Genomic DNA, 144,179 nt, shown 5'->3' with positions numbered 1-144,179 from the left:
GCATTATGTTCAAGAAATAATCAGAGGTTATGGATGGACAGACATTCTGGCCACAAATGTGCACATGTTTTCTTTGGTTACCTTCACAAAATTTAGCGGAGACTATACCGAGCAATTTTTTTGAATAAGATACCACCCTATTGGTTTTTATTGCTGTATCATCAAATCATCATTACAATTAGTTATGTACAATTTCCTTCACAACCTACTACAGTATTTTCAAGCGCATGTTTAGAGAAGTGTTTGAGCAGCACAATAGCGCCCTCTTCTGATACCTTTAGCCTTTAAGAAGTGCATTATCTGATTGTGACTGACTCGCTGAGTTATCTGCTTGATGGCAGGTAATGATTGACTTAATTGGACATGCCAAAGATGTTTGAGATATATAAACATTAGGCTAAATATTCACTGATTAAATCAACAAAAATGAACCCTACTTTCCTCAATTATTTTCATTTGCAATAAGCAAAATTTCTTTAAAGAACAGAAATTAAATGTATAGTACATAATTACCAAAACATTTATTACTTATTTATTTATAAATATTTAATACTTTTTTTTTATACCATAATCTGACTTGTGATGCAGCCTGGAATCATAACCACAGCATCGTCTAGCCAGAGGAGAACTGGCTCTCCGACTGAGCCTGGTTTCTCCCAAGGTTTTTTTTGTTTTTGTTTTTTTCCCTTGTCGCCTCTGGCTTGCTTAGTTGGATGGATACATTTAATTTTCTACAATATTATTGACTTGAATGCACTGAAACTATTGGATGAGAATTAAACTGAGATGGATGATGACATCATGGTTTTCTCCAGAGCTGCTTTATAGATGAATTGAATAAACTTCAACACAATTACAGTTTTTCTCAGTCGCTTTGGTGCATTTCTCACATCACTATTTACATTTGCACAACAGTTAGTTCAACCTCCACAACTTTTTGTCATTTGTGCACATCATAGTAGCAGTTTCTCATTCCTTCCAACAAATTGCAAATGCTTTTGGACATGCATCAATTGCTTTCATACAACTCTCTGCTGTTTTATAACATTATCATTTGCTTATGTCATATCAGTCCAAATTAACTATACTTGTGAATGTTGAATAGTCATTCCATATAAAACTAATAGTCTTCATTTCATTGCTTGAGTTATCACATACAAAAATGTTAAACTAGTTGTCAAAATTGTCAAGCTATTTTTTTTTTTATCTTTAAAAAACCCTTTTTTATCCTAAATTGAACAATTTCTCACAGGTGAACCTCAGCTTTCACTGGTGAGAAGAGATGTGCATGAATGATTTACAGTACATATATGTTGTATGTTCAGTTTCAATATGTACTGTGATATTGTTTACAGTTGTGCACCGATCTACCCAAAGGGAGTTTACAGTATGTTTGTTGTAAATAAGGGTGTATTTTTTTCTTTTGCACAATGCTCTGAACAAATTAGAATTGCAAAGACTATGCAGTAAAAATGTGAAACATTCAGTGTCTTGTACTCAGTTACTGTACCTCACTACAGTAAATACAGTAATGTGAAACTTCACTGTAGTTTTCAAATGGCTGTGCAAATAGTTTATAGGACTGTCTTGAGCATTTTCAGGTATAGTGTCACCAAGATCTGACTTTTTTTGCATTGGCAAACACTTACAGAGTAAACTGTCATAATGAAAACATGACAAAGCCATTTGACTATCTTGTTCATAAACACTGGTGTTAGGACTTTTCATCTTGACGACACTGACACTTTCAATGACATGAATACTTGCTTTTGATGAATGAGTTATCCATTTTGAGCAAGTGACACACGTTTGCAGGTTATCAACTAAGTTTTGCAGTTTGTACTAATTGTTTTGAGAACTGCATTAACTGTTGTGCAAATGTAAATAGTGATGTGAGAAATGCACCAAAGTGACGGAGAAAAACTGTAACACTGAACTGATTTCAACTGAATAATAACTGTTTAATATGGTCTTTTTAGAGCTGCTTTACAGCAGAATCGAATTCTTTTTGCATAATTGGAATCATTATTTTCCTGTTTATCAACATAAAGCTGCTTTGAAATAGCGCTAAATAACTAAAGGTGGCTTGACTTTCTTATTGCATACCAAAAGTATATTATGCAAATAGATACTAACATTATTGTAGAATGAGCAATGGTACAATCATTTTTTATTTATTTATAAAGTCATTTTTATGTATGCATGCACCAAATCAGTAGGTTAGAATAATTTCTGATCTGTCAACACTGAAGACTGGATCAATGGTGGCTGAAAGTTATTTTAAAGTTTAAACGATAGAACGATAGATAGAACGATAGATAGATAGAACGATAGATAGAATGATAGATAGAACGATAGAACAATAGAACGATAGATAGATAGATAGATAGATAGATAGATAGATAGATAGATAGATAGATAGATAGATAGATAGATAGATAGATAGATAGATAGATAGATAGATAGATAGATAGATAGATAGATAGATAGATAGATAGATAGATAGATAGATAGATAGATAGATAGATAGACACACATGGTGTTTAACTGCAATCTCTGAATGAACTGAAGAGGGCATAAGGACACAACCAAACAGCAAAAATTCACTAGCAGTTGTTTTGTAGTGTCTGTCTTTTAACAGATTTTAAATCTGGGACATGCTTCCTAAGGGAGGAACTTCACAAAGAGCTCTGAGCAAATGAGTTTAATGAGGAACCAGTAATTTTAACAGCCCCACCCCTTCACTGAACAGTAGTAAACTATTATGCTAATTACACAAGTTCAAATGATTCACATCAACATACACACCCTTGTCTCCTCTGTCTCTGAATACCACCATGAGGCAGAAAGCTATCAGTTAAGAAGGAACAAGCTATGGGAAACAGGTTGTTGTCCACCTGAAGGGATACAGGACTGCACTGTATTTGAGTGAAAGGAAGTTTGAGTTCAGCCGTAGGGTGCTATCCTGCTCCTGTAGAGACAGGCAGAGCTGACGTGGGAGAGAGGGTGTGCCAGCACAATGCCTACACACCCTGCACAGGACCGGCACGCGTCAGCCTCGACCGCAGCCGCTGCACCCACACTTGCCATTATATACAAAACCACAGCCCTTGGGGCTCAGGCTTGATCTGATCAGTTTACACTGTGCTATACCTTAAACATGACTAACACATACTGGCAAAAAGGACAAATTGGCTGTTTTTGATTGAGTGGCCCCACATTTTCTGAGGCTTAATAAGAAGCACATGGCACCACTGTGGTAAATCTAGAAAGAAGCTGAAAGTTTAGTGCTTATTTTACTGTGGTTTGACTATCTATCTATAGTATAGCAGCCATTGGCACTGAACACTATAAAACCTTCACGAAACACTTTAAAGGGATAAAGTTCACCCAAAATATGTAATTCATTTACTCACCCTCATGTCATTCCAAATGTTCATGTCTTTCTTTCTTCTGCACAAGACAAAAAAAGAGGGTCAATAGGGTCAATAGGGTCTAAAACTTTCAAACTCCAATAGGAACATAAAGGTTTTGGGTCCCATTGATTTTCATAATATGGGCAAAAACAGCTGAAAAATTATTCAAAATATCTTCACTTTTGTGCTCGACAGAAGGTTTTGAACGACATGAGGGTGAGCAAATGATTTTTCATTTTAGGGTGAAATATCCCTTTAAAGGCAATGTTTTAAGCTTATGCAAACAGTAAGAGTTTTATAACTACTTGAAGAGAGCTCTTGATGGATGAGTGAATTGAATGTCTTAAGTAATGTCTCATCATTAGTAATGTCTTAAGCTTAGGTGCAGAGGCCTTATCTGCTTTAAAAATCGAATGATAAGAGCAGGTCTGGTAAAAGAATCAGCGAATGCTGATGTTACTCTCTTTCGTAATCATTGCTCATATGCAGGCATAAGAGTCTTTACAGGCCAGGCATGCCATTGCATGATTTCACCATCAGCATTTCTACAATACTCCACCCCGAGAGGAATTATATTGCCTCTGAGGGATAAAAATCAAACTTCAGTTGTTGCATAAGCTCAGTGTTTTTCAACAACTTCAAAATTCATGGCATCCAACGGGTCTCGATACAGCAGAATCTGGGGCATAAATGATTTAGTTTCTCTCTGGTCCTATATGGTGTCCAAAGTAGAGGTGACCCTGTAACTAGAGAGTTTCTGAGATCCCGATCCTGTTGCGAATGTGCCCTTAAGCAAAGAGCTCTTGAGGGACTGTTCCTGCAATCTGTAAGTTGCTTTGGATGAAAAAGCATCTGTTAAATGGTTGTGGAAACTTGCAATGAGAGGAATAAATTATTTAGTAGTTTCATGCCCCAGTAGTCTGTTCCTCACCAGCACAGTTATATTGTATGTCCTGTATGGTAAGTCCTGAAGTTCTGAAGAAGGAAATGTAGAGAAAAGGTGGTTGAAGAGAAAGAGCAGGTAATGTGCTTGTGCTATAAAGATTTTGAAAATACTGGTGTATAAAATTTCACATATTGATTAATGATGATGCTAATTTTGCATTTGTAGTTTATCATTATTTTAGATGATATAAAAATATCTATCATTGCATACATATTTTGCCACTTTTTTGTCACATTTTTTACATTTTTGAATAATTAAATCATTTGCACATACTTTAAACTAGATTCTCTACGATTGTATCGTCCTTATAAAATGACGTGAGTACACATGAAAAAACATGCCTAGACTGTTCATCTTTGTAAATCAGCCATCCCACTTAAGTCCCTTAAAATTATTAACATAGAAAACAGGCAATCATACTTTTGTTTGATTTAGAAGATATTGCCAAATAAATGATGTGCTTATGAACAGTGATTCAGTCAAATCCTTCAGACCTTCACCCTGGAAGTGTTACTGAGTGCCAAGGTGTTGCCCTATAGACACTCAAGGAGTCAAGGAATCTGTACCTTGTTTCGTGGTGTTTGGATGCCGGCACTCCAGTCTAGTTTGGCCTTAGTTCTGTCGGGATTCAGACATTCATGCTAAGCGTGATTTGTCGTGTGAGCGTGCGGTTTCGAGTTCGCTCTCCACACGGTCTTCTGTCTGTGAGTTTTGTTGTGTTCTGTGTAACACACTGGCAAATTCTGGTCATTTACACTGGCTATGGGCTTTCATGTTGTCTTGTTTTGTGTGAGCACAAGGCTTGTAATTTGTTTTACATGTTTGGAGTGGCTTGTCATGTATGTTTCATTGTGCCATGTGCTCTCCTGTCATTGTCTTGCCCCACCCATCTTGTTACCTGATTATTGATTAATTTGCCCCACCTTCCATCACGTTTAAATCATCACAGTGAAAGGTAAAACTTCCAAAATCTGTGTAAACAATGAGTGATGTACACACGCAAGAGATCACTTACGGCGCATGCGCAGACCGAAGCGCCCGTGCCTTCCGATCAGTTGGACATGGCTGTGGCTACACGAGGTAAAAACGATATAAATACTGTTCGTTTTCTCACACAAACCGCTCGTTTCGTGTCTTAGGCCATCGATGTGTACTTACATTTACGAGTCATTAAATCATGTTTAATTTCGACTTCCCTGTGCATGCTTTTTGAGGTGAACCCAGGTTGGGCCCCATAAATCTCCGTTATATTACTGACAGACAGGAACGGTTTGACCTAAAAATATCAAAATTGAAAATACTGTGGAAACAAAGACACCTATATCTTGGATACCCTTGAGGTAAGATAAAACATATCAAATTACTTTCAAAGTGAACTATCCCTTTAAGTAAGTAAAGTCTGTCTTGTTTTCCCCCTCGGGGTAGTTTTTGTTGTCTGTTTTGTTTTATTTTATTAACAAAGAAGCCCCTTGTTTCCTCATCTCCTCGTAGGGATGGGCAAATGAAGCCTCATGAAGCACTGAGGGATACCCCTAAATGTTTCGGGAAAAGATTTGAAGCATCAAGATTGTCAAAAACAGCGCCATCTTGTGGCAGGTCAAATTTATAGCATTTAAAGCTTCAGTGTCAAATGTAACATCACTATCTCCTCAACCCCAAACCTTGACAGATCGAGTCTAAGGGCCCTATTTTAACGATCTAAGCGTGTGGTCTAAAGCGCAGAGTGTGTCCGAATTCACTTGTGCTAGTTTAACGACTTTAAAAAATGGTCGCGTTGTGCACCTGCCTATATAGTATAGGTGTATTACTAACACGCTATTTAAATTACACAACAAATATTGCGGCATTGGCTTTAGACCAGGTTTCAGTTGACGATAGCACAAGCTATTTCAGTTGCCTTCAAAAATAGCACCATGCCAACAATGCACCCGAACACACCTCATTTTCGCAAATGCATATGCTATTAAAACAACGTGGCGCAGGACATGAAAATAACTGCGTCGGACCGAAACTAGCAAAAAACAATTGTGTCGTATTTGGCGCTGCATTGTGCTTTGTGTATGATAGGGCCCTAAAAGTAAAAGCTAAGTTCCTATGATTTATTTCATACATGTGGGAGTTTAACAAGCATTTAAATAAGAGCCTTGTAGTTACATTGTAGCCCTGCCCCTTTTCAGCGCTGCACTCATTGTGTTCTTATTTTCTGGTTTGTATTTCCACTGCATGAAGGTAAGATCTTAAGGATTTATGATTTTTTTTTATCTTCTCGGTCTACTGACATTTGTAATGACATCCGCTTCAAACATTACAACGCTCATAATAACTTTAAGGAGTACTCTAACGTTAAAGGAGCCATATGCAAGATTGTGGACAAAACTGGTACTGCAATCACTTTCAAATTACTATAGAGCGGTGTATCCCCCCGCAAAGTATTTCAAATTCATATTGATTTTTTTTTTTTTTTTTGGGTTTCACAAATGTTAGTCATCTTTTTATCTGATTTTTATTTTATTTTATTTTATATAGCGCTTTTTTACAATACAGATTGTATCAAAGCAGCTTCACAGTGATAACATGATTCTGACACGTTTGTATCTGCAGCTGTGGTAACTAGTGAAAAGCTGGCAACCCGAATGCAGCAACACTACTGACTCCGTGATTGGTAGATCGGTGGAGGGTGATGCATCAGAACAAAACACATGACAACATCAACATCAGTTGAGGGCTGCAACTTCACTTTTTAAATGACAATATCCGGGCCGGACTACTGTTGTCAGTGATACAAGTATTTGAAATGAACATGATTTCTTAATGTCTAGTGATATATAAGGGAAAATGTATGATTTATTGAAATAAATGTCTTGCATACAGCTCCTTTAACTCTACAATAAGGAAATCCACTTCACCAGCTAATTACTCTTTGACAGCGATGCCATAGAACTTTACAGAACTACTGCAAAAATTGAAGTTCAAAAACAAAATTCTAAAGATGGCAGCGTGCTTCTCTGGCTCATAAGGTCTATATTTGTCCCTTTACCAAGCCAAACGAACCTCGACTAATATATACTGATATAATAATGGTACATGACACTCAACCCTCAAAGGATGTTCATTTAACTTTCACTTTGATTTCTTTGAAAGTGCTCTTAAAAAGAGTAGTCATGGAAATCGACAAATATTATGCCAGTGCTTGGCTGACATTTGAGGTGAAGATCATTTCCTTGCAATCTTGTCTACATGGGATCGGCAGTTGAAAGTTTACAATCCCTTCAGTATCAAAAGCAATTATAAAACTATGCATACAATTTTTTTATAGTCTCCTTTGCCAATTCAAAACCTCAGTGTTTTTCAGGATGCCTGGTTAAATCTCCTGAGGCTCTCTAAATGTGAGTATGCATAATCAAGTATCCCACACACATTTCCAACATAATCTAAGCAAGACCATCTTCACGGGAATACTGTTTCCTGGAACTTAAAGGGGAGAGTTCACCCAAAACTACTTACTTACTTCTGTAAAACACAAAAGAAGATCATTTGAAGAATTTCAAATGCCTTTGTCCATTAAATGTAAGTCAGTGAGTTCCGAAAATACACAGAGTTTCACTGCATGGACAAAAACTTCATGTTTAGTTGAACTATCCCTTTAAAAGAAGGAAACAAGAGTGTCTCCATCCATACTACGCACTTCAAAGTCTTAACCTCAACACACGCTGACGCCACTGTTGAGAGCTTTGGCTTCACACGCAAGTTGTCATAAAACTCAATGACATCAGCTGAGGGTTCCCACATCATAGTAGGAGAGTGATCTCATATGGTCTCATGGTCTATATGAGTCCATTGTGTCTAACGCCTCAGAAACATTTTCTTTTTGCCTATATAATGCAGTAAAAATAGAATTATTTAGATAATAAGAAACACCACTCTGAATCAATGGAGCTTTAACATTTTTATTTATTCTAATGCAAGCAAGAAGCTCTCAGTAAGCCGATGGCATAAATGTGCAAAATGATACGTATTACACTTCAGATTCTGTCACACACACAGTATGCTGCTGTCTAAACAACATCACCAGTGCTACACACCAATTTAATCTGTTCCAGCTATATAGAACAATCATTGCGGTTTGTGTCCTTATTTCATTGACACTTGGCATGCTGCTCTGAAGTGTTATTGAATCAAAATAAGACTTGTCCACAAATCAAGACAAATATAATCTTATAAGCAACAAAAATACAAGGTTTGTATCCCTTATGACGGATTGAATGGCAAATGGCCGGTGTTGGGCTTGTCAGTAGGAGGCATGTAAAATTAGTTTAGAGTCCTGCACTAGCTCTGTATTTCACAGCAGTAACACTGTTAGATCTCTGTGCTGGCAAGTCTGCGAGTGTGCAGGCATAGCCATTTATCAAGAAGGTGCGAACATCTTCCTGTCCATCACAGCCCACACTGGGTGGAACACACCCGTCAAAGAGTGGAGAGCTTGAATTTGATATATATGAATTATAAATGCCAATTATATATTAAGCCAAGCACATAGGCAATATCAAATCTGGTTGGACGACTCCAACAGCACAGGAAATTTTCACTGTTTGTAGTACTCCACTTTTCCAGGTTTGTGTTTTCCAGACAGACTGTGCATTATTGGTGGGCATTTTCCAGTGACCATATCTACAGGTTACATTGTCAACTGTAGATTGACTGTCTTTATGAGTGAGTGTTTGTGATTTATTTAAAAAAAAACTGATTAATTCAAAATGAAACAAGTAGTTACGTCTAAAATCACTTAGCGTGCAAGTACTTCTTTTGAATAAGTAATTGCTTAGCAGCTGTTAAAAAAGTGTGTAATCAATATAATTGAGATGTACTACATCATGTTAGAATTATCATGTGACCTAGTTCATTAGCATTCACAAATCCTCACCCTTCACCACATAGTAAGGTATTTGAGTTCTTTTTTACCAGTGATTGAACGCGCAAACTCCACAATCGACTACTGTGGACAATAGTTCACAATAGCAGGGAAAATGTTCTTTATATTATTAAAATGTTCTTCACACCAAGAAAAAAAAAAAGATGTCACTACGAACTTTATGTAACGCTACGATGTCACTCTTTCAGAACTAAATTTCTATAAGTGTACTGTGTGTTTCTTGAAGATGAGTACTGTTTAATATAATAAACTGCTAAATAAAAAAACTGATGTGAACATTCTCAATTGTTGACATGGGCGTTGAAAAATATTCACTGCTCAAGTCGCATTTGATTTTGACATAAAACAGGCATTATATCTCAAAGTTACTTGATTGGTTAGTTTTTTTTTCTTAATTAAAAGCAATTTGTAAAACTGAGCTGAGTAGGGGTCACTGATAAAGAGCCACCATCAGTGATTCCACGACCACTTAAAAGTACTGTAGATATAAATTTTACTAGCTGTTGCAGGTTAAGTACTGTGGCAAAGGTGACCCCCAGTCACCACTACAACGGCTTTTCAGGAAAGCAGCACTAACCATGAGCCCAGCAGAGGTCAAAGGGCAGGACATCTGTGAAAGCAGCCTCTGACCTCCATACAGAGCTCAATGGAGACAATAAGATCAGGTTTCTGACTGAGGACACCATCAGAAGGCTGCTCTGCATCTGTCTTCTCTATTCTTCACTCCATTTGTGCTATTTTTGTGCTATACCTTTTTTTTGTTAAAATTTTACATCTCATTATCAATCTAATATCTTATGTCTTTGGAAGACATAGTTTGTCAAGACATAGTAGTTAGTTGTCAATAGGCTAAAGATATCCATATATTCATTAAATGAGTAGTTTACCTAAAAACAGACTTTATTTTGTATGCTCCACAAGTTTGGCATCAGTAAGATAACATGATCTAGGAGTTGTAAGAACCACTTTTATGACTATTTTTTAAAACACTTTTAAAGACATTGTTTTACAGACACTTATCAATGTGTAAAACTAAAGCCAAACAAAAGTGCATTTAAATACCATTAATTCACTGAAATCACAGAAGAGCACTAGAGGATTCCAAGAATCCGACATCAACAGGAAAAGCATTCGGGGGCACTAAAGCATGTGTACATGGTGTTAAACACACATAAAGGATTTAAATAGACCAAGATGGACAAATACATCTCCATTTTGAAAACATTCCAACCATCCCAGACGTAACGTGGGGATCAGCATTTCGTCTCCGCTATCCCAGCTGCCCATCTAAATTTCACAGGGAAGTCAGCAGCGTATGGATGTACCCTTTCAACTTGGTGTCATCCTGCTTGCCGTTCTCAGCTCCCATCTTCAGTAAGAATTATAGGTCACAACTGCTTCCTCTCATAGGTTCAATCAATAGCATGACCCTCTGTTCTCTGGGGTTTTAAGGATGAACAGAATCACCCCTTCCCCCAGTTAAGAAACCTGTCCCTTGAGTCGTGGGCTTGGGCTTATTCAAGACTTCCACCCGCCTGTCAGATCTTAAGGGACGTGTCTTGCTGTGTTGAACAAACAGATGTGTTCTATGTCTATCATCAGGAGTAAAAAGAACATATGCCGTCCTGGCCTAAAACCTGACATGTTAAAACGGCTTCTTGATGTACATCGGTTCTGTTCCCGTTCCCGTCCCCATCCGCTGTTTGATTGATAGCCACAGTCCCTGTGAGTTGTGTGAGCTGAATCGTCTACGACAGAGCAAAGGCTCCTGGGGAGCCAGGGGTCAAAGTTCAAGCTGGGCTCTCTGCACCGTTACACTTCAACGGTGCGTCTCAGAAGATCTGTGCAGCGGGAGAGGTCACTTGTCACCCCATGAGGTCACTGTGAGACAGCGTAGGGCATACACACAAATTCCCTCCCTTTTACAAAGTTGGGACTAGTATTAGTGTGTCTTAGACAACATGGCTCAAGGTCAATATGGACTTCTTGTCCACCTGTCCTGGTCAAAGAACATGCAGAATTCAATCAACGTGATGTTTAGATGTTCACAATGCAGTTGTTTGCGTTCCTTATCACTAAGGATGCATTGATGGACTGATAAGATGATAAGTATTTTCATGATATAGCTATATATGAAATATAACACAAGTATATTCTATTATTATTTATATAGCTTAAAAATATTCCTGTTCAAACTCTATGAGTATTGAAAATGCAGCAAATCAAGATATAGAAAATCAGCATAATAGAATGATTTCTGAAGGATCATGTGACACTGAATACTTGAGTAATGAATTCAACTTTGCCATCACAGGAATAAATTACATTTTAACATATATTAAGATAGAAGACAATTATTTTGTATTTTAATAGGCTACTATTTCACAATGTAACAGTTATGGGTTGTACTTTTATTCAAATAAATGGAACCTTAGCATAAATAAGGGAATTCTTTCAAAAATATTACAACCTCAATTTTTTTAATTGTAGCGTATATTTATTAGATTGTATAAATGTTTATAATAAATGATTCACTCATATTTTAGATTAGGCTCCATTGCTCACTATTAACTAACTATTAACTACAACTTCTCAATAGACTCCTAATTAGGTATTAAAGGTATTGGGTAGGATTAAGGAATGTAGATTATGGTTATGCAGAAAAAGGCATTAATATGTGCTTTAGAAGCACTAAACAGCCAATATCCTAGTGCATGCTAATAAGCAACTAGTTAATAGTGAGAATTGGACCCTAAACTATAGTGTTACTAAAGATTCATATTTGAAATTACTGTTTGCCCATATTTGACCCAAAGTTGGGTTAAAACAACCCAACAATTTTTAGAGTGTAGCACAGTAATTTCAAATATGAGTCTTTGGTAACACTTTAGTTTAGGGTCCAATTCTCACCAATTAATTTTTTCTCAACATGCACAAGCATTAATCCATCTGAATTTGACAGGTGTCATTGTGATGGGGCAACTGAGCGTCATCCCTACATCCATTCCTCACGAAGGCATTATGTGTATGCCTGTCTATAAGGGTAAGTTTGAGCTGATCGGAGAACAAGCCCTGGATCTCCAATGTTTTGTTTTCCCAGCGAGAGGCCCGGATGGAGGAAAGGGTCTGTGGTGTAGGCCATAAACCCACAGGAAACAAATATCAGGAAAAAGATCAGCAATCCCAACATGATGCAGCGAGTTAGCGGAGAACTCCGCACCAGAGCAAATCCCACCGACAATGAGCGCGCTCTGAAAACAAGCCTTCAAAACATGACAGCAGTGACCATCAGCATACTAAGCATACTTTTATGAAGAATTCACATATTTTCCTCACTTCAACATCTTAAAGTATCTGCATGTCCAAAAGCTTCAATGGTCAAAATTTGTGCCATACAATCAGTTAAGACCCATGCCACAGTTGCCCCACCCCCAGCTCTTGTTGACTAATGCGATAGGTAGTTGAGGCAATTTTAAGGAATAGCGGTTAGGACAATGTGGATTTGAGGGCAATATTGATGGAATAAAGGAGGGATGTCAGATGAATGTCAGGTATTGTGAAGGCCGATAAAGGAGTAAGCCGTGGACCATGAGGAGGTCAGTCATTAGCCATGTGGAACACTGATCCATAGGAGGTGGAGAGGGGCCATTAGGCACACATCAATGCCCATCCCTGCTCCCCAATCCCATGTGTGTTGGTACAGACACCCAGAGAGAAAAAAAAAAGACCCATGGAAAGGAGAGGTGTTCAGAGGGTGGAGAGGACTGACGGGGAATAAACAAGGGTTCGTAGCTTCTGCCAAATGACTACTACTAGACTTCATGAAACTATTATGAAACTTCATGAAATTAACTATTACCCACATTAGAGAGTGCCATTCCTGGGTAAGACTCAATAAAAATAATCTTGCAAGTGCTAAAAAGCACAGCTGAAGATACTTCAACAACAATCATCTAAAGAACTAAAAAAATTAAGTTGCAAGAAAAACAAAATGATTTTAAACAATGATTTTGATTACTGTCAGTGGTGTGACTGAATAAAGAAGGTATTTAGGTGTATTTCCAACTAAAGCTACTTTTGGCCAAGCTGACATGTCAAATAAAATATTAATTACTTAATTTGTCCTCTGATGGAAATTATACATTTAAAATATAATTTTGTTAGGCTAATGTCTAATAATGGCTTCTTGATTAATAAATACATCAACTTTAAAAAAAAAAAAAAAAAACAGTGTCCATTGTGGTGGAAATGACACTAGGGCTGTGGGACAGTCATAATTCTTTGACAAATTAACTTGAATTAAATTTCACACATGAAATTTAGAAATGGTTCCATGTTTATTTTACCATTTGTTTAGATTATCATTGTTTTCAACATTGATTTATCATGGATTTTCGTTCATTCCATGATCTCAAAAGTCTGAAACAAGAAGAAAACACGATATAAAAATATAGTCAAATAAATTAAGGCATTAAACGGCACAAATAAGTTGGCATTATAAAAACAGTCTAAGACTGATTTTATGTGATATTAAAATAACTTAAAACAACAAAAAATACTGTTCATTTTAATAAATTCAAACCCTAAGAAGTTGAATAGACACTTTTATATAGTAGAAATGTGCATTCCTAATATATTAAACTTTTTTTGGTGAGCTTACATCCAAAGAAGTCCAATTTGAATTCAATTTCTTTTAAAGGTCTTCTACAGTTTGCTGAATGGACAGGAATTGTGAATCAACTTTTGATTAGCATTACTGCATAGCTTTGGCTTTGATGGGGGACCTGTGCTTGTCCCACAGGACACACATAGGGCCAGGGACCACCTCCCTGTGCTGTCCACCGAGGGAGAGTCACACAGCCACATTGTCCTGCATTGTCACTGGATGACATCACCGACTGATTTATAACACTGCTCAGAAAAGGATTCTTTGTGTCCATACAATACACCTCTAAATGTATGACACCCCATTAATTGGCGTGCTCACTGACTATTTGCATAGAGGGATTGGTAATGATTAAACATACGGCCCACCTCCTGCTATACTGATCGGTCAGGACAGACATGGATGCGCTCCTGATGCAGTTGGTTCAGTAACAGCGGCATTTATGTGCTCATCAGTGTCATCAGCTGCCTTAAATATTGCCTTGCATACTGGCAACTTTTCAAGTATTTCTGAGTAACTTTGAATGCTAGCCTCAAGCTATGCATGTCCAAGCATTATTTGAAGAAACCAAATTCAACATTCAGACTTTTTCGAGTACTTTCCCAATGCCTCACATATTTTTCCATAACCACAACATGACTGTCTAGTCCTAGTAGTCATTTAGTTACAACAATAAGATTCCCTTAAGCAATAGGAATGCAAACAAGATGTATCCATGTCCGTTTCTCTGAACATCTGACAGAGGCCCGGTAGGGGGCAGTGTAGTCTCAGCCTCAGACGTCACGCCCACGGAACGTTGGCTAAACGTCTGATGCATATGGTACACTTAACTGGAAACACTTCAGGAATGTCGAAGTCGTCATCTGATTGGTTGAATTTTATCGGATTTCCGGGGGGCGTCAGTGTCGCGTTTATTTTCGGTCCGCCGGGAAACAAGCGCAGATGTGTGATTGCGGAAGAAAAACTGTTGTGTTTATATGAGTGGCCTATGTGAGTGACAATGAGCATTTCTCAAGATCAGCTAAACGTAGTTGTATGTCCCCTACAATCTATTATGGAAGATCAAGTGAAGTACTTAATTGCGAAGGATATCAGCTGCGTTTGTGGACAAACATGAAACAGACGCTGACATCGCAGCTGGCCGATTCAGTATTCATATATAGGTCGCGCACACTGGATTATAAGGCACATAAGATACTGCAGAGTCAAACGTTTGACTGGGTTTGCGTTATGCATCCACTAGATGTGCTAAAGGCTAAAGGGAATGTAGCGAGTGCGCGGCGCCGGAGGTGAGGCGTTTATTTAGTAGGCGTGAGCGCACTGGGGCGGGGACGTAACTTACATTCGTGTGACAAAGCGGACATAAGATGGACATGAGCGAGTTCGTGGGTGAATTTAATAACACGGAGCGTTGTTAGCGCCTCCGGTGACTGCTGACTGACTTGTTGCACACCGGTCTGTTGTTGTGGGGACATTTCCACGCCCCGAAACATGACGCTGAACGAAACGAACTGTAATTGGTTGTTTGACATGTCGGTCTAACGCCCTTATGGGCGGGCCTTGACCAAAGAAAGCTGCTATGAATTCCAGACCTTCAGCCGTCAGTCTGAAGGTCTGGCTACGCGAGACTATAGGAATGCAAACAAGATGTATCCATGTCCGTTTCTCTGAACATCTGACAGAGGCCCGGTAGGGGGCAGTGTGGATTTGACAGTATTCAACCAGTAGCAAACAACTGACACTCATGAAACCCAATACCACTGTGCACGCTCTCAAACATACAACACACACAAACCCACACACACACACACACACAAGCTCAAACGACTGGCTCTGTTCCATACTGCCGGCACACTCAAACGTGGTTTCACATAATGATGCAGCTTCAGGGCAGTAAAACCTTCTGCTTTATCCACATCTACACCCTCATCTGCTGGTGTTGCCTGGACTGGCACGGCTATAACAATTACAGACAGCCTGGCTTCTCTGTTTCTTTGAAAGAATTCCAGAATGGTTATGAAGCATTAAAAATCAGCAGTAATAGCCACTTTTCAATGTTCAACAAAGGTTAGAAATTACTCAGAGTTAAGGGCAAAAATGCGCTTTATTTTATAATATACTATTAGGCTTGCTGTGTTTTGAGTGACACTGCAATGACCTAGCGGACAAATATCTGTATTTGCCCTGTCAAGTCACTGTTGAATGTGATGAAAAAAAATCAAATAAATACTAAATAAAAAAGGAGTTAATACTGGATGATGAGTATAGGGACCCCCCTACCCTAACCACCAAAAATATAGTAGGCTAAATCATAGTAAAAGTTTTTGGAGAGTAGTTGCTGATGTGGTAATCATTAATGAATGGTTAAGCTCTTTTTGAGTGAAACATTAGCTCATGATTATCTGTGCTGTGCATTAGTTAAGTCTGAACAAATACATAATAGCGCACTCGTGTTGTGAAGTGTTCATGACAATAGAGCTTGTTTTGTTATACTTTGACAATTACATTTTTTGTTATTTGTAATTATGGTTTTTTCATGTTTATATATATATATATATATATATATAATATATTATAATATTATATATATATATATTTTTCATGTTTATATATATAGCATGTATCATATGCATAGTATGGATGTATGTATGTATATCATATATATATATACCATATATGATATATATACGATATATATATATATATATATATATATATCATATGATATATATCATGTATCATATGTATGTCTGTATATATATATATATATATATATACATACTGTATATCATTTTCGATTTCATTTATATATATAACATTCTGATAAATGAAATCGAAAAAATGGCAGGGGACAAACATTGACACTTAAAGGGACACTCCAGCCATTTGCATTAACATTTCCATTGTAAGAAATCCAGTCATGCTATTGAATGGTCATGCAACACTCTTTCATTTTCCCTGAGATGAGAGTAATCCACTATTTACCTTTTTCCACATCTTTTTAAAATTCTTCCTACAATGACGTCATTTTATGTCATTGGAGGAAGTGTAAGAGTACTTCTTATTAGTAAGGGTATTTCTTTAAAGACTATAAGCACTAGTTCCCGCCCTTTCAAACCCGCCCATAGGGGGTTGGACTATTGCGCTAACAGACCTATCACAGATCAGTGCCAGTGCCGTTTGATTTCACAGGAAGAAACTTTTTGAAAACTTGGACGAAGGTACTGAATACGCAGACGGATATATTATGGATAGGGTTGGGTACCGAAACGCGGTGCCAATAGGGAACCGGTTCCAATGTAAACAGTAATAACCTGACCGAATAAGAACGAAAATTTCGGTGCCTGAGTCTGTGTCATGAGGTGCACACGCGCAAAGTCTCTCGCTCTCTCCCTCTCGTTTTGGAGCACAGTCTGTTCTGTGTCGCATGCGCGCTCTTGCTCACTCGCTCTAGATTCCGGGAGATTTTAACTCATTTGCAGGCACCAGGGAGCCATTATCAATATGCAGGAGACTCCCGAACATCTGATAGCGAGGGGATTAATGAAGATGCTGAAAACAAAACGCTCCAAGGTTTGGCTGCATTTCATGTGTAAAATTAGAAGTCAGAGTAAGTGTGGCGATTGTCTGAATAGAATCACGAATCACGGCAATCCGTTCGCTGATGGCACGGGCACCTCCTTGACACTTATATTAGCGCATTATCTGATTTCATTGTGCGAAATGATTTCCAGGCGGTAGCGTAGAGTGGTTCTCAACTCTAGTCTACATTGATGGGCAGAGTAGTGGGAGTGGCCTGTGGAGCAGAGGATTGCAATGTACGATAGAGATTGTTGTCTACAATCCACAAGCACTAAAAAGTCATTTTCTGCCTTTTATCAGCCAAGAAGGACCCAAATTAGAAATATATGATACGATTCTACTACATTCATGACCCACTTTCAATACACAGTTCATTGCCCCCGATGGAATTATCCTTTAAATAAAACAGTGCAACTGGAATCTCTATATCATTATTGCTAATAATTTGTAGAATATCCTAAAATCAATCAGGAGTTACGAAAGCTAGATGGAGTTTGAATCAAATGGGAAAGCATAATGTTTCCTCTCCAACTATACTTCCAGTCAATCTAATGTCTTTTAAATCTAGCGCACACAGAGGCAGCTGCAGGCTCCAACGTTGGCACATTCTCCACCATTTGGCTGTTGCGTCTTCCTCCATGCTCTAGAATGGTGCTATAAAAGAGGTCTAAATCCTATTCTCATCTTGCTCGGAAATCTAGTCACCCCACAACCTAGTCGCTTGTTTTGGAGAAGGCCTCCCAATGACTGTTCAGCATTAAATCCCACCCACTCTTATCTTCCAGGCAATTCTGGTGCTGTGGTGCCAAATCCCTTCTTGCTCAGCCCAGCCCTGGGACCACAAGAGTTTTTCCCACCTTTTATGGGATCAACCCCTTATTTACCCTGTTATTTATTTAGAGATGCTTCCGGCCTCGGTCTTGGCAGCATCAACTTATTAATTCTTCTGAGCAACTGAGGCGGGATGATACATGATATCCTCTTTCTTTAGCGAAGCCAGATCCCTGTCAGACAAAGTTAACCGTGCCTTGAGAGCCCAAACACTCAAATCCCACTTGGCTTATGTTTGGGGGGCTGCCCGCTGAAAAGTGCTAATGATATTAATCTGCTAAATTATGCAATTTTATAAAGGAAAACGGTGTCCCTTCTTTAGTGTATGACAGATTAGGAAGTTAATCTAAGCAAATGTAAATATCCATTTCATTTGAATATACAAAGCCAGAATGTGCCTTCAATAATATCAAATATCAAATGTTTGGAAAAACCACAAAACTAAGGTTTTGATTCAACTATTTGCCGACAGTCCATTGTGGGTTTGCTTATCATGTACAGTAAGTAAATCTTAAACACTGCAAGATGTGCACTAAGAGGATGGACCCAATGGCTGTGCATTTTGGCTACTCGACCAAGAATATATTTTATTTATAGATGACATTTTACTGTCAAAACAGAGATTCGAACAGGTTCATTAGCTCTGACAGCCAGTGTCTCATGGTGTTGAAATATCCCCTTCTGCCACTCAGGCCCTTCACCTTAAAGCTGTCGATGCGCTCCCACATCCCTGACAACCACTGCATACCCCTTTATCAAGTGTGAGTCGACAAGCTGCCATCTGACACAAAAGGAGATGCAGAGGGCTAATCATTCATTCTTTCCACACAGGCAGTTATAGGGCTCTCAATTCCACACACATCATCTTCCCTGAAGCCCTCTACATCCCCTCTGGGTCTTTCTCATACCCACTGGTTTCAGACTGGCTGCTACCGGCTGTGACGAGACTGGTGGTAAGGTGGGCTGGGAGGTTGGGGGTGGAGGAACAGCTGCAGTCACAGGACAAACAGAAGCTAGAGGACGCTGGTCCACCCTGACACCACCAAAAGCAGTGCCAGAAAAGACAACTGGCATCACATCGCAAGAGCCTAGCTACTTTTATCAGATGCAGTGGGAACAAAACCTGGTTAACAGGCAAAAATATCACAATGTTGCTATTGCTAACTGCTAACATCAGTTTTATTCAAGCTAAGACTGGGACATACTTTTAAAAAGAGTGCTTATTATATGCTATAATATACATGTGCTTTAGAATGTTAGGCAACCCATCAAATTCTTTAGGATATAATAAAATGATACAGGGAAAAGAAACTGTCGGCAGTCTTAGTGAGTTTGATCCATATAGTTTGTGTGTTGTTATATTAATTAACTTTAGCACTGCTGCAGTTCATATAACAGTGCCCCCAACATTATGTTGATTAGATACAAGAAAACTTATTATTTGTCAAATTCGAACGACGTTTTAGTAATTTTTGACAGTATGAGTGAGTTTAATTTGTTGATAGATCGATCGTTAATCGATCGTTTAATGCACTGAGCACTGCGGTGGTTAATACAACACTCTCCAACAGCAGAAGGCTACACTCTAAAAAATGCTGGGTTGTTTTAACCCAACTTTGGGTCAAATATGGACTAACCCAGCCGTTGGGTTAAATTTTTACATTACATTTTTAACCCAACATTTCGGGTTTGTCCATATTTGACCCAAAATTGGGTTAAAACAACCCAGCATTTTTTAGAGTGTACTTTTAAGTCTTTTAAAGGATTAGTTCACCTCAAAATTAAAATTTTCTGATAATTTAATCACCCCAACACCTACAAGCGACCACTAGGTGTCACCGTGGAGACAGGTGTCAGATTGTTTCGAAGCCTCGACACAATATGGCACATTTGGTTCAACTGTTTCATGGCTTCATAAAGCCGATCTGCCCACCACTAGTGCCAGGCGCATGTAACGGCGCTGTACATTCTACCGAACTACACGCACGTGCTGAATTACTCACACAGCTCAGTTTATTAGTCGAATTAAACTTGAGGTAACATTAACGCAGTGCTGTTTCCTTTTCTCTATCAGTTACACTATCACACAAATCCATTTGAGTGTGCTGAATGTTGTTTCGAGTGTGTTGAATGTTGTTGGTTAGGTTGTTTGTTGGCTGTATGAGACTAGCAATAAGCTATATCAACATTAGAATAACTAGATCATATTTTTTAACATTTTATCATGTTGAACTGAATAACATTGATTAGTTTTATGTACATTTGCTCACCTGTCTAAAGTACATCCAACACTCGCATTCGCATCTGTTAAGTTGAAGTTAGTTGCAGACGCGGAGCTCTCGGCATCTCGAAAGATGTTGATCTTCGTTTTAGTCCTCTTTTTGTCTCAAAAGTCTGCTTGCCATGGTCCATATTGTTTAAACAAAACAACAACAGCGTGAGCGTGAGCGTCCTGCTAAGCATAACCTGGATATGACGCGATTGACTGGCGACTCCTCACCCCAGCTCACACGTCCCGTTTCCTTGATTAAAATCACAATTTTCTCATGATTTACAAATAGTTGGAAACATTTGGGATATTGTGAGTAATCCACTAAACAAAATATATAACATTGGACTAGTGTTGTTTCGGATATTTTACTGCAAAAATTCTACATATTGTAACTTTATTAATTCATTCAATAATTCTTTTTTTTCTATAATTGACAGAAGGCTAGCCTAATAAATGAAACACAAAGCCCTTTTAACAAGTAAGTTAGGCCTATCAATATTTATTTATTTATTTGTTATATTATCTGCAATTATAACCAAAACCTGTGCTGCAGGGCTATCAATGTATGTATTCATATTCAATTTAATTTTCTATTATTATAGATATAGTTTTAAAAACAGATACGTTCACAGATACGTTCCTGAGTTCAACTCACTGATGATTTAGTGGTTAGCAGCTCACTGGAAGGAATTATCAGTGAATTTTGGTCTGTTCTTAACATAAAGATATCGTATGACTTCAGAAGACTAATATGTAGCTCATTTGGAGCACTTTTATGATACTTTAATGGATTTTTTTAAACTTGAAAGCTTTAGATCGCATTTGTTATAATTGAAGAAGAGTAGAAATTCTTCTACACTCTTAGAAGAAAAGGTTCTATCAGCGCTATGTATTTGGAACCCCTAAAAGGTTCTATACAGAACCCTTTTTAAGGGTTCTTTGTAACCAGGAAAAATGCTCTATTATGGAACCCTATGCTTCATATATGGACCCCCAATGTAGTTTCACTGAAAAACGTAAGTCGACATGAGGTTGCATAAATTCACATTTGACCATTGCAAGATTACTCGACTCAACCTCAGTTACAAAGCAATGCCATGTTATCCGTGACCTTTAATGGCCTAATATACTCTAATTCATCTCAGTCACAGAGGGAGTCCATGCAACCGACTAATCCCACAATGCCTTTCATGTCTGAAACACCAATTACAGGGTGCTGATTTGAAGCCACACATGCATTTACAGTGTCCTGACTTGCAGTAGGTGGTCACGGCCGGGACAAGCGTGGGAAAACTGACATGAAAGAAAGTCTAGAGGTTGGTCATGATTACGGACTTAGATGCAAAGTGAATCAGGAGCTAAGGAGCTGAAAAAAGCTTGTTCGCTGTATACCAGACGCGTTGTCTCATGCACAGAATTACTAAACATCACTGGCAATTAGCCACTGATATCCAGCCAGGAAGAACATCAGACTGTGAGCCAGACAGGCAGGAACGCAGGATGGAGGTGGGGGTGCCGAGGTCTATTGTCAATGGATCTCTCTTACTACTGAGCTGGACACTGAACACTGAGTAGGCTACTGCTATAAGAGGCTTCAGCTAACAGGCCTGTTTGGGATGCCCAGATTAACACACATAAATGTCCGATAAATGTATTTCAGCAGGTTGAATAAACATAATTTGTTCAATTAAGTCATTTTTGTAATTGCATTAGCTAGCTAACAAAGTATTAACAAACTCTAACACATACTGTATTAGCATGCTAAGAGCTACTGTAAACAGTAATCACTGCTTGAGTGAAACAGTAACAATTGTGTTCTGTCAGTCCACAGCCAAAGCAAATGCTCCACTCTTCTCCACAAGTAATCTAAAATGGTGCTAATAATTCCGACATAACTGAACATTAAACACTATTAAGTCTCACCTTTTACACTTAACACTTAACATTTTTACTGTCCTCATTATGTCCCAAGCAAAGCATGCTTGCAAACACAGTTGCAGTAAAATTCATTTGAGTACATGATTTGTTTACATTCACCCTAAATAATTGGATCTAGCAGATTACATTTTTTACAGAATTATATTGATAGAAAGCAAAGAAATCAAGTTTAGAAGAGAAACCCATTTTGTTGTTATTTTTTTTCAGTAGTCTATATAATCACTTGGACAACTTTGCTTCTTAATAGAAATAATCAAGTCACAGCCTTTCTCTAAATGTCAATACTTTAAATTTAAATAAATAAATAAATAATCAATTTTGGACTTTTTTTTCTCTTTGACAAAATCAATACACTACAGTGAGTTAAAATATCCAACCCGATCTCACGGCAATTTGTGCGAATTTTACAAGGTGGCTAATTCGTAACAATTCGTACAACATCACTAGTACGAAATAGTACGATTTTTGCTAAATCGTACGTATTTTACGAGTTGGCCAATTATGAATTTGTACGAACGACCTACCCCTGACCCCGCCCCTAATCCTACCCATCACGTGGGTTTAGTCAAATCGTACAAAGTCGTACGAGTGAGGTCGTACGAATTAGCCACTTTTTAATCACTCGTACGAATTTGTACAAATTGGTCGTGAGATAGCGTTGAAATATCTCCAAACTTTGAAATACTGTTTTTCTCCACCAACCCAAGAACAGATATAGGCCCATCATAAATATAGTTTTATATGAGATGAGATGCACAACAGCAATTTATCTGGTAAATAAATTAGTGAAATACAAGAAAATATTTGTTTCATGTTTAGAAAGTCATGACTGCTAAGTCATTAAGGTTGAAAAGGTCTTAAGTACACAGCATGTTTTACATTTTCAAGACTAAAGATGTTTCAATCATCAAATCCGTTGCAGATGAATTTAGAATAAAAAGCATTGGGAGGCTGATAAGATGAATATTTAGAGTTGATGATTCAAAAATATGGTGTAATTGAGGAAAAATTTATGTAAAAAAAAAAGAAGGGAAGGTAAAACGAGGGTTAGGTATGTAGAGCAGTGAGAGGTAAACAGAAGAATGATGTTATGAAAGGAGGCCCGTCTGGAGGAGAGCTCCATAGCTCCAATGACATGCTTATATTTTACAGTTGTCTCATGACTTTAACACTCACACACCAGTGATTCTCCCACTAAGTCAAAAGTTCAACCACAATATTAAATGATTATGAATACAGTAACTGATGACATATTCAAACTAAACAAATGACATCAACAAAATCATGACATGACAAATAAACCCAGTACTGGAAAAATACCGTTTTCGAACATAAAAACATGAAAACCTATTCTAGAAGCCCCCCAAAACAAAATCAAGACTTTGTAAAAGGGCATAATGTGGCCTCTTTAAAATGGTTTGATGGTTGTTTTAGCCATGACTATAAGCAGAAGGTATGATTGCACAATATTGACAGCTGAAATCAAGACTAAGCGTGCATCAAAATGAAAGGGAAAGCTCCTCCTGCTCCTGGGGCTTGGGGGCCACATCCTGCATTGGGTGTCCATTAACTCATTAGAGCATCCAATTAAAATATCAGACTGCAAGAGCAGCGAGTCTTCAGTCCATCGGCAGCCAAAGCGAGAAACCTGAGGCCTCCGCATCAGCTCATCAGTCACTGAGAGATGCTGCCATGTGTACGATGTACACGCACTCTTCAACGCTTCGGACTAGAGTGTATTTCAACTGGCAGGACTAATCATGCTCTAGTGCTGAGACAGCACACTCGTCTATTCTTCATCTTCTGTGCTTTTTAGTGGTTAAAACACATTAAGGCTTCATTTAATCTTAACACCTTTTTAAACATCGGGTAAAACACTTTACACTTTAAAGCCCCGAGACTGCAACCGGCCCATGCGAAAACAAGGATATATATCGGAAGGACATAACATGTAGTCACGCAATGCTTGCTTACATTGATAACTTTAACAATCTGAGAACAAATTTGCATGGTTTTGCATATGATAACTTATAAGCGATTGTTAGATTTAATCAGTGCAATTTACTGCATTGAACAAAGGTGGATGTTTCTTATTAGTTCAGATGACATTTTCCCATGAAAATTCTTTTGTTGGTCATACTTCCAAAAATAATAACCTGTGATTCTGAATGCCAGTATCGACACTGGCGCAGTGACTGACAGCACACTCTCAAACATCGTGTTCATCCGTGCTGTGCCGTGTCGAGGGTGTTGAACTACAACTCGCGTATTTGATAATTCCCGGATTGACTGCAACTGCAAATTTCGAACAGAGATGGCGACAAAGAGGAAAGCTTTAAACATTTTCAGTATTTGAAACAAATAACCTATATATCAGGTGCAAATCCTTAACTTAAAAAACGCAAACAAAAGTGTGACATGTTGCCTTGGCATCTAAATGAAATAAAACAAGTTTAAGTACTACGTAAATTTAATTAAAAAAAATACAGAAATAAAAATGAGATTAAGCTAAATAGAAATAAAAGCTCATTTAAAATATTAGGAAATACTACCCTACATAATGTGCCACAGACATTGCCACAACATAAATGTGTTTGCTGGCGTAAAAAGATGGATATCACCTTCACTCTCTTCCATTGAAGAGAAGGAAACCCACCAATATCCCAATAATAGAATTAATATATATTTTTAAAATACTTTCAAAATTATTATTATAAATTATATTAAAACAAATTTAAGACCGCCATCCAGTGGCTTTAAAAATATACAAATGTGTGTAATGTCCTTAACTGCCTGTAGGCTGCCTATCTTCGCATATGGATATAAAGGTGTTTTCCTATTGTTGTTTTAGACATGATTTCTCTATCTTAATCATTTTTTTAATGATATATTTAGATATTCTAAAAGACTACTTTTTTTTAGATAAGTATCAGGTTTTGCATTATGATTACAATCAAACAATAACATTTGGTTACACAATGGGAAACACAATGCAAACAGTCTCTCTCTCTCTCTCTCTCTCTCTCTCTCTCTCTCTCTGTGTGTGTGTGTGTGTGTGTGTGTGTGTGTGTGTGTGTGCATTTGATTTTTTCTTCATTTATTGATTTTATTTTGCATATCCTAAAAATTTGCTGCCAGTTTATGTGTGTGTGTGTGTGTGTGTGTTGGGGGGGGGGGGGTCTTATTTGCACTCTTGATGTTTTAGACTTCATTGCTGTACACTTTTTTTTTATGCAGAGTGGCTGATCTGTAGTTTGTGCCACCAAACGTTTCTCAGAGTTTTCCTATTTTTTCGTATTTCCAATTAATTTGGTCAGTCATTTTTGACCAAGAGGAAGCTAAGTGTGACTTTTCTTTTTTACGACCCTAACATATCAGAATCATCTCCTTGATTTTTTATTTATTTTTTATTTTTGTGTGTGTGTGTGTGTGTGTGTGTGTGTGTGTTTACAGGTAATAGAACAAAAGTCACCAAGTTTCATCCCCCTCTAGTGAAGCAAAAAAAAAAAAAATTAAACATTTCATGGTTTCGGTCATTTTTTGTGCTCCAAAAATGAACAAAGGTCTTACGGAGTTAGAAATGTTATATAGCTTTTAAGTTGCTAAACTATTTTACTGATAAAATCCTTAGATAGAATGATTGTCAACCAATCAGAATCTAGCATTCAATAGCTCCTTACTATAATACTTTTATTTTATTGATAATGTGTGTTAAATGACTAAAACTATTTGATAGTTAAGAGATATTTTTGGTAGTCCAATAATTGATGTAGATAATTATTGACCAGGCAAGTATGTATGTTAACCAATGGGTTTACAAATGCACAGTGTGAAGTCTTGAAACCTGAATAACCAGGATTAATTGCTTACTCAGAGACAAATATGAACAGCATGAAACTGAAACATGAAACAAGATAAAGCCAGGATTACGTTTACTCAGGTCAAATTGCTTCGGGTAAACAATTTTAAACATGAAAACCCCAATAACAGATAAGCTCTCGATAACAAGCAAGTTGCAGACGCGTTCAGTGAAGTCAAAAGCACGCTCACCCACCCTCCTTGGTGAGCTTCTCGTTTTAAAACCAAAAAACACTGTGAAGAAAAAAAAACAACAACAACAACAACAACTCTGTGAGTAGGCCTACACAAACTCTCGTCTCTGAAACTACCCTGCTCTTCTTTTAGACAACCCGACTGGAGCAGGTCTGTAGCAGAAACCCCACTGTCTTCTTCAGAACTCCGTCTCACGGGTTATTTGATAAAGTGACGAGGGGGTGCAGTGAGCGACTAGACGGTAACAGGGTCTATTTTTAGAGTGTCAACATTCTAAAACATGCTCCTCAGGGAACGCTGGCCTTCAAGTTCCTGAAGGACATTAAGCTACAGTCACCTGGTGGCCAAGACATCGTTACTATTATGTAAATATGAAGAGTTAAGACAACCATATTAAAATGTCCAACAAAACTTTCATTACCTGACCTATTAGGGTGCATTTATTGCTGGATCAAGCAGCATAACCTTTTTCTTTCAGTATCTCCTTTCCCTTTATGATGTGTTTATTAAATGCACGTATAGCATAAAACAGGCAGAAACAGAATAACGAATAAGTGTTTTTCCATGGCGCCAACAGTTAAATCACTGCATCAAGTTCAAAAAGCTGCCCGTAAACGACTCACTTCTTCTCGTCTTCTAGCACAAGACAGCTGTTGCGGCACAGCAATACTGCGGCACATGATAGCAGTGACATATCAAATGCCGATTGAGTTTCACTATGCCCCATGGTTTATGTTTTAAATGCTATCTGGAGTAAAAAAAAAAAAAAAAAAAATCAGGGTGAGGTCACAAATATCATATCACGTTTAATTAGATTTTAATGAAATACTTTGCAAATTGAATCTACAAGTTTCATTTACACCTATTTGTTGTCAAATAAACAAAAGATAAAAGAATCAAAAACAAAACAAAACTAACACAAAATAAATCCAACAAACAAAACCAAACAAAAAAAATATTCACATTCATTTTGTTTTGTTTCCTTTATCTTTCATTTAACAAAACAACAAACACAATATCTTAGTCAACATTTTGTGTTGTTTTCATTTTTGTTTTGTTTCACTTGTTCTTGTTCTGTTTTCATTCGTTCATCTTTTTCAAGATTAACAACCTTTGGGCCTGGTTTCACAGACAGGGCTAAGATTAACCCTCCTATTATCCTTGGAGTCAATTTGACCCCAATTCAATGTTTAAAGTCTGTAAAAACATCATTTTATGTATTTATTTGCTTCAGATTTAATGACTTTTCCTAATTTAAGGGGGACAACTCTGTAAACATAAAATTAACCTGCTAACATTTTTCAAAAGTCCTGTACACATTTTGTAGCACCAATTTGACACCAGGCTCTTTTAGATGTATAATAAAACAGAAGAAATTTTAAATTTCACACACATTTGTTTTGGTTGTTTTATTGAGGTCACTATAACATGTTATAATTTGAATTTATAATGTTCATTGTAATTTTACATATTCAATATCACATTCAATAAACTTTAAATTTGGTTTGAATTTGGCTCTAACCAAACATAACCATATCTGTAGTATTGCGATAACCACTAGTAGTTCACATGACATGTGACATAATTCTCATGAGAACTAGTAATTCTTTCTTGTGCCATGGGGAGGGGAATACAACATTTTTGCGAGATTGACCACAAAAATTACTCGTGTTATGATCCTTGAAAAAAAAAAAAGTTTTTCTTTACAAATGTTATAGATTACAAAAATCTATACTTAGAAATATAAAACAAATAAAGCACCAAATATATTTATACTTTTCCAATTTTAGGTCAATCAGTAAGATTTTATGTTGATTTGTAAATTTGTCCATTGTCATGCAATGGGTATGCTGGATGTATAAGGAGTTAGGTGGGGAGGGGGTGGTGGGTGGATGTCAACTTAAAAGGTTACTTAAGTAGTCAACAAAGACATAAATTAACTGAGACAAATGTAATAAAAAATTGTGGAGGTTTAAATTACTGGGGTCAAATAGCTTTTTTTCATATGACGTCACGCCACTGCGTTGCCATGGCGCGAAATGCAGATGGAGGGCAGAAAGTGATTTTCTATATTTAGGAAGCACTAACACACTCAAAATGCCTATGTTTTGCATCGTTTATGGTTGTTCAAATCGATCAAACCACGAGGAGTTTTTATCGTGTGCCAAAAGTTGTTGTTCATTAGGGGGGGGATACAAGAAATTGACAGAAAAACACCAAAATGCCTTGCAAACCTACGTCTGCGGTCGGGAGGAGCCGAATTGGAAAATGCCTGTGTGTGTGTGTGTGTGTGCAGTGATCACTTCGTCAAATGTGAGTTAATACATTATTTATGTGGCTTATAATTACATTATTCAGGTGTTTAAATACACTTATGTGGCTGTTTGTGTAACGTACCAGTTTCCGAACTTTGTAAAGTCAAAGTATGTCTGTAAGACGAGTTAGTTGCTGATATCTACAGCCTCGATGGCAGGCAAATCTCTCAATTGAGTTGAAAATCGGTCCTCTTCATAACGTAAGGATCACGTCCAACATATGTTTCGATTTTCTGTTTATAGATTTCTCTTGAAATAGAGCCTAAAGTAGTACAGTACGGATTTTCCTCCATCTCGTCCATTGCGCTCTTCACTCCTTGCCCTCCATCTGCATTCCACGCGTCAACACAATCACGTGACTGCAAACCACCTATTGACCCCAGTGGGTACAAAAATTTCATCAGATTTGAGGGTAACAGGAGGGTTAAGCCAGGATTAGGCCTTAGTTTAATTAGGACATTTGAGAAGCTTTTATAAATGTGTTATAGAAAAAAAAAAAAAAAAAAATAACTTTGCTGGTGTGCATTTTGAGACAAAAGAATGGCACTGACATATTTAAAGATGCCAATGCAAGTTGCTTTCAGTTAAAACAGCGACTATGTTTAAGCATTGTCTCTCTGGGAAAGATGGGTTTATCTATCAATAGGAATGAACCTTGATTTATTGAGTGCCTCAGACAATGCTCACCGAAGGCAATTCAGCAAATTTGCATATACAGTATAACCACAGCATGTTACAGCTGTGCCATAGTTCACACTATGGGAAACTTTGGAAGAGGAGCCTTATTCATGCTCCCAAAACAGATTCCAATTGAGTTAGAAATACATACATGTGTGGGATTGAATTGTTTGTGTTGAGTTTTCACAAAACATTGTTTATTGGAAGGATTTTTTTTGGCCTTTGATGTTTAACCACACATTGCTATTTTTACACCAACACTTGTTCTCCTCGAACGAAGAGATATTGTGTTCACCCGGTGCATAAACACACATAAACACTGGCTTGGAATAGCGAGCTGCTTATCAACAGGAAGTCACAGTTCCTACTTTGGAAAAGTCATTGTTTGACTCCTACAATACACATTAAGGGGCTTTCTGTAATCAACTCTTGGGACTGAGGGGCTGGGAGCCGTTTCTGCGCTCAGAAAGAAAAGGAGTGTACTTCACAAACCAAAGAAATATTCCTGAACAATGGATTTGACAGGATATTACTTATAGCAAGAAACTCTGAATGGTTGCCCACTGTAATGTAATCCTCAATCCATCATACTGACCAGTTATATTGTGCCACCAAATAGACCCTGACAACATTTAAGGGCCTTTTATGAAATTAATTACAGTCTTTAGTTCAAAGCTCCTCGTCAGCCCGTCTACTATTTATGTTTAGCTTGACAAAGGAAGTCTTAAGTTGACCTTGTATTCGAGGCCGAGATGCAAAACAAGAACGTTCTTAGTGACAGGCACATAGCATCCTCTCTCCTTTAATCATTAGCCTCATGGCGACAATCAGACAGCCCCGTCAGAACATTAATCTGGTTACTGAGGCCTTTTATGACAGCTTAAGCTCTGCTAAGTCTCATAACTCATGTATCACATTTCCCTATCAGGAGCAATGTTACATCAACTGTGTAATTATTTCCACTCGCATGCAAACTTCACATTCCTCCCCTCAAGTCTTTTCTCCATGCATTTCCTTTGCTGTCTTGGTGTAATTAGGTGTGTCAGAACAACAAGTGGATTTAACAGGATTGTCAGAATTCTGGGGGGTTTGACGGTATTGTTTTTTCCCTAGGCGGACTGGATTATACAGATACATCTCAGAACGGGTAAGTGAATTATTAAAGCAATGAGCAATTAGAAGAGAATATCTCATTAAAGTCATAGTACACTAAAACAATTTTTTTATTTAACTTAATTCACTTGTGCACAATGGGGTTCCACATGTTGAAAATGGGGTTTCTTAACATTAAATTACTCAAATGCCTTAATTGAACACACAATTAGACAATAGCCAATAAAATGAGTGTCAAAGTAACCCCATTTGGTTTGAACAGAGATTTTGAGTGAGAAAAAATGGCACAGTGGGCTGTGTCTTAAAGGTGTACTGCACTGCTGGGAAAATGGGCTTTTAAATAAAAAGTGGCTATATGCGGTATGGGAAGACAAAACATTTGGTTTGAAATTGTTTTAAACCTGACTTGAGAAAACAGGGAGGAAGGGCTATTTCCTTCCCTTTGCCAATGAAAATCTGTGAAGTTACAGTTAAAATAAATAGTACCTGGAATCGTATATACGAAGAATAGTGCAAGTCGGCCTGCAAAATGGACCCGCTGTACCATGGTGTTGGCAAAAAATAACATACTCTTCCCACACCCCTCATCAACCTAACCACAAACTACAGTCTTCACCACAATAGGAACCTCGAAAATTCTTCTAAATCCCTAAAGAGCCTAAAACACCAACGAGTACTGAAGGCCTACCCCTTCTTTTCTCATCAAGCTCAAAAACTACCCTGGGACAAACCAACCTGTCTTTCACAGAGGTCACTTTGACACTGTAGGGAGATGCTGCAGCTCTTCTTCTCTGCACAGATCTGCAGTCAGAGTGAAGATGCAGTCTGGCTTGACTTGGATCTCTGTCTGATATTCAATACATCAGAAACAACATCAGACTGTTGAGGTGCAGAGACCAGGATGGCTATTTTCCTATGACTGGATGTTTTGAGAGGAGTTCTGAATGAAGACATGGAGAGAAGTTAACTCTTTATAGTTTGAACCCCCCTAAAGTAACTGTCAACATTGGCACTTCAAATTGCTCAGATTGTGAGTAAAGGCTAGCCATGGGAGGCAGTGCAGCACTGCAGTTGGAAATGAGCAGAGGGAGAAAGAGAGACGCAGAGAGAGCTGTTGATGCGGAGAGCCCCACACAATGCCCCTGAAATAGATTTATCTTTAGCACAGATCAATAGACTCCAAATACAGAACAAGAGTTCAGCCAGTTCAACATACAGAAACCCTCCTCGTCATAAAGTATACTTGAAATAAAAAGAGTACTTATAGTTATATATGTTGAAAGAATACACTCGTGAGAATTGAATTTCGCCAAAAATAATATTTCGCATTAATTTTGTCATCATTTACTCACCCTCATGCCGTTTTAAAATCGCAAGACCTTCGTTCATCTTTGGAACACAAATTAAAATATTTTTTATCAAATCGGAGAGCTTTCTAACCCCCTATAGACTGCAATGCATTACTTTTTGCACGCAAAAAAATAAAAATAAAATAAATGACGACTTTATTCAACAGTTTCTTCTCTTCCGTGTCAGTCTCTGATGCTGTTCAGGTGAGCACCACGACGCCTTCTGACATAGAACCCGTAAGCGTTGCACTGTGTTTACGAACAGTGTCAGAGACTGACACAGAAGAGAAGAAATTGTTGAATAAAGTCATAAGTTTTGCTAGTTTTTCTGCACAGAAAGCATTCTTTTTTATTTGTCTATTTGAGTCCATTTGAAACACTACTGCTAGCGAGTGCCGCTGCTTACTAATGGCTTCTGTACGCAAGTAAGCACAAGTAGACGAGAACGCGCATGACGCGCCAATTCGGACCCGACTCCTCCACACACAATTGAGCCTACAGGCTGATAGAGGCAACCGTGGTGGACAGTCAAGGTGTCATTCTTTCTATTATTTCTATTATCTAGAGAAAACTCTTTCTTACATTTTTTTTAAGTGAAAAAACCTACACATAGCCCCTTTAATTTGTGTCCTGAAGGTCTTACATAAGGGTGAGTAATTAATGACAGAAATGTAATTTTTAGGTGGCGTAACCTTTTACTGTACTGACCCTGTCTTCATAACATACTTTAATGTAATTTCTATTGAAACTTGTGTCATGCATTTAAATTATTTGTATATATTTTAATCATTTTTTTAATTACTTTAAATATAATATTGAATAACACACTATAGTCAAAATCACTTAAAATCTGCTTTTAGGGTATGTTAGTCAACACGTATGTGCAGCCTACTTTAAAGGATTAGGCTACTTTTAAAATTGTGCTTAAGTTAAGAAACAGCCATGAAAGTGTACCTCTTTAATTACATTTTAGTACTTTTCTAAAATGCAGCCTACTTTAAAGGATTAGGCTACTTTTAAAATTGTGCTTAAGTGTGTTAAGAAACAGCCATGAAAGTGTACCTCTTAATTTAATTACATTTTAGTACTTTTCTTTAATATGATATTATTTGCAAATAGAGTTAATATATATATACTACAAGTGTACATTTAATATAATTAATTACTTTTTTTTTTTACAAGTAAATACTTTTTTTATTCAAAAGATTTTTTTAAATGTGTTTACAATTGCAAACTAGATATGGTAACATATAGACAACAAAGGTGCAAATATTAACACTCACCAAGCAACAAATGCATGTAAAAACTGGTTCAGCGGTGGCTAGTAATGTTTAAAGGAACTGCAACATAATGCATAGCTTATGTCAAACATGTATAAAACGATGAATGTGAAAGATATTTTAGTAAAAGAGATCCAAGGGCAGAGTATATGTCACTACAACAGTCAATACTACAATTAATTTTAATTGTCGGTTGTTGAAATGGGGTCTATGACTGTGCCTTCCTGTGACACATGATGTCTGGACAGCAGACAGCAGCAGTGCTTGCCTGGGTCATATCACAGTGTGTGTGTGTGTGTGTGTGTGTGATAAGTTAAGGGCTCGAGGTATCAAATCAGGCACCTTGTCAAGAGAGCGCTATCAGCCTCTGTTTGAATGTGGCACTGACTGGACAGACACAGGAAGGAAGGCAGCCGAATTCATATTGGATGGCTCTTTCAGCCGTACAGGATAACAGCATTTCATCAATCAACGGAGGATCCTACACTAGTTTGATTTAAAAATACAAAGTCACAGCTTAATGACTTTACAGCTCTCTGTAGTAAGTCACCCTCCCTTCCCCGCCACCTATATTTGCATTCTCTTTTGGCAGTGCCAGTCAGATCCTCGTGCTGGCCCCTTTGAGGTAGTAATGTGGCCCTTCCGAAACTACTCACATCTCATTGACCCAGTTGGACACAGTAACTGAGAGTTTCTTTTCTATGACATGGTATGTATACATCAATAAGAAAAAGATAACCTAAAGTAAGGGGCAGTCACACAATTTTTCCCACATTTAATTCCATTAATACTTCTCTGAAAGTTTGGGAACCGGAAATGCAAGTTCGTGTGCAGAAACTTCACCCTTTTGATGCATTACAAAGTTCAACTTTGATGAGCTCTGACCACTGAAGAAAAAATTTTTGGGGAAGACAGACACAGGTACAGGACTGTGTACTTAACAGCTTTAACGAGAGAAAGAGCTACAATCCCAAGAAGCACTCTCAATGGCATAAGATGGATAAATCTGAAATTATTGATTTGAAAATCTTGATTACATAGCCTATATAGAAATAATGTATCAAATCCCCTGTCACTAAAGTTTTCTTTTGGCATGATTGCTTGCTTCTCTGATTGGTAGAGATTTCTGGAGATGGGTAATGTTGTTTTCCCACCAGGAATCTTTCTGTTGAACATGATTATTTAAAAAATAGTTTGAAATAATGCAGGCTGATGGCTTCAACAAAAGCACCAATTCACAACTTTTGCAACGGTTTATAAGTTTATAACAAACTTGGCTTGCAACTCAATTAAACCAGTTGTCACTTAAGAGTTCAGGGCACACACAAGGCAATGAATGAATAAGGGGAAAACTGTATCAATGCTTGAAATCAGACAAAGAATGGCATAAACAGATTACCCAACAAAGTATATTGATAACAGAAGTCAAATCAAGAAAAATAACACTTATCCCAGAGTCCTTGATCAAATAGTCCATGTGTGAGGGGTATTGTCCTGATATGAATCCTTAGTCCTTGCGCCCCAGAAATGAACCATAAATGTCCAAAAAAAAAACTATAATAATCCTCCAAATGTGATGCACTGGCAAAAATACCAAAAAAAAAAAAAAAACCAAGTCTTCTCTTTAACCTCGATGGGCAATTAACCCATAAATGACTCCCAAGGAGAAGGCTAAAAAGCATCCATATGTTTGGTTCAAAACATGCATTTTTTTTTCTATTTCCCCTTTAGCTTGGCCTTTTCCTACCAAAGCAAGGTGCCCTCCTATCAAAGTTAAAGTCCCTTTTTCCAACTAAAGGATATTTCTGCACCAAACATAAAAGTCCCACATACAAAAGACGGAACTTCAACTAGGACCTGAAACCACTTAAATCATACCTTTACTTATTTTACAATGTTTTATCCACCTTCACATTTGTAAAATAAAGTATTACTATAATAGTGTATTTTTCTTAGCCCTAATATAGAAGTGTCACAGAGTTATCGTTCAAAATCCTTTACCCTACAGAGAAAAATAATGGAATTCCATGGGAAATGCATGTGCACCCTTTTTCAACGGGGTTAGTTTCGGAAGTACTTTTTCCATTCACTTTTCCCACAGGGATAGCATTATAAGCATTATAAGCCACGAATGCACCAAACCTGTCACATATGAGGTGAATCATAACATTACAATCTTTGATTTGAAACAAAAAGTATTTGAAAAATTCTCAAAAATACAGAGGTGCAAGACTGTGTACTTAACAGCTTCAGTGTTGGAAAGAACTAAATTCACAGCATGCTCTAATTAAAATGATGAAGAAATATAAAACTACTCATTTTAAAATGTTGATATATATATTATTTGCAATATATATTTAAATATTTTGAGAGAGTAGGGAGATGGTGCGTTTTACTTGTTTCGACTCTCTAATTGGTGACATTCTGAACAGCATCATGGATAATGTAGTTTTTCACTACAAATTCCACTGTTAAACACGATTATTTTAAAACTAAGTCGAAATGATGTGAGCCACCTCTTAGCTCACAATAAGGATGTCTTTTACTTCCGGAACCCAACTGTTGCACTCTATTAGGAAATATCCCACCACTGCAGGTCACAATTGACCAATCATAATCAAGTATTCCAGAGACCCGTGCAAAAATCATAACTAATAAATAGTCCTCAGACATCATGGTACAGACAAAGATGAGGTGCAGCGTCCTGGTATCAGATGCTAGTCCATATTTCCACCAGCACACAACATTCCCAGGGGAATTCTGGGTACCATCAACCCCACATGTTGTGCGAAAGATCAAAGAGCAGCATCCGAGCCAGCAGAGCAGCGTGCCAGCATACATGGTGACCTGCCAACCCCAGCTGTTCCTGCCATGCCCACGTCTATCATGTTCAAACCTGACCTTTTACATAACAAACTACAGCTTCGTGGGGAGGTCCCTCCTCTCCCTTATGCCAAAGATCTAAATTACATTATAACCCCAGCATGCTCTTTTAACCAATGCATATGATGAATTAGTGCCCGTTCTGTTCGGGCTTGTGAAAAATATTGGTTAAAGTAATGCTTGGTGGATCTGTATTCCTTTTCAAACACAATTCCAATGAAGGCCACCACTCCCCAAGCTTTTGTCGAGGCAGCTGCTGGAAAGCACAACATCTGCAGTCCAGAGCAGCAGCAGGACCCATCCCTACAGTGGCATGTGACCAACTCCTTGGGCTTATTTCACCCCATGCAGATATGCCTGACTTCTGCCCGCTCTAATGGACACGAGACACTGAGGTCTGAGAAAGAGCAGGGTCATGATTATGACAGTTATGACACTGAGACACGATATCTCTGTACTCAGTGGTCAACATTTTATTTTATTCCTCTGATTGTTTTCATACCTTTCAATATCCAGCTCTGTCAAGTATGTGGAATCATTCTTTTGAAAGTAACCTTACACATAAGTTGAGGGTGTTTAAGACAAGCCTGAACTGACATTGGAATGTGATATTACAAAATATTTTTTATCAGATTTATTCATTGAACTACATCTGGCAGGAAAATATACATATAAAAAAAAACAAGATCCAGGGGAGATAGGAAAAATATATAAGCCTATACGGGTTTCTTCAGCTATATGAGCGCTTTTGGTCCAGTGTGGGGAAAACTTTCAGTAGATCATTTTATCATGATTTCTTAATAATTCTCAGCACTGAAACGATACAGTGTGATTCTGTGGAAATTTTTGTTTTGGGGGGAAAAAAAGTAATAAAATGGACAACTCCCTATGGTTAATCACATTGCTATCACAATGCATGGTATTTTTGCAGTATAGGAGTAGTTCACTTTTCAAAAAACTTTTGCTGATAATTTACTCACCCCCATGTCATCCAAGATGTCCATGTCTTTCTTTCTTAAGTCGAAAATAAATTAAAGTTCTTGATGAAAACATTCCAGCATTTTTCTCCGTATAATGCACTCCAGTGGGAACCAAATGGTTCAAGGTCCAAAAGACGCTTTCAGTACAAACTGCAAACTGTTCAAAGGTCTTTAAATGATTCCAGACGATGAATAAAGGTCTTATCAAGCGAAACGATCGCTCATTTAATAAATTCATAACAAAGTTTAAGTTTTATAAGCTCAAATGGTCGCCTTGCTCTGTTCTGTGACGCACGTTTGTGACTTTCCTGTTCGAACTCGTTCATCAAAATGAACGAATCTTTTTCCGAGTCAATTCGTTCGTTTCGTTCGTTCGTTGAATGAACCAAATGAGTAAATTAGTGGGCAAAAGTTTTTTCAAAAGAAAACTACTCATTTAACATTAGCAGTGCTAATTGATCTACTCTAAATAGACATGCATTACTTGAAAATGACATATTGATTGAAAATAGCCGTAACATAGCCTACTTAATTCACAATTCATTTACTAATGCATGATTAAAATCAAAAGTTGTATCTGTTATACCCGAGGAATTAATTATTAGCAGAAATACTTTAAACAATTTATTGCTCATTGGTAGTTAATGAAAAAGTAATCTGAAAAAGTGATATACGTACAAGCAATTGTAATATATATATATATATATATATACATACATACATACATACATATATAATGTTTGTCCTGAAGAGGTAACCGTAACAACAGACATAAAGAGATGCTCATTACCATAACTTTTGTTAATGAGCATCAATTTAGCACCTGATGAAAGTATATGCAATATTAGCATAAGTTGTGTCAAAACATTTTTGTGGGTACTTAAATGTTTGTATTTATTCCTTTAATTACTATATACCATCACAAGGTGATGTTATTGAAGTCTTCTCAATGAAGAACCTGAGAATACAGGCAAAGAGAAAACAGAATCAGGAATGGGAACTTGACCAATGAATAAGTCACACCAGGGTCAGGAAGTCTCTTTCAAGTCTGTTTGATGTCCATGGGCAGCAAGGGCCTGTGGATATTTGAGAGGGTGAATCTGTATGAATGTGTATATTTTGGAAGGCCCTCTCTTTGATGTCAGTGGGAATTTTTTGGTTTCTAGGTCACTAAGACAGTGGTCAACAGTTATTCCATCCAAGCTGAGAAAAGCATTATTTGAATGTCAGCTGACTATGAAAATAGGAAGATCTGGCTTTGAGTTCGAGGAAGCAAAGCCGCCCCAAAGTCAACAGATCAACTCAGCATGTTTTCAGGAATAGGGGATTCGGCCTGCACTCTTCTTCCTTTTTAAATTCACCTTCTTCTGCAACAATAACATTTCAGCTGGTGCTTGGCGACATGATGAATTTCCCAGTAGCCTCTAATAGTGTGGGACACAAGCAAACTGGGCCGGCGATATGTCTTATCATGAGAACCTACACAATTTCACTGGACTGGAGCAGAAAAAGAGGATACACAGCATAGCCATCTTGAGCTGCACTAGATGAATCTGAACATATACACATGATGACAGTTCCTGCCATGGGAGTAATTCTTGATCTTGAATGGAGGTTGTGATGCTTGCATGGGGGCTCGTGACCTTTATCGTGCTGCCAAAGCCTTACCCATGAGACCTTGCCGCATAATCCATGCCTCATTGCTGTAATAAAGGCCCCTGGGTGGAGTTCATCTGCTCCATCCTATATCTAGATGGAAGTTATGCGGAATATGCACACCAATGGATGATATTTGATTTATTTGCTGAAATACTACCTCATAATGTCAGTGATTAGTTTTATTCAAGAACATCTGATCTCAAGAACTAAAACTTATTATGCAACAGTATTTAAAAACATTGCACAACTGTTTAAAGGGTTAGTTTGCCCAAAAATGTAGTTCACACTCAAGCCATCCTACAGTAGGTGTATATGACTTCCTTCTTTCAGACGAACACTTTATATAAAAAAATATACCATTGCTCTTTCAAGATTTATAATGGGAGTGAATGGTATACATTTTAAGCCCAAAAAGCACATCCATCCATCATAAAAGTTATCCATATGGCTCAAGGGGGTTAGTTAAGGCCTTCTGAAGTGAAGCGATGCATTTTTGTAAGAAAAATATTTATCCATATTTATAAACTTGAATCACTGGCTTCCATATGCGAGTCAAGTTCCGAAGCATGACGTATTGAAGAAAGTGCAAAATCTTAAAAAAGTTAATATTCACTCCCATTATAAAGCTTGGAAGAGCCATATTTCATTCTGATTGTGTTTGGCTGAAAGAATAGGATTGCTTGAGGAGGAGTAAATTATGGGCTAATTTTCATTTTTGGGTGAATAAACCTTTAAATCCAAACACAAACCCCCATTAAGGTGTGGTCAAATTAGCAATATTTAAATCTTAAAATGTCTCTTGTCAATAGCAGTGCCAAAAATGAAGAACTGCTCACACAAAAGTCACTTTCAAACAAAGCAGCTTTCTGTTGGTTATTGTGGTGAATTCAAGTAAACAACTTGAAAATAAAAGAATTCTGGAAAATTATTTTCACCCTCATGTGAAACTCCAGATTTTACCTGCAAAATTTCACTGAGCAATGGCCAATGCGACTGCTCGTTTGGTGAATTAGCGCCACTGGTTTCAGACCAGAACACACATACTTGTTTGTTGAGCCCTGACAGCTCCAGACTGCCTCAAGTCAAAAATGCGGTAAGGAAAGGCCTAAAGATATACACCTTTTTATGCAGCTTTGGAAAAAGTTGTCCCACCAACAAATATAGGGATATAGGGAGATGTTTTATTGCTGGGAATGATGATGTGCCTCACTGACGCTACTGTGCTGGCTGCATATGTTATCTGGAGCCGTACACCTAAGTGATGAGCATTTCTTGCTCTCCAGGGGTTTGTTGGATATACCATTGCTTTGACAGCATTGACATCCCAATCTCACTCGTCTAAAGGTCAAAGCAGTAGCTAAAGGATGAGTGACAACCTAAGATTGAATCCTAAGGACCAGACCCACCAGAAAGAAGTCAAGCAAATGATTCTGTCCATCAGTGTTGTATATAAAGCAACAGTGATCGCCCACTTTTTTCCCCAGTTTTGGAAGTATTTTGCAGATTTGTTGTTTTCCATATTGGGATTATAGTCAGCACCAGATGAAATTTCTACATATCGTATTGTCAATCTGTTGAATACGCTTGCATGCATATCCAAGCATGCATTCGTTTTTTTTTTGTAATTCAAACAGATTTGATGTATGCCGGACAAAATTCCTCCTCTTTCTTACAACTCATCAACTGCAAGCTTGCATTCAGACAATCTGCCTCCATCCAGTCAATAACTGATGAATAGAATCAAGCCCACGCCCGATAATCTATTTCATGTCACAACTTACTTCAGTTACATCATAACTTAAACAAATATTTATCAAAAAGACATGAACCTAACATTAGTTAAACAAAACTGTACCTAACATTTTTACTAAGGGAATTAACTACAATCCCATGAAGCACTGGGAATGATATAATATAATTAAAAACAATAATTGATGTGGGTCAGGTGTGGTGTGGGTCTGACGTGCTTGACTGCTGAGAAACACTCCAGGAATCTGGTATCAACTTTCAGCCACACGCAACTGTCTCGCACAGGGAGACGTGCAGTGACTTATTAGGCTCCATCACACATGCCTGTGAAAAGCATCAGTTTAAAAGTGCTTTACATGAACTGTAATATACTAATATATATACTACTATGGATGATGTTCCAATTATTAATGTATGTTTCAACTGATCAAGCAAGATTTATTTTTATTCTTATGTATGTTTTACTTTGTGGTTTTAATTATTGTTTTGTTGTTGTATATCTATGTTAATTGTTTGAGACAAAGAATAAATTAAAAAAAAAAAAAACTGATCAAGCAAGATTCTACATTTTATAAAACAAAGCCAACCTTTTATTTTTACTGTCCTCTGCAAGAGATTTTTACATTCTATTGATCCAAGAATTCTGAAAAATGTTTTTTTTAATCAGGGTTTCCACAAAAATATTAAGAAGCACTACAGTTTCTTGAGCACCAAATGTACCTTACATTTACATTCTGCAAGTTATTGTCAGACTTTCATTAACAACAAAATCAAGATTTTTATTGATAAAGTATATTAAAGTGTAGTGCATCCATCTCCAGACTTTGTCAAAAAAAAAAAAAAAAAAAGTGTGACTGTATTTTGAGGTCATATTTGGGTCATTGCTTGTTATGGAATACCCTTCGAAATGTAACTTGCAACAAGACTATGCTTCAGTTTAATATTTCTATAAAATAGTACATCAGACTTTCAGAAATATACTCTGATCAAGGTTGGGAACTTGCATATTATTTATTTGTTGTGTTAACAGGATTCCTAAGATGATATAAATAAAAAGCTAAGGTTAACTAGCCTGACTTCGTCATACTCATATTGTGGTCAGAATATGAGTCTGATACCGCTCCGTAAGGCTTTGATTATGAGGCGTGTCTTAACCGAACCAAGAAAAAAAAAACAACTCTGCACTCAATTGGATAGTCGGACAGACCTACAACCAATCAGAGCAACGCAGCAAGTCAAATACTTTGCATAGCATAGTTGTCAACAACAGAACTTACTTATTTTAGAAGTAAAATATCGAGTGTTGCTTCTTTCACTTGGTCCTTCTTGAGTGCGACCAAAGGAGAAACCACAACGACCACATGCTTTTCATTACGTCCCATCTTCTTAACTTAGCGACCGTCAGATGTCAAATGCCTTGATTGCAGTTTTCTGTTTATCTATTAAAATGAATGCGCTGTCGATTAATTTTAAAAACAGACGCGACAGCGGAATCTATACATCTCAATTCTCAAACCAGTTAGCGCTCTTTGATAACGTGATGATTACGTCCCTGCAGATCATGTCCATCATCGTATAAAGCCCGCCCTGGCAATCTGATTGGCCCGAACATTTTTTGCCTGATCATAAGCGAGTCAGGACCCTATTTTTTACAGTCTATGGTCAGGACCGAACTTCCCGACCAAAAAATGTTGTGGGCGGAGTTTGGGCTGGCATCCAGGCTAACCATCACCCAGTGAAGGATTGAAAATGAAAGTTTCGATATAAAAAAGGGTCATTCAGATTTCTGATATAATTGTGACATGATTTCATGTTTAAAAGTTAGACAAACCCACTGATAACTCAAAGCATCAGACATACTGTATGCCGTTGTTTTCCCTCTATAATGATGTAACTTCCAGGAAGATGATGTCATTTGGTAACTTTTGTAATTAAAGGAATATTAGTCTGAAAACTCACACATTCTCATCCCAAGACGTTATCTAACTGACGCTGACCATACGTCAACATCCAACGTTTTAGGGTACCCTTTAACGCCAGTTAGATGACGATCCTAGGGCGTACATTCAACTGACGATTTACCTTTAGCGTCAGTTGGATGATGCGGGTAGGTTTAGGTCTGGGGTAGGGTTAGGATTAGAAAGCGTTAAAGGGTGCCCTAACACGTCGGATTTTGACGTATTGTCAAAAGCGTCAGTTATATGAAAACTACTGCATGTCTAACAAAAGAGTCCAACATTTTAAGGAACTGCCTCATATCTAATCAAACTAGCTCCCTCATTTTCTTTGGGGGAATTTAAGTCATCTATAAAAGTTCTTTAAATTTGACTTTAAAAAAAAATCTTGGCAATAACTATGCTGTTGAACTTAATTTTCCTTGTTTTTAAAAGTCCTTTTCATTCGATGTGTTTGCTGTTCTTTCTATGCAATACAATTAAATTAAGGAATATCAGTTAAAAAAGACTAACAGGATTAATTACCTAGTTAATTTTTATTTTCTTGGTGTGACAACATTCACACAAAAATATTTGATGGTATATGAAAGCATTGAATGACATAATTATTTTAACAGAATGTATAAAAGGGGATGGAGCAAGGATGCTAGTTTACTTTCTTGAGGCCTAAAAGATGTACCCAGCAGCACTGGTTTCATTTTCTTCTTTGGGTTTTCCTTATCTCACAAAGTACTATTTCCCCACTTTACTTCCATGACCAAGTTCAATTACACTATCATAGACACCTAATCCCCCAACACTATGGTATTCTGAGTGATGTGAAACATGACTCCAGCCCTCCGTCCCATTAGAGCCAGTTACTTATGGGACAAAACCATAACAAAACTCACTGCATCATCATAAGCATCCTCATAAAACATTCACAACATATGAAGCCACGAGAAACCCATCGTCCATTGGCCAGCCAGCAGTCAGCCGAGAACAGGAGAGGCGTTACCATTGGCTGCTTCCTGACAGTAGCATCTCGACTGGAAGCAAGAGTTCCTGTATCGATCCGGAGTCGTCCTTACCTCTGGCAAGGGAAGGGGGATTTTTTTTTTTTGTATTGGTAATACGATATGATGAAAAGACCTACCACAAACTCAGACGTGTGCCTTCAGTCTACTAAGACTACTAAACACCAGCAAACAGTGGCTCTCTTGAGCACATTGTTATAAAATGCTTTAATAAATAGTTTGATTTATTTCTAAGAACAAACATAAATTCCACTAAATGAACCAAATAACTTTTTTCAGAGCAATTCTTCTGTACAAAAAAAAAATTACATCTTAAAAAACAAAATAAAACAGAAAAAAAAAAATCTCCTCCAGCTCCACCCCGTTTCCCTTCCATAACGGACATTGAGCGTAACTTGCTTAAATATAATTGTTTACTTGCATTTGAACCAATTCAGAGCAGTAAAAGTTGTAAATGTTTGTCATCTTCCCATAACCAAAAAACAAAGTCTTATATTTAACATCACAATGAAAGAAATCAAATAACCAGCCGTTTTCTCAAGTACAAAGGCTTTACAACATAATTGTTCCCTTCATGAAGCTTCGATCAAAACAAACAAACGAAAAGAAAAAGCAGGAGAAAACATTTGGACATTATTTTGACATATCAGCATCTTTACAAGCAACAAGCAGCGTGGACCAACAGGCCTTGCCAAAAGCCATGATTTTATGATCAGCAAGAGAGGAAAGGTGTGGAAAGGGAATAGGGGTCTTCAAGGAGGCGAACACACGCCACAATACAGCACACGATCGTATAGGTGTCTACTGAAAATAAAAAACCAACAACATAATAGGATGATCTCTGATTATATTTCTGTTCTGACTGTGGGACGCTGTATACATCTTACAAAACCTGCCATATCAACTGGCATAAATAAAAGGAATGGTGTAAAAAAAAAACGAAAACAAAAATAATCATAATATTTAAATCATAATTATAATAATAAAATAATAATAAAAAAAAGTGACTTAAGTTACTAAATTCAAATATACACAGCGACTCCTTTATTATATACATGTATGTACAGATCTCTTGTCTTTGTTTAAACAAATACCTTGATGGTGATGTGGGAGCTGCTCTTAAGACCAGCCTCTCCGCTTTGTCGTGATCTAAACCGAGGGGCTTGTCTGAAGGCACTTGCGACCGACTCAAAATACTGCAATCCGTTTTGTAAAGAGCGTTCAGCCAAGACGACAGAAAGGACAGAAAAACAAGGCCACTTTGTAGGCACTGCAGCCCTCCTCATGGACGACGAGCTCGGTAAGGCAGGCGTGGAAGGAGAACAGATGAACGTTTGAGGGGGGTTCCCCCGCAGCCAGCGTCCCCGCCCCGCACGTGGTCTGCACCGAAATTGGGCCACTCGAAACAAAACCAAAAGCACAGCCATTTGTAAACAACAACATAAAAGTCTTTAAATGCTTTCTCTCTCAAGTTCCTTATGAGTTCCTCAGTCCTGCACCTATTCCAGCAGTTTTGTTTTTCCGAAAACAAAGCGAGGCTTCTCGCCGCCTCCTCGTAAAGTAATATAATATGCTTCCTCTGTACATAAAAAAAGGGAAAGAAAGAAATTTGCCACTTTATCAGCCTCAAAAACATCTCGAAGAAGTCGAAAATGAAAATAACACATGGGGAAAAACTCAAGTCTTTGTTTCTGAGATGGCCTTGGTCTCCTCGTCCTGCTCATCAGAGCTCATACGCAATGTTCTTTGTGCTCTTGGCCGAAGGTGGCATTATTGACATTTTTACAGTTGTTATCCTTTGGGCTGAAGCCTGTCCAGTAGGGTGCTTTGAGGGAAGGGCCGCCACTGCCACTGCTCTGCATGGTGCAGATCAGCCTGTTCTTGGTCCGCGCTTCAGGTTTAGAGTACTTTTGGATGGAACGCTTGCCCCCCTCCATCCCACACCACTCTTCCACCAGCTCCAGCTCTTCCTCTTCCTCGATCTCCTCCTCGTCTTCCCCGCTGTTGCAGGTCCGATCCGGGGAGCCCATGAGCTTGGTGCGCTCATACTGGACGTCCCGGTTGTCTTTGTGCTGCGGCCGCGTCACCGGCCTCAGTGGCTCCCACTGGTTGTTGACGCTCTCCTCCACGGGGACACGCTCCCGCCTCTCACGCTCTTTTCGCCGCTTGCGGGTCCACCACACGCAGACAATGACACAAAAGACCCAGAGAACGCACAAGACAACGCACAGCACGGGCACCAGGTAGTCTGTGTGAAAAGAGAGTCAAGTCAGACATGGAGAATCTGGGATTCATGCTAAGGAGGAACAAATTAAAAATTAACAAAAAGAAAAGAAAAAGAAAAAAGGTTTGTCAACTTATCGTTAATGGTCAATAGTGGAGATTTTGATTGGCCAGCATTGGGTATTTCATTGCAGACACTCAACTATTCAACTTTTTTTTTTAAATTAATATAATATAATAATAGGTCTAATAAAATAGCAATAAACACACACAAAAAAATTATATATAAGATTTTATACTTGTATATTTTTTTGGTAACACTTTACAATAAGGTCTCATTTCTTAACAGTATTAACTAACATGAACTAACAATTAGCGATATGTTTGTTACAGTATTTATTAATCTATCAATGCTAGTTAATAAAAACAGTTGTTTATTGTTTGTTCACAGTGGATTAACTAATTTTGATTTTAATGATGCATTACTAAATGCGGAAATTAACATCAACTACGATTAATAAATTCTGTAGACGTATTGTTCATTCTTATTTTTGTAAAAGTAGTTAACTAATGTTAACAAATTCAACTTATTGTAAAATGTTACCCTTATTTTTAAGATCAAAATATACTTAAACATTTATGATCTATTAAAAAAAAATTATATATATATATATATATATATGTGTGTGTGTGTGCATGTGTGTGTTTTTTGTTGTTGTTTTCTTATTAGACAAAATAGTACGTTTTTTTTTTTTTCATGTTTCAGCCAAAAGGTTAAACAGAAATAACTGTTAAGGGCCAGAACTTAAAAAAAAGAGACCAAATAAGAGAAAAAGTGTTTTTTTTCAATACCCATAATTTACAAGTACACATTGATATTATTTTTTCAACCCATTTATAATCGCCTCAACCTAAATAAAAATTCAGACATTCATTTTGTCCCATCATTCTCTTTAATGTATTGCTGAGTGTGAATGATGTCACACAGGTTGGTTTATGGCTTCCTGCCCACAACTGTTGGATCCTCTGAGCATCTCAGTACCCTTTCCTCCTGTGACTCACAAAGACTGCACTAATTGATGGAGATGGGGAATTGACACTCGGTTGGGAGTTGAAGGCTGGCTTTAGCCTTGAGGCCAGTTGGCCCCTGTTCCACTCACCCACTGGCTGGGACATGACCGGCATCTCCACTTTGACCTCGATGACGGCAAGCATGACGGTGCTGTTGTGCCGCTTGGACAGCATGCTGACTATGGTACTAGCTGCCTCCTGGATCTGACTGTGATTAGGCTGCTCATCCTTGTGGAACGACTGCAGAAGAAATAATGGGGTTATATACATGTGTGTGTGTGTGTGTCCCAGACATGTATATGAATGTGGAAACACAGATTGCAAGACAGAAAAAAGCACCAACAAAGAATAATATGGAATGATTCACTAAAGTGTGTGGTTTTGGGGCTCTCCTGCATTGCAACTGAGAATCCTATTTTGTTGATCTTCTACATCCAATTTGTATTTTTTTTTCAAGCTAGCAAACAGATGAAGTTATCAGATTTGAAGAAATTCTATCAAAAGCATTAGTAAGAATGTAAAACTATAATCCAACCAGTAATATTTTGCAATATTTTGAAAATGGAATTTGACCATATGCACTGCAGCATATTTTACAAAAAAAGGGCAAAACAAAACAAAACAAACCTCAGTTAATTTGGTAAAAAATGTCTCTAAATGGATCAGACTCTACTACTGTACATGCATCAACAGAATTTAAGAAAATTGAAAATAAAGAATCACGTTTGTATGATACAAGTATTGCACTAGAGAACCAAAAAAAAAAAAAAACTACGCTCATACGCAAAAATACGCTCAGCGAAATAACTAAAAGTAAGAAGAGTCTTTATTAAAAAAAGCAGTTGTCGACTCAATCATTTCAATTCCATTCTGTTGTCAACGTGCAAAAACCTGCAGCTGTTCAAAGCTCCTGCCTACAGGTTCCATATTAATGAGTCAGGACACTTAAAAACGGGCCTTCGGTTAGTGACTTGTTACAACACTGCAGGGATTTAGTGTAATCTGATGAGTATAAAGGATGCATTTGTAGGTAACCACTATTTGTAAGCAACTTCCGTGAGGCAGAATGTTTCATTGAACGCAGGAAATGCAGCTTCAAATTACGCAAAAATTGTATGGCAGAACAAAGATATAAAGTATAGAGTATTTGTTATCTCAAGAGATTATTTTAAGCTTATTTGGTTTTGCAAGCTTTTTTTGTCAAAAGACAATAGTGTTCATCCTAAAGCTAAGCGTAAGATGTGCTGGAGCCCGGTTCCAGTGCTCTCTGTGTGGGTGGAGGGAATACTGCAATGCAGTACGGCCCGCTGCTGGTCAGTCAACTGAATCTCATTACAATATAATGGGCTGGTTTGAAGAGGGGGCCGGTTGGTATTGCTCTGGGCATCCGGGCATTTCGAGGAACCGCACTCGACTGGGTGAGGAAATCAAATTTGCATCCATTAACAGAACTGTGCAACAAAATATCCAGGACCCCTATGGTTTTGACTTTCTATTCCACTGATAATAGATCCTAGGAGCCCACACAACACCGCTGTGTGAAGGGTATAGACGTGGAGAGGACTCATGAATATAAAATGTGCGAGTATAGAAAGTGCTCCCTATGTGCACAAAGTGCAAGTCTTCAAAATGTACTTACGATGGCCACCTCTACTGCGTCCTGGTTTTTGTAGGAGAGGTCACAAAGAACCAACAGCGTGTGATCTTTTGCCAGGCTCCGCGTGGCAGGCATATACCTCAGCTCTGAGCAGACGTTCTCCACTGTCGTTCCCTAGAAGGTACAGGGTGTATTTAGACCAATATTTAGGAAACAGCACTATTCTGGATCATAGTGTAATTAGGTTCAATTCATCTTTGACTTTGAAAAAGGTATGACGTAACATTACCATGTTATGGACAGAGTGCCCTGGTAATACAACGTTTTGTTGGACATATACATTTTGTATACATTACTGGGAATACCAATGTACTATATTACCACCATTGCTTTGTGGACATGGTACCCAAGTAATACCATCTTTTCGGGATTTTTTTTGACTTTTTTGGAAGTAGACTGGCAATATTAAAGTACAATGTACTGCTATGGTTGATAGGTACCATGGTTTTCTTGACAAACACTACTGTTCAAAAGTTTAAGGGTTGGTAAGAATTTGTTTTTGAAAGAAGTCTCTTATGTTCACCAAGGCTGCATTTATTTGATCAAAAATAAAGTAAAAATTTGATATTTGGAAATTATATTAATTTTAAATGACGTTTCTGTTCTATTTTCAAATGTTGTGGTAAAGCTAAATTTTCAGAGGCAAACAATGACACAAACCAAGTATGATTACCAAGTTTTCAGACATTTTCATAAAATCTCACTGACAATGAAAATGCCATGGAACTACCACCTGAAACCATCCCTGCCATGGTACCATCAGAGGGCTTTTCTGTAATGAAACAAAACAACCTTGCTACGTGAATACTTACTGTGGGTAGTTTGTCCTTGTTGAATATAAGGGTGATGCGAGCACAGCTCTTGTCCAGATAGACTGAGTTGGGCTCACATTTGGTTTGGAGGGTTGGGGTGGCTTCAGGGCTTGAACAAAACCCCCACTGGTGGCAAGGGGGAGAGAGGCACGTCAGGAAGTTGTGCTCCAGGCATTCACGACCTCCTGGACAGGAGTGAAGCTCTCGCCCTGGCGTCCCTGGCAACAGGCAAGGCTGCCGGCCACACACCACCTGAGAAAGAGGGTCACAAACACATTCATTCATTTATTTATTTATTGATTCATACAAATAAAGAAAGAAAGAAAAAAGAATAACACTTGTTCTTCAGACACTTACCTTGGTGCACTCCACATTGCCGTTGACACATTGACAAGTGTTGCATTCTTCCTCCCAGCGGCTGCCATGCGGAAACTGAAGTCCAGCATAGTGACATGTCTTCCCAATGCCAATAACTGCACCACAACACAAACACAAACACTGTAAGACTGGGGCCAGTTCTAATTTAGGAGCAGATCCCTTTCCTCCAAGTCACAAGATGCCAGGTCAATGCTCCAACGCAGACACCACCCGCCTTTCATGTTGTTCACTCCTTAGGAACCATACTTTTTGTTAGCTTTTAGCTCATCTACACTCTAGTGTTCTAGTGCAGAAAATCAGCATCTTAGAATGATTTCTGAAGGATGGTGTGACTGAAGACTGGAGTAATAGCTGCTGATAATTAAGCGGTGAATCACTGTGATAAATTACATTTTAAAAGAGAAAACCGTTATTTTAAATGGTAATTGTATTCCACAATTTTACTGTATTTTAAATCAAATAAATGCAGCCTTGGCGAGCAAAAGACATTTAAATTCATGCTGACTTCAAACTTTTGAACAGTTGTGTGTGTGTATATATATATATTTTCCAAGAAAATTTACAAAAAATATTTACATCTCACTAGAGAGATTTTTGTCCAATTAAACACTCTCTAGAGTGATTTTGTAGAGATTACTGGGAATACCAATGTACTATATTACCACCATTGCTTTGTGGATATGGTACCCTAGTAATACCATCTTTTCGGGATTTTAACCCTCTCTAGCCATTGATCTCAATTAAACACTCTCTAGAGTGATAACGTCCCTCCCAAAAATTCCACCTGCCTCCAATTAGCAAATATAAATCATGTTCATGGAGCCTTTTTGAGCCTTTCAACATCAATGCGAAAGTCAATTGATTTCTTGGGGTCTTTAAGGTGTATTTCTCAATATGGACAAGCTGAGAGATAAGAGAAAAGAGATTGATTGTTTCAATGATTATACAATAACTCTTACACTCTTGGCATTGAGGTCCGGTGCGACCGAGTGGGCAGACACATCGGTAACCATTGATCTCATCCACACAGGTGGCACCGTAGGCGCAGGGTGACGACTGGCATTCATCAATGTCTGGTGAAGCAAAAAAAAAAAAAAATATATATATATATATATATATATATATATATATACATTCATCAATACAGCTACTGAACTGGGAAAACTTCCATTTGAAGTCAAGACACATTTATAAAGCACCAGGACCATGGCTGCACCTCAGAAAATGAGGCTGGGAAATGCATGGAATCTTTAAGGAGTATTTTCTATGTCAGAGCCATCAATAGACACAAGGAGAGGTATTTTTTCCACTGGTTGAATAATTTATCTCCTCTGTCTGTCTGAGAGCCAGGGCTAACCTTTAACCCCAAAAGAGGTCAAAGGGCACTGGATGCTCGGTAATCCTCCGACACCCTCTTTCTATACATCCCCATTCTTTCCTCCTCGAGATACTCACTGATACGGCAGTCGGGTCCAGCGAATCCAGGGGCGCATTCACAGCGGAACCAGTTCACCCCGTCCACACAGATTCCTCCATTGTAGCTGCAAAGAGATGCGAGAACAATGAGGTTATTGGCTGAAAGAGACACCTTCACCCCAGTGATTGACATAATACTTCCAACATACATGCACGGAAGGGGAAAGGCAGGAAAAACGGGGGAAGAGAAGACATGGACGAAGAGGGATGCGAGAGTGCCTCACTGCGTTTTTCAATACCAGCACCTTTCAGATGCAAATCCCCCCAGTGGCTTCTTGCTGGGATCCCCACCCCCTACTCCCGCCCCAACTCCCAAATCCCTTGCTCCTAGGTCAGCGATGAAGAAAGGCAAGAGGACAGAGTGGACTTGGAAAAAAAGAGCCTGTCCATCCCCTCCTCCCCTCACCGCTGGGGGTGCTCTTTTAGGGCCATCGGCTCTATTGTGGTCCCCATTAAAACCAGCCCAGGGTCTCCTGAGCTGTCAGATTTAGGGGTGATTTAAGGACATCTTCTCCCGTCTTTACAACCAGCGTCCCCCCTTGAACCCCCCCCCCCCTCTGTGCATCCGCTCAGAGAATGGGGGTTAGCGGGGCAGGAACAACATGGTGGAATAGGGCAGAAAGCCATGTAAGAAGGGTTATTCCAAGCCGTCTATGTTGTACAGGGAAGGGGAGGGTCGGCACAAACAGGCGGCCCCAGACAGCATAGAGTAAACAAGAGGGGGAACAACTGCAGGGTCTTCTTACCAGGGGTGAGGGTTGCAGTCGTTGATGTCTGCGAGGAACCAAAAGAAAGGAAGAAGGAGTCAACGCGAGACATTTGCGCATCGATCGAATGTAATTTAACACTTTTGTGGATTGTGATGTTTGCTTTCACTGGTATGCAGACATGCACTGGCAGCTGAATTGTGAATGGGGGAATTCACTCACTCTGAGTGCAGGTGGGCCCCTCCCAGCCATCTTTACAGATGCAGGTGAACGCGTCACCACCACCCACGCATGTTCCTCCGTTCAAGCACGGGCTGGATGCGCAAGTGCTGTTCTTTGCTGAAGTAGAAATGAAAAAGAAAAAAGTTACAGGAACTGAACCTTTCTTCAAGACATTTAGATCTCAAACTAGGGGTCCCCCAGGTGTCTATCGCCAATTGCTAGGGGTCTGCAGAAAATAGCAGAATACGTTTCTAAGTAAATAAATTATTTTATACCAATTTTCCATACATTTTTAAACATTCAACATTTAAATAGAGTATTGTAGGATTGCAAAGTTGATTGAGAGTATTAAGAGAGACTGATTTGATTATATAATTTGTGAGGGGAGTCTAAGGCTATGAAAGACATTTTTGTTTCAGAAAGTTGAGAAACCCTGCTGTGCATGAGGTCAGTATAAAAAGGTGTACTCACCTGTGTTGCATGTACTCCCTCCCCATCCAGAAAGGCAAGCGCAGCGGAAAGTGTCGCCGTGGTCATAGCAGGTCCCTCCATTACTGCATGTGGTGGAATCACATTGACTTTCACCTAAAAAGAGAAAATAACTCAAAATATTACCAGTCAGTTCACCAGACGCATCGAATAGCCTAACATATACGCAGTTAAGCTATACAATAGGAAAAGAGGAAGTACTTTGACACAAAAACTTACGTGAATGGCAGGTCTTTCCTTTCCAGCCATTGGCACATTCACAGTAGAAGTCGTTGACCAGGTCCACACAGTGACCGCCATTCTTACAAGGGCTCCGACTGCACTCGTTCACATCTGAGTGCAGAAACGCAAGTAACAAAAGGTAAGACTCTGAGTGTAAAGAAGGTCAAGATGAGGAGGAAGATGAAGAAAGACACTCACTGAGGTTACAGAGGTCACCCTCCCAGCCATCCGGACAGAAACACTGGAAAGAGCTGATCCCGTCGATACAGGTGCCTCCGTTTCGACACGGGTTGCTCACGCAGTCATTTATATCTGGGTAGTCGATATATAACATTTTCATGAACATCAACATTTTAGGATAAAATACAATGGTGCTCAAAAGACTACATTTTGAACTCCTGATGTTTATGATAAAGCATTTTAGGGCTAAAACGAAAACAAATAAACCTTATGATGAAATATAAATAAGAAACATGGATGATCTGATGATCATCATCATCAGGTTAGACAAACTTAATGAGTTCATGCAGCTGCTGTCATTATAGCATATGGGTGACAAACCAAATACTAATACATTTTCAAATTAATGTAATTTTTTTTTCAGTTACAATTTCATTTAGATATATAATTTGGAACAAACTAAAGTTTTAAAGTAAGTTATTTTTTGTAAGTGATTTTTTTTTCTCATTTAATTTTTAATAATATTATTTAGGACATTATATTAATACTTAACTGGCCCAGAAGTACCTATGACAAATTGCTACTACTATGTAAGGATAAACTAAATTAATGAAGAAATGAACAAACGAGGAGGAATGAATTATTGTTCAAAAGTGAAACCAGTGAAACTGCAAGGATGACTCACTCTCGTGGCAGTAGGCTCCTGTAAAGCCAAGCTCACAGGTGCAGGTGAAGTTGCCGCCTGGCAGGCTGATACAGCGGCCACGAGGACCACACACATTAGAGTTGATGTGTCTCACACCCCCATCTGAGCTGTTACTCGCCACAGCAATCGTACAGCTGTCAATCACTGAGAATGGAAAAAAAAAAAACGAGCAGGAATAAGATCACATGTCTGTTACGGTGAACTATTGCACACTGTGTTTCCATCTTGGTTAGCAGGAGAACAGGACGGGCAGTACCTTGGCAAGGAGTTGTCTTGCAGTGGTCCTTGCGGTTTTCACAGGTCTTGCCCTCAAAGTCTTCAGGACAGGCGCAGTAGAAGTCACCCGGCAGGCTGTAGCACGAAGCCTTATTCTCACAGGGGTTCGACTCACAGGGGTTTGAGTGAGACAGACTCTCCACCTTCAAACGAGACAGGGAGATTGAGTTAGTGAATGAGTTAGGCCTAAGCTTTGTAAATCCAGTCCTCTTAAACTAGAGATAAACAGTCAGGTAAGCTATAGAAGGCTCCCATAAGCCTACAACTAGCAAGACAGCACCATTACAATCACACAAGAGACCAATCAAAACAAACTGTGCAGCTAAATTTAGACATCCTTCCGCTCTTACCGAGCATATTCAACTGGGACGAGGAACACTTTTGCACATCTAGTTCTCCTACCTCGACTTGGCCTTGTTCTGGTAAATAGTCTTACAAATGAATCTTTCCCACAGACACTCATAATGCTTACTAGATTCTATTGATATGTTAATATGGTTCATATAAACTGCAAATTATGTAATAATATATATTTTTAAAAGTTTATATGGTCATGTAGAATGGCAAATGGATTTCCAAATACACCATGTAATTAAACAATATTAACCTAATTATACAATCATTACTTAATTCTTACTATAAATGATAAAAGTATTACAACTTCAGTCATATAAATTGTTTTATTATTTGAAGTAATAATTATTGATTTCATACGAAGCTAATACGATGGATTAATAAGTGGTTTTAGAAATAGCTTTTTATGACCATAAATCTACCACTGGCCTTGCCAGGCTAACGTCAGACCATGTCTGAGACGTGGTCTGGGAAGCACATGTTTATTTGCTTGTATTTGAGGCGTGGTTTCCGAATGCCGAGCCGTTTATTGGGCGCTACGAATGCTATTTTCGATCAAATGCGCCTCTATGTAGCTCATAGCCAATCGTTTCAACTATACCAGATGATGCATGTAGAGCGACATAAATTAGACAAGGAAGAAGATGATGGGTCAGATATTCGTATGCATCTAAGGCTGCATCGAAAGGTAACTTCACGTCTGCAGCCATGTTTGATCTATAGGTATAAACAAACTGCTGTTTTTTGCATAGACACCATCATAGTCTTGCTGCTCCCTCCCCGTTCTGTGATTGGTCCCCTCGCTGAGGCAAAAATCTGGTCCATGGTATCCAGACTGCCTTGCACGTGAATAAAACCGCACTTCTCAAAGGCAGCATGGGGAAACCCAGGCTACCACTGGCCTACAGTCCACAACAATCCATCATTTTGCAACTGAGTTTGTCAATCAGTCTGAGGTAGACTTAGGACACGTTCACATGTGCTATTTGTTAACTACAGTCTAGGATGACATGCAGACGGACGTCTTTGCCCATTGCATCACATCTCTCACCATGAGTGCCACATTTTTAGAATACTGTGTCAAATTCTCTATGGGCCAAGGGGCAAGATTAAATGCATTGATTGTTTGTTTTAATGTTCTGAATTAATGTATTACAGTGTATAATATAATATAATAAACTCAACAACAAACTGTTCCCATAATGTTCACTAATTAATGGAGGGTTCTGCAGCTTTCCAAGAGCTTCTCAATGTCCCCACCATTTTTCTCAAAAAAAAAAGCCTTTTCTAAAGATAAAACCTCTCTTAAGGCACATCATGCCAGCTGCCATGTAAGGTGCTAGTTCAGAGTATAACACTGTTCTCCAAGTTCGCTGAATTTATTTTAGTAGGGATATATATTGTATATACTGGAAGCCAAAGGCCTGCACAGAGCACTTTTTCACAGGCAGTGATGTAAAAGGAATGTCTGCAAACGAGACTATCAAACAGAGCTACATAAAACTGCTAGAGCAGGCAGATGTAAGAGATAATCATCCATCTGTGCTGGATCTGAAGAACAACCCAATTGGACATGTTTCAAACAGTTGTATGTTGGCGGGCAAAAATCGGTTGACGCATGATTAAAATATATATATATATATATATATATATATATATATACACACACACACACACACACACATGTAGGCGAATATCTCAGGTCTCAGAACATTTTGGATAGTAAATCGCAGCTTTATTGTAATGACTTTTTTAGTTCAGTTAAACGGATTTGATCCCACATCAAAACATGTCTGATTCTGTGTCAATACTGGACCAAGGCTTTATTTGTAGCCTCATGTGCACCTGCATGGAAAACAGTCCCACCAGATCAAAACCTTTCCTAGTAAAGGCTCGCTTCTCCAACAGACTGCAGACGGCATGGTCTAAAGTAAGCGCATGGCACGCCAGGCATGAATATAACGTAAAAAAAAAAAAAAAAAAAATCAAGGCCTTTTCTTTCCCGGGCTGATTGTGGGCAGGCGGCCAGGTGGACAAGAGAAGAGTTGCCTCATTCACTACAGCTTATTTTTAGTGTACATGGTAAGATGAGACTGGCTCAGGACCAGCTTCCAGCAACTCTATGGAAGTCCATCTTTAGCCTGACACTAGACTAACACTGGCTCCAAAACAGCAATGATGGCCACATGAAAAAATACTCCCGTCCTCCACCCAAACCCTCCTCTAGTTACCCTGGCGCACCTGTGGCCAAATAGCAGGCTTGATCTGCCTTACACCAAGGCTTTAATAACACACACGCAATGGTGGGCAAAGTATGAATGGAGAAGTGACACCATCTGCATTACTACATGTCATCAATTAATCAAGACCAAGCCCCACAATTTCCATTTACTGATCATTGAAAGAGATCTGATGAAGATCTTATAAACCTACCCAGGACCTGACTAAAATTGCTCTGATTTCCTATCTTGCTAATCTACTCTATTTAAAATAAAAAGCTTACTATACAGTAGCAACGTCTTTAACACTAACACTATAAACAGTAAAGACTTTCACCTCACAGAGTGTCCCTGCGTAGTTTGAAGGGCATTCACAAACAAAGCTGTCCAGAATGACGTGGCAGCGGCCGCCGTTTTGACACGGGCCGCTGGCACATTTGTTCCTTGAGACTTCGCAGTGCAAGCCCACAAAGCCTGGAGAACACTGACAGTGGTAACCTCCATGAACCAGCTCCTGCAGAGACACAAATAAAAGGACACTTAATAACAAACACAATTAACTGAGATGCTAAAGTAAACCAAGTCTTAAAAGGTTTTACCTTGCAAGTTGCTCCATTCTGGCACTGTCCGTGGCAGCCATTGAGATCTACAGTCATGGGCAAAGTAAATGAAGCAATTAATCAATGGCTAAGTGGAGGAAATCAGTACAGCTGTTAGGAAAGGCTGAAGACATGCAATTAACTCGAATTAGATGAGCTCTTTAAGTGCCCTGAAGATGGAAATGTTAGTTCAATCAACACAAACGTGAGGTAAAGCCAATGACCCAGCATGCAACAGTATGTGAAGCTGCAGAACCCCAAAGGGCATCAAGTGTGGCCGCCACCACAGAGAACGTGTTCAAAAATGAGGGAAAGGACAGGAGAGGAGCATTAGGAGATACTGACTGATGTCACAGTTCTGTCCGGCCCATCCTTGAAAGCAGTCACAGTGATATCCACCAATCATGTTTTTGCAAGTGTGAGCATTTACACAAGGCTTCCCCATACACTCATTTGCATCTGCGAAATTGAGGGACACAAAGAGTTGGGAGATTTTTGTAGACAATTGGTAGATTGAGAGATTGAAGGCGAGTTGGGAAGTGTAGAGTAGCAAGAGAGAGGCAGGGAAATCTGAGATCTTGTTGTGTAACCCCACCACCATTAAGCCCATTGAAAAGTCTGTTGGCTTGAAACTCTAACAGTCACAATGATGCCAGTCTACTTGACTTCCTGATCAATGACCATTACACAGCAAAAAACCCAAAACAAAACAACAACTTCAATCAGTATATTTAGATTGTGTTCTAATAAAAATATCACAACACTCTTAAACAAATTTTTACTAGAACAGCACAAATAGACAATTATACAATATTTAAGAATTACATGCTTATTTAAAAGTTCTCACACCACCATTTATTTAATCAAAAGTACAGTAAAAGCATGAAAATCTATAGCATTACAATTTAAAAAAAACTTTTCTATATATTGCTTTTTAATATTAAAATGTAATTCATTCCTGTGAAGGCGAAGCTGAATTTTCAGCATCATTACTCTAATATTCAGCTTCACATGATCCGTCTTATATGCTGATATGCATTTCTTATCATTAGCAATATTGAAAACTTTTGTTCAGCTCAATGTTTTTGTGGAAACCATGGTACCATTTATTTTTCATTGATATATAGAACGCTTTTATCTGAAATAAAAAAATATTTAACACTATAAATGTCTTTACTGTCACTTTTGATCAATTTCATGTGCCCTTGCTGAATAGTATATTTTCTTTCTGTTAATATGAGTAATATAATTGCTAGAATTGTTTTCAAAGAACTTTTTGTTTTGTAAAAATACTTTATATATAATATAAAAATATTTAAACTTAAATTAAATCTTCTTTTATTATATTACAAGACAAAAAGTACCACTACAAAAATTGTCATCATTGTAAACTAAGGGTCCACTCGTAATCACCCCTCCCACTGCTCGTCTCTCCCCAATTAGCCTACAGCAGGTGACCAGCCAGTTCAGGGGGCTATGACTCTTGACTTTGGCATGAAAAAACTAGTGCTTATTAGGCGTTTAAATATTCATCAGGGGCCCCTAGTGAGGTGCGCTCCACTCCCCTGCGCACCTGTCCTCTGAGAAACACGACTCCCCACTGTGCTCAGGCCTGGCTCTTGTGAGAGAAACCCAAGCTGGAGGCTAAGGTTCGAAGCGTAAGACGAGCAGACCAACTCCTGTTCCCACCCCATGCTTGTTTACAGGTCACAATCCACTTCCTTTCACATTCATCACTGCCCCTGACAAGAGCTGCACACTATTGTGAGCAAAAAGGATGATGGAAAATCCTATGGCGCCTGCGATGTCAGCGATGGGCCATCTGATCTAGCCTTAGATCCAGGTCTAAGGCTGGCCCTCCTTGTAACATATGCATATATAGATGTCTTACAAGCAACAAGGATCAGGTTGCCGCCACTATTACCAGTTTCTCATGTAGACTAATCAAATCACTTGTCTTGCTTTGCCTCAAAAACACACAGGCTTGTATAAAGTTCATGCAATTTAGATCTAACACACCATATTCAACCATTCGGATGCAAAATGGATAGATTTTTAACGAATGGCAAAGAAAAAATAATAATAATGATATGGTGTGAGTGGAGGATCCAATGAATGATATATTAAAAACGGGCATGAATGCTGTAGTTCAAAACATGCTTGCAATAAAAGCGGATCTCAATCTTACCGATTTGACAGGTCTTCCCAACCCACTGAGGAGGGCAGACACACTCAAAGCCATTTTCCAGGTCGATACATGTTCCGCCTTGCGCACACGGGCTGGAGGCACATTCATCCATGTCTGCAACATCAACACAAAATCATGTTATATTCTGCAGATATGACAAATTCAAACATTAAACATTCAAACTCAAACAGCATGGGTGTGTGGGTTATTCAATGCCCACTACACACACACACACACACACACTTTCACATATTATTGTTTTTAAAGTCTGCAAACACAGCTTCACATTACACAGATACTAAACATACTTATTTTGTTATTATTAATGTTGCATCCATCAAATAATATAATATAATATAATATAATATAATATAATATAATATAATATAATATAATATAATATAATATAATAGTGATGGTAGAGTTGGAGAAAAGGCGGGAGAGAGTGTCAATGCGTTCATCAGAGAGAGCTTTTCTTTATGCAAGACAGTAAAGCGATTACAGCTTGATATAATCCAGGTCGCCAGATTAGCTGCTATTAGAGCACAAATCATTACAGTTTTAATACGGGCACAAAAGGCACAAAGAACCGAGCAGCAGCTATTCGAAATTTGGAAGAAAATGGGAGGAAACAAAAACAAGAGAAATTCCTCCCTCCTTTCTTCTCCCTTTAGCCTTATACATATATTGTGGTGAATGGGGTGGAGCGGGGTGTGTAAAAGGGTCAGACAGGCAAGTGAAGAGGGAAAGGTGGGGGAAAAACCTTTATGGGTGGGGGTTTGCCCAAATTCCAGCAGGGACTCTGCTGTTGCTATGACGATGGAAACACAGCCCCATATGTGCGATGGTGGAAACAGAGGAGGTAGGATGTGGAGGGAGTGATGAAGAATGTGAGAAATACCAATAATTAAAACACTGGGCATCCTAGAAGTGAGAAACACATTTACAACGGATCAAATTTGAGCTAAGTGGCGCTAAAAGAGGGATGCTTTGAGGAGCCGGAGGGGTGGAGAAGGAAGGGAAGACCATGACACTCTGCATTCACAATTCGTGAAGCCAAATGCTGGTTCAAAGTGAAGACAGATTATGCAAATCCCCCCCTGTCTCAGTGATGGGTATCACCAGGCTCTAATCCGGGACCAGTAAGAGCTCAGGCTCCGCTCGCCATGCAAAGGGACCCCGCTGTGCTGCCAAGATCCAGAACCGGCATCCCCTGCCATATACCTGACACATCCCAGCATGACAAGCAGCCAAGCGGCACACTGGCCTCAGCATCTGGACACACGTTGGGGAGGGGACGGGGGTGTCTGTGCTCTTGTCTAGTAGAGTTGTTCCGATTCCAATAGTAGTATCGGAAATGCCGCCGATTCCAATAAAAATTCTGGCATCGGTATCGGCGAGTACTTCTACCCATGTACCGATCCGATACCCTTTTCTTAAACAATAACTAGTTATGCACGCTAAAGCTGCAAATCAGACACCAATTATTCTTCGCTGCTGTAAACTGTTGTGCTGTTGCCACAATCAACCAGAAGAAAGTGCGCGCTAGCAGTATGTCCGCTGTTTGGCAGTATTTCAGATTGGACCAACCAGCTAGTAAAACGGTGACATGTCTCATATGCCATACTGCAATTTCGAAGTTTGGCTCAAGATTAGTAGCTTCAACACTTAATCATTTGAAGATGCGTCACCCCGCAGAACACGATGGCAAGGGCAGAGGAAGCTGCCCTCTGAAAGCTTCATTCAAACGAAGAGAAAAATTTTCAAAAGACAGCCAACGAGCGATAAATATAACCGACGATGTTTTCAAATTATCAAGTTTATTGTTCTGGATGACTAGCCGCTGTCAAAACTGAAATGCTGTGCATTTAAGAAAATATTTTCTGGACTTTCTTTTCAGGTTCTTTTCTTATACGATTTTTTTTGGATTACTAGATTTATTTGTTGCACTTTTTTATACAGTTACATTGTAAATCTAAAATACCATTTTCAGTTTAAAGTATTAGATGTGTGGCTGCATTTTCAGTTCTTTTTTACTTAAGAAAAATAAATAAATATTGCTGTGAAATGCATGTCAGATAATAAAAATACTCTTGTTCACTGTATGTATTTGTACATGTTTTATTAAAGGGGTGATGAACTGAGAAATCAAATTTTCCTTGAGCTTTTGATATCTAAGAGGTCATCATATTATAAGAATATCCTGTAAGTTTCAGAACTGAAAACGTCCTTGTTAGTCCAATAAAAGCTTTTATTTACACCAGCCTCTGAAAACGTCTCGTTTTGAAAAGTGGGGAACTATGACGTCGAAGGGGTTAAAACACCACCCCCGCAGAATAAGATCAACACCTACTTCAACACGGCCGGTTTAGCCCCGCCCACCGATTCGCGCATTACACGCATAGCTAAGTAGCCTAACATACATGCCTACCTCATGATGACAAACCGGATCGATCTAACGAGCAATACAGAATATTGTGTGCAGTGCCTGGTTGTGGAAGTAGACAGTCGCTGCATAAGCTTCCTCTGGATTCCAATAGGACTTCATGGATAAACTTTATTTTTAATGACGTTCCACTCCAGCTGATGAGGTAAAACATCGTCGTCTGTTCGCTTCATTTCACTGAGGATTGTTTTGTAAACAAGACTGGATTTGCAGACCGATTAAGAGTAGAGAACGTGCTGTGCCGTCTATATTGGATCTGACAGGAATTGTGCAACACACGGACTCTTGGTTGAACATGTATGGGCGAATCCGGTTGCCATTTGACAACATTGGACGTTTTCCCCCACGTGCACCGACGGGTGAGTTAAACTAATTATAATATGCAAAACTGTTATCTACTCACAGCAGTGGGCGTTCATTTCCAAGTCTTCAGTGCGACACGCCCATAAAAACCGACCGTTTTTCAGGAAGGCTCACAACTTAATAGCCTATTACTTATACATTTTGATGTTTTTGAATTCAAAAACCAAGCAAACGTCTTAAGTTGACCTCAGACAACAATATAATAACATTTTAAAAGCCAGTTCATGACCCATTTAAGGGATAAGTCTGAAGAACACCATACAATAATTCTAACAATTCATACAGGGCTGATATGAATTGCAGCTCTATAGACACACACACCAAGGTATCGGATCAGTACTCGGTATCGGGAAGGTAAAAAGGGGTATCGGAACATCTCTTTTGTCTAGGTCTATAACTAGGTTTCCAGACAGAACAGATCAGGCCATGGAGAAAGTCAGAGAGGAAGGTGCACGAAAGATTTACATACCTTTAGCACAAGTGGGTCCCTCCCAGCCTGGTGGACACTGGCATTCAAATCCAGTTGGGACTTCGTGACACGTACCTCCGTTCGCACAGGGGTTGGATACACAAGCATGTTCGGCTGCAAAAACACAATGGTTATATAGTATGTCATTAATATAGACAGATATATCTCATAAAGCACATCAACTGGCATAACTTCAATCATCCAGCCTTGGGTGAGATATATTATCTATCCATTCATCTATTTATCCATCCACTTATACACTCCTCCATCCATGCATCGATCTATGGATCTATCCATTCATTTATTTATCCATCCTCCCCTTTATTTACCAATCCATTAATTAATCCATCCAAATAATCCAATTATCCATTATCCTATCCATACACACATTCATCCACCCATTCCTTCTTTTATCCATCCATACCTTCTTTTACTGATCCATCCATCCATACTTTTATCCATCCAGACAGCCCCATCAATTCATCTATCCCTTCTATCAATCAATCAATCCAACCCTTAATTTCTCCATCCATCCACCTATCCATCCAATCAACCTCTTTTTATCCATTCAGCCATTCCTTTTATAAATCCACCCACCCATCCATCCCTCCTTTTATCAATCCATCCAAAAGCCAGCCATCCACCCACCCAGCCAACACTTTTATTTACCAAATTCCCCATCCATCTGTAGAGACTTACCAATTTCACAGTTCTTGCCAGAGTATCCTTCAGGACAGGCACAGTTATATTCATCCGGTTCGGAGTTCATGCAAGTCCCGCCATTGACGCAGGGATGGTGTGTGCCGCAGTAGTTCAGATCTTCAAGGACACATAAAAACAATGAACTAGGGTACTTCTTGAGACTATGGGGGCAGGAATACTAACAATGATTTGTTTTTAAAGCCTGCCAACACGTTTTGAATGACTACAGTTGGCAAACTATTGCTAGACTCCCAGCAGACCTTGTAAGGCAAGGCTATGCACATAAAAGCTGGTAAATAAATAAAGAGAACTGTAGGCACATCTCAGCTGCTTCTCATTCCTAACCACCTTCCAGGATGCACGCTTTCCAGATCAGATATCAGAGCGCCACTCCAATCACAATCACAATATCCAAAGTGTGTTGTTAGCGCGTGCATTGTCACATGATGCGCAGCCTGTGCAGACATCGCAGCCAACAAACCAGCTCAGTGTAAGATGCTGTAGTTCTATTTAACACCATGATATGAGTTCCCTGCCCTGGCACCTCTGTGGCTGGATGCTCATGGGCTTAAATTCATTCTGATCTAATGCTGACCATTTTATAGGTCGATTCCAGGTTGACCTCAATTTCTCAGAACTAACTAGGCCAAATCATCACCATCAGCGTTTGTGATGCATTTAGGACCCTTACCTTTATCGCACAGGAGGCCGCCCCAGTTCTTGTCGCAATTGCACTTCCAGGGCACATCACAGGTCCCATGCAAGCAGCCAGGGTAAGGCAGACACTCGTCACAGAACTGGCCCTGCCAGCCGTAGTTGCACCTGAAAACCACATAAGCATGTTAAAATGCCACTGAGGCTGCAATATCTTAATGACAGACAAGAAACAAACATACAGATGCACATCACTGCCCTGACACCTAATCTTAGGATAAGGTGACATTCCGGGCAACAAAGGTTAAGAACACTTTCACAACTGCGCATAGACGCCTGGGGGCACAGAGGGAAATGCTATAGAGAGGTTAACAAATTATTGGTTTACAGCAACACTCCGCTATTCCAAGGCCTGTAGTGCGCTCTCTTCGTCCCCACCACACCCCTCACCCAGCTGTCTTGTCATTTCTGAGCAGGCTATTTTAAGACAGCTCCCCTGCAGAAGAGGTATGGACTAACTCCAGCTGCCGAGTGGAGAGACGCTGTCTGCATATCTCAACAACAGAGCTAACGCTTACTTACTAGCCTGACAAAGAAGTACTGTGGTGGTACCATGGTACAGTGATGGGTTCAGATGGAAACACCACAGTACTTTGAGCACTGAATGACTTTGCATCTGAATTTACCATGGGATAGCATAGTACTCTTAATAATAACAACATATTTATCTATTAACATGTTAACATTTTCATGATATAACACCATGGGTAACATGGTTAAATGCTGTAATGATTGAATATAGGTTAAATTATAAATATACTGCAATTAAATGTGGTGATCTAATGCATTAATAAATAAAATTCAGGATCACATCAGCTTACAATAACAGGCAAATGTGCTCTTCGAAGAGGTATACACCTGGCACATTCTTTGCCTGGAGGCCTTGATCCAAATCCACTAAAAACATCTCCAGTGAGGTCTCTAAAATAGCCCCCTAGATCTGTGCCCAAGGGGCAGGCCAGAGGCTGGATTACTTACACCACAGCACACACAGCCTTGCGCTGCCCAGTAACAACCTTAGTATTGTATGAAAGAGCATGTAGGCAGTGTGTGGGGTGAGTGTGAACCCTGCCTGTGCACGGGGGCGTTCAGCTCTGCTGAGCACTGCCAAACATAAGCTTGCTAACTAACTCAATCCAAAGAGAAAGTTGCATTACATTTACTTTGTGTGTCAAGACATGTCCAATACAGCCATGAAAAAAACAAAAAACAAAACTTAAACTTAAATCATAAATGCATTTTTGTCTGCAGCAAGGATTTGCAGTGCCTACAAAATGTCTTTGGACAATTCAAGTTAGAGTTCACCTAAAAGATATTGATCAGAAGTTATAGATTGATGCAGGGAGGACATTTTTGAAGGTCAATTCCATCGTCCTGAAGTCACAGCAAACTATTATAACTCAAACTTTCAGGGAAAATATTTTTAAAAAAAGACTGAAAGAGTTGTCAGAAACTTAGTGATACACTAAGTACACTTAGTACATTTAGCTTTTACTTCTCTCGAAGTTGTTTTTACACTTCAAAACTGATAAAACCTTTTTTTTTTTTTTAATGACTTATTTTTTTACAATAATCCAAAAGCCAATGGAAAATCCTGGGTTTTTCTCACGGAAACACAGGTGAACGTCCAGGTTGGAAGTTTAAAAAAAATCTGCCATGCCCCCCCTCTGCCATGCCCCCTCTATTGGACCACTTTGACTTTAACTGTGTGGATGAAAACAACTGAAACATTTTTTTTTAATCTATCCCTTTATTGCAAAACAAAACTTACTGGAAGTAATGAAATAACAATTTTAATTGTGGCAAAAATTTGTGGCTCACTACTGAATCTATTGGTTAATTAAAATGTCTGTGGCACACTTAGTCCTCTAGTCTCCACCTTCTTCCTTCCCAGGACTATCAAGCTAGTGACGGCAGGGAAGCGAGTCACCATATCCTGCAAGAACTCACAGAACTTCCCAAATATTCAATTTCTAAAATAACACATTGGCCTCTGTTTCCTAGCCCGGTTCCAGGAGCTCTTTCGTCCAGGCCATCGAGAAGCTTGGTACATGATGTCCTAAAGCATGTTTTTGGCCTCCATGTCCATTGAGGTGCCACTCTTGGCCTTTATGATGCCAGAGGCTTCAAAATAGCCTTGTCCCTTTTAAACTGCTCAAGTCTAGTAGCAGTTAAAGGAGAGCGTCAGAATGAGGGCAGGTATACGTGTTCAGTAGTAGTGAGGACTGGAAAATTGAAGCGTGAGATGTTTTTAAATGAGAATGTCTAAATGATTTGTTGCCAAAAGATTCCAGTATGTCATCATCGTCTAGAGTGACTTCCTGGTTTAGACACCTCTGGATCTACTCATACCCTGCCCTTAGACAGAGTGAGGTTGAAGGTGGAATGGACAAAAAAAGGCTTCTCTCATGCCAAAGACTAAGACTTTTTCCTGTTGCAAAGGAAGAGGACAGAGCTAAGCTACAGGAAGAGAACTAAAGGAGAACATGATGTGGGACGGTGAGGTGGACTTCACGCTGAGTTCCACCGGAAGCATCAGAGTTTCCTGAGACCGTAGGAGCAAAATACCACCATTAGACTTAATTATCATTTAGATAACCTCCAAAACACAAGGAATGTGGGGTCACTGATTTGGGTAACGTTCAATAAAAGTGCAATTACCACTAGATGTTTGTAGTTTATATTGCTTATAAAAGTTCTTTTAGTTTGCCCATGAACAACTAAGGTGTTCTGACCATTTTTAAGAGCACTGCTATGTGGTTGCTACAGTGTTCTGGGTGGCTTAAAGATCCCAACTCAAAAGACCCCAATCTGAAGGTCCCTTGAAATGATTTGTAAAGTTTGTACACTAACGGATTGGTGTAACGGGTTACGTCAAAGATTATTGATGGGTTAGTTCACCCAAAAAATTTAATTCTGTCATCAATTACTCACCCTCATGTCATCTTAAAGGGATACTCCACTTTTTTTGGAAGTAGGCTCATTTTACAACTCCCCCAGAGTTTTGAGTTTTACCGTTTTTGAATCCATTCAGACGATTTTCTGATATTTAAAAGAATGTCAGTAACCAGATAGTTTCTGGTCTCATTGACTTCCATAGTATATATTTTTTTTTTCCTACTATGGAAGTCAATGAGACCAGAAACTGTCTGGTTACTGATATTCTTCTAAATATCAGAAAATCAGCTGAATGGATTCAAAAATGGTAAAACCCAACTGTTTAACTCTGGGGGAGTTGTAAAATGAGCCTATTTCCAAAAAAAGTGGAGTATCCCTTTAAACGGCTTATGTTCGTCTTCAAAACACAAATATTTTTAATAATCCGGAGAGATTTCTGCCCCTCCATTGAAAGTCATGCAACAAAAACATGTTAAAGGTTTATATATAAATATATATGAATCACGCTGTTAAATCCAAGTGTTCTGAAGAGACGGGATTGCTTTATATCATGAACAGATTTAATTTGTTTTCATATAAACATTGATCAACACACATACATAGAGGTCATCAAATATGGCAAACCGAAGTTCAACCGCACTTGCATGACATGAGAAAACAAACCTCAGTGGTACTTGCGGAAGCTCAGATATGCTTGCTTGTTTTGTATGAATGTACTTTCAATAAAGGAAACAGCTAATCTTTATAAAAGTAAACATACATTTTATAAATCTTCATTTGTGTTTCAAAGATGAACGAAAGTATTATGGTTTTGAGGCGACAACATGGGTGAGAGTAAATTAATGAATTACAATTTACCTTTTTGGGTGAACCATCCCGCAAAATATAAGCAAAAGTAATAGTGACTCCCAAAAGTATTTCAACCCATCAAATGACAATCGATCCCAACTTAAAACACACTTCAGAAAGTATAGCGTGATTAAAAAAAAAAAAAAAAGCATATTGAACAAAAACAGCTTACAAAAACAATGGCTTCACTGCACTAATTAATTAATGGTAAGGTAAACAAATGAAAAGACCTTGTCAGCATGAGCACATATGGCCCTGCTGAAATTAAGGAGCCAGATTAGCCCGACCAACCGAGCATGAAATGATGCTCAAACACTTACTTGCATTCTCCAGGCACCATACAGACTCCGTGAATCAGATTACAACCCTGCTTGCAGATCGCTGAGAGAGGAGAGGGAGAGAGGGAGGGAGGGAGGGAGGGAGGAGAGTCAGTCTTGTTTGTTTGTGTTGCCTTACAAGTGCAACAAGATAAATTCATCACGCTCGCTGTGACAGAAGACAACTTTATGGCCTGAACACACACATACGTTTGCCCTTATCCACCCCCATTACAGCCACCTACTCGTACCCCATGCTCATTAGGACAGTGCCTTGTGATTTACTGCCTTTCTTTAGTGCAATATATACACACATACACACACTCACAGCTTTGGAACAGAGGTGTTTAGGTTGTCTGCAGTGGTGGGTTAAAGACATAAAAAAAACGCCAGCATCACCCAGATTAATTGAGCTAATGGAAAGTGTGACTCCAGGGCTGCAGAGGTGTTATTTACAACACAATCTCACCTCCAGGCAGAGGAGCAAAGATTGCAGGGCTGTGAAAACACTGATAGCAGCAGGTCTCTTTACAGGGTTGTAGGGCAAGATTTAACAGGGTTCCTCTCTATAGGCTTCAAGACACCAGTCAGCGCTAGTTCATCCTTTATCAAGGGCAATGTAGCTAATAATACTTGGCTACCTACTGGGGATGCATGATGTATTGTTACAGTTAAATGTTATCTTTATTTAAAAAAGAAAGTGAACATCTACTTTTATATAGTGTGTGTTGTGATGCCTAAATTGTAGCTTTTAAAACTAAAAGGTTTAGCAAAGTATTGTGATTGTTAACTAAAACTAATGAATTGACAAAAGCACATTACAAACTACTTAAATTATTAAAATCAAAATTTGAAAATAAAAGCCAATTCAATTCTAGTAAATGACAAAAAGCTAATATATAATATAACGGTGTAAAATCATACTAAAATAACACTTTTATGTCTATTTTTTTTTAATCCAAAATAGTATAAAAGAATTTTAATATTGGCCATTTTTTGGCCATGATATTAAACTGAAATGCTAAATACAAATGGTCAACAGCACTAACCCGTCCGGCAGTCCACTCCCATCCAGCCATCTAGACAAATAATATTTCCTGATGGATCGCAGCGGTAGTGGCCGAAGTAGTCGTCGCGGGGCCGGCACTGCTTGTTGCACTTACTCCCATAGTAGTTCTCGTCACACCTGACCCGCAGTTGGTACTCGAAGTGGGCCGTGGTGCCGGGGTGCCGGATGGGATGCCACTTGTCTTCGGGATTCACCATGCTAGCGTGTGTGTGGCGCTCGATCAAGTTCTCTTCGCCAGCTAAAAAAAGAAAAGTAGAAACGGAGAACTTTGTTAATAAATCAGAATTAAAAACAATATTATACACTGTTATTCTAGGGATAATTATGACTATTACTTAAAGACCTATATTATTTAATCTGCTAATTTGTAATGTATTATATAATAATAAATAATGTTTTATATAATAAAGAATATAACAATATAATACTAAATAACAACATTTCGTGTCAAAAAAAAAAACCCCATTACTAAAATACAACTTATTCATTCCAATAATTCACATGTCTGATATGGAGGTAAAACATTCGCACAACCAGTACAATGTGATAATGAATGGGCGTGTAGATCAGCTGCAAGTCAACAGACAGCACAGACCCTGATTTAAAGCTATAAACTCGCTAGTGACTCACACTATCCTGTCCCTGCCAACTTCCTGCCTCACACATCCATTCAGACAAATCACAAAGACACTCACACATGAATGACACCATTACAAAAACAAAGGGTTTTGAATTGTCTCTCAGTTAACCATCCCAAATCAAGTATTGGTGATTGTTACCACTCATATTCATTTGAACACATCCCTTAACTACAAATGTGTCCTTTGTACCATTGTCATAATAATAACTCAAACACATGCGGCTTTTGCAAGGAGGAGAGGTGAATTTTAAATAAACTTATGGTTGGATCAGTAACTACCAAGCAAACATCCAGAAAACTCGAGCAACACCATCAAAATCCCCTAAAAAACACTCTAAACACGGCAGCAACTGCATAAACATGCCTTAGCATCATGGCAGCGACTCGTTCAGTTCAGTCGATTACATTTCTAGTGAGTTTTAGTTAAAACCTAGTTCTTCTAATGAAAATGTTGATGTCTGGCCGGAGGGAGGGGAGTGAGTTTGACTGCTGTTACCAGGGAGATCTGGGCAAGAGCGGCAGGCAGAGGAAGCCACTGGTGTCCATAGCCGGCGACTTTCAGCTCTTAGCCCTAGCAGTCCTTGAAGGACCTGGATCCCACCCTAATCCTAATCATCAATCACATTGTCCAGGTCCACCAGGACACGGACCCACAATACGAATCCCTCCTCCTAGCGAGAGTGGTTAGCAGCACTCACATTAAGAGCTCCATTTTCCCAAGCTTTCCCAGCCTCTCTGCAAAGAAAGCAATCTTTATCGCAGTTGGATCAGAGACGGCAAACAATCACGGTGGAAACGGGGGGCCTGCGATTTCCTCTGTCCCGACGCGCAGAGTGCGTCCACATCTTTCTCCTCTAGCAAACACACATACGGGGCGCACTTACACATGCCTTCCTCTCCGTCCTCTGACAATGTCGACCGAATTAAGCAACAAAAACAGAAATAGCCCTGGCGCTTCCAGATAAAGAACAATGGAGCGAGCTTTTGCTGGTCCGTTCTGCCCAACGTCTAAACACTGGGCAGTCCAGAGCCCTTCCTGCAGAGTAAACACAATGCTACAGAACTTTTCCTGAGGCATGTAGGGCCCTACGATGCACACGTACACATTACGAACAGGTCTGACAGATGTAACAGAATTATTTAAAGCATCTATGAAAAATGCATGTTGGCTAATTCCGTCAGTTCAACTAGAACAAAGTCCCACCGTCCCATTGTGCAGGCTCAACTTTATTCATCCGAGCGAAAGACACATTTTTACCCTTGGGTTTCTGACAGACAGACAAGGAGGCGTTAGGACGTGTCCGGTTTAAGAAAAGAGGTGCGGCAGCTCTGAGTGTTCACACTGCATACTAAACGAGTAGTATCAAACGGCACTGGAGAGAGGAGGATGCACTGCCGCTTTTGTTGCCAAGCCTTGCGTGAGTAAAGACTGCAGATAGTCACATCAGACAGACCTTGGCAGCGTTCTCTCTCTATGACAAGATCATTAATGTCTGGCACGCCTCTCTACTATGGGCTTGTGTGATAAATGAAGCCACTGTCTCAAACAGAGCCCTGCCAAGTCACTGAGAGTACTCCAGATCATCAAAGAGAGCAGGTCAATCTCAAGCATTTTCTAATCAATGGTCACTAGAACTTACAGGTGTTCTTTAACTTTAGCTAATTTCATAGTTAGCATTTATGCTAAACAAATAATTATATAATTTTATTTTTTAAATTATGAATATTCGGCCATCATCAAGTTTTTGCCCACATCACATGTCTCATATTTAATTTCAAACTTTTTTACACTGATTTTGTAAACAAGCACAATAACATCTGGAAAAAATTGTTCTGTGATGGAAATGGCTGTGGAAGCATTTTTAGATTGGCTTTAAAAGTAATAATGCATATTTTATGATGGGTTTCATAGTTTAAGTTCAATCATGGCTCTGGTATAAGGGTAAAATGAAAAAAAAAAAAAATCTATACTTAAAGCTGCGCTGGCGCTCTAGCAGGAAATAAACAGAACTGCATGCATGTAGTGGAAGAACACCGTAGCCGGAGCTACTTCTGTCTGTTTATGTGTATGATGAGTCACGCAGGTACTGGGCTACTCCACAGTGGTACGACCCGACCAGTCGAAAAACATTGTCAGAATATAAACACTTAGCAATTCAGGATAAGACAAACACATGGTTAGGAAAATGTATTCATTATGTACTAATATATATATTTTAAATGAAAAAGCTTATGGACTGCAGCTTTAAAGTTGGCATGAAATCAAACTTGACAAATCTTCTTTTTATATTAATATTAATATTGTAATATTGTAGTGTTTATTATAAATGATTTATCTGTGCACTTCATTATTTTCTAAAAATTCATGAACCCTTATAATCTTTAATCAAATACATTACCCTTCCCTCCCCCATCAAAACGACCCCTCTTCTATTTGGGTCACGTGGAATGGCGAAAGGGTGCGGCCAGATTCGATGAGGGTGCGGTTATCGGTGAACCGCCTCTCAGAGAATCACATTCAATTCTGCCTCGATTTTGTTCGCAACGCCCAACCTCCAACGATCCAATCAATTCCCGAAGGACGAAATCAAGCCCTGCCCTACATTTTTTTTCTAATTTCAGAAGCCGTTTCACTAGGATATACGTCACGACGATGAAAAAAATGACAATCTCAACTTCCGTTTCATGCCGACTTTAAAATTCAATTGAAAAGTAGAAAAAAGTTAATTATGTAGGCAGTTTTTTGAGACTACTATACAACAAAAAAGAAATAATAAAAGGAAAAACAAAACAAACAAAAACAAGTAAAAAGGAACAAACAAATAATTATGATAATTTTCACAAAACTATCATGGCCTCCAGAATATTTTGTTGTATGAATATCTGAACATGCAATATATTAAAAGGCCTCTGCTTTAAAAAAAAAAACAACAACAACAAACAATCAAATATTTTAGCTTCATACATTTTCTTTTTTTTAACCACACTTGAATGTGGGTAAGTTTCATACAATAAAAATAAAAAAAATTCAAAGACTACAACGTGCATACGCAAATCACTTGTTTCTGCTCCTTTTTTGCCTGTGTTTTGAACCGGAGACTCTCTACTCTAGAAGTTGCGTAACAGCACCCCCCACCATATAACAGTGAAAACATGGAAAGCCGAAAAATTCCGTCAATGGCGGGAAGCGTTATCTCAAATGTCTGATTAATGGAGAAGAGGCCTACAAGATGCCTTGACTCACTGCAGTGAGTCTAACAAGCTTCCTCTGGACCATTGTTTCAGCCTGAAGTACATGCAAAGATGAAAACGAAAAACAGGACGTAATGACTTCAAGCAGAGTTTGATTTTACAGTTTTACAGATGCTGAGATATACAGTGATTCTACAGATCACATCCGCAGATCAAAGCTATGCCCCCCCTATGTTTCTCCCATTTTACCAGCGTTCACCTTTCTTTTCGCATACGTCGAATTCCTCCGCCTGACCCTTCCCTACCGACAATTCCTCAAGTCAGACAAAAGGCGGCGGGAGAAAACAGGATACAGCTGTGGAATTATGGTGCCCATGTTTACTCCCCAAGATCCATACAGGCTGGAAAGTAGGGATGGGCATTTTTCAAAAATATTGTTTCCAAATATTTGGGCTCATAATTTAATATTCAAATATTTATGTAAATGGGTCACATTTGTCAGCTTTTCTGAACAAGCTTATGGTTAGCAAATATACACAACAAGCTTACTTTATACCTTGAGATTTTCTTTTAGTTGAAAACATTAAGCAAAAAAAATACATACATACTGAACAAAAGCATGTAAGCTGAAGCAGAGCGAACATAAAAAACGCTAATAAAGCAGACAGAGTTCTCAGTTCCGCCGACAGAAGCAAATTTTCTTACAGCGCTTTGTGTTTTCTCTTCTTAAACCGATCTCCCTCAACGAAACTTAAAGGAAGCATATGTTTCGAGATAATTTTCAAATCATTTATCTTCTTTTCGTCTCACTTGGGAGAAAAGCTGCGATTAACTGCATGAATGAAGTGATGGACAGCTGTCTTTCCTCATTTGACTGGTGTTAAGATTTCATGGTGGTGATATTTGATAGTTCAGTTTCACCTGACAATTAATGAAAGGATAAAAAGTAAACATTTTGATCAAAGTAGAAGCAGACGACGACATTCCGTGATCAAATACAACCTGCTTGTTAACAGGCTCCACAGTGCCACCCAGTGCATTTAATTAATTAAAATTGTTAGGATTGCTTAGGACTACACAACTTTTGCGGCCAGCAAAGCAACATTTAAAGCAAAATTCTAATCGTATTTTTGTTTTTTGAATAGTAATTACAGATTAAATATTTGACTATTCATGCACACCCCTAACTGGAAGCCCTGAAGAACCAGGCTTTACAACTCAAGATCTCACATTCAACTGCATCAAGCATCAAACAGGTTGTTGCTGCAACTTATGTGTATGTGTATGACTCAATAATCCATATCCTGAGGAGATTTCACTCAGCGGTTAGAGTTAACAGATGTCTTCAGATGATCAGTTACATTGGAAAATCTTAATAGACTTGCGTTAACTACTAAAGCATGTGTGGAAGATGCAAGATTGTGCTTGTCTTTAACTACGCATTTGTGTGAGGTTCCCTACATTGGAATGCTTTGGAAGCTCAGGTAATGGTTCTTGTGTAAGCAACACATCCCGTCATCAATATATCTGTCAAAAAATTATGAGCCTCTCCTTAGTGCGGTTAAAAATATCAAACTCAATGCATACCTCGAACCTCCTATATCAGTGCCTACATAAAAATGGACAACTTTCACAAATAATGCACACCACAAAGTCCTTAAATTACCCAATTTGTGCTCAATAAAACCCTGACACAACCCAACAAACTCCCCCGCACTAACATTACAACACATCAGCGGGGTAGCTTTAACACTCTCATCTCACCATCAAGGATCACACCCGATCTCCACAAATAAAGCCATCCCTTACAGCGCCAAACTACAGACTAACAATGCTCAACAGCCATTATGAGCAACAAACCCAACCTAGAGAGGCTTTGGCAGCCTACAGCAGTGAATCATATTGAGGTTACAGAGGAATACTCACTGTTTTCAGTGGAGTTATCCCAGTCCCAGGCTTCCAGGATGAGTGTGTAGGATCGCTGAGGGAGAAAGAGAGAATATCATTATGAAATGAAATATTAAAATGCTATTAAAAAAAAGAAACAAGTAGATTTTTACATTTTCTTTGTAAAATATCAGTAGCTGCACTGATATGGTAGTAATGCATAGTATGGGATGCCACTATGCTGATAAAAAAAAAAAAAAAAAAAAGATGAGCATACACAATGAAATATCCAATATCAACTGATACTTTACTGTAAGTCAGGGATTCACCAACTTTTTTGTCAGACAAACCCTTTTGACCTAAAATATTTAGCTGAAGATTTTAACTTGATAATTTGAATTTAACCACACATTCACATTTGATTGCATTTATAATTATTTATTTCAATTGGACATTTTTTATGATTAATGATTAATTCAGCAACTCACAAAGCCCCCGGAGGTCCCTCATGACCCCCAGTTTGGGAAACTCTGCCATAACTCTGCTATTACCTGATAACCAATGGTATAGATATATATATATTCAATTTCTATGATGGGTGTTATGGACGGATACAAGTTTGTGTCAAAGTGTTTCCAATTGATGTAGTGCATTGTTATGTGGTTAATAGGGTATTTTAGGTGTTTGCTAATGCTAACTGACCCAGGTCAAAAGATATGGGTCAGGTACCTTTTCCAAATATAAATGACCTGTTTTATATCCTCCAGGTGAAAATCAAAAAAGAAATAGCACAACTCTAAGCAAACAGAACAATCTGAGTTATTAGAAACAGCGCAATATGATTTACAGCTTTAATACACAATACGTCTTGCTAAATGTAAATGTAATGAGGGTTAGAGGTTTAATCAAATCTCAACAACAATTTATGAGGAATAGAAATAGTGATGTTTGCCTTAGCAAGCAGTGCTAATAAAACAACATAGATACTAAAGCTCCATTACAGTCCTCATGACAGGAGGCAGCATAAGAGTTGAGTTAGGTTACACATGAGATGGACGGAGGGAGGGAGGGAGGGAGAGATGTTCAGCCACACCTTGGGCATTCAAACTAAAATTGGAAACAATCTTCATACTCCTCTGATATCAGAGTCCATCTACTAGAATGTCACCTATAATCCCTAGTTGACCAGGCCATAATTTTCAGCTTTCATGAAATCAAAACAGGGCACTAAAGAAACATTTAACTGATGTGTTTCCTTCAGCGAAGTTTATTCACACCTAATTCTCATTCCTTATTCAAGACAGGTACATGACACCACTTTTAGCACTTTTATATCTTCAATGAGTTTCTTAAAAAGGTATTTTTTGTACTCCAATTCTCTAGGTTACAGCATTCGAAATTTTGCAAACACCATGTCCTAACCAGACGTGATGCGGTAAGATTCCAGCGACAAGAAATTTGTCTGTCCACACCAAATGGGACGCAACTACGAGACGCGTCAAGATCAAACGAAACCCACAACTAATCAGAACAACGTGTAGGCGGGCCCTTGCGGCAGGTTCACAGCACCAGGTGTTACTCTTGACGGCACTTGAAAGAAAAGAGTACATAATCAAATCCACAAATATTACACCATTTAAACTTTATTAAAACACATACGGAGTTACTAAAACAATCTTTGTCAAAGAATACACTTGTTTGTTCATAGTTTGAAAGTTCTTGTTTCCATTTGTTTAATTTCAAGATCTGATGTGAATTATCCATTGTTGTTTTTTACGGCTACAAAGCTGGGAGCGGTAAATGAAATTCAAACTCACGTTACACGCTTTTAACATTAAATAAAGCACATAAACAGTACCTGAGATTATCATTGCCAAACTTTGTGTTTGTTGTACCCACCGCGATCTCACAGAAAGATAGAAATGATGACCAAAAATACTAGGCTGAAAATGTTTTTGGTCAATTATATCATTTATATTGACAGAATGTTGAAAAAACATGCAAAATGATGGAAAAAAAAGGTCATGTGCCAACCGCTAAGCTACATCTTCAGTCATAAACTTTAAGCTATGTGAAAACCAACGCATTCTCACCCCAAGGCGTCACCTTTTGAACATGCTTCTATATTCGACGCTTTAGGCGCCCTTTAGCGTCAGTTACATGACGCGATCCTACGGCGTCATTTAACTGACACTAAAGGAAAAGCGGGTAGGTTTAGGTCTGGGGTAGGGGTAGGGTTACATGCAATCCTAGGGCATCATCTAACTGACGCTAAAGGGTGCCTAAAGTGTCAGATATTGAAGCATGGTCAAAATGCCTCCCAAGGCGTCAGTTAGGTGACGCCTTGGGATGAGAATGGGCTGGTGAAAACATACTGAAAAGTGTTACTCTTAGAGTTTAGAGTTTAAAACTTTATAGTTAGAGTTTATGCTATAGTCGTTATCCTTTGTGAACAATATTAGAGTCAACCCAGTGAAGCTGTGGGTTTTAGAACTAAAAAAAATATGCAAGAACTTTTCATTTTCTAAGCTTTTGACAATTTTCATTTTCTCAGTTTTGACAATACATTTCTGTGCTACTGAATGTTCCGTGTGCACGTTTTGAACGTGTGTGAGCTTCTGTGTGTGTGTTACAGTGCAGCAGCGCATAAGTTCAGAGCGGCCATTAACTTACAATAAGCTTTTTAAAACGTGCATTCACCTGATCAATTTTGAGCACCCAGATGATATAATCAAACATATCTTGTGGAGCGATCGAGGAGTATGATCAGCAACTAGTCAACATCAAGCTTAAAGCGTCATGGCAGAGCATTTAAGTCAACTAATCGACTAGTCTGTGCAACCCCCTACAAGCTACACCACAACATCTAGGTCTTTTAGTCCAACTTCACAAAAACCATGTCATTTTAAAAAGGCTGGTTTCTGCTTTAAAATTGCATGTAAACACACACAGCGATGCAAACTGCTAGATTTAGACACGCATCTTGATCTTTTCCAGAGGTGAAGTGAGAGGGGCGGAGCCAGATAGCGTAGATGTGTGTTGGAGAGGTTGGGGGCTGTGGGCGGTCTGGTGGATGCAGTCAGGGATTAGCAGCAGCACCAGGTCTGTCTGGATGGGCTGGAGTGGGTGGGCCACATAACCATGCAGACGTACAACAGATGCGTCTTAAAAAGATGGATTATTTGACATGAACGTGGATCATCCCACGACATGCTGCAGGGCTTCTGACCCCTCCTCCCATCCCCCAACACAGGGGGCGGCCGGCGTGAGAGAGCGTATTAGTAAGGTCTCGTGTTAGCGAGCATCTGCGTGAATACGAAATGCGCATGTTTGTGTGCGCACTCTTATCTGTAAATGTGGATTTGCTCCAAAGCTCCATCAGTAAATGAATATGCTAGATTGATCTGCTTGGCCGCGCACATGCAGCCATGCGTACTAGAGCATGGTATGCGCGTACCCAAGGAGAAAGGTCAGAATGTCAGGGTGTGTGTGCGCGTGTGTGAGACACAGAGACACGGTAACACGGGGACGGCCCTGTTCCCACACACTTGGTCTCTGATTAGCTGGATTATGTGACAGCTGCCCAAAGGGCTAGATGCGGATAAAGACTAGTGGGGGAGGTGACCAGTGAACAAAGACCTAAAACCCATCACTGCAAGACACCATCAACCTGAGTCTCGTGACACTCCGAGAACATTCCTCTGGCCACACACACACACCATCCGACCCCTAGAAGTGGTCCAAACAACGGCGGCACAAGTGCACCCAAACAAGCTCCCTGGGAGATGCATGTTGTCGTTTCACTACAAGTAATTTTTCCCTCCTTATCGTGGACTACTTTCACTGATAGCAAGGATATTTATAGCAGGCTGTGAACAAGCTAACGCAGAACGCCTGGCATGGACGTACTTGGGCCGGTATGTATCACAAGCAAACCTTTGGCCGATCGCATACTTGCAGTCTTGTTGGGACGTTAAGCCTGTAAACACCCTGAGTGTTTGTGTGTGTGTGTGTAAAGTAGGTGGGTGGCTAATGGGGTGGTGGTGGAGGGAGCCACAGGTGCAGGTTCCCACAGTCGGTGGATGGGGCAGTTTAAAGAGGGGCAGGGCTGAAATTAGAGGGGGCTGAAGTGAGAGAGGCTTAGAATGACCCTGGAGACCTTTCATCAGGCTTCTCATCAGCTTCAAAAGGCTCCCACGCCACAGTTTCAATTGGTAGCAGCACACACACACACAATCGGCTGCAGTGCTTCTCACACACACAAGGTCCTACTGAGTGCATTCCATATGATTTTTACATTAAACAATGTTGAGTTTAATCATCTGATGATCACATGGCAAGATGATATCGGGATTTAGCTCAGAGGGTAAAGTGTTTTCCACCGGCAGTCACGAACAAATGACGTCCAGCTGATAGAGGGCAAGGTGAGGCAGTCTGAGAGCTTTCACACGCCTTATCTAAAGTACCAAAGCCTTCAGTGCCACTGAATATCCTGCAAAGAGAGTGAAGTGAACGAAAGAAGAAAGAATTAGACAACTTAGTCTAGACTGTGGAGGAGATACAGTACTGAAAGCGTCCAAAGGAGATCAACACAGAAACCTTGAAAAATATGGGTCTCCGTTCCTTTGCGACCTCAGTGAGAAAATGAGTACTTCATTTCCTCATCTGCTTTTGGAAGAGGAACTGCCAAGAGAGGCAAACTTCCCTCGTATGACATGGCAGGAAGATACAATCCGCACCCTCTCTGCCGAGTGCCGACTGACACGTTACTAGGTTCACAGCAGTTTAAAAACCAAATATTTATCTTATGGATATTGGTTTGATTAGATATTGTGATTAGCATTAGCAAAACTACAGCCAATCACATTCAGCAGGACATCTTTAGCCACTGCATCTTTTTTTTGTCAAAGTCTTTTGGTTTTGTAATAGTTCAACTTTTAAAGCATACATAGAGATTCATACATCTTGTTCATTTGGGCTCCATCGAACGGTTTACTTATCATATCGGCATTTAAAATCAGTTAGATGGATCCCATTAATGATGTCATATTATGTAAATGCCCACGAGAAACGCCGAGATTAACTTGAAACTAATAATACAGGGTTTATTTAACTGACCGAGTTACCCACAACTACTCATTTTCCAAAACGTCAAATTAAAACAATATATTTAATACGCTGTATTCAGCCACACGTTTGCAAAAAAACAAAACCCTCCACCAAATTCTAAGCGGCAGTCACACCAGTTCCAGACTTTGATTGATTGTCCTCAGGGGACCTGCAGGTCATTTATTCATTCCACGGCAAACGACTGCAGCATATAATCTCCATTAATCTGGGATGTCAATCTCATCTTTTTAGCTGAACTGTTGACTGACACAGAGATTTGGGGCAAACTGAGGGTGGAGAGGCAATGGATAATACTGAACACAACCTTCAATTACCACAAAATGTAAGACACAACCAGGCCAATTAAAGGCTTCTTTTTTTTCTTTTTTTCGTGTCACCAGGCTGAAACACGAGGCGACTGTTTCCTGTCTGTTAGTTTTAGAGCTGAACGTGTCCTCTGGATTTTTTCTCGCAATAAGGAAATCCTCATTCCAGTTTGGAAAATGACTGATTGAATTAGCTAAACAAATTCTAAATATTTAATCCAAAATGCATTTCATTTTTTAATCACAATATGGGCTGTATGGTAATGATAGATCTACAATAAAAAATGAATTCACTGGTAGCAGCTAATATTGTATATTAAATTGTGCATGTTCATTGCCCCCATTTTTAAATTAAATTGCCCAAAAAATCCTGTTAAATGTTGTGATGCCTAGATTAACTTGTAGCATTTCAAATTGCTGATCTTATATATTGTTTTATTTGTCATTTATTTAGTGAAAACTTTTTCTAAGCTACGTCAGGTCCTTTTAATCAATTTCCTAGAAAGTATACAATTGAGGCCACCTAAATAAGCATAAACTCAATGTTAATCAGTGAAGAGAATTGTATTGTGAGTTAGCTGGTGTTGGAAGCATAATGTTGGACGTAAAACATTAGAGCCCAAGAAAGCCCATCCACTTTAGGAAATAATTACAGTATAGATCAATTTATTAAGGCAGTGTCGATTCGAGTTCATCCCCAGGGTCGTGCAACATAGAATTGATCACAGATGAGAGTACTTTGTTCTCACCAGACCTCTAGAGCAGGCGATGAGCGATGTGCAGCCCCAGCATGACAAGGTCATGTTTGTGTCAACCAAGTCTAGACTTGGTCTGGGGGTGTAAGGGAGGTCCAGTCACCTCACAGGGTCCACATCACGCCCTCAACGGTGGGAAGTGGAAGTTGAAAAGCCAGCTCTGTAATCAATCACCCACAAGAGAAAGGTGTCCCCTACTCCATCACCAATACACAGAGGTCTCGGCCACACTGCCGATAGGGGGTCACCAGGTCGTTTCATTTGTGCTCTTTTTCTCGCCCTCTCCTTGTCTGTCAACCTTTTATCGATCACGCATCCGTCTTAAAAATCCAAACCCACACGAACCCATTTATTTGTTGCAAGTATCCAGCTTTTTCACAAGACCAACCACAACAACTCTCTAAGGAAATCAGTGCTGAGCTTGCAGTCTAATTAAACTAAAGGAAACAGCTCCTTGGATCTGGGTAATGACAGGAGAGCAGGGTGGGGAGGGGATGGGATCAAAGAAACCGGCTAGCAGAAATTGCTGGGGAAGAACCTGAAGGAACACCCTAACTCAACCTGTAGCTCACGAGGGATTCTGGGTGGCTTTGATGGTCTCTCATTCCGAGAACAATGTGGAAAATCTTTCCCATCCACCCTTGTCGGCAACCGTACCTTCAGCCACAAACAAAAAGCTGAAAAGGATTTCTAGGTGGCTTTGTTAGTCCCTCTTCCATAGACCGATGTGAAATGTCTTTACACCCAACCTTGTATAAGCAATCCCTGGCAATTCCATCCCAGAACTCCCTCTTCCACTGCAGCAGTGACCTCTTCACATAACAACGTCCATATGACACAACTTGTTTCGACTCAGTCAATTGTCATTTTCCGCCAGGCTTCCAGAGCACAAAAGCAGACAACAGCTTTGTTTAAGTGGTATTATGGGCCTGGGAGGACAGGAAGATGCAGCCCGACGTGCACTGTGGGCCCTGGAGCCAGTAAATGATATTCTGCATTCGGTAACCTCCCCTCTTTCAGCAAACTCCCACACAGGGTTGAGTTCCTACAGACTCAATAATAAAACAGCATCATCGATTAGGGCTGGGACGGCGTGATTTATTTTCTAACCTAGGTTGAGAAGCAAGAAAATCTCGCGGTATAGCAGTATTGCAGTGAACCGCGTTTTGAAAATTGGCCCAAAAACTTTTGTGCGGATGGATGGAGGATGGATGTTGAGTTTTGTGATGTGGTTGTGGAAGAAATAATAGCCCATCCGCGCATCTCTAATACGGATGTAATGTTATTATGTGTCATGGAACATTGTGCTGCACAACTCGCGAAAGGTCGGATTTGATCTTTTGATGATAAGATTTAGAAAACCTTGAATCCATGTAAGACACACTGTCATTAGACATAATCCATGTCATTAGGATCAATGAATCCATGTCATTGACATTTTTGCGGTGATGACGGTGACGAGCGCAGACCCGCGGTAGGCGTCACGTGACCTGTGACGGTATTGCGGTAACCATCCCAGCCCTATCATCGACTACAATACATCTAGTTGACCTTGCATATGAGAAACTGTCATCAATAAAGCAAGTTGGACAGTTTGTCTGAAAGGCAGGCGCATTAAGAGAGATGCAGATTTATGCTTGCATGGACTTGGCCAACACAGTGGACTTGGCCAACGCAGGCACGCTCTGGGTGAGTGTGTACACACACGACTCATTTAGCATTCCGCTGCTATGCCAACAAGATCATTAGCAATGACAATACAACAAACCCCTCCCCTCTGGGTGCTAATTAAGTAGAAAGGGATGGCAGAGGCCACAAACAAACAAACACACACACACAGCCAGAGTTACAGTACAGTAACACAAGGAAAAGTTTGCATGGGTTATTATCACACTCCCCCTCATAACAAGGTATCCTACCACATGTAGCTACTACATAAATGAGCCAGAACTAAAATTAAGAAATAATAAAGATATAGAACAAAAAAGATTATAAATTATAATTCAAACTATATTTTGGAATGACGTATTGCGGATGAACAGTGAACACCAGTAACACAGACCATCGCAGCAAACCTATTCTATATAATGTATAATAAAAAAATATATACATTGATTTACTTCATATTAATACAAATTTAAGCTCTACTTCCTAAATTCTTCAGGGAAGTTATTTTTTTATTGTCCCCCTGTCTGAGCTAAAATCGCTTAACCACAAAGATATGCATATAAATAACTGTTTAAAATGTACAATGTCTCACACCTTGTAGTGGCTCATTTTGTGGACCAAATCAATTGAAATTACATGCAAACTCACTATTATGACCATCAAGCATACAGTATCTATAAAATATTATTACAATTATACAATAATAATACAAACATACACACACACACTCACCTAAAGGATTATTAGGACCACCTGTTCAATTTCTCATTAATGCAATTATCTAATCAACCCATCACAAGGCAGTTGCTTCAATGCATTTAGGGGTGTGGTCCTGGTCAAGACAATCTCCTTGTCCAAACATCCAAACCGAATGTCAAAATGGGAAAGAAATGTGATTTAAGCAATTTTGAACGTGGCATGGTTTTTGTTGCCAGATAGGCTGGTGTGAGTATTTCACAATCTGCTCAGTTACTGGGATTTTCACGCACAACCATTTCTAGGATTCACAAAGAATGGTGTGAAAAGGGAAAAACATCCAGTATGCGGCAGTCCTGTGGGTGAAAATGTCTTGTTGATACGAAAGGTCAGAGAAGAATGGGCCGACTGATTCAAGCTGATAGAAGAGCAACTTTGACTGAAATAACCACTCGTTACAACCGAGGTATGCAGCAAAGCTTTTGTGAAACCACAACACACACAAACTTGAGGCGGATGAGCTACAACAGCAGAAGACCCCACTGGGTACCACTCATCTCCACTACAAATAGGGAAAAGAGGCTATGATGTTGCTTAGTCTGATGAGTCTCAATTTCTGCTAAGACATTCAGATGGTCAGAATTTGGCGTAAAGAGAATGGGAACATGGATCCATCATGCCTTGTTACCACTGTGCAGGCTGGTGGTGGTGGTGGTGTAATGGTGTGGGGGATGTTTTCTTGGCATACTTTAGGCCCCCGCCCCCTTAGTGCCAATTGAGCATCGTTTAAATGCCACGGCCTACCTGAGCATTGTTTCTGAACATGTCCATCCCTTTATGGCCACCATCCTTTGATGGCTACTTCCTGCAGGATAATGCACCATGTCAAAAAAAGCTTGATTCATTTCAAATTGGTTTGTTGAACATGAGAGAGTTCACTGAACTAAAATGGCCCCCACAGTCACCAGATCTCAACCCAATAGAGCATCTTTGGGATGTGGTGGAACGGGAGCTTTGTGCCCTGGATGTGCAACCCACAAATCTCCATCAACTGCAAGATGCTATCCTATCAATATGGGCAAACAATTCTAAAGAATGCTTTCAGCACCTTTTAGAATTAATGCCACGTAGAATTAAGGCGAAAGGGGGTCAAACACAGTATTAGTATGGTGTTCCTAATAATCCATTAGGTGAGTCTAATACTGTTCATAATAGTGACTTAATCTGTTTACTATCTCTAGATACTAGATACTATCTCAGATGTTTAAACAATGTCTTCGGGGGCACAAAAAAAAACTTGATAGGGACATCCCTATCAGGAGAAAAATAACATAATAATGTATATATATATATATATATATATAAAATTTGTTTTTGAATTTTTCTCCTGATAGGGATGTCCCGAATAAGTTTTTTTTTTTTTTTTTTGCCCCGAAGACATTGTAAATATCTGCTACAATAGTAGAGATAGTAAACAGATTGTCACAATTATGAACATGGGACTACTCATATATACACTTCTTGTATTTATGTACAATAAGCAGAATAATTGCAACAAAAAAAGGAAAAAGTGGAGATTCGCAACAATATCTCAGACTGTGTTAGTAAATAAAATACTTTCGGGTGATTCGTTACAAAAGTGTGCATCAAATATGTTAAACACGGAAGCTTGAACAAGAGTGTGTGACCTGCTAGAACAGACCTCACTGGTTATCACGCATCGCACATTCGAGCTTCTTCTTTCCCTTTTAAAAGGTTCCTTATCAAACCCACTTATAGGTGCATTTTCCGCCATCTACTGCATGACACCTGTGTGACAGCTGATGTAAAATAAAGGATCGGGCTTAGGATCACAGATACAGATCAGTTTAAAAAAATGCTCAATCAGCCCCGATACAATCCATGAGATCAACTCAGGACATCCCTATTTTTCTGATGTTATGTAAGAGCAAGCCAACCATATAACCAGATAATATTCGACTCAAAACTTTGGATAAAAAGATTTAAGCAAGGAATTTCAATACACTCTTATAACGTACTTGACTGTAAAAATATATATTTTAAGATGTGTAGTATAGTACAGTGCCGCATAGTATAGTTATACAAAAAAGGCAAGTTACATCAATCACCAATATGCACACACAGCAGTGAGCATTCAGATCTTCTCAATTTCAGATTCGGTTTAACTGCAGCATTTGTAGAAACTGAGGCTACCATAGCTGCTTGGCAGCAACAGAAACAGGCTGTGAAGTTTGAAGCTGCCATATCCCAGTGGGCACAGCTCACAGATCTCCCAAAGACGCCGGCCTGGATCAATTCTCACAGCTCTCAGTCCTTCCAAAACATGTAATACACAGTAGCCCAGACATACTAATTTAAAGCAAGCTTCCAAAAAATTAATCTAAACATCAACCACATCTGTGAAACTATTGCACCTGATAGCTGCTCTTACATTAGTGTTATAAACCCAATACGGAATAACACTACTACGGAATAACTACACATGGGCATCCACCCATTTGGCAAGCCCTCCCTCGGTTACTACAGTGAGGCGGCCATTTGACACCCTAGACTGCAAGCTCATCATCAAACCATCTGACAAGCCAGTTGTCTCCCTGTCTGTCTTGTCCAGTTACTGTACCGCCTATTACTCCACAGCGAGGCCATTGCTAAGGAGCTTCAGGTCTCGGTGAAAAGACCTAGTTGCAGTATAGCAAGCTAGTATGGCGCCGGTCTCTCCAGCGAGGTTACGGCCACATGAGCTCACACTCCATTACAATCATTATCATTTTGAACAAGGTCAGGGGTCAAGCGGGAATTAAACTTGCTGTGTGGTAATGCACTTTAATCACTGCAGCACACCTGCTCGCAATTCATTAGCCCACTGGCTCTCTCAGGAAAGTGCACATGCATTAGTCAGACACAATCGCACACGCACCACATCCACGTACACTAACATGGCAAAAACAATCAGACTCTTCCTGAACAAATCCATAAAGACAGAAAGAACAAACACACACTTCATGCAGTTGCAAGTCAATCACACAGTGAATTGTGAAACTGTGCTGAAGCAAAGGAGGAACCAAGTACAAGGGAGGTAGAGCATCATGGGTAGTTGAAAACAATTAGTTGAGCACCAGGAGCTAACAATAGAAACACACACACACACCAGCTTCCAGTGTTATTGGAAAGGGACATCAGGGTTAAGCTCGCTAACTCCCACCTCTTCCCACTGAAAGGACCCCATGTTTTCTATGACCCTTCTCAGGGGAGACAGAAAGTCCATTATAATTGCACTGCCTAGTACAATCATGCCCACCACTGGTGGCTTGGTACATTCAACCTAATGGTAGCTCTTCTGTTGGGAAGCTGTTTATCTTGCACTTCTTCATGAGGGCGACGCTCAAGATCTCAACATAGACTAAAAGCAGCCCCAACATGCTTTCTTGGGTACTCAGCTGAAGTACTGCACAAAAGAAGAGTGCTTTTTCTTCCGATGCCAGGGCTAAAGGCCAAGAACCAAGAATGATAACCATGTCATCTCCCACCTTAAATCCTCGAGCTTTTTAAAGTTGTGTTGAATCTAATTTACACTCACTGTGTCATAATGCATTAGCTGGAACAAAATCATTCTGAACGTGATTCCAATGATGTCATTTCTCACAATTATTCAAACTGTTTTGTCATAGGTATCGGTATAGATATTAACCTCTGTGTCAATGGGCCTTAACCCTCGTCAGAATCCAACCATTGTAGTCATGTTAAAATGAAGTGCATATCCAGTTTTATTCATTAATGGATTAGCAGCATTTTGGCAGAGGCGCTTCTGCAATCTCTATTCCAAGTAGACTGTTTTTATGGTTTTTAAGGAGTCCATCGTGTAGGAGTGATGGAGTAGGAAGAGCCTGTATGCCTCACAAAGATGTTCTCTCTGCTTCATCACAAATTAAACGCCTGTTCAAAGTGCGTGTTCAAAGACTGCAAAATATCCAAAGACAAACTCTTTCAAACAACGTTGTACCATAAGAGGTTGCTTCATAAAGTCACCTCAGGCACATTGCCTCTTAATTGGTCCGGTCGATCTGCTGCTAAAAATACCTCTACCATGACTGCTACATTCAATAGAGGGAAAATGCAGCCTTTCCCTTCATTTAATGGGAAGACATTGGTACAAAAAGCCCTGCTCTGCCCCAGGTCACAAGAAAGAAAATGTTTATTGTTGTGGCAGAACAAAAAGCTATTTCAGAGTGAGAGAGTGAGAGAGAGAGAGAGAAAGAGCATCTCACATCCAGCTAGAGATTCCTCATGATCTTAGGAATCAGAAAGAGAGAGAGGAATCAATACTGGCTCTTCCTGTAACATCACAACCACTGCAGATGACTGCGAATACTGCATCCAGTTAAAACAATAGCTACTCTGCCTTGACCCATTTATTCGAGCTAGGGATGTGTCACAGCGGTCAACCAGTGATCCAATAACTGACTAGTCCTATTGAGGGTTTTTATGATTTTGGTAACTTTTATAGCTTTTATTAATTAGATGAATGTTTTGTTTCTCCATTCCATGATAGCCATCACATTAACCCATGTTATTGTATAGAGCCTTATTGTAAAGTGTTGTAGTTTTGATTTTTGTGATGCATTAATTGGCATGCTAATAGCTAACAAAATTCTCATAAAAGTTGGGTGTTTAAATTCAACCCTTTAAGGCGGACGACACAATCAGATGGATATCTTTGGCTATTGTATAGCTTTTTGTACAGTTTTTTTCACGCGTACGATCACACCGGTGTAATAAGTCTTGGCTGGTCCCTGGAGTGTCCGATCACACCAGTGTGATTAGAATGGTCAGTGAATCACGTCATCAACTGCCAAAATCAAACTTGCTCTCGCACGTTGGCTGGCGTTGAAGTGTTTTCAACCACATAATATTTATTTTAGGTTTCAGACATTTAAATACACACAAGTACTAGCAAAACAATGATTTTGAGTTTGTAAAATACACACTGATGTCTATGGAAGCGGCAATAATAATCTTTTTAATTATAATAAGACGACACGTTTTATTCATATCAGATACACATTGTGTAAGTAGCTTTACATTTTACCCTATTCTTCTTCCAGTTCACCGACCACTTACTTTTATGTATTTCGTGAGAAGTGGAAGAATTGACGTTGTAAATCCAACAGATCCGATTCTCTGAACTGTAAAACAAACAAAAATGCTGCCGCCCATTGTGCATACAGCTCAACTAACGCGATTGTTTGAAAGATGTTTAAACAACACCCATCCACTTGCACATATTTGACAATCGGAATCAGTGTTTCATGCTATAGCTAATACACTGAATATTTTTAATAAAAAAGGAAAAAAAATATATAAAAACAGATCCTCATTCATTTAGCGCTGCGTTGCGGTTGTGCCGTGTCACGTGACAAGCAATGATGCGTCACCATGGAAACATTAAAGTGGCAAGTTCTAAATCGCAGTCACCTTGAAAAACGAATCGGTTACCTAACGTAACCTCGGTTCTCTCTAGATGTGGGAACGAGTATTGCGTTCCCGGCCGTGCTTGCGCTACTAGCATTCTCCCTTCATTCACTGAAAACCAGAAAACAGTGGGAAACTCGACTATTATAGACTCGGGCCACACCGTTTTGGCGGGCTTTGACGCAATGAGAGCGCGTGAGCTTCTCATTGGCCGCGAGTTCCCTCAAAGGCTGTAGCAGTTCTGTACCAGTTCTGTAGCAGCGAACCAATGAGCCGCTAGCTAGCCCGCTCATGGTCTGCTGCAGTTGAACTGCGTTGACAATGGATACAAAATTAAAGGATAATTTTTTGGCTTCAACTTCTCAGAAAAGAATAATCTTTCCCGTAGCGTAAGCTAGCTTATACGCAATACGAGAGAACCTCTCGTAAGAGAACTCATGCTGGGGAGTCATTTAGAATATTTTAAACTTATGTGTAAAAGGGTTTGTCCCACCACAAGCATTATGTTTAAGAAGCTATCAAGTTAAAAATACAATAGTAACTTCAGACACTCTTTCTAGCTGTTTTTGAACTTATTTGATGTAAATGCTCCCTAAAAAACATCCAACTGCATGTGCATCTAATTTGTACTGGTCATTCCCTACTTTATTTATTACTAATTTGGCACCGTTTTTACAAATCAGCATGTGAAAACGTGACACCAACAACTTTACTGGCTTTTGGTCAACCCCCATAAAAGACAACAACAACAAAATATGGACATTGCTTTCTTGGACATTTTGAGGCCTTTGGGGAGCAGCGATCTATAATCAGTCCCAATCGGCAGCCACCTGCTCTAATGCCGGACTGGACAATTACTGCTTTTGTTGACCGGAGACGCAGCCAGCTGTGACTGGCTAATTACACAGTCAATAGTGTAATCAGTTGTGAGGCTCTAGCACTTCTTTCCCAGGTGAGATGAGAACGAGTGGCTCCACTGAAAGATCAGTTAAGGGGGAAGGGATCTCGGAGGGCAATAGATAATTGTTTACTAAAGGCCCATGTAACAGTCTCCTAGCAACTGCCCAGCAAGCTCCCAATCAGGTGTGGCTGACGCTGCCGTTTAGCCTTGAAGCGCAGTGGTCCTCCACTCTGACGGACGGATACAGCTGCCTGCCTCTATCGAAAACATTCACTGTGCCACCACAGAGGCTCTCGTGGGTACCGTCTCTCACACTCTTGCGCTGTGGAGTTACACAGCCGCTAAAACTGTCAAACAAATCTATGTTACACAACTGCAAGGGACTAGAACTGACAGGTGAGGATCTTAACCTACTAGATCCAAATCTGCACAAAGACCTTTTCAAAAACGCTAGTTTCATACTTTAAAGGGAGCTTGGCTTTCTATTAACTTCTAAGAATGATAAGAAGATAAAAGCACATAATAAGTAGGGCTGGGATTAATCACAATCTACATTAGAATAATCTTGATAAGGATTTCATTAATCTTGATAAGGATATGCAAGTGTTTCACCGCCACTGAATCTCCAACCACGCAGCAAAAGAAAGCATTTTACCCTAGTTTGCAATCTGAATTAAATCAAGTACAACAAAATAATGGCCAAAAAATGTATTGCATGCAATAACCAGTGTGGTGGGATTCACAAATAAACAACTCTTATGAATTTGTTCTTAATAGTGAATCAAAACAACAGCGCATCTCGAGCAGTCTGATTCAAACAACAATTGAATCTTCGAATGGATCCTTTAAATGAATCATTCATTCAACAAGACATTTCATTCTTTTTCACAAGAGTTTAAACTTAAGTGTGATTTTATAACAATTTTAGATATTGTTATAAAAAGAATTTACTTTCAAGAAATGCATTTTAAAGTTTACTTTCATTCATTATGAAGTAGCAAATAGAATCAAAAAACTTTTATCTAATCAAATGTGGGAAATCTGTATTGATATAGACAGTATCTCAGACATCAGCAGACAAACAAGAAAAAAACAACTGATAATTACACCGAAAGGTGGCGGACTCCATCTCCAAGACACTGGATGAGGTGCTAGATACAATACACCCTAGATGATGTTACACTGAGCACATCAAACAGATGACCGGATGCAGAGGCATTTCAGGAACACATTCCTCTAGCAATTTCATTAGCTTTCATGGGACACCAAGAAACTGCAAACACATGGCATTGGAAATTCAAACTCAATCACAGGCTTTCAGACGCGAGTCTAGAGCCACAGATCATTTGATCAGAGTTATACAGGGACATATCTAGGTGAAATTTCAAGTCGGGGTCAGAAGAGTAGCAGGTGTAGCATCAAAGCCGGCCCCAAAAGGGTCAGTTTGATAGCATGTTACACATTAACTTAAAGGGTTGTGTGTTTAAGTATTGTTGGGGTGGGTCGCCAACAGAAGGGCAGGTTTGCCATCAAGCACAGGTGAGTATGTGCCTAACTGGGCTGCCGTCCAAAGCTGACAGACAATACTATGCAACATCTCCTTTTTTGTTGTTGCTGTTGTTTTTTGCGGGTGTGACACTGAACTGCATAAAACATTGCAGCGATTTGCCACCTGATATCAGCATCAGTAACGTACCTGCGTGTCAGGAAAGACACTTGATAAGTTTTTCACATATTAACACAAGGGAGACAACCAGTACACAGCTACCCTTACAACTAATTTCCATGATAACTAGGCTATACTTTTTCAGTAAAATTACCAACTACAATAAAAGTGTGATATTAGCCAACACTGGCCAAAAAAAAAAAATCTAGAAGCTTCTAACACTTAAAGGAGAGTCCATATTCATGTGTTCACGTTGTACAGCTGGGGCAGAGCTCTGTGAAGTTAGTAACATAGTCAGTTTAACCTATTCAAATAATGGCGTTTGTTTATGCAATTTCACAACTGAATATGGGATAATTTATAATCGTTTCAACAAGTTAGCATTAACTGAAAATACAAAGTTTGAGAATACGCCAATGCTTTGACGTTGAATGGTGTTACAACACTCACTGTTAACCCCCGACAACAAGTAACTATGGTATTTTAACGGAAACGTTTGTTACCGTAGTACATTTTGTAGTGGTAATAAGCTACAAAGATCGACTTAACAAAATCACAAAGACCAGTAAGGACACATTTGCAGCGGTCTCTGGTTTGTGCGTCATATTTGAATAACAAGTTGCCTACCTACACTGGACGCTTTGGTAAAGATTCGCATCAGTCGCAGAGAAGAGCCGACTGAAACCAACGCAAAAGCGGTGTCAGTTCTAGTGAGCTGCCAACCAAGACCGTGATGCACACGCGCCTATGATAACCAGAATTTTGTCTAATATAGGCAGCTCACAACGTTTTGAGACACAGACAGATATTATCTCATGTTGTTTCAAAACTTATTGACTTTCTTCCGTTAGGCAGAATGACCTATTCAGTCAGCATTAACTCGCATTTAATATTTTTTTCCATTTAATGTAAGCGAATGGTGACTGCCAAAGTAATGGAAGAGCTCTTAAAACAATACGATGGGGGTGAGGACATAACAGAACAGGTCATTTTATAAGAGTGAACGATCTCGTATGCAGCTAACGTTATGTGTAGCCTATCACCAGTTTCAAACACGCACAGCAAAGTAAATATGAGCGTTATTAATCACACACACACACACACACACACACACACACACACAAATATATATATATATATATATATATATATATATATATATATATATATATATATATATATATATATATATATATATATATATAAACTCGTTAGGACACACAGCAACCATGATTAAAAAAAGAGACCCTGTTATCCCGTTAACAATATAGTGCACTCAACTTCCGAGCAGTGACAGCTCACCGCGGCGCATTATTATTAATAGCTAGCTCATGAAAAGACGCGCACTTACCGGCCAAGCAAAGTGAAAGGGGATGATGATCTTTCCCACATCGCTCGTTTTGCTGGGGTTGTTCTTAGCAGTCTTTAAAGAAAATATATTTCCACCGAGAACGTCAGTAGATCCAGAGCCAAAGGTGCACGGGCCAGTGGTGGTGACTTCAGACTGGTACTCCTTCAGACACACTTTAAAGTAAGTATCGCACTCGTCCCGGACGCAGCGCTGGTCTTGGGAGTTCCGCGTGCCGTCGCAACATTCCCCGTCCCACAACTCACCGTTTACATTTTCTACAGCAATCAGCTGCAGCTCAAAATAGCCAGAGGAATGGGACACCTAAAAATAACATTTGAACACAAATAAATAAATAAATAAATAAATAAACATAGGAGCCAAAATATTTTGTTGTTTATTAGTAAAATGCAGATCGTGCTTGCAAAACTGAGGTAATATTATTTGAGAGGGAATGTGTAGCGTGTGCTGGTGCATTCAAGTCTCCAGAGAATAAGTCTACAATTTTGCTAACCTGTAGTGCGTATCAGAGAGCAATGTAGCTATATTTTTAAAGACCCTTTAACTGATCCACCTTTCATTGTATTGTTAATGACGGGGAATCGTGGTGCAAGTTAATATTTCTTACATCATGATTCATGACATTTCCAATTGCATGAGCACATGTGGCTGCGTAATTCAAATATCGATTAGCCTACATTGAGCAGAATTCATTGAAATCATCAGCCCACACCCATCAACTTTTGCCTGCTGATCACTGCTATAGCAATTAAATCGATCTGCAAGACTAGAAACAATCAGCGCTCTCACCTTCGTCCATATCGTTAACAGCAGGCACGCGATTGGGAGACAATTCCTAATCCTGATACAATTCCACATGCCGCTGATTTATGCGTTATGAATACAAGATGGAAAACGGCCGTTGACCGGCGACAGGATCCTCCGTTCCTGACATGCAAAAATTCACAAGCGTGGTGTGTTTGCGCGGTGATGGTCTAGCCTGATCTTTCTCCCTCGGACTGATTCACTTCACACAGCAAATGATATGTTTCACAGCTACCACACGCCTGAGGAGATCTCGCGTGATTGACAACTGATTGAACCAATCACAAAGCCTCCTGCTGATTCGCGTGGCCAACCGCCACTCGAGGGCGGAGTGTTGCCAAAACTTACGCTGTTTCACAACGAGCAATAAAACGCATATTCTTTTTTTTCCATCAATAATTTGGATATTTGTGTTATTCTTCAAATGCAGAATTTGTAATCCTATATTATTTGAATGCTTCCTAAATACATTTAGTGACAATCACACCTCAACTGTAAGAGTGCGAACACATGATACATGTATCCATCATCTGCATTTATTTAACCATGGCGATTCAACTACTGTGCTGTATTTGTACAATTAAAGTGACATAGTACCAAGTTAACGATTGATTAGTCGTACTCCTTATATTATTTTATTTTACATTATACCAGTCATTAACATTACTGGCACTTTATTTTATTATCACTTTGTGTGTATTGATGTGCTTTGGCAATGTAATAAACCAAAAAATCAAGTCAATAAAGTGCTTTAAAACTTAACTTAAATTCACAATTCAATTTAGTATGCGAAAACCACGTAAAGTAGTCCGATCCTCGGGGAAGCTGTATCTCCTCTCTGCAGTTTGATGCGTGCTCAGCCTGATAGTGTGATTTGACACAGGTGAGAGCGCCCTCTACTGTTCATATGTGCTTTAACCTGAAAAGAGAGACCCCAAAAATAAAGAACACAAACGTTGAAAAACATTTTAATCTGAACATTTTAAAATAAAGTTTATAGATATAACTGGGTAGTCTAAATGTCTAATTACCTTAAAGCAGAGGTTATTAGTCCTCCTTGCTGGAAAGAAATATTAAAAACCTCTTTAAACCAGCCTAAGCTGGTTTTAAAGGAGTTATAGACACTTTTCAGCTGGTCTAACCTGGAGACCAGCCAAACCAGCTGAACACCAGCTTGGCCAGGCTGGTAGACCAGACCAGCTGATCCTGGATAGCAACCCAACAATACACATTCTGTGTGTCCCCCCTATATATCACCCCTGATTCACATAATCAGTTCATTAATAAAGGCTCCAAGACCTGAATTGTGTGTGTCAGATAAAGAAGATGTACAAATGAGCAGTACTGAGGTCCTCCATCATTTTAATTATGCTATATCGGGTCCTGATTTGTGTGTCTGCAGCTTATTAATTGGATGTTTGACAGTGTGGCCAAAACGCTCAGCTTTCTTTTCATTGCCATGACACAAGGTAAGCTGTAAATATATGTTTACTTAAGAAACAACCTCACTTGATATTTCACACGTCAGGAGGAGGAGGAGGGTAATAACAGTTTTGTGGTGGAGATGGGGGAAGGGGGAGTGTCAGACTGACGGACAGAGATGCTGGCGGTGTGGTGGTGCTAGTAGGCGTGTTTTGGCTCCCCTCATCCATATTTCATGACTTTGCCTTAGAGGCCTTGCACGCAAACCTATAGTCAATCCATTGATTCCCTTTTATCTCAAATCATGGCCTTGACCCACTTTAATAGCGTTCACGATTGTTAGTTGCTCATTTCCTCCCAAAAAGCAGCTGCGACTGGTATATCGGAAAATAATGAATCCCTTGTTGCGATTCTGACAAGACAAAACCATATGTTAAAGTGACAGCATGATTCAGCCATGCAGGGGGAAAAAAACAGGGCATCAAATAGCAATGTTTGCTGACAGGTTATAAATCAATTGGGATCCTTTTGCTTTTTGAATTGCTGTGCTCAGTTCTCATATTGGATGCATGACCTTATTACTGAAGCTTGTTTCCATAGCGATGGGCTTACAATTTAACTGTAAAGCAAGCACAGGAAATTAAATGTGATATAAGGAGATTTCCCAAAGGTGAGAAATTATTGATAGGAAAATCACAGATTTATGGCTGCTAGACAAGCTCCATAACTTACTGACTTTTTTAATTTATTTATTTATTTTATTTTTTTTGTGAAATTGATCTTCATAAAATTATGGATGCCTCCTCCGGCTACCTAGTTTGTTTCTGCCTTAGTTTGAGGTTAAACATTGTCTTATGTCTACACATAGTCATAAGATAATGCAAAAAATGTGTATTGTCACAAGAGTGCATCAAAACATGATTATCAGATTATTTTTTCATTAGGTCTGAAGAAGAAAAGAAAAACATGTTTCTAATTTTTGTTATCCATATAGCCTACAACCGTTTTTTCCAAGCAATTTTCTCAGCAATTGAATTACAACTGTTTGTTGAAAAGTTCTTCAATAGTTACTGTATGAGATCCAGTGGGGAATATATTTGCACTATAGAATTTTATTGCATTTGTAAAGCAGTACAGTATGTATATATGACACCTAAATATGTTGATACTTTAATTAAAATAAAAAAGATAAAGTTTATGCCATCAATGTTTGCTTTACATGCAAGCAAGGTTATAATACAGATTTCCATTTTTGTTTGAATGGGGGGGGGGGGGATAAGTATGTTATGTTTCTATTTTTTGTTTTACCTTTGTTTATACCTGGCCGATTACCTGAGGCAACTCACTTTAACCGCAACACAATTCGAAGAATGTCACTTGCAAAGAATGACTCATTTATAATTTCAAGCAAATCTTCTATTGAGAGATTGTCTTTTGTCCATGTTAAGCTACCGTAGTTCGGAGGTATGCTAACCACGAGAGTCGAACGCATAGCTTATGTAATTCTGTACGAATAAAACCCTTTTTAAAATAGACCCTCTTTAGGGCTTTGATTATGAGGCGTGTCTTAACGATCACATGCTTTTCATTACATCCCATCTTCTTAGCGACCATCGGTGCCAGTTGATAAGTTACACTTTTGCCGAATCATGTAGGAAGGACGGCAAAAATATCTTTCCGATCGACAAATGTCTTAATTGCAGTATTCTGTTCATCTATTAAAATTAATGCACTGTCGATTTATTTTACAGCAGACGTGACAGCGGAATCTATACATCTCAATTCTCCAGCTGCAGTCATCTTTGAGGGAAACCAGTTAAGCGCTCTTTGATAACGTGATGATTATGTCCCTGCAGATCATCTGTCCATCATCGTATAAAGCCCGCCCTGGCAATTTGATTGGCTCGATCATTTTTTGACTAATCATAAATACTCCTCAATGGATCGAGTCCAGGCCAAACTTCCCGACCAAAAAATGTTGTGGGCGGGGTTCGGGCTGGCATCCAGGCTAAGAAGGGGCAGTCATTGTGATGGACCATATCCTGGTTTACGGATCTACAAAGGAGGGGCATGACCGCCATCTCGACGCGGTGTTGTGGACGGCACCAGCAAACCAACATTGGTCAGTGCCGCTGCCAGTAGTTATGGCCGCGGTGCTGCCCTCCTGCAAGACCACGACGAAGAGTTGCGGCCCGTTGCCTTTTGCTCGCACACACTCACTGATGCGGAGAAGAGGTATTCGCAGATCGAAAAGGAGTGTTTGGCATTTGTTTGGGCTTGTGAACGTTTCACTCGCTATATCCAAGGTATGGGCCGGGTCCATTTACGAACAGAAGCCACTGTTGCCATTGGTCAAGTCATACGATCTGGACAAAATGCCATTCTGATGTCAGAGACTGCTTATGCGCCTCATGCGATTCAACGTCACTGCTGAACATGTTTCCGGTAGTCGCACTCCTGACATCCACTGAAAGACAGTTGTTATGAGCCTGAAACAGAAACACAAGTAAAGGCATATGTGAACACTATGGTGGCTAGCAAACCAATCAAGTCACCCAAGCGACCCAGAGTCACACAAAGCGATGCTGAACTTCAAAAAGTAATCACATTCATCAGAAAAGGGTGGCCTCGCAAAATGGCGGAGAGCTAACCACTGCGTGGATACTATGCAGCCAGAACTCACTTATCAGAATCGGACAGTCACGACCACATAGTAGTTCCAGCAATACTCAGAGCTGAGGTCCTGGACCAACTGCATGGAGGTCACCAGGGCCTCACCAAGGTTCGGGAGCGAGCCAAATTGACAGTTTGGTGGCCAAACATCAGAGCACAGATCACAAAGTGGAATTATGTGACTTTTGCAGAGAGCACAAACCTACACAAAGACGTGAACCACTGGTAACCACTCCCCTGCCCAATGACCCATGGCAAAAGATTACTGTTAACCTGTTCGAGTTAGAGGCAGGGATGGTTCTAGAGGCGGGGCCACAGGGGCCCCTGCTGAAATCTGATTGGCCCCTGATTGGCCCCCATTCCATCAATCGTCAACAAGAAGAGCAACCGGATAATACCACACAGACCAACCATAACAACTTTTTTTCTGTACAACGACATCAACCAGAGCTAACTGAACAAAATGGATGAAAAATATTTTTTTTTAGTCTGAAACAAATTACAGGGATTAAAGTAAATTCTTCTGATGGAATTTGTTTTTTTCAGGCCAAGTCATATTCCTTTAACTTTAAGACTATTTAAATAGTCGAGACCGATAGCGTTTTGAGTGGAGAAATTTTAAACCACTTTAATATTAGCTAAATACACGCTATTTTAATAGGGCTGTAACGATGTGCGTTATAACACCGAAGTCGCAAATTCTCAGATCCACGAACCTGTGTCGCGGTGTGAGAAGGCAGAATCGCGACACCCCTTCCAACTCCCAGAGTTATCCTTACCATCCAGATCCAATGCTACTACAAATTTAAATTACGTTTATTTGAAGTTAACATTATAAAATATGTAGACCTACTACAACCGCAGTCATTTGGCACGTGCCTATACATATTTGCCTAGACAGTAAAACATCTGAAAAAAATGACTTATCCTTCCATAACTTAAAAAAGCCAAATGAGGAAATGACATTGGTTGTTCTCAATGGAATCTCACTCTACAAGTTCCAGAAACGATTTTCTTTCTGGCCGTTGGCCACCAAAGGCATAAAGACATAGACAACTCTGAAGTGTGAGACCTTAATGAGAATGGCTCCTTGTTGTAAAATCTTTAAATGTTAAAAAGTCATTTGTTATTGGTAAATAACATTCATCTTAGCATATTTCTGAATTATAATGTTGGCTGAGAAATAATTCATACACACTGAATTACAGTTTGTGTGTAAAAAAGTAAATTGTAAAATGATATCTATTTTCAGGGGTCACATCTCTGTCAAGCACTCTGTGACCTCTTGTATGGTAAAAGTGGTGTACATATTTGCAGTGGCGCAGAACATGAGGGCATCCGACACCTGACAGAGCTGCAACTCCCAACACCCTGATCACTGATCCCTGCTTAGTCTTCTTATCTCCGAGGAAATGTTGCTTCCTTCTGCCCTGTAACCTAAACAAGGGCGAGGGATACATCTTAGGATGGAGCACATCTTTTCTGTCAGTGTTTGCTTGTCTACCATGTATGTGAAGACTTACTTCTTGGTGACCACTGAAACAACAAAACAGTACAGTAAGTGAAATATTGACTGTAAAAAAAAATCTAATTACATATTAGGCAGTGGGAATTTAATAGACTGCTCAGTACTTAAATGAAAATTAAGTTAAAAACAAAAAGACAGCTTTAGAAATGTCTCATGATGATGGAACAAAACGTTTATCCAGAAAAACAGGTTGTCTTTAATGTTCAGAGAATGAGCGTGATGAGTTGCAGTAAGCTTCTTGTGTCTGCCCTTGAGAATGACCTGACACACCCCCGACTGATTCCCTCTTTTCGAGCAGGTGCAGGTTGCTCTGCGTAATAATCTTTACAATTAGACCTTATACAATGGGCCCAATCAACCTTGACACTCTGTGCCGGGGAAAAGGAGCTCCTGGATTCACTGCAAAATTCAAAGATCTAACCGGATAGATAGATAGATGGATGGATGGATGGATGGATGGATGGATGGATGGATGGATGGATGGATGGATGGATGGATGGATATATGGATTGGATGGATGGATGGATGGATGGATGGATGGATGGACGGACAGACAGACAGACAGACAGACAGACAGATAGATAGATAGATAGATAGATAGATAGATAGATAGATAGATAGATATTTTTCTGTCTATCTATCTACAATATATAATATAATCATCTACAGTATATTGAATATTGTATATCAGTATATTGTGCATAATGTAGCTACACATTTGTTTGAAAACGAGGATCAGCAGCAATTGTTGATAAATTATGTTAACAATATATAATTAGACCCCACTTGAGAATGTTGATGAGTTGTGCGTAATCAAGAGACTCTTCACCCTCGTTTCATGTGGGTCTCTGAAGAGGGCTGAATGCAGGGACATGCCTATGCTATTTGTGTCATTAAAGACATAATACATCTGCACAGAGGGCTGAGCGAGGATTCTTTTGTTGTCAGATTAATTCAAGGGGACACGTATCTGTTTATCATCAACATCCTCCATTTGAATCTCCCATTCTCAACCCATATTTACCACTTGCATTCATTTTCCTTTCTATACCAGATCATATTTCATGTATTATATCATATCATTTTTACCAATTTTTCAGCTGTGCTACACCAGCATTCTAAACAATAAATATCTGAGGTTGTTATGCTTTTATTATCACATCTGGAACTTATGTCATGTCTCATCGTAATCATTTCAGTCATGTACTAAAACGTAATATCAACCTCATCTTGCGAAGGGTATTTTTTCCATATGTGGAATGGTTATATTTGGGCTAGAAAAGACCAGGATGTCCGTCCTGTTTATGACATCACACTGGCCTAGAACGGCTCCTGAATCTCATGAGAGCTGAGCATATTGAACTCTACATGCTTCGGCTGCCCTGAAACAGCAGCGACATGCACTCATCCAGGATATCCTACAACAGAGTCGGAATGGTGACTCTCCTGTTTGCTTGTTTTTATTCTGCTCCAGTCCAAGCCCCACATCCGTCCAATGGTTCAGAGAGGGTTCACCGGGTGTAACACAGTAAAGCCTGTGGAATCAAAACTGCTCTCTTGACTGTCTCCACAGAGAACAACAGGGAGAGAAAGAGGGGGAAAGAAGCAGATTTTGCAAAAGACAGCGCATCAGGGGAGTGTAGTCAGTGAAGCCTCATAAATATCTGCAATGTCTACAGATAAGCAGGGGACCTTGTTTTCTCACAGCTGGTACTCTGCCTCACTTTAAATCAAAACCTACATCATTCCTATCACCCTAAACACAGTGAAGAATGACCCCTTCATGAACTACAATGAACATGACTGTATTTGAGTTGTAAAATGATGATACAAGGAATATTGTATGCATTAGAGGCTATAGCTATAAAGCTGTGCGTGCGTACAGTTTAATTATTATAACTTTGATTTATAATACAAACCAAATTTTTTTTTGTTAAAATTATTGCATTTATTTTTAATAAATCTATTAAACCTTAACAATCATAATGGAAATAATGAGCATAAGAAACTTTTGCATTCTGTACATATTAAATGTAAGATTATTTTTATATTTGAGATTTTTAATGATTTTGAAAGTCTCTTGTCCTCCCCAAGGCTGCATTTATTCTATCAAAAATATTAAGAAATATTAGAATTTAAAACAGCATTAAAATAATATTATCAATAATATATAATTAAATAATATATTTAAAAATCATTTATATATCAGTAATAATAGGCTATATTTAAGTTATTCTTATAGCTGAATTTTCAGCGACATTGCTCCAGTCTTCAGTGTCACAGGATCCTTCAGAAATAATTCTAATATTCTGATTTGGAAGAAACATTTCTTATTATTATCAATAAAAATTAGTTCTGCTATATTTTTGTGGAAACTGTATTACGTTTTATTTAGGATTCCAAAATCAAAATTTGTCCGACAAATCTGTTTTTGTATACAATTTATATCTGGTAAGTGCACATTTAAGCATTTTTCAAAACTGCTTATATGTAGCAGAAAAATATTTTATGATAAAAAATAGATGCACCTAAATGGTAAAAAAAATAAAAAAATAAATAAAAAATGAAGGAAACTAGTGTACTGTATTATGATGCCACCCTGGGATCTGCTTGTATTTCTCATTCAGGGCCCGAAACCAAAAATACGCACCCGCAGACCAGTCATGTGTGGTCACACTGACCACCATCTCCAAGCCAAAGGGCTCTCAGGACATAGAGTGAGCAGCCATATCCAGTTTCTCTGTCCCCCATGTGCACACCATTTCTCATTAGCATACAGATGGACAGTGTGCTGGAATCATATAGTGTGTCGTCCTACTCTTTGTTTGCCAGTCATAACTCCAGAGGTGGGCACAATGCTCCCTGCTCTTCAAAGGGACGGTCACACCTGGGAGTGTTCTGAGAAAGGGAGTAGGCACCCATAGCCGGCTGCACAGATGGCCTCTCACGCTAAAGCACAATGGGCGAGCTGTAAGAGGTCCATGTGTCGGGTTACAAATGAAAGTGCTTGCAAAACTCTGGGCAAATTTGGAAGCTATGTGTAGGAGCTCATTACTATTTAATCATCATAGTGACATGGAAACATCATGTTGTGATGGGCTTGTGTGGTGCATTGTAGGGTTTCACCTGTACACATTACTTTACACGAAATGCGCTCTTTAAGGCTTTCTCAAATATTAGGGCCAATGTCATAAGACTGTTCATGAGTTCTTAGAAATACATTTCTAGTTGGCTTCATATGTGAAAAAATGTTTATACCTTTTTTCAAGAAAACAAAAAGTCATAGTATATAATATATAATTAGCTATTGTGACAGATCGACTGCCACTCCCTACTAATCAGCGTCACCCCCGTCTCTCAACTCGCCGCCCTACGCCAGGTTATGCTGTAAATATCATCAGCAGTGCCATCTAGAGTTTCATGATGGAACTATAGGCATATACATGCGTACATCCTGTGTGTATATTTACACACATATATATATATATATAATATATATTTTATTAAATATAAGCACATTAATATAATAGTATAAAAATAACATAGGCCTACCGCCTTATCTCCAAGCCCCCTTCCCACGATTGTTGATTGACAGCAGCGTTTCAACACAGACCCGCCCTGAGCGAGCTGTCATCATCATAGTCCACCACTGTTTATCCGCTGGAGCAGAATGGCGTCTAAGCGATGGTAGTGTTCTGTTCTTGGGTGTAATAACAAACACCGTCATTTTGATGTTCCTAAATCCGAACCGCTGAAGACACAGTGGCTGAGTTTAGTTTTTTTCGAAGGGTATATTCCTTCCCTATCTCACGACCAATTCGTACGAATTCGTACGAGTGATTAAAAAGTGGCTAATTCGTACGAGTGAGGTCATACGTACGATTTGTCTAAACCCACGTGATGGTTAAGTTTAGGGGCGGGGTCAGGGGTAGGTCATTTGTACGAATTCATACGAATTGGCCAATTCGTAAAATATGTACAATTTAGCAAAATCGTACTAATTTGTACGAGTGAGGTCGTATGAATTGTTACGAATTAGCCACCTCGAAAAATTCGTACGAGTTTCCCGTGAGATCGGGTTGAATATTCCCCATGATCAACGTCAATGCTTTCATGTTTGCGCGATTCGCGAATCTTTTCTCACCAGACTGCTTTATAAACAAGGATCAGTATAAGCTAGTTATGCTAAGAAGCTGCTCCTGAAAAAAAGAATCAGTACTGACTATTCGTGTTCCTGCTGCACCTCCAGAAAAAGTGAGTGTGAATTTGTATTAACCTTTATATTAATCTTTGCAAATCACTTGCACGCTTCACAATGAATGCTGCTAAGGTGTACACTCAGGGTACATTACGGCATGTTTTCTATGTATAACATTCTAAAGATAATTCATAATCCCACGTTTATAATTAACAACGCATTATGGTTATTGTCAAACTGAGTATGTATAACTTAAATCAGTACAATGTGTTCATACGTCTCACTAATGCCTGGTTCAGATTACACGATTTCAGCCCGATATTGGCACGATCAGTTTGACGTAGGGTGTCGTGGGGATTCATAAACGACAATGGGCGTCGGGACGCAAGATTCGATCGTATAATCTCGTATAGTGTGTCATAGTGGGCGACAACCTACGTCGCGTCTGCGATGCTTCACGACATCACGACAAAAAGACTATAGCATTTTTAATTTTTTTAACGGTCGTCGATGACGGTTCCGTCACATGTATGAGGTTGACCAATAGGAGCACAGAACCTTTTCCGTACACAACTTTCAAAAATGGCGAAACAAAAGAGAGACGATGGTGCTAACTTAAAACTAAAAGTAAAAATATATAAGAAAACAATATTTTACTTCAAGCTCTCTTTAGAGGATTGACAGCCCATACTGTCCTCTTCGAGCAATCCAGGAACGTGTCCATTGTCGGGTTTTTTTAATTTATTTTTTTATACTTTTTTCTGAACACAGGAGGACAGTCAATACAACACTTACCCCTTCATCCATTGTTTGTTTCCGGAAGTCACTCGCTACTAGTTTCGGCTTCTCGATGACGGCACGCGATGACTGGTCAGGACGCAACGGAGTAGTCTGACATGTGTTTTGTCCACGACACAACAAGATTTTAGGAGTCAAAATCACATAATCTGACACAGTGACTATCGTAACAGACAAAAAAATCATGTAATCTGAACCAGGCATAAGTTAGGTTACTCTACCCTGCCAGTACACAATGATAGATTAAAGTAACATTATGTTAACCAACCATTCAGAAACGTCCTGTTCGAGCCTTAATTGTCGAACTTCTTTGCGGCCGTCATCTTGTTCCGGGTGCGACTCCGGTTCAGATGTGACGGTTGTACAGATGTGTCCTCAGAGACTCCCGCTGCCATTCTCTCTCCAAAATATATCCTCAACTGTTGGCGTGCTGAAAACAGAGACGTTTTTGACCAGGTAAAATCTGTGTTTTCTTACAATATTAATGAGACATTTTTTGACCCTAAAGAATCAAATTAACATTGTATAAAAAATGGCATTGTATGACCCCTTTAAAAAAAAATAATAATACAAGATTATGCCAAACTACTTCTACGACTATACACTTTCTTTTCAAGAATTTCATTCTTTTAATAAAGCTTTATTTCTTCATTAGAGTTCACAAGACCGATTCTTATGCCTAACTTTATGCCCCCAAAAATATTGAAATACATTTTAATTCAGAAATTAAAAGCATGCTCATCATTGCATTTTAAATTTTAAAGTTAATAAATGTGTATTCCCATTGACGTGATGTGAAAACTAAGTAAAAACGTGCTTGGAAAGTGCTATAATTTATGTTCAACTGATGATGAATACTGCTGTTTATCCCTTTTATAGCTGAAGGTTAGCAGATGCTCTGAGAGGCAAACATACTGACAGGGAAACTTTCATCTCAGTGAACAAAACCCTGAGGGGTGTTCCATGACCTGTTACCACCTCGTTCCCCAGCAACAAGTTCTTCAAGCAGCGCTGGTTGTACTATTGAATTTTTTGAGAAATGCTGTAGGTGGATTGGAAGTCAAGTCACAATTCATAAAATCCACCCTCTTCTGCTTTCGGGCCTGCGATGATAACGTCTGCATATATACCTCCATTCAGGATATCACAGCATCCATTTCCTTGCATTGTACCCCAAGGAACTTCACATAATCAGTGAGGAGATAACACAAAATACACAAGCACGTCAGTGTGGGTGATCCATAGCCACAGGCAGTGGAGAAAGAAGCCCTCATCTGTAACACAAACCCACATGCTGATCATGCAACGCTCATGAAGCTGCTGTAGCTTGAAAGAGAAAACAAATAATCACTCACAAGTCAGATTCGGTGCCCTTCCCTGAGGCTTTGGAAGCAGAGTGAAAGTGAAAGCAAGAATTACTGGAAGCCAAGTCTAGTCTCAGCAGGACAATTTGGAAAAATGACTTCATAACAGGCAAAGAAGTCATGATGCCATGAAAACTGAAACAGATATATGATTATTAGTCCAGTTTTGATGCACAGATGCAAAAATACTCTCATGATTATATAGTTAGAGAGACTAATTCTTCAGGCACTGACAGATGGTAAGAGGTGCTATTACTATAAAATGACTACCTGCAGATTTCATGCCACAGGCTATGCTTGAGCGGTTAGCCTTGAGAGGAAATAACAGGAAGGTGGGACAATCCCTTGACACCTGCAATCTCACTTTGTATTTGTAAGTATTTACAGCTCAGCTTGGCTTTACAGTCTCATCTATCCACATCATTTACACAGTCAGCCTATTAAGTGCCTTATTCAACCATTCATTTACTGTATATGTCCTTTTTCACAAGTACATTTAAGCAATTTATAAGCAAGAAAAGGAATGCTGAACTGTTGCCATAGAGTTTACATTTAAATACTTTTCGGTCTTCTGCTGAACACAAAAGAAGATATTTTGGAAACCAAAGAGTATTTTTTTCCCCCAAGTCAATAGGGCGTCGTCAAATGTTAACCATATTCTTTAAAAATATCTTCTTTTGTGCTCAGCAGAAGAAAGAAATTCATATAGGTTTGGAACAACCTGAGGGTGAGTAAAAGATGACAGGATTTTCATTTTTGAGCCAACTGTCCCTTTAAAACCAAAAACACATACATTGTTTTATTCATTTTTGTTAAATATTTGCGTGAAACATTTGGGTGTTTTAGATTGATTTTAATAGTCTTCCTTGTCATACGAAGATTTTGTCATAAAAAAATGCTATTCTAAAAGGTCTAATCAACCTCCTGTCATGTATGTTTAATAATAAACTGACTTCGGTCCAATGAGATTTCAGTGTGGATTTGGCTACCTTATGCTATAGTCATAATACATTTCTCTCTTTTTTTTTTCCTTTTATAAAGATAGGATGTTAATAAAAAACCTCTGGAATATACTCTCAATTTTTATATTCTATCTATACGCTAAATTTTTTATTAATAGGTAAAAGTTTTAAAATTGTATCCCATCTTTTCCCTCTAAAAATGCATTTGCATTATAAAGAACAAAAACAAATTCTTGAATATTATGATTTTTTTTTTTTTGGCTTTTTTTGCAACTTTTCATAAAATTGTAAGATATGCACACTCTAAAAAATGCTGGGTTGTTTCAACCCAATTTTGGGTCAAATATGGACAAACAAAATGCTGGGTTAAAAATTTAATAAAAAAATGTACAGCTGAAAGTGAAAGTTGAAGTTGGCATAAAATTGTAAATTACATTTTTAACCCAACATTTGGGTTTGTCCATATTTGACCCAAATTTGGGTTAAAACAACCCAGCATTGTTTAGAGTGCATTTAAATACATTTCTTTCTTCTGCTGAACACGAAAGAAGATATTTTGAAGTCAAAGGGGCGTCAAATGTTCTTTAAAAATATCGTATTTAAAAGAAAAAGTTTGCTATTGAAGGTGAATTTTTTTGTCCTTTTTATCCCTTCGTTTGAGGAGAGCAAAAGTGGTTACATGTGGCTCTTGCATTGGCAACAAAATTACAAGTCAAAGGTGATAATGTATCAGAACTAAATCTGATAGCTCGATTCACACCAAAAATTCAGTTTACGCACTTTCCCACAGTAAATGTTCCCATGGTGGTTTTTTAAAGAGGATACATCTTTAACTTTGAAACATTAGGAAGAAAAAGATCACGTCAGCTCTGCAAATAAGACATACTGTATCTGCGGTTTGCATAGAAGAACAGTACGGGCTAGCATTCTACCCTTAATTAATCAGCCTCGCGTGACAGAGCTCCCGAAGGATGTCTGAATATTCCCTATGTCAAAAAGTCCCAGTCAAACCACACAGCAAATCAGTCCTGCCGTGTTGCTAGAAGCAAGAGAGAGCCAGTGATTGACATCAAGATGGGCCAAGTTCACAGAAACATTCAACTGTGCCATTAATGCATTAAGCTTGTATTATCTACAGTGAATCTTATCAGGTGCGCTTGGTGTGTGGGGCGGGATAGGGGAGTGATGACAGATCAGGACTTCATGGAAATGGAAGTGCCCTTTCCTTGGGAGGGAAAGATCGGAACCTGCATGAAATTTAGAAGCTGCCGCTCAACGTGAGCTGAAATGTTGACCTCACCTCCTCATCGAGAACATTGCGTTTCATTTTCTTCATCGTAGATGATTTATGAACGCACTGACAGTGAGGAATAACAATAAGAGTGAACAACTCCTTACAAGTCAACCCATTTGTCAAAAGTGGAAGAGAAAATGCAACTGGTTGCAATGGAAAACAAAACCAAACCAAAAATCCAATTACTGTTACTGAAAGCTTAGCAGTTTAACAGGTGGAGTCAAAATTGTATATGCAAATCATAAAACAAATAAAGAAATTGCCTTAAGATACAGGTTAGTAAAATTTGCTCACAACACATGATTTTATGGAAGCCAGGCATGCCTGTGAGAGATACACAGTAAAGTCACAAAGTTATAATGTAAGGTTATAAAGTCACAATTATGTTTTGGATTTCAGACGGTGATAAAACTACAGAGAAAATGATGAGGGAGGTGCACAAATCACCAAGCAGGACTGTGGCTTTTGTAAAGTGATTTCCCCTCTGCAAATCAAACAGATGCCAGGCTTTTGGCAATGAGCAACATCTGAAATATTCAGAGTAGGTGCTAAAGTGATCTTAATCTGTCATCATTTACTCACCCTCATGTCTTTCTAAGCATGCATGACTTTCTGTCTTCTGCAGAACACAAATGGTGGTAACCAAGCAAAAATAATGTCATACAGGTATGGAATGATTTGAAGCCGAGTAAATGATGACAGAATTTTAAAAATGTTCATAATTGCTAAAAAACTCCATTCTCAGAACCAAATTATCAAAGACCTCTAAGCCAATTTGTCAAACAAATAAGTTCAGGGAAAGGCAAATTCATTTCTTTTTTTTGTGTGTGTGCAAAAGTCTACACACATTCTGATGCACTTGTGGCAAAAGTTAAACACAACTATAACACAAAATTGTTAACGGTAAAAATGCTACAGTGCAAACAGTGTTGGTTAACAGAAAGTTTCCGTACTATATATGGTAAATAACTGTGATATAATTTTACTGTTAAAATACCGTTAAATTTACAGATTTTGAAAGTGAAAAAGAACAACTAGCTGTATAATTTACAATTTAAAACCATTAACGTTCCTACCGTATTTTTAACGGTAAAGTTCGGACAACCACAGCTGTCGTTTTTTTTACCGTAAAGATTACGGTTTTATTTTTTACAGTGTATGATCTCATATAGGCAGTCATATTGAGATCATAAACTTTAAAAAAATAAAACCGTAATTTTTACAGTAAAAAACGGCAGCTGTGGTTGCCAGAACTGATATCAACCTCTCCATGTAAAATAAAAATAAAATAATTATAAGCATTAAGCATTCATAATAAAATCTGCATTAGATTTATTTATTTTTTTATATGCCATTTTGGTGATCAAAGATGAGTTGGACTTTAAATATCATCAAATATACCAACACACATTATTGGAAGATATATAAGTGACAACTTATTTTAACAGGAATTTTATTTAATTAGTCTGTTATAAAGATCCTATTTGAATTACATTACACGTTATCAACATTTCTTTTGTTTTTTAGCTGTATAAAAATAAGCAATTGTGCAAAATTCCATATTTTTACTCAGTTTGGCCTTTGAATAAAATCCTCCTCTACTATGAGTTCCACATTCTCCTACACCACACTATATGAGCCATAAACGACTAATTTAATACGATATATAACAAAAGATACACATACACACAATTTAAAATTGTGTACCGGTATTTTTAGTTTCAAAAGGCTCAATAAATGGTACCATTTATTTTACCATAATTTTTTATCTGACTATTATTTCATATGTCAGGCTTTACAGGGTTAATGATAAAAAAAAAAAAAAAACTGACTGCACCTGAAATAAAACTAAGGAAAAAGCCATGATATAATTATCACGTTTCATTAAATGCACAACAAGAAAAGCCAAAAAAGGTTTAGTACAGCGGACAAATGAGCAATTGTTTTGCATTGATAATACATTCAGTCTGCGTACAGTGCACAAGCCCTTTGTGGGTCATCTGAACAAAGCCATCAGTAAATCAAGAAGCATAGAAAACACGCTTAAGTGGCCTTGCCATGTCTTCTCCTCTCCCCTGCCTCACAGATCACACTCATTGTGTGTCTTGTTGTGAGGCGTGCGGTTGCCATAGCAAAGTCGTGGTAGTTGCACTAAGTTACTTAATGCTATTATTTGTGACCCCCTCACCCACCCACCTGTCCCTCCTCCACGATCCCTCGCCCCGGACATCCGTCAGTAAGGCTGTGTAATGATTACCAATGTGCCTAAAAAGAGCAGAGACGAAAACAAACATTACCTTGACAACTCAACTCCTCACAAATCTCTACATAACGAAGAGCGCTCTGACCCCTAGAGAGCTCTGGATGAGAAGCACATGACAAATTGTCCCTCAGCTTGAATGAAAACATCAACGTCGTTTGACACATGAAAGCCAGATTGTAACCAAAAGATGTGCTAATGCAAGTGGATCACTGTTAAAATGTATTATTTATCAGTCATTAAACAGTTTACGGCTGATTGAGGTTGATTTTGGAAAAATCTGGACTTCCATTGATAGATGAAAGTAGAGACTCCATGACCTAAGGCAGGAACCTTTTTATTCATTTAAACTGAATGCAGATCAATGTAATACAGAGTGCACATGCAATATTTCATTTTTTGAAATATATATATATATATATATATATATATTTTTCAAATGTCAAAAGTTACGTGTATATATATATATATATATATTCGTTCGAGGTGCCATTCATAAAAACAATCAGTAAACAACTTTTGCGAGATCAAAAAAAAAAAAGATATATAAAGACATAAGAGCACCTCTCTTGAGATAGTCGGAAAAATCAAGCGTTAGTAATAGTGGCACATGACAATAAATCAACAACTTATTCATTTTTAAAAGAAAAAAAAGCCCTATCCTGAGATAAACGCACAAAACACAAATGTAGAGTTTATTTTATAAGAAGAGATTAAGAAAATGAGGGGATGATATCTGAGGCATTGTGATGAGAAATAACGCTCCCAAAACAAATGCATAATTCTTAAATGTCTCATTTGCATACTTTAAAAGGAGCGCTTAAAGTTAAAAACACTGTCCTTGTGGACCAAATCAATCCTGTTTGTCCTTCCCACAACACTCTTTTTGACTGATTATATGAACATGGTAACTTGTGTATTAGCACATTGACCATATGTACTGATAAAGTTATAACACTCAATCACAACAGAATATAGACCAAATATAGTGATAGGACAGAGGAAATGCTTTACAATAAGATCCAATCAGCTGATAATACTGAATTTATTTAAAATGGAGGTGATAGTTGTCAAGACAAGAACAAAGAAAGCATTAACAAATGTTTGTGCACTTCAATATCCCTCACAAAATAATTAAGCCAACAAGATATAGGAAAAACGATTGATTGATCGATCGATCGATGAAACTAGTGAATGCTTTGTGCTTAAGAGAATTTGAACTGAATTAAGAGCAAGAATCTGATTCAGCTCACCTTAAAACATTTGTAAGTGAAGTTACAAGCAGCCTCTCAAATCTTGGAGGTATCATGGAGAATACTGAGGGTATATTGATTATATTCAAGCATTTATAGTAATCGCCCTATATATTCATACAGTAAACCGCAACAGTAATACAAATGATTTTCAAGTATAGTAACCCATGGACTTTAGAAAGCCAATACTTTTTGTTCCTGTGACTTTGTTTGAAAATAATTTCTACTTTTTCAGCAGGCAAGCTCATGCACCCCTAATATATTCTATTCCATAAGTTCTGAAAGGAGTCAGAACACTGTTTCAGTTAAGATTATGATTATGGCAAAGCAGCTTTAAACCTGTAGTACTAGCACTGTGCTCATACTTTAGGTTTTTGTAGTAGATCTTTCATAAATTCTGTGCAAAAACACACTTAGAATATCAACTTAATGTTAAGCGGCAATAAAAAAAAACACTTCAGTATTTTTCAGCATTGTCACTAACCCTGAATTTCCCTAAGTCAGCTTTGGACCTGAGATATATGCAAGAGCGTAATTGTTTTTCTGTCAATGATTGTTTTCTAGAAGTGGCTCATTTGGGTAGCTGCCTGTGTTGTTTACATATAATTCAGATTATTTATTGTCATTATTTACTTGCTTATTTATTTCAAAAATGACTGTTGTTTTTCTAAACAGCAAAATTGGCTGAATATGGCTATATACTGTCCCTTTCTGACCACAACGTACAGCTTCAATTGCGAATGATCCAGGTCTGATGTTCTCTCTCTGATGGTATCAACACAGTCTTTCAGATTTGTCCCTCTCTAATAAGAGTGGAAAAGATCCCCATTACAAAGTCTTTAAGGGCTGTGGTGTGATTTCAAATGGCTGGCTGAAATTCCTGACATGTTTAAAATAAAGCATTCGGTTACACAAAACAAACTCTCAATGAACCTCTTCAGTTCTATGGTTAACCGATTGGGATGTGTCAGCTCCCGTTGAAAGCTGATAGCACAAAAGCGCTGTGTCAGTTTGAAATAAGACAATAGCTAGAACCACAACGAACAGATAAAAGTGTAAGAAATACCCCGAAAAAAAATTAACAGTTAGTGACCATTTTGATTACTATGTATAAAAAATGTATGTAATGACTTGTATTTCAGAGGATGGCTTGGAACTGTTACGTTACACATTGGTGGAGATCTTATACTTCGGCGACATGTTGCTGTGGAACCAGATGAAGCTGAAAATGACACCCATTGTTTTCGGGATGCTCTCGTCAAAGGCGAAGGTCATGGCTTCGTGCAGGGGCACTTTGACCACCTCGATCAATTCGCCCTCTTGGGGTTTACCTCCTCCCTCTCCGACGCAATTCTCATCGGACACCTCTGCGTAGAACATAGTCTGCTTCGATCCAGTCACTCCGACTCCTGACCTGTGGGGGAGGAAAGCACAAGGGACTCAAAAAGAGCAATCCGAGAACACACTTTTCCTTCACAAGGCACTGCTGCTTTAAACTACGAACGCCTGTTTTAAAGGTATAGTTCACCAAAAAATTGAAATCCTGTTTTCGTTTACACACCCTCAAGTTGTTCCAAGCCTGTATGAATTTCTTCTGCTGAACACAAAAGAAGATATTTTAAAGAATCAAAAGTAGTTGATGGACCCCATTGCCTTCCATAGTCTGGGGGAAAGAAATACTATGGAAGTCAGTGGAGCCCATCAACTGTTTGGTTTTCCTGCATTCTTCAAAATATCTTCTTTTGTGAAGAAAGGGGTGAGTAAATGATGACAGGATTTTCATTTTCGGGTGAACTATCCCTTTAAGCCAGGGGTGTCCAAAGTCGGTCCTGGAGGGTCACTGTCCTGCAAGAGTTTAGGGATGATAGTGTTGATGATTTACCTTGGTGGAATCAGAGCAACACATTTGGAAATCCACTGTCTCCTCAAAAGAGTCCGTTCGCAAGCAGCAGAAGTCCACCTTGTGTTTGTTCACTCAACTGTGCATAATAGCAGCAAATTAATTAAAAAAAACCCCACAATATTTACCCACGTTCTGCTTTCTATCATGCGCCGTGCACCTTTGCGATGACGTAAGATGCACGCAAACGAACCAGGGTTCGATACAATCAAGTTAAGTGTAAAACCAGACCAACGATGCATGTCGTCACATTTAACTCCTGATTTGAGAATGAGATGATATTGAAATGTAATCTTGGCAACGGCTTAATAAATGGTCTTTCCACATTCAGATACCTGAATGCTTATTACTACCTTGAAAACAATTTGAAACAATGCCAGGCAAGTGAACTTAATGAGAAAAACTTAATTACATACGATTTTATGTATAGATGAGGAGACATCCACCATTCAAGCAGCTCTTGTGAAAATTGCTTTTGTACAATGAGGACTAGTCATGGGCAAATGGGGGTCTACTGCGAAAGACCTCTCAATACCTTAATAGGCAGCTATCAGGTAAGCGCCACTGTGGCTGAGGAGTAACCTCACCTGAGACTCTGTCATGGAGACGTCACCATGGAGATTTCCCTAACACCATGACAGCATTACAGAGATGTGAAGCTTCCAGCTTATGAAATATGGAAGAAAATTACAAGGCCGTGATGCCTGCATACCATCAATCTGATGGATGATGGCCAGAGGAGGTAAAAATGGAACAAGCCCCAGCAATCACTTTCTAGGATGAGTTTAAACTAACCACAATGAGTGCGTTGCAAAACATAACTCTACATCAGAAAGAATGAATTTCATGAGAATCTCCAAAACACTTTGCCTGTTACCAATAAAAAATGTTGACATCCACTCCTTAAAGAATGGAGACGAGATGTGACAAATTAACTATTCTGAAGCCATCCTGCATGGCACACTTATGGGCCCAGAAGACATCATTTTCGTTCATCTCCAGAACACAAATTGAAGGTTCTCTAAGCGATGTGGAGCCAAAACATTTTTTGTCATATACATCAAACGTCTCCTCACTATCGGCTGGCTGCCTGTCCCCTAAACACACTGTAAAAAAATGCGGTCTCTGTAGACACCACAGGCTCCACAAACGGCAACAAAAACAATCATGTCTCACCCGGACCACGAAACCTAACAAACAGTGTTCCAGCCAATCACTGGCAAGAAGTATTTGAGGGTGGGTCTGGGGGGTTAGTGCGCGTGCACATGAAGGGGGTGTGTGTGTGAAGGAGAGAGAAGCATAGAGGGAAGTTTGAAAAATGGCCGAAACACGACCAAAGAGACGTCGTTCAGAGGAACAAATTAAAAAGAAGAAGGAGTCGGATAAAGAACGTGCGAAGTACCGAATTTACATCGGTAGCAAAGCTTTTGAACGATGGCGAGAACTCTGGCGGCAGAAGGGCTTCCAGTCCGACATTCAGGTTGCTCTGTTTTTGCTGGACAGGTGGGTAACGTTAAATTGTTTTTTTTTCTTCTAAATTGACGCTTATGTTCGCCAAACCCACACAAGGATATAATTAGCTAGAACTATGCACTTTCACAATTATTTCAGGAAGGACGGAAGGGAGGGGGAGGAGATGAGATGCGGAGGAGGGAGGGTCTAGCTAGCCTCCGATTTGTTTGAAAATATTCCGAACATCAACACCACACCCAGGATCGCTCAGACAACCTTTAAGATATTTTTGAATCTGAAATCTGAGAGCTGGATCACTGGAGCTGGATTAAATCAGAGAGCTGGATCACTCCTCCATAGTCTTCTTAAGGGATCTAAACTGGCCAGCCCAAAAGTTATTAAAGACATCTTTAAAATAGTCCAAGTGACTACAGTGGCTCAATCTTAAGTTCATCAAACGACAAGAATACTTTTTGTGTGCAAAAAACAAACAAAAATAACAACTTTATCCAGCTTTGCGTGCAATGTCGAGGCCAACAGAGAAGGAAATGAATAGTTGAATAAAGTTGTTATTTGTGTTTGTTTTTTACGCACAAAAAGTATACTCGTCGTTTGATAAACTTAAGATTGAGCCACTGTGATCACTCTGACTATTTTAACAATGTCTTTAATAACTTTTCTGGGCCGGACAGTTTAGATCCCTTAAGAAGCCCATGGAGGAGTGATCCAGCTCTTAGATTTAATCAAAAATATCTTCATTTGTGTTCCAAAGATGAAAAATTTTTTGGGTGAACTAACCCTTTAAGTCAAGTCACATTTAGACTGCCATTCATTCAAATAAACACTGTTGTTTTGAACTTTCTATTCATCAGAGAATCCCGGAAAAAAGTATCAATTTCCACAAAAACATAGTGCAGCACAACTGTTTTGAACATTGACAATAATAAGAAATGTGTGAAATCAGCCCAGCATATTAGAATGATTTCTGAAGGATCATGTGACACTGAAGACTGGAGGAATGATGCTGAAAATTCAGCTTTGCTATCACAGTAATAAACGACATTAAAAAAAAAACTTTAACAAAAGAAAATGGTTATTTTAAATTCATGCAAGTCAATTTGTATGTCAGATGTAAGTCGCTTTGGATAAAATCATCTGCTAAATGACTAAATGTAAATGTAAATTGCAATGGCATATCACAACATCAGTTTTTAGTTTTCAAATAAATGCAGTCTTGGTGAGCATAAGAGACTTAAAAAAACTTATAGACCCCAAATGGTAGCGTATATTTAAATATATGCAAATAAGGATAAATATTGATCTATGTGCAGTAATATTAGAACAACGAGCTAAGACTACTATTAAATTTAGGACATGATTTAGTCTCAAGTCAGCCACTGGTTTGATGATCTAAGAGGCCTGTCAGTTTGTACCTAGAAAGGTACTAAGAGACACATTTTATCCAGTCAGGGTATATATATATAAATATCAGGATAGAAAGTGGCAATGAGGTTAAGAATTGTATTTTAATGATAAACAAATGTCAGTTTAAAAAAAAAAATAAACTGATTGTACACAATCTCTGGTCAGTGCCGTGATCTAGAAGTTAATGTAAATGCATATATGGACAATGCATAACTTTCCCACAACATTTCTTGTTCACTTTGGTTTCTAATTATGTGGAAAAGGAATAAAGTGTAACATTTCATTGTGTAACAATTTTCACTGAGATACACAATCAGAAGTTGGTCATCCACTCTCTGCATTCCTTCATGTCCCCAAATATGTCCAAAAAAACAGCAGGTACAGCAGATGTTTATGATGGTGCAGTGCAGTCAGCAGGTGCGTCTAAACTGTGTCTGTGTGTTCATTTGAGAGGAGGAGGCTTTGTGACTCCATGTGGTATTTTAGCAAATCAGAGATGGCTGTGGCACAGGTCACAAACAGCAACATGCAGATGTTGCAGGCTCACACACACAGGTGGTGTGACTCTGGCAGGTGCGAGGCGGCCGGGGTTTACGACAGTCGCCTCAATGAAGACTGATAAGAGCATAATGCAGCACTGTTTCATCTTTCTTAACAGATGAGATTGTGACACAATTAACCCCTGAATACTTTATCTGAGGTTCTTTCCTCTGGGGGTTTACCCGCCAATGTTCAAGATGAAGGTTAAATATTAAATTGGGAAACAAGATAAACATGTAAGTCAGTCATGCCAAAGTGCATATTAGTAGACATTTATACATTCCTCTCTCACACACTCTCTATAAACAACCATTCAAAAGTTTGGGGTCAGTAAGGTTTTTTTTGTGTTTCTGAATGAAGTCTCTTATGCTCACAGGCCCTGTTTACACCTGGTATTAAGATGCGTTTTGGTTGATTGGATTACGAGTGGACAATGCTAAATAAAGGTGTAAACGGGGTATAAGCTTTTGAATTTTTATACTTTCGACCACTTCCCGAGATCGACGAAAACGCATTTCAACCTGATTGCTTTCGTAGTGTAAACACTTAAATGCATTCGAATAGCAACAAAAGAGCCTACTCTCCGACTACTGACCTGATGCCTAAACATTATGGAAAGCGCGCTAGCCAGACATGATTTAAACTTTGTTTGCAGAAGACCCAAGTTTGGTTTGAAGTCAAAAACATATCAAGCTCAATGTTCTCTCACCATTCCTGATTTCTAACACACACTCACAGCGTTCAAAGAGGTCTTGCGAAGAAGGTCTTTCCTGTCAGAGGAAAAACGATTAAACGAAAGCTGCTGATCCCTGTATTTTTTCCCCATCGTCTCCGGGCATTTTCATATGTAAAATTGTGTGGGCTTATTTTGTCCATTAGATCGAAAAAAAAAAAGAAAAAAAAACCAAAATAATACATTTACCCACCCATAGTCCCCTTGAAGATATCAGGATAGAAGTGGTTGAAACTAAGTGGACAAAAGAGACAAAAAAAGTGTAAACGTATGTGTCTGCTTCGTCTATTTGTGATCTAATCGACCGATCTTAGTAACAGGTGTATTTTCTTTTCTTTTTTAATACATTTTAAAATGTAATTTATTCCTGTGATGGCAAACCTAAATATTCAGTAGCCATTACTTCAGTCTTTAGTGTCTCATGATCCTATCATTCTGATATGTTGAGAATAGGGCGTTCAAAACAACTGCATTCATTTGAAACCAAAATCTTCTGTAAAATTATAAATGTCTTTTAAAATAAATCTTACTGATAGTAATAGTATTAAAGTAGTATATACATATACATGCAGTATATAGATGGGGTGTATCGTACACAGATGTCACAGTTCAATACGTACCTCTGTTTTGGGGTCACGGTTCGATACGAGTTTGGTACGTCAGGAAAAAGCAACATATCTCCAATGCTAGGTTTCGTTTTATTTATTTTGAACCGATCGTAGTGCAAATTACAGTTTGCTCCACTTTGTGGCATTTAGTCCCTGAGGGTAGTTGATACAGAACAGACTGCTTTAGTGTATTAAACAGTAAACAGAATGCACTCTTGCATACGCATCTATTGTGTTATGAAAGTACAAAATATAACTTGTGCAGAGATTAGTTTTTGCACTCCTGTAGTCTTTTTTTGCCTAGATCCGGTGATTGGTACATCTAGATTATGTCGACTGCCTACTAACCCCCTCGTTATAGCAGTGGAAACAACTTAAAATACTCCATCTATGGTCATACAGATAAGAGTAACTGTAAAGGGTCTGTTTACAGTATATTTGTGTACACTCACAATAAAAACAAAACATTGTGCTTTTGTAAAATAAAGAAAAGAAACAAGATGCCGCTTTTTGCTGTCCTAGTTTCCTTTCTGTTATGTTAGTAGAGCCAGACTGATCTCATGAAGTAGCGTGTGTATGACACGGCAATTCGTATTTCCATTTTTGCCGTGCTATCAAGACGCATAATCGCTTTTCAGCGCGTTTATGAACGCCGTTGACTTAACGTTATTATTACTGTATATATAAATATATGACTTACCTCAACCCCGTCCCTAAACCTAACCGTCACTGGGGTTAATGGCATTTATGACTGTTCCCTTACCATCCTAGGGGAAAAAAATATCACTCCCCAGATGTAGATCTACATTTTGCTTAGTTTCGCGCGGACATTTGATGGCGTGTACAGACACCCGGAATCACTCGGACGTTAATGGCGTAGACAGACACGCATACACGTGGATACACGCGGACATCTCTAAATGCTTAGAGATAACACGCCACTTTCGAGTCAAGTGGCGTGTATGTTTACGCAAAAATCATGATGTCATATTGGTAGAGCGCATACGAAAAATGTATGTTGATATTCTGCATAGAGGCTAATAGTGTGGATCGCCTGTGACTCACTGTATTCGTCGTCAGACTGTATGCACACTGTGATCTCCGCACTGTGACGGTTCGGGATGATTATAATATATGACAAATAATCTCAATAGGGTCATATATGACAAATAAACCTCGATAGGGTCATCAGGCTGACTGCAGAATGCTGCGACTGACCGATCAGAAGTATTCCAGAGAGACATCTAATAAAGAAAGTAAAAAAGCCTGAATAAACCTCACGACTTGTTTCATTATCAGTATTATCACTTACGACTGCTTGTGTTATTTTTAACCACTTTCACACCTGAAAGCTGCTAAATTTCCAGATTTACTTTCCCACATCCATTATTAGCTCAAGCAGCAGCTTTAAGTATTTTAAACTCATTGACATCACCAAAATACTTTAGACTTAGACTTCCTTTATTAATTCCAGAGGGGAAATTAAGGTGCTCCAACAGAAAAACAAGACAACACGTATGACAAAAATAGACAATACAATCTATCAATCATCTCAGTATTTAAACTCATTGACATCACCAAAATACTTTACATCTGACACCATTGACAAGAAATCACCTTTTAACCATAAACCTATTGAAATTTAATGTGATGACATTTCTCATCACAATGTAGCTGCTAATAGAGTTTGATCTGCATCACATGGGCCTACTAGTAAATGCTTTGGAGTGATCGCTCACTAACTTCACGTGTGAATTACGCCAATGAATTAGCCCGACTTTCAGAAGTGTTACTTATTTTAGATGGGTTCTCACCTGTATGATGTGATCTTTCTCAGTTTAATGACTGGCACATCATATCCGCACTCTTCCAGCACTTCCTGCCTGGCAATCTCCTCTAGAGAAAGGTTGGGTTTGTCCACCAAGCCTGCGCAAAGCTCGTAGGTCACACCAGCCGAAGCTGGAGGTTGATGGCTTGATGACTCTTCGCTCGAGTCGCCTGCTTGGTTCTCTTCCGGGACTTTAGCTTCTGTTGGTGCGGGTTCCGCTGACTCTTCCTCCGCAGGCTGCAGGGGCTTAGGTTTGCTCCGCTCCCATTCACTCATGTATACAGCTGGGAAGAAGCAAGACGTGTCACTCATCGTTCAAGAGTGCTTTTAAACACAACGATAGTTGAGGAAACATCTGAGTACACACAACCACTTTGATTGATGAGGTCCCATATATAGTGATTTAGATCATGTAGGCACGTGTGTGAGAACAAGAATCTTAAGAAAAAAAAGTTCAGTATCAACATTGTATTCACATTGGTTTCATTCGGTTTTGAAAACTTTAAGACATGTTAAAATTTGATGACTAAGAATGTTTTTTTGGTGTTACTGTCATCTTATAATAATAACATAATATACTAAAATCATAAATGCATGTAATCATTATTTTAAAAAATGTTTCAAAATATCCTGTTTTTTTTTTGTTTTTTTTTTTTTTTACAAATATCCAGAATTATTTATTTAAATCTGTGTTATTTGGCGAGTCAAAAACTTTTTTATGAGTTTTGGCCGTTCATTTACACGCCAATGGTGTTTTGGGGGACTGAAAATGCAAAATTTTGAAAACTGGTTTAAAACATGAACTTTTGGAAATGGTGACGTCATGCACATGCATATTTACGTTAAGTCTATAGGCAAAGTGACATCGCCAACTACTGGCCTGGCATAAATACAGCGTTTTTAATCGTTTTTGAGGATCCATGTGAACGGGAATCATTTTGACAACATTGTCGTCTGTATACAAAAAAACAAAAAAACAAAAACAAAGGAAAACGTTTCTGCTTTTATTATGTCATTGTCTTATAAACGTGTCCCCAGACAACAAACTTAATTTATAATAAAAAAATAGAAATCATATGATATTTTAACAGACTTATTGACCAAGTAATAATAGAAATGTTTGCCCAACCAGTTATTTTAGTATCAATGATAAACTACTATCATATTTTAAGTTTTTTTAATATATATTTAACTTAATTTTTGTAAAAAGGTAAAAAATAGCAATTTTGTTGTGCTTCTTGTAAATTTTATCCTTTTTTTAAATGTCTATATAGTTTTTATTAAGCTTAAGTATTTAGTTTGTTCAACAAACTACACAAAATGAGAAGTTGTATTTGCAACTAAGCTTAAGTTTTTTATATTTAATTTCAGTTAATGTTTGTCTTATTTCAAGTAATGAACTTTTTACATGCTTTTAGTTTTCCTTAAGAACTGTGCCCAACTCATGGTTCACCACACATGGGATTGAACCTATAACCTTACCGATATCTTTACCCAGATCTTTAACTACAACTACGCCCTTCAGACGAATGTACTGTACATATGGGACTGACTGAGAGCTCAATTCAAGAACAGCCATCCTTGAGAAGACTTGTTCTTATGTTTCCCTGCACAAGGCCTGCCTTTTCATTTGAAGCATTGTTTGAAGACTACAGAAAAGAAAAAAACTGTAGAAAGACGTCTCTCTTTCAATGCAAGGCTTTCCTTCCATTCTGAGAAGCAGGGCGCCGTCCCTGGCGAGCATGTACAGAACAATAGTGTAACAGTGTAGCGCAGGGCCAACGCTTCAGAGAGAGCACTGAAAAATGCTCTGTTTGCACGACCACCGTCGACATGAAAAATGTCCCATTATGAGAACACTGCAATAGGCTAATATGTGGCTTATTCCTTTGTGTGCTACACATTTCAGAAGAATTGCCTGATGGAATAATGTGGGAATGTTTTAAACTGTCTTTGAAGAAATAAAGCTTATTTTTTCCTAGTCTATCATTTGTTATTTTCAAGCAAACATTTCTCTCTAACAGCAGTTATAAAATGGAACCTGATATCCTTTGCATATCAGATGTTTTTTTTGTTTTTTTTTACTTTAAAAATCTGTAACAGAACAAAACATTTTGTCGTCTCTTTCAGGTAGAGATAACAGAGGGATCTGGGTGTAGTACAACACCCAGTTGTGAGGTAATGAGATACAGTCTAAATTAAGTAGGCCTATGTGTGAGACCATTTGCATGCAGTATGTTGAGGTCTTGTTCTGCTGTGAAATCATGCTACAAAATCCAAGTTTATCATTAAAGAATTGGTTTTAGGGAAGTTTTGAATGTATCTGGCCCACACAGGCACCAAGGTTGTGTAGGATGAGGGGGACCTTACCTCAGATAGATGCAAAACAACAAGAAACATTAGTTTAGGTATGACAAGCCTCACACAGATGCTTTACTCAAATTCTATGTTTTTGGGGGGCTCCAAGAATATATCTAACAGGGTTGAGCAACATTAAGAATTGAACTGAGAATGATTTTCAAATTACAAATCAATTCTTGCATTTGAAATGAACAAAATGGATGCAGCTTTGCAATTAGAATTCAATAAAAATGAACTGAAATTCAAAGACAATGCAATGTGTACTTTAATTATGAAATTGTGATAAAGGTAAACCTAACCTTACACATAAAATCAGAGGCAAATGATAGGTGAATAACACTGATGTAGAAGCACCTGACCCTTCTCATAAGCCTAAAAATCTGTCCTTCAAATCTGTGGAATGTTGTTCCAGGATCAGAATCCCTTTAAGGATTCTGAAAGGGAGGCATTTCAGAATTTCGCACAACCCTGATATCTACAGTAACTGAAAAATACCTTACAGCATTCCAAAGATCTCATGGGCGTAGAAAAATCACACATTCGTTAAATTGGTGTGAAGAAAACAAGATCTAAAATCAGTCAAAATGAAAGATTCAAGCATGGTAAACTGCAGGGCGTTACCTGGGCGGAACTGCTTGACCAGGATAAAACAGTGTGAGGTGGTGTTGAAAATCAGCACAGAGACACTGGAGAGGAAAGAAAAGAAAGAGGATTGAATTTAGAAGCCAAGTTGTCACTTGGACAAGTGGTTCCGCATGAAGCATTACTCAACAATGGATATCTTCCCTTCTCGTTAAAGCATCCAGTCCTGCAAAATCAACAACAAACACCACTGATCCAAAAAACTTGGGTAGGCTTAGAGTAGGGAACATGAGCATGTCTGTTAAAGAGAGAGGCACATGGACACCCTTGCTCCATCAAGCCCCAACAAATCACCCAGGATTAACACCTTGGATGTGGTCTTGGCTTTTCACTTTATCTCGGTTTGAGACTGAACATAATGCCCTGAGAAGAGGAGAATAAATCCCTGCATCTTAAGGATCTCTGTATAATAAGATTTATCCACTGAAGCACACTGGGATAGCCAGGCCTCAATAGACTAGCTAATAGCTCAGCGTGGCAGGAGGTCAGAGGACAGAGTGTCTCTGTACAGCACTTACATACTTATACAAGAAGCATCCTTCCCCATCTCTCCAAACAGGACAACACATCCCTGACAAAAAAACATCTGCCTGCTGCATAATCAAATATTGAATTATTAAACACAATTTATGTGTCTTTTGGACCATGCACAGAACATTGAGAGCATTCACGTGTATACATGGATCATTTTATCTACATCTGTTAGCCCAACTTCACAAATACCATGCTGGCAAACCCTGAGCTGGACTAGACAAACCATTACTGTATCAACTGTATTGACTATCAATTTAACTTTTATTTTAAGTTTTGTTTTGTCAATGCTGCAAATGTATGGCCAACTTTTTCACATTTATGCGTAATTTAGAAACACTTGGATTCCTAATGAAAAGACTGAGAAATTCATCAAAAAACGATAAATGTGACCACACTATTAGAGAGCAAGATTTGCCAATTTTCACAGATCAGCTCCTTATCAGCTATAATAATATGTTGTATTAACGTGATTGTTTTGATGGTAAAGGAGAGCGAGACGGCTCTGAGTAGAGAAAGCGGATATGTCCGTAGAGGCAGGAAGCCCTGCCCTGCCCTGCCCTGTCTTTCCCATGGTGAATGCTTGCCAGATATTACCCACACAGCCTGAATGCAAGCTCACAGACACACACAAACACTCCTGAACCTTACCTAGGGCACAATAGCAGTACCATTTATATATATATATATATATATATATATATATATATATTAGATTAATTAACTTTGCTGCTTAAAGTATGTAAAAACATTCTAATATAGAATAAAGAATTATTCTAATAATGTGTTACTATTTAGAGCATGTTAGCCGCGTGGACGCCCTTCACTGACACCAAAAATTATGCTAGAGAAGCAATATGAAAAATGTGTTTGAAATATTGAGAGGTGGCTCTTTGCAGAAAAAAAGTTAACGACACCCTGTTCATCACACTGTTCAATTACCCAAATTAAATGATCTATTTTTTTTTTTTTGAACGAAACTTGTTTTGGTTAAAAAAATAAAACACTGTAATATTTCTTAAGATAAATATACATTTTTCATACTGTTCATTATAAAGTTGTGAAACCTAAATTCACCTGTGGCATTTAAAATGACTGATTTTAGTTTTACTGCTTTATTTTTATTTAGACAAATGAGCATATAATTTTAATTTTGGCTATTTATCAATGATTGGCCATCACATGAAAATAATATTCTGATTATGATAGTAGCCTGTTTTTTTTATTTGCATGTATAAAAAAATGCACATTTATTTGTTCAGGTGAGAAACGACCGAGGTTCCTGAATTAATATTATACACAAACTACTGGTAGCAAGTGCTATCATCTGGAGACACCATTTGATGGTTTGAGGTCTGATTAAGAGGGGTCCTGGAGCACGAAGCTCCCATTCCACCACATCCCAAAGTTGCTCTATTGGGTTGAGATCTGGTGACTGTGGAGGCCATTTTAGTACAGTGAACTCATTGTCATGTTCAAGAAACCAAATTGAAATGCCATCAGAGGATGGGTACATGGTGGCCATAAAGGGATGGACATGTTCAGAAACAATGCTCAGGTAGTCCGTGACATTTAAACGGACTGAACAGGTCTGCCGCATACTGGATGTTTTTCCCTTTTCATGCCAATCTTTGTAAACCCTAGAAACGATTGTGCGTGAAAATCCCAGTAACTGAGCAGATTGTGAAATACTCAAACCAGACAACCATGCCACGCTCAAAATTGCTTAAATCACCTTTCTTTCCCATTCTGACATTCAGTTTGGAGTTCAGGAGATTGTCTTGACCAGAACCACACCCCTAAATGCATTGAAGCAACTGCCATGTGATTGGTTGATTAGATAATTGCATTAATGAGAAATTGAACAGCTGTTCCTAATAATCCATGTATGTGTATGCCAGCATCGGCCAATAGTGAGTCTACATTCTGACGTAGAACCCAGAAGCACTGCACTGTTTACACTACGTCAACAGCCTAGGAGAATGACATGGAACAGAAGAGATTGTTGAATATTTCAATATTATAGCTTTGGGTTTTTTTTTGCGCACAAAAAGGTTGAACCACTGTAGTCACATAGACTATTTTAACAAATAGTCTTTACTACCTGGAATCTGGATCTTTACTGGGCCTTGAAAGTTGCAATGACGTTGCTGTCAATGGAAGGACATTCATTCATTTGTGTCCCGAAGATGAACAAAGTTATTACGGGTTTGGAACGACATGAGGGTGAGCAATTAATGACAGAATTTTCATTTTCAGATGAACTAACCTTTTAAGAGCACATCCTGCCTTTATACTCTCATCTATTCCATCAGGAGGAAGTAGCTTTTGAGGCAGACACCTGATGTCAGTTAGGCTCCTAAATTTTTTCTTCACTGATGATGAGCTGTGGTGTACAGACTCTACGGAATGAAGAGTGCAGTCTGGGTCAACCCTTGAAAACTGCGGCTGACGGGTCAGTGCCCCAGCGAGCCGAGGCATGTCTGAATGACATGCTTCTCGCTGCTTCACCTCTCCACCATGAAAGTACTGTCGAAGTCACGCAGGACGTGTCACACGCCATTAAGCCTGCTGTCCATTAGGGCTGTTTGGTTCTCGCTACGGGATGCAATGCAACAGGAGCAGCATGAAGACAAGGAGAGGCCTGGTGCAGCATTATACTAATCACTCACATCACACAATGATGCAAATCAGAAACTGTAGATGAAAGATAAATATACACACTCATCAACGCCCCTGAAAATGCTCACAAAGGACCATGGCTACCAACTCTCCAAGACCAGCAGAGATCACAAGAGACTGTAGCAGTGGCACTAATGACCTGAACAGATGCTCCTCTTAATGGCTTTACCTTTCAACTGCAGATCGCATCATTCATCAATCCACTAAACAGTGCAACAAAACAACATCACAGTCAAATGGTGATGCCAAATATTTTAACAAGTGCACATACACAACTGTTCAAAAGTTTGGGGAGGGTATGATTTTTTTTTGTTTTTTGAAAGAAGTCTCTTATCCTCACAAAGGCTGCATTTATTTAATCAAAAATACAGCAATATTATAGTATTATTTTACAATTTAAAGTAACATTTTTATTTAAAATGTAGTTTATTCCAATGAGGGCAAGGCTGAATTTCAGCATCATTTCTCAAGTCTTCAGTGTCACATGATTCTTGAGAAATCATTGTAATATTCTGATTTGGTGCTCAAGAAATATTTACTATCATCAGTGTTGAAAAACATTTGTGCTGCTTATTATTTTTTGTGAATTTTTTTTTCAAGATTCCTACAAGAATAGAAAGTTTATAAAACAGAAATATTATAAAAGTCTTTACTGTCATTTTTGATCAACTTAATGCATCCTTGCTGAATAACTAATATCTTCAAATGTTCTTACTGATCCCAAACTTTTGAATGGTAGAGCATGTTAGTAACATGGAGTACAAAATAAGACCACATAAACACTCACATTCGAATAATTATTTGGCTTTTACGATATGAAACACCTTCTCATAATCAAGGAATTTACAACAGAACCTCATAATTTTCTGTGGTGAATGAGTCTTTTGTTCTTCAGCTCTCAATCTTGTCCAAAACAGGTTTGACACAAAGTGACAATCTTTTTGAAGTCAATTTGAGTTTTTATTCTTCCCGTTGTTGCTCGAATTGTGCTGGGTTGCCCCACCCACAGTGAAATACGATTGGTCCAAAATCCAGATCCACATAGCTCCATGTTCTGATTGGCTGTAAATCTCAACTTGCAGAATTTAGAATTTATAGATATTAGACAAACTACACGCCTGAATGAATGCTTTGGATGAGATGTTATAACCCCACAGAAACTCTTTGGTTTTGAGGACCATTTTTATCCAGACGCTCCTCAATGAAGAACAAATGCCTTCTGACGAAACAATATCATGCTGCAACTCTCGCTATATTATTGGCCAGAGTTTGTAACTACTTTGTTCCACCAGGAATGATTCAAAATCCAGACAGCTCCATGGAAAAATAAAAGTGTTGAGCAATATCAAAACACGGTCCACAGAGGTTCTCAATCCTCACCGATAGCTTTAATGAACCCTGCAAGAAAGGTCTCCATGATCTCAAGGCAGCAGTTGACAACTGGAGAGGTACAAAGAGGCTGCTCTTAGGTGTGTAATGACCCAAAGACTGCTTTGGGTCAGTGAGAAGGGGTTGTGTGGAAAACAGAATGGAAGTTTAACTGCTTCTGCCTCTCTCTTGAACACTTCAAGCCTGGTCAAGGATCAGTAAGTGCACTGAAGACAGGTGGATGGCTTCAAGGTCTACCTGAAACTACTAAAAAGAGGACGGTGTATAACAGTAAGAAAGAAAGGGACAGATTTATCATGACAAAGCTCAATGGAGACGTGAACGTGTAAAAAGACAGGATTGAAGAGAGATCAAGATGCGCACACAAAGACTTTTGGGGCAGGGGAGAACTTCCCATTGTTACACCGTGGTGAGACATTCCAGCTCCAAAAGCCTCTAATCCTCCCGGGTTTATAGTCGCCTTGAAGTATTATCTTCAATGATTTACACTACACGCAACTCAAGGCAAGGGACATCTCTCGAAGAATATCGTTAAATAGGTTATCTCCATTTATCGCTAAAGCACTAAAAGCAAAATGTATCAATTTAGAGGGCAGTCAGAACTCCAAAGAGAAAGAAATACAGTTGAAAACAGAAACCAAATAAACCAAAATCAAATAATTCAGAGAGGGCTTACTTCAGTGTTATTATTGTAAAACAAACAACAAAATGGATAAAAAAAATGAGAAAGAAAGACATCCTCACCTATCATGGGTTTGCATAAAGTCCCAGGACTTCTTTGTTCCATTCTGTGAAAAAAACAAAATTAAATATCATATAATTAATAAAATAACAATTTAGGTAAATATGTAAAACAAACAAAGATTTGAGACAGACCATTTTAAAATGTAGAGTCCAACAAATCTATTCATATTTTGCAAACATATAAAAATCTCCAGAGATGACACGAACAGAAAGTGGTTCATGAGAAGAACATTTTTTCCATGCTGTAACTTCAGGTTCCCCAAGGAAGATTTATTCTCCATGAGGAGAGAGATTGTCAAATTAAATTTTAATTTCCCTGCTAAAATGTGTAAATCGGGCTAACCGTGTAAACTCCTACTGTAGTTGCTAGGCAACCAGAAAGCCTATCTATCCCAAAATTATATAAAATGCAATTAGCAACAGATCCCAAGATATTAAGTTATAGTTGTTCGATAAAAATAATTGCATATGCTGGAAGTCTATAATAAAGTGCGTGTTCATATTAAATATCACATGTATAATCAAATATACCAAGTTAAAAAGTTGCCATTTAATCTTAATTAAACTATTAAACGGCAAGTTTGGGATTTAAGACACGAATATTTGTGTATACCAGTTGTCAAAAGGGTTAGGTGTAAGAGGGTGTGTGTAGGTCCTAACAGGTTAGTAGTAACAGCCCAGGCTTATGTTTTGTGTACAGTGCATGTACAGTACTAAGTGTCTCACTCACTCTTATATAAAACTTTAGCACTTTTGATCACTGCAATGCCTGAAGCCAGGGATTCTGCCAGACATGAATCTCACAAGATCAGACATGCTTCCTGAAAAGGTTGTTGGTGTCTGTCGAGATAATAGGGGATAGGCCCAGTGTGTGCGCTTGTACTTGATGGAGAATCACCTCAGCATGCTTATTCTACATAAACTTGTGTAAAATGTATTGTCCTTTCTTTATACCATGTGTTCAACTTATATTTTGGGACTCAACACTCAATGAACACTCAATTCAACCACCTGACCAGTTTATCAAAGGCAATGTAATGGTATTTAAGATGCTTGGTATCACAGAAGCATGTTCTTTGAAGATCCAGTATCATATTTTCAAAAATAGAACAATTACAACTCTATTCAGAATACACTTATGTCCAAGACTTTGTACCCAATATTTGTCTCAACACATACCAGATCAAGATCATGTGTCATAATTGTGAACAAGTAGCCTACAGCCTCAATAATAGGAAGGGTTTGGAAATGAGTAATTTTCTTTTCATGGGCGCTCTTTATGCTTACACCCACATTAACTATTCATTCACCACAAAAGAGTGAATTAGTACATCACTCTAAACTTGGAAAAATTTACATCAGCATAAGCAATATCTTGCAGGGCTAAAGCTAAAAGAACACAATACCAGGCAGTATTACCAGTACAAAACTTTCAAATGGGTGTTGACCATTTTTAATATGCTCCTTATTCAATTTCTAAAGTGCTATCCGCCTGGTTAGCAGAGTAACTGGAAGTATGTTTGCAAGCGCAAACGCAGAAATAACCAAAGGCTTCATCACACCTCTCAATGAACAATGCGCCATTTAAAAAAAAAAAAAAAAATGCAGCACCCTTTTCCAGTTGAACAGCTTAAGTGTGACCTAGCTAATCATGGTTGCTGGTCTGATCTGTTAATAAGAAGCAAAACTCCATTAATGGAAACAGCCATCGGTTACCTGAGGCATCAGTGTAAAACTAGAGTGTGGAAAGTGAACCTGCATACCATGGTCAGTGGATCCGACGGGGTCATGTTTGCTTTGGGCAATGCCGCTTTTCGTGCTAATGACCTGTATCCTTTGGCTCCAAAATGTGGCTGTTTTGGAGGGAAGACTGAGAAAGCGGAACAAACTTCAGCCTCGTAGCTCTATATGGTGTCAGAGTAGCTCTATTAATCCAAGAGCAGCTAGTTAAATGCTTGAAAGGGTTTCTTGTAATCTTCATTACTCAAGCGTCAGCTGCTTAGCTACATGAAAGAAACGTCAATGTTTAGAAAATATCAAATCTTTTTGACTAATGGATTTTCATTTGTGATTACTTTGAAGATACATTTTCTTGATTTGCTAATGAATCATTGACCACATTCGTAAAGCAGCAGAATACGGTTGTCAGTCCTATAGTGGAGACCTATAACCGAACTGCGAACTCACACCGGTAAACTTTCAGGACCTACAACCGCGTTCTCTGAAAGCCCGCGGAGTGTGAATGGAACCGGACTGGATAACTGCTTGTCTGTTATCATAAAACGCGAGAGAACCGCTCTGTCTTGCAAAAATGCGTGTCTCTAATCATGTGTAGTGGGTTTTTGTGTGGTTTTTCTTTCAGTTATTATTATTTATTTATTTTTATTCTGCTTTCGGTACCTTGACATCTGAAGATTTTAGATACAGTCACAGCTCTCCACCGGAGCTATTCCCATCAGTTTTGTGTCCTACGGGTAACTCAAATGCTCCAGATATAAAAACTCACAATATTATTTTGGTCATTGTCTTATGACCAAATTACTGGTAAATTACTGACCAAATTACTGACCAAAGTTACTGGTAAAATAATACAGGTTTGACTCATGTTGCACTGTGTTTAAAAAAAAAGAGAAAAAGGCAGCTGCTTTTTTATGTTTTAAATATTTTTTTTAGTTTACGATCAACTTTTGTAATGTTTCAGTCATTTCAACTTAACTGACTTGACTTAATGATTTGAATCGTATAACTTATCAAAATAAGTTAAGCAATTTTTAATAAGTTAAAGCAATGTAGAATTTAACTTATTGATCATATCATTTTTTATAGTGTGAACAGCTAGTATTTGAGATGCTACAGTAAGTTGCTTTTTTAATGGGATATTTTGAGACTCACATCTGTATATAAATACGGGGGTCAATCCCAATAACTGACAATGTGAACCTAACTATTTAGACAGATCTATGAACTGGTTTGATTAGTTAATTGAAAAGAACAAAATTACGTCTCACAAGCAAGATATCTAGCCCATAAAATAGTTTGGAGCAGACTGTAACCAGCAAACTGTATATTTACAATAAAACATTTCTCTGAATTTTGATATTTTTGTGAATTTTATTTATTGAAAACAAGACTTTTCAGCAAAGAAAAAAGGGTTTTACTCAACATTCACATTTGACTTTTATACTGCAGGAGACATGCCGTTTACCTCACAAGGAGTGTTATAAAAATACCAGGGCCAGGAAAGAGGTGTGTGCCACATCCATAATCACGTCACAGTGATCCAAACATTTTTGTGTAGGTGCAAAATAAAAAAATAAATTAAAAAATCCTGCAGGGCTAGACAAGTGGGGATAAAAGTGCCTTTTCATGGCAAGTGTATACTTGAGTGCATACTTGTGGAGGCAGAAGTGGGTATGTTAATGTGTGGAGGGGGATGTACTGTAACATGCTCAGCTTTAGATTGTCAAACAAAAGTCGTTACGCTACTTTTATCAGAGCGATTATTTTTTTTATGGTTTATAGCGGGTTGATGCCAACTACAGTATCTAAAACAAAGATGACCCGCAGTTAAAAAAAAAAAAAACTTTAACATTTGCATTCCATGAACGCAAACACTTAGTCTGAACACCAGTAATAACCCAACCATCACTAAAAGCAAGAGCACTGAAAGGGAGAGGCTATGCAAGTTTATGCACAGCAAAGACAAGCCCACAAAGTGAAAGTGCTGCAAATTGAGCATAAGCTATTACAACATAGAAAAAGTTGTAGGGGTAAAGAGTAAGGGCTTTAAGATGAAGGGAATTTATTCAACATGAATTGTTGCTCAACCGACAAGTATGCACATTCTAAAAGATAGATTTTTTATTTAAGAATCAATATCGGTTTGACAAAATGAAGATAGATTAAAAAACATTAATTGATATTGTCAAACCAGCCCAAGTATCAGTTGCTAAGAACATTCTATAACATCACGTTTAGATTATTGCGACTTTTACAGAGGATGTTTCTTACTACTATTACCACATAAAAAGGCATAAAAACTCATCCAACAAGTGAACCTTAAACCTTATGCATCCTGGAAAAGCAACCTGATTGATGTAGGTTGTGTAGATTTGTAACAGACTAGAACATTTGAAACAAACTAACCGATTAAAAAAAGTATACCAACTCCAATACAAACGTCCACTGAAAAATTGACTGATGTCCAAGAATCTACAAAATCCATTCATGCCAGAACACTGTAGAAGTGATCCTATAAATGGCATTGTTTCCAAGAAAATGCATTTATTTTAAACATACTAAAATAAGTTCAAACTTTTGTGCTTTGAAATTAGCCGTGACTGTACATTTTTGATGTTGCTTCCTGATGTTCTCCAAAGCATCTTATCTAAACAAAGTGAAAACAGAGATTCACTTTGCAGTCTGAATCCTGTAGAACTACAGAAAGCCCTTAAACTGTACCACTGTTTTCTATGAACACATAAAAGGCAGTTGTATTTTAAACCAACCGGCAACCGCTTTAGATAATATACTGATCAACATTTTAAAACATAACATGCTTCTTCACCAAGTCTCATCCATATCTTATTACTGTGCACATGATCACACAGAACTTTAAAAACAAATGAACAAAAATTAACAAATGAGACTGTAAAGTATAATTGAACAATTGCAAAATTAATATTAACAATACATTTTCTGGAACTAAAATCCAGGTAAATTAAGGGATAAGGATAGCTCACAAAGTATGCTGCTGAACTCATACAAGGCCAAATGACTGTACTAGTTGAATACATGACCGAAAGGTACAAGAAATTCAAGTTTAATGGAGGACTATAGGCTTCACTTGTCAAGAGACATGAGGTACAGGTTTGGCAGCACTGCATGGTTTTCATGGCAAAGTATCTTGTAGTGTGAGTAAGTACATTTTAACTTACAATGTTAAGTCAACATCTGTCTGGATTCTGGCCAGAATCTGAACAATCTTCTGGTTATAAATGCCGAGCCAAAAGCCATTGAAATGATAGTTCACCCAATAAAGGACATGCTGTCATCATTTACTCACCCTTATGTTGTTCCAAACCTGTAAGACATACTTTCTTTTGTGGAAAATCAAAGATGAAGTTGAAAAAAGGCATACAAAACATACAATTTGGTCCAATGAGGTTTACCTCATTCAATCCTATTGACTCTTATTCCATGGACAAAAAAAAATTTCTTCAGAATATCTTATGTTCCACAGAAGGAGGAAAATCAATTGGAACAACATGAGGGTGACTAATCGAGACCATTAAAAATGATTTAACAAGTGTTCACTAAAATTTTTATATGATCCATCATTCTGGAACAAACCAATTGAAGCCCAGGTTATATTGGCTCCAAAACCCCTGGTGAGGTCCTAGCTCTTTTTATTGTTTTGCCCCCTAAAGGACTATTCTGTGTGGCCAAGACTGTTCAGGGTCCCCGGCCTTGCACACAGATGGTGGGGGTCCCTCATTATCAGGGCCACTCTCTAGGTCAACAAGAAAAGCCTTTTGGGACCCTGGGAATCACAAGCGACATGGATTACAACACAGATTACAGGGAGTGGAAGGAGACACAGAGAGTGAAATTATCGTGCCCCCTCCGTCCTACTCGCAATAAAAGCGTATGAATGAATAGGGACGGAGCGACAGGCCCTGTTCTTTTGCATGCTTAAAGTCTAATTATCATCAGCTTGCAGTATATAATGCTGTGACCCCGACAGCTGCTGAGAATTCAATTGCCATCACGCTGCCATTTACAATCAAGGCCTTTAATTCGCACCATGTGCTGTTCAACTTCCTAAGACTTAAAGCCCTTATCGCACATTATTCCCACCAGGCTATCATGTGCCAAGCCCTGCTGATATTCATAGTAAGAAAGATGCTGTCTGGAATCTGGATCTGGTAGGGTGTGTTAGTGTGAAATACAAGGGAAAATGAGCAAAAGGATTCATTATTTTGAAATCACATGCTTGTTTACTGTACCAACCACCCCATTCATTTTCTTCTGGTTTAAAAACCTTAAAGTGATAGTTCACCAAAAAATGAAAATTAAGTCCTCCATTCATCTTCGGAACACAAATGAAGATATTTTTGAATAAATTTGAGAGGTGGATCACTGCTACATAGGCTCCTAAGGGATTGAAACTTGACGGCCCAGAAAGTCATCGAAGAAAATGTTTAAATATTCCATGTGACTACAGTATTATATTCCATCCATATGACATGAGAATTTCGTTCTTATTCTACTACTTCTTGCGCAATTCTCGCGCATGCGTCGTGGAAATCTCTTGAACTCTCGTCTCAGGCCCAGAAGGATGAAAAGGAATAGTCGAATAAAGTCGTTATTTTTGTTTTGTTTTATCGCATAAAAAGTATTCTTGTCGCTTGATAAACTTATAGTTGAGCCACTGTAGTCACATGGAATATTTAAACATTTTCTTCAATGACTTTCTGGGCCGTCAAGTTTCAATCCCTTAGGCAGCCTATGTAGCAGTGATCCACCTCTCAAATTTAATCATAAAATATCTTCATTTGTGTTCCGAAGATGAATGAAGGTCTTACGGGGTTGGTACAGTGAGTAATTAATGACTTAATTTTCATTTTTGGGTGAACTAACCCTTTAACATCAGCCCAATATGAATCTCAAACTGAGAGTTGTATTTTAAGCAATTATGCACTGCCACCCTGCAAAGGCAACAAAGGTTAATTGAGTCCTCAACCATAAGTTCAGATCTCAAAGATAAACAACAAGCCGTCATTACACCGACACAACCCATGTTACTGAACCAACCAACCACCTAAACAAAACACTTTCTGTGTAAACAACCAAACACAACCCTCTGACGCAGACACATGCTGATTCCCGTCAAAGCTCGCTGGGATGACCATAAATTACGTCAGAAAAAAAAAAAACACACAAGTGACAAAACAAGAGATAAACGTTTTATGGAAGGTTTCTTTTCTGCAAGAGTTTTTCAGACGCAACCTCATCTTTGTCCATAATCATTTTTACTTACATTTTGAAAGTGTAAGGGCAAAGGCAGACATGTCTGCCGCTTTAACCTAATTGAAAAGGCTTTGTGTTGCTTCTTTTTTCTGTTCTTGCGCTTCAGAGCACAGGGGTAGGGATGAAAGAGATGGGAGAACAGAGGGAGCTCAACCTCTGTGTCTCCATCTGCTTTTTTTCCGCGCCCTCCACCCCTCATCGACCCCTCTCTCCTTCTGCTCCTCCATCCCACAGGTGTGAGCTTACCTCCCCAAATTACCCCCTTCGTGTACCCCCGCCCCCCTTCGAGCCCCATGCTGAGCTTAAGTAGTGCTCTTGCCTATGAGCCTAGAGCTACAAGTTCCTGCAGCCATCACACAAATACCTACTGTAAAGGAGGCAAATAATGATCCTTGATTACACCACCAGTTGACGGAGGGTAAAACAAACTTGTATCACAGGTTGTCATAAACTTTATCAAGCACCACAGTTTGGATTTGTGCATGGGAAACCCCATTTGGATTTGTTCCCCACGAAAAACGTACCACGTTCTAAAGTGCTTTACATTCACATAGGTTTTATACTGTAAATTATAAAATGAATCTTATTTCATTAGTGTTTTAATTAAAAGTAACATATTATTATCAGGGATTTTTTTTTTTTACTTAATTTTGAAATTATAAACATGCTTATCATAAAAGACGTGAATTCAAGTCATTGTCTGCATGAATAGCATTTTAAATAAGAGATTCTGAAGAATCATATACACCCTTGTAACTTTGCTTTCACTAGGGAAAAACAAGCATCAGAAAACAACTCTAACATGTAAAGAGAGACATCAGTGTACATTATATTCTTCACTATGCGAGTGATTTATTAACTTTTCAAAGAACCACACATCATTGTTCCTACGAACAATCCACAATCTCACAGGGAAATGATATACAGGACATAAATACAATGCCTTGAATGGCGGCTGAAAACCTCCTGCCACAAGATTAAGGTGCTGTGCAGTGGGAAAATGTTCTTGGGTGCAGTTGCTTCCAGATTCTCACCATACAAAACCAACTTCAAGTAAGAGAAAGGATGTCAATGGAGATATAGGGCCACACAGTCTTGGGAAAGTGACAGAGTCCTTTCATCGGTTGTGTTATGGGTTCGGAAACATTCGACAAGTAGTAAGTTACACTGTGGCACACTTACCACGCAATGCAAGATGACAGGCCAGCCTTGGGCGACAAAGAGTACTTGAGGCTCGAGAGCCTTTCTTTCTCTTTTCATCTCCTTTTGTTTTAGAGTGTCTCTGTAAAGCTGTCTAAAGAGAGGTGGTCTACATAGAGGGTAGGGTTAACGGCTTTCATGGGAAGCGCACATCTCGATCGCACCTTTGTCGTGCTCATTGGGCTCTAATGCATTCATTACCTCTCTTGCGCACATCTGCCTCACGTAAATCCCATTTCCTGTGTCTATTGAGCGCGCCCAGTGGCCTGGTGCTGGGGCGATGGCCGCCACACGTTTCCCATGGCCTCCTCACCCTTCTGCTCACTCCAGCGTCCCTACCCCTATTGTTCCTCATCTGTTCTTCCCCACCCAGTGAACACTGTTGTCTGCCCAACAACCCCTGCTTTAATCCAACACCCCTCCTCTCCCCAATACACTCTCCTTTGATAACCCCCTTTCCTAGCCAAGACCCCTGCTGCTAAAGCAGTAGCCTGGCAGCTGGAGCAGTTGACCATGTTGGCTCAGCTGCTGGTTCTCGGGACCCGAGTGACTCTCGGCTCTGCATGAGAACAACACTGGGAACTGGCTCAGGCTAAATTTCATTATCCAACCACTCTACTAATGAATTAAGGAGCTGTCCAATGGGAGAGTAACTGGATAATTACTGTATCTGAGATACAAGAACCTGTCATATCATATTTCATGTCTAAGGAACAGTGCACTGAAAAATAATTTGCACCTGTGTTGTAGGAATCGAGAGTCGGCTTTGTCTTGTCATGGGTCTTGATTCAGATTTAACTTTTTTAATCAATCCATTTGTAATTAATTAGTGAGAACTTTGTCAGGGTAGCGACATATTTCGTTTTAGACAGGAATGGAAACGAGGCTGTAAGGGATAGAAGTAGAGTGTGTTCAATGGACTGTACTGTTGTTGAACAACAAATTGATTGATTGGGTGATAAAACATATTTCTAAAAGACTTTTAGAAGTCAAAACTCCTCCATACAGCGCATACCATTTTCAAAGTTGGAAACTTTCCATGGGAATTAAGGGGAATATATGGGAATTAACCGGACATGTGCAAAATTGCATGTTAGCCTATAACAGGGAACTTAAAGGGTTAGACCACCCAAAAATAATACCAAACCCTGGAGGTGAATCCAAAGGCTTAGTGCAAAGGTGAGATGTGAGCTGGGTGGCAAAATATGAAAATACAGGTGGTGGAATGGACTGGCAGCAACCGTGTACTGGTATATGGCAGCAGGGCTGTGTGGGTGGCAAAGCGCCTGTGACTCAGTGATGCGGCTGGTGCTGAAAATTTCAACTTCCTTCAGAGAGGCAAAGGTTGTAGGTGTGGGTGCATAGACTGCACTTATCTTCTGTTGCACCTGAACAAAGTGGATGTTTTCTGACCTGCACTTTAAAGCGCTCACTTTTAATGCATTTAAGACCTCCTACGATAATTCATAATGGAAAAGTGGGACAATTAAGGCCTAATTATTCTTTTCTACTAGCCTGAACAGGACATTGCTTGCATTCCTGAAAACACTTTGTAATTATTAGAAAAAAGTATATCTATTTACTGACTGGCCTAAACATTTTTATTTTCTCTCTAATGGAACATATTCCCAGCACATATCTATTCAAATATCCTGCATTACTATCTATGGCCTAGTAGCACAGCATCAATTTGCCTTTTTACAACAAATACACAATAAAAAAAATGATTTCATGATTTACCCTTATTTTACTGCAAATTATTTTTGTCAAATCAACTTAAGCCCTATTCGCAAAGGATAAATATTATCTGGTGACATCTAGTCATTTGTAATAATTGCGGAGGTTGTCAGTGATCTTAATCGTGTGCGAATCGGCCATGTTTGTAATTTGTAAAGTAAAAATTCATCTGCAAATGACCTACCATATTTCGCCGAACACCGAGGTCCTGTGATAATATTAGTCCTGTGCGAATCGTTATCTCTGTGATTTGGCGGGGTCACTTATAAATTTTCAAGATTTTTGTTTGTGGGCTTTTGCTAAGAATGGAGGTTGTGTTGGAGTGTTTTAATAGTATTTTGGTTGCTGGGTCATTTAGCTATACACCATACAACTATACAATTTTCAAAAAGACAAAGCTGAAAACCATCAGAAGAGCAAAAACTAAAAAAAGACATTTTAGATTATTACCAATTGCAATCATATACGGGAGATAAGTCAGGAAATTCGAGTAAAACCACAGGCTTCGCTTATCCTGTGCGAATGCGCCACACGAAATTCAGACATGGGTGGGTAATTTCTAATTCACACGAGGTCCCCAGATAATAATAATCCCATGCGAATAGGGCTTATGATCATTAGTTTTGTTTAGATAATATAATATTTTGAGTTTCTATTGAATAAACCAATCACTTTTTTATATCAACTAATATTTTTTAGTTATTTAGTTATTATAAACTAATAGTTCGTTTTAGTTTTGAGTGAACTTAAACTTTGAAAGTGACCAATCTGAGCTTCCGCAAGAACCAATGAGGTTTGTTTTCATGGATCAAGCAGTTGAGCTTACAACCAGGTTACTTAAAAAAAAACAAAATGAACCAAACATTATTTTTTTACAGTGTAGGTATGCTTAAGTGTTTAATGGACACATAATTTATTACACTGAGAATAAAAGTTAATTTGCAAAGGAAAATGAATGAGGGCCTGCCAAACATCACCAATTCTTTGTGATATTCAATAATTCCACAATAGAAATCATGCTAAAATGTTGTAACCATTTGTGCTGTTTCATGTTTGGGAACATCTTGTTTAGGAAAGGCATTACTGAAAACAATGAAAATCTGGTCACCGTCTGAGTCACGAATCTCGCACAAAACCAGATTTATTTATTTATTTTTCTATTTCAGATGATGATATTTTGATGTGCTCTTGATGGTAAATGAGGGAGCATGACATCCCTACAGCATTTAGTTGTAGGTGTAGTCCGAATAGTCTGACTGACCACCATTTTAAAAACAAATAAGCCACTGAGCAAGGCCTGACCATTAATAGGCTGCACTTTATATCCATACTAAAAGATGTGTGACCCAAAGTAAAACATGAAACATCTTAAAATCCCTTACCCTCACATTTAGGGACTTAGTGACAATAGCACAAGAATCTGGAAAGAAAGCACCATGCATTCCATCCATGTCCGCACAGAGCAGAGGATGTGGATGACTAAGACACCTCATGTGCAACCGTGTATGTGGACCCAGCGTCTGCTTGTCAAACTATAGTAGGAGGAAGTATTACTACACTCTGAAAAATGCAACACACAGTTTGAGGAGAACAATCAAAGAGGAAACACCCACAGGTGCCCCGCAAAAAAACAAAACACAAAGGATTTATAGCATACCAGTACAACAGAAGGAAAAATTACATCAACTCAGGAAAACTCTGGATGTGTTGACATATTTGCTACCACAGTTCCCAAAGAAAAGGATTGGGATGTATGCCAAAAATCAGTCAGTGCACTACCAAAGATTAAATCATATAGGCTATTTGAATATGAGGTCTACAGATGTGTTGGCATGGGCCTTTAGCTACTCTACAGTTGTATAGAAATAAGAAAAGGAAAGCAATTAAAAAAAAAGATCAAAGCATGGTCAGGGTCACAAATTAAATGCAGGGTTTTGAGCAAAAAAGCCAAAAGAAGTCAGTTTTTTTTTCATGTAAGCTAATATTATAATGTATATTGCATTTGCTGTCTCAGTAGTGAGTGTTGTTGAATGTGTACTAGCTAATGTATAACAAACTGGGAGAAAAACACATGAATTATTAAACTAATAGCTGCAGTCTTCTGATTGGTAAATACTGCTACTGCTTCTATTAAAGCTAAAATCCAGACTTAAAATCAACAGTTATATGATACAAAACACCTGTTCACCAACAACGCACCAATAGAAGATGATGTTTTGCTCACAGCAATCTACTAGGCTACATGTCAAGAACTAGACAGCATCAGCAACAAAAAAAGAAACATCCTCTCACTTTCAACTGCTACCCCATCCCCCCCCCCCCCCCCAACAAATTTCTTGTTTCTGTAAACATGTGTATGAACATAAAGAGATCCAACAACTGAGACACAAACTAAATATATTTCAAAAACATGTAAGAAACAGAAATGGAATGAGTCCCTGAACAGAGAGGGAGCCAATATCAAAAGCAGTCAGGGTTAAAGGGTTAGTTCACCCAACAACGAAAATTATGTCATTAATCACTCACCCTCATGTCGTTCCAAGCCCGTAAGACCTTCGTTCATCTTCGAAACACAGTTTAAGATATTTTAAATTTAGTCAGAAAGTTTTCTGTCCCTCCATTGAAAATGTATGTACAGTATACTGTCTTTGTCCAGAAAGGCAGACTGATCTCATGAAGTAGCGCGTGTATGACACGCCAATTCGTATTTCCATTTTTGGCGTGCTATCAAGACGCATAATCGCTTTTCAGCGTGTTTATGAACGCCGTTGACTTAACCTTATTATATAAATATATGACTTACCTCAACCCTGTCCCTAAACCTAACCGTCACTGGGGTTAATGGCATTTATGACTGTTCCCTTACATCCTAGGAAAAAAAAAAAGATCGCTCCGCAGATGTAGATCTACATTTTGCTTCGTTTCGCGCGGACATTTGACAGCGTGTACAGACACGCGGAATCACTCGGACGTTAATGGCGTAGACATACACGCGGATACAAGCGGATAGCTCAAAATGCGTAGAGATATGTTTACGTAAAAGTCATGATGTCATGTTGAGAAAGGAAATAAAGAAATAATCAAAGTAGTCCACGTGACATCGGTGGGTTAGTTTGAATGTTTTGAAGCATCAAAAATACATTTTGGTCCAAAAATAACAAAAACTACTTTATTCAGCATTGTATTGTCTTCCGGTTCTGTTGTCAATCAGCTTCAGTGGCGCCGATGATGCAAGACACTGATTCGTCAAACCGTTTTCGATAAACGCACAAACTAATTTTACATAGCGCTTGCGAAAACAGACGCAAGACTGCATCTCTGCAACGCTTAATTGTATTCAGACCAAACTTGTACATGTCATCACAAGCATGAACTGAGGCTACATGCTCGGTTTCGGCACAGCGCCACCAACTGGTCCGGAGACTTGAAAAATGGCTATTTTTGCTCATAACTTCTGAACGGTTTGTAAATAAATAAAAAAGTGGTCTCGTTAGATTCAGGGTGTCATGCCGAGCCGACTGATATCCAATTTTCCCAAATCGCCCATTTTGGAATTATGTGCTAAAATGCTGTATTTTTTGAACGCATGAACGAATTGTTTCGAAACTCAGTATGGGTCATCAGTATGAAGCCCTAAAAGAAACTAAAAACTGAAACCCGGACATCGACGGCCGGACATCTCCGGGAAAAAGAGGATGGTAACCCACTCAGCTTTCTTCACAGAACAAGAGCCTGCTAGCTTAGCTTTCAAAAAAAGATGGCTGACAAGACTACGTGTACAATCTGTGATTGAGATCCCACCCTCTATGGGAGGGTTGAGAAAAAGTGGGACAGCCCCTACTACTGACTGTAGTCTTTAGCCTCTGGCCAAAAGGTTCTCCAATGACGCAAAATGACGATTTTTGCGTCATCAGAGGATTTTTTTTCCAGACAAAAAATATATGAATCTCTCGTCTCAGGGGGATATGAGGGTGAAAAGCATGGTAATTCGAAAATACTACAGGTTTTAAACTAATACAGAGCTTAAAACTAAATCCTAAAGTATCCCTTTAATTGCTCCTTGCTGCAGTTGATCTGAAACTCCCAGCCATGTTGGCATGCCTTGTCGTCTGCTTTTGTGCTTGGCCCCGTAATGGCTGCTTGCAGCTATATACAGTATGTTTATTATTGCTGGTTGAGCATTAAAAATAAAAAAAATAAAAAAAAATATGTAAAGCTTATTTGGATTGTTTTTGTTTTGTTTTGTTTTTTTTTACAAAATTATCTTTACAGTTTGCTAGAAAAGGGAGTTTATTTATCTTTTAATGAGTCAGATGTCACATAATTAATTAGCTTAAAAAATATAGTTATATATATATATATATATATATATATATATATATATATATATATATATATGTGTGTGTGTGTGTGTGTGTGTATATATGTGTGTATGTATATATGTATGTATATATATGTATATATATAAATATTTAAACCAAAATTGGTTATGACAGAGAGATATGGATGACAACAACAAGACAGTATGGATAACAATAATGATAACATAGCTTGTGTTCTAGCATGTTCAGTCCAAGATCTCGTTGTATTCCTCAATACCAACTGTAGGGTACAATATTATGTGCATCAGGCTTTTAATAAAGCCTAAGGCAGCTGTGCTGCTTGTAATGTAAAGCATGTGCTCGAGGGAAAGTGGATGCTTTCCTGTCTATAGCTTAATAGCGTCTTGCTAGTTAGCCTATGATCACAATACACGATATCGGCAACATTTTAAATACGTCGTTTGTCATTCTGAATCCCGCTATGTATGTTATGCTGATTGTGAAATATTAGACGCATTGTTGGTCGATAAAAGCAATGACAGAATGAATGGGGGTTGGGCTGCTGACAGCAAAATGATGAGGTGTGACCGCATCACTGACAGATGATAACGTGCGATTAAACTATAGCAACTCACCTGGTTGTAATGCACCCTAAACGGTCTCAGATAGTTGGAGCTGGTGCACGGAACCACCTGAATATTATTGATCTGCTCCATGGCTTTGATATAGCTGCCCACGGGTACTTCTCACCACAGATGGCAGAGCCGCAGACTACGGGAGAAAGAGGGGAAATGTCTACGGAAGCCTGTCAAGGGCAGAATAAGAACGCTGTTTAGTCTTTGCGTTGCTGTAGTAATGTTCTGTAGAGAGGGTGACTATGCGGTGTAGAAAACTGCTAGTTAGCTATAGTTTTAAGGATAAGGTCATTTAATTTTATTTTAAGGTTAAACAACGGACTCTGTCGCCTCAGTCAGCACGCCCCCTTTTCGACCTTTACCGGGCGCGCGCTTAACGCGCGCATGCAGGTGTGTGCTTGGCGCGTGCAGGCATTACCTCATATAGCGCCGACTCCCGGGAGCGCGTGATTCGCTAAATAAACCGCCAAAAGTCTTTAAAGAATTTAAACCGCCAAAAGTATTGATCAATTTTCTGTAAATCTTTTCAAAAAACGTGCACTGCCCAAATTCCTAAATGATTCATTTGACCCCCCACCTTCCTCGACAGGACAACTAAGGTAGCCTAGCCTATTGTTGTGGAAACATTATAATTATTAGTAGGCCTAGTAGGCTATTTTGTAGAAATAACGAAATTAACAAGAAAGATTGTATTGGCTACTAGCCTAATATAGTGAGTAACAACTTAGCTTATAGCCATTTTATTTATTTTATTCTTTCTTTAAATATTTATATTTTATTTTATATACATTTCATATACTGTAGTTTTCTTTTTCTTGATTCATTTATTTAATTTATCTGCCAAATGAAAGGATCTTTTTTTAACACAAAAATTGATTAAAATGGTGAAATAATTTTATTCACACACTTATTAATCATGCAATGTAGTGAGGTCATGTGAATAATG

At 38.7% G+C, this 144,179-nt stretch overlaps 2 protein-coding genes across 3 annotated transcripts; both read right to left on the bottom strand.

Moving 5' to 3' along the window:
* Positions 1-43,799: 43,799 nt before the first annotated feature.
* Positions 43,800-94,104, bottom strand: jag2b (jagged canonical Notch ligand 2b). Of its 2 annotated transcripts, XM_039692866.2 has the most exons (26): positions 93,706-94,104; positions 92,899-93,219; positions 74,976-75,030; positions 69,198-69,455; positions 68,152-68,212; positions 64,062-64,192; positions 63,368-63,487; positions 62,669-62,782; positions 59,391-59,504; positions 57,548-57,661; positions 57,203-57,249; positions 56,941-57,117; positions 54,011-54,173; positions 53,734-53,898; positions 53,067-53,180; positions 52,866-52,979; positions 52,629-52,742; positions 52,158-52,274; positions 51,975-52,002; positions 51,208-51,293; positions 50,712-50,825; positions 49,732-49,847; positions 49,375-49,626; positions 48,545-48,676; positions 46,995-47,145; positions 43,800-45,859 (listed from the first exon to the last, which is right to left on the bottom strand). In XM_039692866.2, the coding sequence occupies exons 1-26, from the start codon at positions 93,772-93,774 to the stop codon at positions 45,342-45,344; spliced, it is 3,765 nt and encodes a 1,254-aa protein (XP_039548800.2). In that variant the 5' UTR covers positions 93,775-94,104; the 3' UTR covers positions 43,800-45,341. The 2 variants fall into 2 exon arrangements, with proteins under 2 accessions (XP_039548800.2, XP_039548802.2); XM_039692868.2 differs by lacking the exon at positions 57,548-57,661.
* A 16,436-nt stretch (positions 94,105-110,540) lies between these two features.
* On the bottom strand, positions 110,541-143,594 carry nudt14 (nudix (nucleoside diphosphate linked moiety X)-type motif 14). Its single transcript, XM_039693192.2, has 5 exons — positions 143,234-143,594; positions 128,308-128,351; positions 122,941-123,005; positions 119,945-120,242; positions 110,541-112,886 (listed from the first exon to the last, which is right to left on the bottom strand). Exons 1-5 carry the CDS (start codon positions 143,312-143,314, stop codon positions 112,637-112,639), a joined length of 738 nt encoding a protein of 245 aa, XP_039549126.2. The 5' UTR covers positions 143,315-143,594; the 3' UTR covers positions 110,541-112,636.
* Between the last annotated feature and the right edge of the window lie 585 nt (positions 143,595-144,179).

The sequence above is a fragment of the Pimephales promelas genome, chromosome 13 (assembly GCF_988280905.1).
Source record: "Pimephales promelas chromosome 13, fPimPro1.hap1.1, whole genome shotgun sequence".
Taxonomy (NCBI): Eukaryota; Metazoa; Chordata; class Actinopteri; order Cypriniformes; family Leuciscidae; genus Pimephales; species Pimephales promelas.
This window is presented reverse-complemented; position numbering and strand designations above follow the sequence as displayed.

Excerpts from the sequence above, each read along its gene's own strand:
- jag2b (XM_039692866.2), bottom strand. The coding sequence starts at position 93,774 with ATGTGGAATTGTATCAGGATTAGGAATTGTCTCCCAATCGCGTGCCTG. Across the intron at positions 68,213-69,197 it reads GGGAGTGGACTGCCGGACGG|CGATCTGCAAGCAGGGTTGT; the intron begins GTTAGTGCTGTT and ends CTCCTCTCTCAG. Across the intron at positions 52,003-52,157 it reads GGGGCCCACCTGCACTCAGA|ACATCAACGACTGCAACCCT; the intron begins GTGAGTGAATTC and ends GGTTCCTCGCAG.
- nudt14 (XM_039693192.2), bottom strand. The coding sequence starts at position 143,314 with ATGGAGCAGATCAATAATATTCAGGTGGTTCCGTGCACCAGCTCCAAC. Across the intron at positions 123,006-128,307 it reads TTTATGCAAACCCATGATAG|TGTCTCTGTGCTGATTTTCA; the intron begins GTGAGGATGTCT and ends TTTCCTCTCCAG. Across the intron at positions 112,887-119,944 it reads AGAAAGATCACATCATACAG|GTCAGGAGTCGGAGTGACTG; the intron begins GTGAGAACCCAT and ends CCTCCCCCACAG.